General features: G+C 52.8%; 2 protein-coding genes across 5 annotated transcripts; both read right to left on the bottom strand.

The window, feature by feature from the left end:
- Window positions 1-65,028: 65,028 nt before the first annotated feature.
- On the bottom strand, window positions 65,029-93,380 carry UBE2V1 (ubiquitin conjugating enzyme E2 V1). 3 transcript variants are annotated; one of them, XM_027558280.1, is made up of 4 exons: window positions 93,170-93,380; window positions 75,461-75,609; window positions 68,134-68,259; window positions 65,029-66,780 (listed from the first exon to the last, which is right to left on the bottom strand). In XM_027558280.1, the coding sequence occupies exons 1-4, from the start codon at window positions 93,363-93,365 to the stop codon at window positions 66,634-66,636; spliced, it is 618 nt and encodes a 205-aa protein (XP_027414081.1). In that variant the 5' UTR covers window positions 93,366-93,380; the 3' UTR covers window positions 65,029-66,633. The 3 variants fall into 3 exon arrangements, with proteins under 3 accessions (XP_027414081.1, XP_027414083.1, XP_027414084.1); XM_027558282.1 differs by lacking the exons at window positions 75,461-75,609; window positions 93,170-93,380 and adding an exon at window positions 84,718-84,975; XM_027558283.1 differs by lacking the exons at window positions 75,461-75,609; window positions 93,170-93,380 and adding an exon at window positions 75,277-75,423.
- Window positions 93,381-102,626: 9,246 nt separating this feature from the next.
- LOC113902906 (transmembrane protein 189) lies at window positions 102,627-128,581 on the bottom strand. Of its 2 annotated transcripts, XM_027558278.1 has the most exons (6): window positions 128,347-128,581; window positions 120,456-120,575; window positions 109,273-109,364; window positions 107,676-107,820; window positions 106,085-106,297; window positions 102,627-104,068 (listed from the first exon to the last, which is right to left on the bottom strand). In XM_027558278.1, exons 1-6 carry the CDS (start codon window positions 128,468-128,470, stop codon window positions 103,947-103,949), a joined length of 816 nt encoding a protein of 271 aa, XP_027414079.1. In that variant the 5' UTR covers window positions 128,471-128,581; the 3' UTR covers window positions 102,627-103,946. The 2 variants fall into 2 exon arrangements, with proteins under 2 accessions (XP_027414079.1, XP_027414080.1); XM_027558279.1 differs by lacking the exon at window positions 109,273-109,364 and having other exon boundaries at window positions 128,347-128,565.
- Window positions 128,582-141,344: the final 12,763 nt, after the last annotated feature.

Genomic DNA, 141,344 nt, shown 5'->3' with positions numbered 1-141,344 from the left:
CCTGGGGCCTGGCATAGAGGAAGGCCTCTGTAAACACTGGCTATTATTATGCCCATTTTACAGATAGAGCCATTGAGGCTCCGAAAGAGTATTTTTCAAAGGTCACATAGAGGATCGTCCTAATGATGCTGGCTCTTTTGTGTCTCCTGGCCCTTATTGAAGTCTGAGGCCTGACTCCCAGGGTCTGGCATCCTGTGTGCATCCTGTGTCGCCTGGAGCCTGGAGTGGCCAGGAGGCAGGGTCCGGCGGTGCTGAAGCCCTTCTGTGAAGTCTTGTGTCCCCTACCCCGCTGTGGGACAACCTGCAGGGGCCTCAGGTGAGCCACAAGGGAAGCGGTGAGGGCAACAGGTGCTGTCAAATCTGACTCTATTTAGCTGGTGCTATCAGAGAAGGCAATGGCACCCCACTCCAGTACTCTTGCCTGGAAAATCCCATGGACAGAGGAGCCTGGTGGGCTGCAGTCCATGGGGTCACTAAGAGTCAGACACGACTGAGCAAATTCACTTTCACTTTTCACTTTCATGCAATGGAGAAGGAAATGGCAACCCACTCCAGTGTTCTTGCCTGGGGAATCCCAGGGACGGGGGAGCCTGGTGGGCTGCCATCTATGGAGTCGCACAGAGTCGGACATGACTGAAGCGACTTAGCAGCAGCAGCAGCAGCTGGTGCTATGGCCTTAAATGGGCTTCCCAGGTGACCCAGTGGTAAAGAACCTACCTGCCAATGCAGGAGACATGGGTTCAATCCCTGGGTAAGGAAGATCCCCCCACTCGTGTATTCTTGCCTGGAAACCCCATGGACAGACAAACCCGGTGGGCTACCGTACGTGGAGTTGCAAAGAGTTAGCACAACGGCCGAGCACACACACGCGCACATGGCCTGAAATACACATTTTAGTGGTGCTGAAAAGCTAACAGCAAGGAGAAAGGAGCACCATGTATCACTTAAGGTGGGTGCTTGGGGCGGGAATCCCCCAAGGAAACCCATTTTTACCTTGGGGAAATGACCTGGGGCTGGGCAGGGAGTTTCCTAAGAAGCTCGGTCCTTGCCCTGTGGGTCTGAGTGCCATCGAGGCCTCACTCTGTGATCCTAGATGAGTCCTTGCCCTTCTGAGCTCTCCCTTTGCACATCAGCAAACATGCTCAACTCTTGGCCCAATCCTAAAATAAAAGGGACAGAAACGCACTTCACCCGCACTTTGCAGAAGAACGGGACACGGCAAACAACCCCAGTGCCCAGCACAAGGGGCCCATGTGGCATCCTGAGAACTCTGCAACTGCTTTATAAATGTCCATGCAATCTTTAAAATAGATACGTGCAGATGGGGCTTCCTCAGCGGCTCAGAAGGTAAAGAATCTGCTTGAAATGCAAGAGACCTGGGTTCTATCCCTGGGTCGGGAAGACTCCTGGAGACGGGAACGGCTTACCCACTCCAGAATTCTTGCCTGGAGAATCCCATGGGGTCGCAAAGAGTCGGATGTCACTGAACAGTTAACACTTTGTGTAGGTAGCGTGTGGACTGAGAAAGACAAATGTCTGACGTCTGACAAGCACTTTAAATATTTCTTGAATGATGAGATGAATAGAGGCATGGTTGGTTAGTTTTCACTGAGTAACTGTTGATAGGAAGGAGAGAAAGAAGAGAAAAAGAAGGATCTGTAAGATGTGTACCCACGACCCAGAGTGATCATCTCTGCGGGTAGGTTGAGGTGCTGGAGAAGAGGAGGGCATTTTATTGTACATAATGTTTAACCTTTTCCAGTTCGGTGTTATCGTTGTTTCCCTGATGAGCATCTCTCTCTCTTTTTTCAATAATTATTTATTTGGTTGTGCTGGGTCTTAGTTGCGGCATGTGGGGTCTAGTTCCGTGACCAGGGATGGAACCAGGCTTCCTGAATTGAAAACGTGGAGTCTTAGCCACTGGACCACTAGGGAAGACCCCTGATTTACAATCAATCAATCAAAATTTTCACAAATAATCCAGATGTTCACAAGTTGATATGAAAAGGAGCCGATGCATAAAAATGTTCCTTCATCTTTTTCCGACTTTGCCTTCATAGAGAAGGACGGATGTGCTCTGGGGGTCAATGGGGGAAGGACGGATGTGGTCTGGGGGTCAATGGTGGTTCTCTGAGGATGGCAGGTTTGCTGGGGTTTCAATTCCCTTCTTCATAGATCTCAGAATTTTCTATAATGAGCATGTGTTTTTCTTTCTGAACAGAAACACATACACCCACTCACAGAAGAGCAGCATTCAAGAGTTGGCGATGTCCCCGGGGTGAAGGAAGTCACGCTTGATGATCCTGTCCACCTTGTCACTTAGCGAGGGCTGCAGGGTGATGCTAAGTGCCGTCACCCGTCCTGGGCACCACCCGTGGGCTGCACTTATCCTGTGTGTCTATGGGCAGCCCATCCTCCAGCCCCAGTGGGGCCGTTGTTCCCCGAAAGTGTGGATGGGTTCCCTGCGTGGCTGTTTACCAACCATGAGTTGGTCAATCCTTTGAGTGAGAGAGGCAGAACCTGGGCTCAGGAAGTGCAAGGGACTTTCCCAAAGACATACAGCTGTGAGATGTCTGGTGGCACCAGGATTTTCTTTTTGCCACGGCTTTATAGAGACGCAACTCACTTACCATGCAATTCATCCACTAAGGGGTACAATTCAGTGGTTTTTAGTACATGCACTAAATTGTGCAACCAAACCCACCTTCTAATTCCAGAACATTTCATCACCGGAAAAAGAAACAGCCACTCCCCACTTCCCCCTCCCCTGGCCTCTGGCGACCACTAATCTGTTTTCTGTCTCTATGGCCTATTCTCGACACATACAGATGGATCATACAAATAAGCATGTGTCTTTTCATGACTGGCTTTTTTCATTTAGCAGACCGTTTTTGAGGTTGATCCATGCTGTATCGTGTCAGTATTTCATTCTTTTCATGGCCCAGTAATATTCCACTCGATGGCCATGAGTTTGAGCAAGCTCCGGGAGACGGTGATGGACAGGGAAGCCTGGCGTGCTGCAGTCCGTGGGGTCGCAGAGTCGGACACGACTGAGCGACTGAACTGAACTGAAGATTCCACTGATGGATATACCACATATTGTTTTTCCATTCATCTGCTGGATGGATATGGGTTGTCTCCACTTTGGGGCTCTAATGAAGAGGGCTGCTGTGAACATTCCTGAGCAGGTCTTGTGTGGACCACAGCAATCTATGGGAGAGTCAAGCTGTACCACATCCTCGCCAGCATTTTGTTATTACTGGTTTCTGTTTATTATTTTGGCTTCCCCAGTGGCTCAGTGGTAAAGAATCCGCCTGCAATGCAGGAGTCGCGGGAGATCGAACCCAAGGTTCGATCCCTGGGTGGGGAAGATCCCCTGGAGGAGGGCATGGCAACCCACTCCAGTATTCTTGCCTGGAGAATCCCATGGACAGAGGAGCTTCTCAGGCTACAGTCCATAGGGTTGCAAAGAGTCAGACATGACTGAAGTGACTGAGCACACATGCATTTGTTATTTTTGCCACTTTAGTGCATAAATATGTGTATGTATGTAACTGATATGCAGCCGATATGTAATAAACTGCCAAATATAAAGTACACCTTTTGATAAGTTAATCTCTTGGGAAGTAAAGGGGTTTGGGGTCATGTGGTAATTCTGCTTAGGCACCAGGATTTGAACCGAGGTCAGCCCTGCCCCAAGGCCAGGGTGATTTCTGCCGGTGGGGCCCACCGCCTTGGGGTGCAGAGGCTGAAATGTCCAGTGGGCCTCAGCTCTGACTCTGCCATCTGGGTCTCTTCTCTCAGCAGAGGACAGGTCCGCAGAAGGTCTGGAGCTCCAGGGACCAGCCCCTGCAACTGGAACTCGGTCCTGCCTGCACAGAGCACCTATTGTGCGCCAGGCCTGGTCCCAGGCGCTCCTGCTGCAGGAGCAAACAGAGAGGCTGCTGTCTATTCTCAGGGAGCTGACAGTTAAGGGAGGGGAGTGAAAGGGTGCAGGGTGCCATGAGAGGGTGCCAGCTTAGGGGTGTGGGGGTATTTGGGGAGGCGTCTCAAGATGGCAAAGAAGAGGAGTGAGCCGGGCAAAGAGAACTTGAGTGGGAAGAGGAAGTTGCAGTGGAAGGAACCTCCAGTGCAAAGGCCCTGGGGTCAGAACGTGCTTGGTATGTTCATGATGTGGTTCAGTGTGGCTGGAAGGGAAAGAGATGGGAGAGGGCGTGGGAGAGGCGGGCAGGGACCGACCCCGCAGGGCATTGTGGGCCAGGTGTTTGGATCTTATCCCAAGCCATGGGAAGCTGCCAGGGGATTTTATGCGGAGGAGAGACTTCCCCTTGGCTGTGTGTGGGAAATAGACTGAGGGGACTGAAAAGAAGCAGGAGACAAGAGGAGGCACCTGCAGGCAGCCACTTCCGCCTGGGGAGTCAGCTGAGGAAGGCCGGGTGGGAGGTGCGTTCATGCGTGGGCTGCCCGGGGTCGGAGAGCCACCGAAAGAGGGGACAAGGCAGAGGAAGGATTCTGGCACGACTGGCTGGAAAAGAGGGCTGGTGGAGAGAAGATGGAGGAATTCTTTAGAACCCTCTTGTTGGAGCCTCCCCCAGCCGTGTCTGCCGGAGCCCGTCCCCCGACCTGCCCCACTTCCGTGTTCCTCCCGCCCGAGGCCTGACCTCCATGGCTCCCACGAGCAACCAAGTGGACAGCCCCCTGCACGCTATGGACCTCCCCACCCAGCCCCGCAACTCCCTCCCTGGGGTCCCTCCCCTCGCCTCAGTGAGTTTCCCCCACCAGCCACCAGCTCTCAGAGGGCAGGACTAGCAGCCAGTTCGGGGCCCAGGACACAGCAGGCTCTCAGTCAATAGGTCGTGAATTAGTTAAAGAAGGCTGTGGATGACCTTGGTGCAGAATATGGCACTAGGGAGCCACAGAGGAGTTTGGAGGAAGGGAGGGTGAGTTCTCACTCTCCCCCTCCTCACCCAGGCCTGAGGAAGGGCAGAGGCTCTGCGGGATCTTCAACCAGGTGGAGCAACCGGTTCTAAAGCCCTTCTGTGAAGGTTATCACAACAGCCCTTGGGAGATGCCAAGGCTCTTCCTATCACATCCCTACTTCACGGATAAGGAGATGACTCCCAGAGGGAGGAGGCATTTGCCAAAGTTGCCCCTGGGGTGATAATGGCTGAGCAAGCATTTGAACCCAGACTTGTCTGACTATATAGGTCCTTATTTAATCTTCTTTGTCCTCAGAAAGCTTTTTCAGGGGCTTCCCTGGTGGCTCAGTGGTAAAGAAACCACTTGCCAATGCGGGAGATACAGGTTCAATCCATAGTCCAGGAAGATCCCACACAGCAACTCAGCCAGTGAGCCACAGCTGCTGAACCTGTGCTCCAGAGCCCAGGAACTGCAACTGCTGAAGCCTGTGGGCCCTAGAGCCCATGCTCTGCACCAAAAGAAGCCACCACAATGAGAAGCTCCCACAGCAGCAAAGACCCAGCACAGCCAAAAATAATAAATAAATAAAATTATAAAAAGTTTTTTCAGAAAAATAAAAATGTAAAAGTTAGCAAAAAAAAAAAAAAAAGGCGGGGGGGCCCAATTGGGTGGGAAAGAATTCCTCTAGGTAGAGAGGCCCTTCTAGAACATTCCAAGCATTAATACAGACATGTGTTAGCACCTGTGTTTGGTGGCCTCTATGAAAGAGACCTGAGGGCTGGATTACAAGTAGGACTGCTACAGACATGGACAAGTCTTTGCGTGGGCATCTGTGTTAATCTCTCTTGCGTGAATGTATAGGAGTGTAATTGCTGGACTGAACGATGAGCATTGGCTTAACTTTCTAAGAAACCGTCAAACCATCTTCCAAAGCAGCTGCAGCAGTTTGCCTTCTGACCAGCGGTGTGCGAGGGTTCCAGCTCCCCCAGGTCCTCACCAACGCTTGACACGGGCACTCTTTTAGATTTTAGCCACTCTCTGGTTTACTGGTTTCTCACCGTGGTTTTAGATCGCACTGAACCTCTTTCCACACTTACTCACAATCCATAGATCTTGATTAGTGAAGATATACAATAGTCAAATCTTTTGTCTGTTTTAAAATTTGTTTCTTTTCTTATCAGATCTTGACAGCTCTTTTATATTTTGGATTCAAGTTCTCTATCAGATACATTTGGCAAATAGTCTGAACAAAGAGTTGTAACATATGCTGAAAACACTGGCGGGCAGTTCTGTTGCTATCATTTCATCCCTGTGGCTTAATGTGCAAGTATTAGGATTCAAACTTCAGCTCTGCCACTCCCTGGCTGTGTGACCTTGGGCACGGGGCTTCTGTCTGTGTTCCAGTCTCTCCATCTGTGTGGTTCCTATGAAGGTTGAAAACTCGAAAGCAGGTAAGCGGGCATGGGTTAAAGGCTGGAAAAAATTAGGTATTATTATTACTATTATTTCAAGCAAAGTCAGACAAGTTCGATGGAATATCGTGTTTTCGATTTGTTGTGGCTGCTGGAGCTGAGGGAGCCGGTCTGGGTCTGAACAAGCGTGGCGATGGGGTGACCCTGCACCAGCATCACCTTGGCCCGTCTCACGGGTCCTCTTTCTTCATCCTCACAGCAGCTCTGAGCGATCAGAGAGACTCAGCACGTCTGACCGAGATGGAGCTGAGACCAGGGTCCCTCATGGCCTCACCTGACTCCTGTGAACCGACATCAGAGCTTGGCCATGAGATCAGTTCTGGGAGAGTTATGTCTCCATTGTGGCCGACTGGGGGCCAGAAGGGGTGACATGTTGGGACTCAAAATGTAAGTGAGAGTGGGGACTTCCCTGGCAGTCCTGTGGCTAAGACCCCCAGTGCCGAGGGTGCGGGTTTAATCCCTGATAGGGGGAGCCAAGATCCTACACTCCTTGCAGCCAAAAAAACCAAAACAGAAGCAATATTGTAACAAATTCAACAGACTTTAGAAATGGTCCATATTTTTAAAAAAATCTTAGAAAAAATATTAGTGAGAATGGGGATGGGGTGGAAGTTGATGATCAAAGGTGAGACCGAGCATTGGTTCAAATAAGTAAAATAAGAGACGTTTTTTGGTTAAGATTCTGAGCTTCCATCGCAGGGGGCGCGCGTTGAATCCCTGGTTGGGAACTAAAATCCCACATGCTACTCGGCACAGCAGGTAAATAAATAAAATTTAAAATACAGAATAGAGAAAACTGTAGCTGTGTCCCTCTGGTGTAGTAAAGATGAGAATTATTTTAAGAAACTCCTGTGTCACTCACTCACAAACAAGCAAAAGCGAACAATGGCCCTGCTTGTCCTAAAGAACTAAGTACTTTTCTCTGAGTTGTTTTCAGTCACTCTTGCCTGACTTGCCAATATGTGAACATGTTGTCACTGTCACACCTCGCCAGGGGTATGAACAAGATGTGTGTTTCACTTTACTGGTTGCTTCTAAAAGTCATCATCAAACATCCACAAAAGCCTGCAGGGCAGTTGAGTCAATATCTTCTTGCAGGCTCTGTTGATTGAAAGTCCTTCGCTCACTTGAAATATACACGTATATTTACTACAAAGGAGTAAAACATGGTTCAGTTATAATCATTATTGGGAATACGGCCAACTGTATTAAAAACAAGAAAGTTCAAAGACATAGAGATGAAGCATATAAAACTGATGGTTAATAAAAATCCAAATACAATTGGATGGAGCGTCATTTTTTTCCTTCAGCAAATGATTATAAATAATTAAACGACAGCAACAGAACAGTCACATTAATTCTAATACTTGTACCATTATGTGGTTTGCTAGCTCTCATAACAAATCATAAAATTCATAATAAGAATTTAACCTTTGAGAATGTAATGTATTTCAGTTATTTCATTTCCTCTTTCAGGAGTCTTTTAGGGAAAAAACCTTATCGGGGCGTATTTAGAAAATGAGGGAAGATTTAGGGAAAATGAGGAACCCACAAGACCCTTTGTCCTCGCCAATCAAACTTCAAAACCGTGGACATCCTGTGAGAGCTTTAGGTACATACTTTCCATACTATTTCCTGCCTTCAGGCTACAACGCCATACAAGCAACGTGCTGGAGTTATTGCTATTCATGCAACTGCTTCAGTAGCTGAAAAGGAAGGACGTTTTAAATTTGCCCAAATCATGAATCCTGGGTAAAAGCTCCATCTTGAGAACATATTAGTAAAAAATGTGTCTGGGAATTCATGGCCGTGGACCCAGAAAGCCACTGTCCTGCCCATGCGTCTGCTGAGAGAGGCCATCTCTGCAGCGTGGTGCCCTGTGGGAAGGGGTCCCTGGGCAGCTGACGGCAGAGAGAATTTGATCTTCTCAATTCGCTAAAAGTTTAAAATGGACTACTAGTCACTGTGATAATAAAACGGATAGAGGCGTCCCTGGAGGCTCAGGGGTAAAGAACCTGCTTGCCAGTGCAGAAGACCAGGGTTCCATCCTTGATCTGGGAGGATCCCACATGCCGCAGAGCAGCTAAGCCCATGCTCCACGACCACTGAGCCTGAGTTCTAGAGCCTGGGATCCACAACTTCTGAAGGCAGCGCTCAGCAACAAGAGAAGCCACGGAAACCAGACTCACCTCAACTGGGGAAGGGCCCGAGCAGCAGTGAAGACCCAACACAGCCAAAAATACTTAAATAAATAAAATTTAAAAACCAATGCATAAAAAAATGGACCGACAATTTTAAATCATCTGATAGGATTTTACATTCCCCCTCCTCTTTCAGATGCATTCCATGGTGGTGATACTCAGCTTCCAGAAAACAGAGATTTGTAACTATTAGAAATTTTCGCATTGAGCCAAAATGTATATATGGGGTTAGAGGGGGACAGCATGCAGCTGGTATGACCGACGGGGCTGAAAAGATAAGGAGGACGGGGCAGAAAGGTAGCCCAGAGACAGAGAGCCAAGCGGGGTGGGGAGGGGGCGGGCAGAAGATGTGGCATGAGTAGGGGTCTGAGCAGGGCTGGGAGACAGAGCACGGGGTGGCCGCGAAGACACGAAAGGGTTGGGAAGGCCGGCTCAGGAGGGGACGGGGCTCCGGAAGTAACAGCTGGTGCAGAGATGAACGTCAGGGTGGGGTTGGATAAAGGCCAAAGATGGGTGGCAAGAAGACCGGGGTGAACATAAATCTGGGAGATAAAGTGCATCAGGATAATCTGTAGATCTGGAGACGGACTGGCAAGGAAGTAAGATGAAGGGCTTAACTGAAAAAACAAGGGCTGGAAAGTGGGGCTCCGAAGAATGGGGGACTAGGAGACGTGGGGCACGGTGTGTGTGATAAATGGGGGGAAAGGATTAAAGAGCGAGGTGGAGGGAGTGAGAGCCAGGAAGAGAAAGGGGGCTGCAGAAGACTGGAGCGGGGAGGGGAGAGGAGAAAGAGGCGTGAACCTAAGAGAAGGGACACGGGAGAAAGACTAGCCGAGACAACGTGTCCCTCGAGAGGCTGGAGCCAAGCCGGAGGGAGGGATGGAGATGAGATGCAGACAGAGGCAAAGACAGAGAAGGGGGAAGGGAGGACAGAGAGGGCACTGAAGGCGCTGGGCTTTCAGCCCCTTTCCTGGGAAACCACAGGAAAGCCTGTCTGCAGGGAGGATGGACAGAAGCGGTGACAGATGACATCAGAGCGAGAGCAGAGCACAGAAGAGGGGGCAGTGGCCAGACAGCGGGGACCGGACGAGGAGAGACAGACCCTTCACAATTGCTGAGAGACACCGGGAGGCTGGGAGGTGCTGTGGAGGGAGGAGCAGGGCGATTCAGGCAAGGTGTTCTGTTAACGCCAGTTGCTCAGATACAAGCGCACGTGCGGGGCTCACTGCAGCAGGACTTGGGCACACTGGGGAGATGGGGTCACTGTGCCTGCCGGGTCACCCACAGGGACACAGCCAAGCTGGGGGGCACGCTGGCCTGGATCCCGGAAGCCAGGACATCGGCAGGCAGGAGGGTCTTGCTGCATGGAGGAGGGGTGACAAAGGCCGGGGGTGAAGGCGGCCACCAGCTGCGTCTCTTCTGAGCACAAGTGTGTGTGAGGGCGGGAGGGAGGAGGGGCCCTTCTGCAGGTGGGTGTGTGACGGTGATGGGGACACGGAGAAACAGGCCTGACACCGGCTCACGCTGGCCCAAGCCTTGACCGCAGCTGAAAGTAAAATGCCAATCATGGAGTGTAGCTAGGGGACCCCGGGTGTACCGGGCAGGAAAGATGAGCGTGGGAGCTGAGGGATGTGGTGGGGGCGCACTGCCTAATAAATAGGGGAGCAGAGGGAGTAACCCCTTGTGGTCTGAGCCGACAAGGGTCTCCTGAGTGATGGACTGACTCACGCAGAAATCTGGGAGAGGCTGGAGAGGAGCTGGGTGACAGGGGCAACTCTCGGAGGGCCGGGGCTGAATTCCTAAGTGATGGGAGTAAAAACCAAACCCGGTACACTGTTGAGCAAAGAGACCAAAGAATGCCTAGGGGAAGCCCGGGGAGAGCAAGACGACTCTGCCGGTTCCCCGGCCGGCCGGCACAGGAGGGAAACGTGAACTCGTGCAGTGGAGGGGGTAACAACATAGAGGAGCCTGGCACCATTGGAGGCAGAACAGCTGCCTCTTGGTTCCCAGATGCTTGGAGAGGAGAGAAGCTAGGTGAGATGGACATAGTTTGAGGGGTCAGGGTTCGGGGACCTCCTCATGCGAGGACCCCACTCTCCTCAGATGCAGACATGATTGAGAAACCCCAACCTCCCAGGACACCCGACCTGCCTCTGACAACAGAAATGGAGGGTGGTGGTGGTGTGTGTGTGTGCCCTGGAAACAAATGTGGATGTAAACCACGCCGACAGAGATTTACAGACCACGCGTTCTGCTCTGTCTTCTGACCCTGTGAGCACCAGGCACTGGCGGCTCAGACAAGCTCGTCCAGATGCGGCCCTCCTGAGACCACCTAGGTATTACTGACTGCATGCACCTTCGCACGGAGAGGAGCTCCTGGAGGACTCCCACCACTATCGGGGGCTGGGTGCACCCTGCTCTGAAAGCTTCCTCCCTCTGTTCCTCCTCTATTGCCCTGACCAGTCCCAGACAGCCCTAGAAGATGGGTATTAAGACCTGGCTGGTCCCACATCACATCAATGGACCACATCATTACAAGTGTAAGGGACCCTAGTTCAAATCCCACCTTGGCCACCAACCTGCTGGGGGACTTGAGGGGGGCCTCTTAACCTCTCTGAGACTCAATTTCCTCAGCTAGAAAAGGAGAATTATGTAAATTGCTGGACTGGCCAGAGAGGTTGGAAGGAATGGGAAAAAGATAACGCATGAGACACCTCTAGTAAATGATCAAAAAAAAAAAAAAAATGCTGGCTAAGCGTGCTCCTGCCTCAGGGCCTTTGCACATGCTGTTTCTCCTGCCTGGAATACCCTTCTATTAGCTAATGGAAATCCGCATGACTCCAACCTTCAAAGAGACCTCTCCTGACCATCCTATTATGAGCCATTTCATGCATTCCCCACCCGCCTCACAGAGCCCCTCCCCACCACCTTCACTCCAGGCCCGCTTCCTGCTTGATTTCTCCCCGCAGCAGCACTCCCCATCTGACACTTTATTTTAGGTGTTTATTTGCCAATGTCTGTCTCCCCTACTGGAATTTCAGCCACGGGAGGGTAGGGCATTTTGTGTTTTGTTCACCGCCTTATCCCAGGCTCTAGAACAGTACCTGGCACACAGTAGGTGCTCCACAGAGAAGCCCCGAGCAGTGGACAGGTTCATTAAAACGACCCCACACCCTTCTGCGTGACCCTGGTCAGTTTCTTTCCGCTCCCGGGGCTTGGTTTCCCCCCTTGCAAACGAGGCTCGAGAGAAGCCTTTCCACCTCGAGTTTGCTATGAGGGTCTCAGGGGATGGGCGGGTTCTGACGCTTTCATGGTCCTGTGAGCAGGACTCCATCAATTCCGGCTGGGTTTTTTTGTTGTTGTTGTTTGGTTTTTTTTTTTAATGGATGTTTATGAATGTGGAATTCTCGAGGCTGCGTCCCGGGAAGGGGGCCCTTTCTGCAAGGAGCCGGCCAGGCCTCCGTGGCGCAGCCCCGCCCGCGGGCCGCCGGGCGCCCCTCCAGGCCGCGGCCCCCTCCCCCGCCGGCCCCCAGCGAGACGAATGCAGCACACGGCGGCCTTTATGGGGCCCGCAGACAGCGCGTCGCCAGGCTAACCCTGCGTGGAAAATTCGGAGGTGGAAGGCAAGGCGCCTTAATGAGGGGGCCGCCAGCAGCGGCGGCGGCGAGGGGGCGGTGGGGGCTGCGGGCCGGGCCGGAAACGTGAGCCGGGCTCCGCGGGCGCCCCCCGCCCCCGCGCATTCCCCGGGCCCCCCGGGACCGCGCCGCCCGTGGCCGTGGCGGCCGGCAGGTGGAGGGAGCCCGGGGCTCTGCGCTTTCTGCCCCGCTGGCCCTCCCGTCCCGGCGCCTTGCTGCTCTGTGCCTCGACTTCCCCGTCTGTAAAGTGGGCCCTGTCTTGCGCGCGCTGGGCGGGGGATTGGGGGTTGGGGGGAGGAGAGGATTAAATGGGTTGATAGATGCAAGGGTGTCCAGCCCATGGGAAGCCCTGGACAGAGCTAGTAATTTATGGGTACTATTAACTTTATGATTTCATCGGCCACAAGTTGCGGCTGAGGTATTCAGGAGGGGCTGCACATTTTGGATCTGGGGGACTGTTCTCCAACCGCCTGCGGTGAGACCGGAGCCAGGCTTGGAGTCAGGGCCGTCCCTGAAGAGGCCGTCAGCTTAAGGATATGGGCCCAGGACCTGGAGTCTGACACAACTGAGGGCCCAGCCGCAGAGCTGCCACACCGAAGCTTGAGTCAGCCGAGGTGTTGCTGTAAGCCTCAGTCTTCCCGTTTGTCAAATGGGCACGTGGCAGGCACTGGACCAGAGGCTGGGGAAGAGAAGGGAGCAGGACCACCGCCAACCCACCCCCAGCCTACGGACTCCTGGGTTTCCACTCCCCTGGGAGTGACAAGGGATTCCCTTGAAAGAGAGAGATGAATAGTCACACAGGTGCTTATGTAATTAGCACCTTGGGCCCTTAGGGTGAAAGGAGGGGGTAGGGGGAGGAAGAGAAGCAGATGACCTGGAATGGGGGGAACTGCGGAGAGGGCAAGCTCCTGAAGGCCCAGTTTCAGATTGGGACTCAAAGGAGGCAGAAGCAGAGCTCAGAGCAGCCAGATGGCGGCGGCCTGTCACCTGCTCCGCCCTCCACCTGGACACCTCCACGGCTCTCAGCCTGCTTCCTCCAGCCTCTGCTCAAAGGTCACCTCCTTAGCCAGGCCTTCCCAGACTACCGTCTAAACACACCCCCTCGCCAGTACTTTCTCCCTGCCCTCTGGCCCTGATTTGTGTCTTGTTATTGTATTATACACCTTTTGGCTCATGTGTTTCTTCTCTTGAATCTTCCACCTCCCCATAAGCCGGAAGAGAATGGGGATTTTGTTCACAGTTGTAGCCTCTGCTCCCAGACTGGCACACAGTAGGTGCTCAGTGAATGAGGACAGTCAGTTCAGTTCAGTCGCTCAGTCTGACTCAGTGTCTGACTCCTTGCGACCCCACGGACTGCAGCACACCAGGCCTCCCTGTCCATCACCAACTCCCGGAGCTTGCTCAGACTCATGGCCATCGAGTCGGTGATGCCGTCCAGCCATCTCACCCTCTGTCGTCCCCTTCTCCTCCACAGTAGGTAGGTGCTCAATGAATGGGGAATGAATGAATGGATGGACAGAACCAGGCAGTGGAGGACAAAGAAAGCCTCCCCTTTGTTTCTGGTGGCTCCTTCTGGCTTGTAGGGGACAGGTTTCCTGAGCTGCAGGCAGGCAGAGGGTCAGGTGAACAGAGGGACCGGGGGCAGAGGGCTCCAGGGCCCACCGGCTGTTCCTACTGCCGGGGCCCTGCAGAGGGAAGCTCGCTTTCAACTTGCAGCAGCAGCCCCCACGGCAGTGGGGTGGGCTGGGAGCTGGGAGCCCGCTCTGCTGTCATTGCCACTGGTGAGAAATCTCACACGTTGTAAAGGCCGCTAGGCTCCCTTCTGGCTGGGGCAGCCGGCTGGATCCACCCCGGGCCGGCCGGATGTTTCCCAGGGTCCCCAGGCTGGCGGGTGTATCTGGTGGGGCCTCCGAGACCCTGGGATCCTCTTCCTGGCGGTGGGGCATGGACCCTGCGTTTCCAACAAACAGGATAACATAGAACTCCAGGTGAGCCTGCCTGCGTGGGTTCAAATCCCAGCTCAGCCATTTGGAGCTGGGGGAGCCTGGGCAAGCTGCCCAAGCTCACTGTAGTCCTTACCATAACAAGGTACAATAATAATAAAAATGTGAAATAATATAGTACCTGGACCTGGTTCAGGGGCTCCTGCCTGCTTTCATGCCATGGACCCGGTTTATGTTTCTAAATTTAGATTTCAATTTATAAATTAAAGTATACAGGATTAAAAGGAAACCAGTTATATTGAACTAGTCAAATGTTAGATATGGTGACAGCTGTACTTCTTTGCTAACGAATTTAATGATAAGATGGGGCCTAATAACTAGGGTAATTTGGAAGTTGAAAAGAGGATAAAGACTATTTCTACAACACTGGAGAGGGATGTGGAACTGTTTGTGATTTCTGAGCGACAAAGCCACGGTCCTGCTGAGGTTCGTTTCCCAAGTCCGCCTGTACGGGCAGGAAACGCCACATTTCAGTTGGCTAATAAAGATGTACCTTTCTGGACTTCCCTGGTGGTCCAGCGGTAAACAATCTGCCTGCCAATGCAGGGGACACGGGTTCTATCCCTGGTCCGGGAAGATCCCACAGGCCACAGAGCAACTAAGCCCGTGAGCCACAGCTCCGGAAGTCCATGCACCTAGAGCCGGTGCTCTGCAATAAGAGAAGCCACCGCAGTGAGAAGTCCGAGCCCTGCAACGGAGAAATGAAGATCCAGCACAGCCAAATAAAATAATTAAAAAGAAAAAAAAAGATGTGCCCTTCTTTCCCTGTCCAATTTCTTGGGTCCCTGAGTTCCACTGTGCGCTCCTGGAGGTAGTGGTGAGTGATGAGGTCTGCTGGAGATGGTCCAGGTAGCCAGGAGCCCAGGTGAGTCTGGTGGGGACAGACTCAGGTGTTCTAGAGAAGGCACTGGATAGAGTCCCTGGAGTCTGGGTCCAAATTCAGCAGCTTCTAGGAGGGAAGATGGGGCGGGACAGTAAATGTCCAAGCCCAGCACAGGGGTCTGGGCACTCCTAACTGCTCCTAGGTTAGGGAGATGCTGGAGAGGAGGGGGAAGGGGGCTGTGAAACGGGAGTGGCCATTCTGTGCCTTGGGGCCTCTCTGGGACCCGCGTTCATGTGTTAGTCACTGATTTGAGTTGGTGTCATCGGGGTTAGGGCAGGGGTGTGTGTGTGTGTGTGTGTGTGTGTTTCTGTGGAAGACAGTGGGGAGGGTGCTGGTGGGTGTGTGTGTCAGCGGGTGGGGAGTATAGAGTGATGGCACATGTGAGTCTGTGTGTGGATTCGTCGGTGGGTACGTTGGGAGGGTCAATTCTGGGAGTGGACTGCGTGTGTGTCACTTTTCTGGGGGACCCTGTGGGAGTTGGAGGTCTCCGGAGTGTTTGGGTTGGGGATCTTTGCTGTCGGTGTGTGAGAACGTGGGTGCCTTGGGAGGCGGATGGAGGGATGGATTGTGTGTGTGAGCACACATCAGGGCTGGCGGGGGGCGTCCGGTGTGTGTCTGTGTGAGCGTGTGTGGCCCTGTCACCGCCGGCTCCAGGCCCGGCCACATAAACTTCGCACCCCTGCGGGCGGGCGCTGGCGGCCCCGCAGTGGCCGCGCCAGGCAATGGAAAGCAGATGGGCCGGGATGCAGGCCATATGGGGCGGGGGGCGGGGGCGCATTCTTCCCTCCCAGAGCCGCCAGGAAGCCCCCTGCCTGCCGGCCCCCCATCAGGGCGGGAGCTGGAACTGACACAGTAACAAATGTCCCGCAGCCAGCGTGGAGCCGAGGGAGGCGGGGGAGGGTGTGTGTGTGTGTGCGCGCGCGCGCGTGCATGTGTGTGTGAGAGAGAGGGAGATTGTGTGTGAGCTGGGGAGTGACCCAGGAGATGCTGGCTCTGGGGGCGGCTGCCGTGAGAAGCCGTAGCGGAGCCCAGCGCTGTGCACCCTTGGGTACCATACGCAGCTGCGTGGTGCCTCCGTTTTCCCAGGGGGAAAGTTTTCACAGCAGGGTAGTCATTGAGGATGGGGAGTTTGGACCTGCCCTGTGTCTCGCGTCAGGGTAGGACCTCGACTGCAGCAAGTTAAGCAGATACCAATGTAATAGCAGCTAGACTTGATGGAGACAGGACACTGGAAAACGGCGAGGAGCTGGGCTCTAGAACCGGACTGGCTTGGGTCCGAATCCCTGCTCTTTGGCTGTGTGGCCGTGGGCCAGCCACGCCCCCCTGGACCTCAGTTTCTCTTTTGTAAAGTGCAGGTAATGATAACAGTAACAACAGCAGCAGACGCAGCACCTCTTTTCCCTAAAAGATTCATCTGGGTAAGGTGCTTACCGCAGCAGCCAGGCTTGGGGACAGCTTTTCACTAAGTGCCGGTGGTGAGCATCAGCTTGAGAGCCTCGGCGGGCAGGGGGTGGATCTCCTGGGCTTCGGGCCATTTTGCAAGCGAGACCCAGAGAACCAAGGCACTCAGCTCACCTTGCGGAGGGTCACATAAGAGTTAAGGGGCGGAGCTGGGTTCAAACCAGGCCACCTTTCAAGGGGGCCCGGCTCTCCCAAGCCCTGTCCTGTCCCCAGTGACAGGACCCAGCCTCGCCTCCAGGCCCTGCGTGGCCTCAGGCAGCACCAGGTCCAGACTCTGGCTCCCCCCCTCCCTTTTGTGTGACCTTGGGCAAGTGCCTGAACCTCTCGGAGCTTCAGGGGATGATCCCTCCCCCCAGGCTCAGAGATATGTTCTTCTCAAGGCAGGTGCCCTGGAAGTCATCCCTGTGTTCTCCTGGAGGCTGAGATGGGTAAGGGGCATTGGTGGCGGGGGAGGGCTCGGGAGCTGAGGCTGGCTCTGGGTAGCCTTGACCCAATCTGTTCACCTCCCCAAAGGGATATTCTTCCAAGGAGGTTGTCAGGAAGCTTAACAGGATCAACATGTGTTAAGCCCTCCTTTTCTTTTTTTAAATGTTATTTATTTAAAAATTTTTTAAATTTTTAATTGGAGGATAATTAACAATATTTGTGTTGGTTTCTGCCATACATTAACGTGAACCAGCCATAGGAAGTCCTCCTTTTCTTGAATGTTTATCCCTCATGGGCTAAACCAACACCCACTGGGCTTCCCTGATCCTGGGTCCAGGGATTTGGGGTGGGGCCAATGCTTCGCCTAGGGGTAGGGCATGTGACCCACCACTGACCAATCAGAGCACTGCATTCTCTCAGCAAATAAGAGGCAGGCCTGGGATTTTAGCTGGAAACAAAAATAATGCAGTGCTTTCTATTGGGGTGGCTGGTTGACTGGAAGCTTGGAGCAGTGGAGTTCGTCTTGCTTCTATGAGTAGAGAGTTTGAATGAGAGTGGAACCAGGAAAAATGGAGGAAAAAACAAGTGCTGAGGATGAAAACGGAATACCTAGATGCCGCTGTGCCTGGCACTATTATGGTTCCCGCTTTGTGGGTGAGAAATTGAGGCCAAAGCCAGGGTCACACAGCCAGGCAGGGGCAGGACAGGGATTTGAACCCAGGCCGACCGGCGCCCGTGGCCATGCCCTAAACCCCTAGACTCCACGGAGCCCTTTGGTGTCAGTCCCTCCCCCTCGCCTGGAATTCTCTCACCCAGGCTCGTTTTTTGAACTCAGCTATTTCTGATCATCCCAAGGGAGAATGTTTCCTGCCTCTGGCAGAAAAATCAGGGGCAAAATGAGAGCCCTGTGGTCTGGCCCTAAACTCAGTTTGGGCAAACTTGTCCAGATGAGAATTCTTTCCTTCTCTCTTTTTCCTTTCCCTTTTCTCTTTCATTCTTCCTTCCTTCTTTCCCTTTTCTTTTTTCCTTTTCCTTCCTTCCTTCCTTTTGCTTTCCTTTTCCCTCTGTCCTTCCTTCCTCTGAGATAAAACACTGTTTACTCCAGCCCACTCCTCACCTCTGCCTGGGTGACCTCCCTCAGCCCTGCTCCAGGCTGGCTGGCTGCATTAGCCCCCGTACAGCAGCCGTCAGCAGCCCGCATTCAAACGCGGACCCCAGGACCTCGCGGATGCAGGTGTGTTTGCACACGGGGTTGGGGGCAGGGCGGGTGGCGGTGAACACCCGGAGGAGGTTTGGTAATTCATAGGACAGGTCCTATTTGGTAATTCATAGGACACGTCCTGAGAGTGCCCTCGGAGGCCCTTGAAGATCAAGGTTGAAAGTTACGGGAGAGGGGCGGGGGCTAGGGAGCTACCGCCTCTGAACTGGAGTGGACTGAGGCTGCGGCCCTGAAGGAGGGGCCCTCCTAGTCCTTTGACTGGATTCAAGTGAAGTGAAGTCACTCGGTCGTGTCCAACTGTTTGCGACCCCGTGCACTGTAGCCTACCGGGCTCCTCCATCCGTGGGGTTTTCCAGGCAAGAGTACTGGAGTGGGGTGCCATTTCCTTCTCCAGGAGATCTTCCGGACCCAGGGATTGGACCCAGGTCTCCCACGTTGTAGGCAGACGCTTTACCGTCTGAGCTACCAGGAAAGTCTGTTTGGATTCAAGTTCCACCTCTACTGATTTTTCACCCTGGCGGCAGCTGCCACAATCTCTTTGAGGCTTGGTTTACTCATCTGAGAAAAGGGAGATTCGAAAGAAAAAAGACTCAGTATGCGCTGAGCTGTTGATGTCTACAAGGCTCTTAGCTTAGCACTCTGCATGGAGAAGTGCATTAAATCCTCCCAAGCCCAGGAGGCGAGTACTGCCATCCTTGCTAATTTTTCAGAAAATGAAACTGAGGCTCAGAGTGGTCAAGTGACTTGCTCAAGGTCACACAGGGTGGGTGGCAGAGCTGGGACTTAAACCCGGGTATCTGGCTCCAGACCCCGTGCTCTTATCAGTCCTCTATCAAGTTTTAGCCTCGTTAGTGTGGTTCACTGTTGTGCCCCCGTTGCCTGGCATATGGTAAGTCTCACTGAACATTTGCTGAGTGAATAAATGATCACCCATTGAAGGGAGCTGACCCATTGAAAGGTGCTCTGTAACGGCTCATTCTCCCTCAGTGTGGGTGATGTTGAAGCAGTGCTAACCCTCGTTGGGAGCCTTGGTCCTCTCGCCCTGCTTTGAGTAACAGGGAGAGTTAACAGTCCTCCACTTAGGGTTATCACCAGGGTCCTGTGAGATAACCCTGGGACACCGATCCCCACAGCATGAGCCGGTTTGAGCAGCTTCCTAGTCTCTCTTTTTTTTGGCCACCCCACACCACATGTGGGACCTTGATTCCCTGACCAGCCGTCGAACGTGGACCCCCTGCCCCTCAGTGAAGGCAGAGTCATGACTGCTGGACCACCAGGGAAGCCCCTCTAGTCTCTTCTTCACTCTCGTTTCCTGGTGTGACCCTGTCTGCTTCATGGGCCACAGGGGGCTCCAGCTAGTGCCAAGCACACAGTAGGTACTCAGAAGAGGAGCACAGATAGATCTGAGTGCTTGCTGTGTTGTTGGGCTTTTTAAACATCATCATCTGACCCTCCTTTTCCCCCACAGCCAACCCCCAAAATGGGGCTCAGCACCTGGCCCCTCCGTTTGCTGAATGCTTGAATGAAATGCCCAGCTCGCTGGCTGCGTTGGCAGAGCGTGTCTGGAGCAAGCCCCGCCTGCCGCCCACGGTCTGCCTGCTCAGAGCCAAGCCTGGGTTTCCACATCTGCTGGTGCTGCCAGGAGGTGAGCGGGCCTTTGGGGAGGCAGTTCCCGGCCGTGGAGCTGGGGATCTGTGGGAAGCCTGCCAGGGGAAAGAATTTCCTCCATAGAGTTAAGCTGGGGCTGAGTAATTCCTCGGCCCGCGGCGGTGGCGGGGAGGGCAGGCGCGGGGCCGTGGGACTCACCAGCTCCAGCCCAGCCTGGAGCTCTGCCAGCTGTGGCTCTCGGGCTCCAGGCTCTGCCCCCAGTGTGGAGAGAAGGGTCCCGGGGGGGGTCACTGTCAGCGTGGATGAGTCCCTTTGCCTCTCTGAGCCTCGGTTTCTTCATCGGTAGCAGGGGAGGGTAGCTGTCCCAGCCTGGTGGGGTTATTCTGAGATTCAGGCTGGGGTGTGTTTCAGGCTTGGAGGATGGGGGCTGTCTGGGGGTGCAGATGGCCCGCCTCAGGAGCGACAGCCCTGAAGGCCTTGGGTGAATCACTTTGCTCTGCAAGCCCCGACTTCCCCCCATGGTCTGGGCCTGGGATAGATAGAATGTTCTCAGAGGCAGGAACTTCTGAGCCATCAGTGAGACAACAACGGCAACCATAGTAATAATGCCTGTGCGTTTCAATCACTGCTTCATCTGTTTATTCTTTCAGCTGATATGCTTTAGCTCCGTTCGTTCGTTCAATGAACATTGGTGAATACATTTTGTGCCAGGCTAAGGTGGCCAGATGTAGCACAAATAAAAACGAGATCCATGACAGCTACAAAAGACCCGGGACGCCCAAGTAAATTTGAATTCCAGAGAAGCAGCGAGTCCTTTTTTTTAGTGTAAGTATATCCCCTGCAGTATTTATCAGGGTAAGTATATCCCACACAGTATCTATCGGGGTAAGTGTATCCCGCGTGCTATCTATCAGGGTAAGTATATCCCACGTGCTATCTATCAGGGTAAGTATATCCCGCGTGCTATCTATCAGGGTAAGTATATCCCGCGTGCTATCTATCAGGGTAAGTATATCCCACGTGCTATCTATCAGGGTAAGTATATCCCGCGTGCTATCTATCAGGGTAAGTATATCCCGCGTGCTACCTATCAGGGTAAGTATATCCTGCATGCTATCTATCAGGGTAAGTGTACCCGTGCAGCCCCACGGCAGGCCCTGTGTGAGGCATTTTGCTCACATGCCCCATTTCTTTCTCACACAGCCCTGTGAGGTGAGAGCTATCGCTCGCGTTGACCCACGAGGAATTGGAGGGTCAGAGAACTGTGTCCACCTGCCTGTGGACATCCTGACTGAGGGCCCAGACTCGAGACCTGGGGCTGGGGGGGCCTTCAGTAGAGCCCCGCTGACTCGCTCACCCCCTACTCACTTCCTGGAGAGCAGTTTCAGGAACACAAGACCAGATTGGTAACTGCATAGCACTTTCTCCCTGCCCCAGATGTCACCTGTTGGGGAAAATCCCTGTGGGTCCCCCAGGGCTGGAGGGCTGTCATGGCCATGATGTGGCTGGGGAGCTGGAAGGGCCGCACCCCCAAATTGTGTGGGCAGAATGGGTGTCAAAAGGGAGGGAGACAGATGGGGCCATAGCCCCTAGTCAACAAGCAGGGACTCATGGACACCCCAGGTGAGGCCTGAACCAAGAGGGGACCCCTGGAGTCAACCCTGTCCCCAGTGCATGCCCTTGGGAAGTCTTAGCCCCTTTTGGGCTGAACCCCATCTACTCTGCAAAGAGGCATTCATTCATTCACTCACTCACTCATTCATTTATTTATACTTTACTTCTGCAGATATTTCTTGAACACCTGCTCTGTGCCAGGCACTGTTCTAGGCATGGAGCATGAGGGGGTACATCAGAACACAAGAGACACCAAAAGCCTTGCTGTCGTGGAGCGGATAGTTTCACAGGGGAGACAGACAGTAGACACATAAAAACACAGTTTCAAGTGGGAAAAGAACGAAGATGAAGCAGGAGGAAGTGACAGAGGGTGGTGACTGCTGGGGACCCCTTGAGACAGAGCAGTCCAGGAGGACCTCCCCGAGGAGGTGACAGCTGAGAGGAGACCGGGGTAATGAGAAGCGGCTGGCCCCAGACAGTTACAGGGAAAGGGCTCCTGGCAAAGCCATCAGCAAGCACAAAGGTCCTGAGATCAGAGCACGCCAGGTGACTGAGAGAACATGTTGCTGGAATGCAGTGAACTGGAGGGGGCCTGGTGGGGCTGAGAGAGCGGGGATGAATCATGCAGGACTGAGCAGGCCACAGTTAGAGATCTGCTTGGCTCCCTGAGTCACCTCCTCCAAGCAGCCTTCTCTGATGACCTTGGCCGAACTAGCCCTCATTCATTCTTTCTCACAGCACTCACCGCTCTGTGGCATCCGAGTCTCTGTGTCGGGTGAACAGGGACGCACTGTCTTTCTTTGAGCGTAATTGCAATGTCAGCTGGGTAGCGTTACCTACTGGCTACCACGTGGCATGGAAAATATGGCCACAGGACCCGAGCGTGGGTGCCGTTGATGGATGACAGGGAACACAGGCCCTGGGGTTTGTGGACTGTAGTTTTGACATGATTTAAGCTTCACAAGGCAACTCTGGAACCCAAGCCCTGAGTACAACGAGATTCTCTTGAAATAAGTTAATAATCCTGGCTAACTTTCCCTGGATGCTTACTGTATGCCAGGCACTGGGCTAAGCACTTTGTGTGAGTGGTAACAGACACATAAAATTTACCATTTTAACCTTTTGAAAGTGTGCAGTTCAGTGGCATTTAGAGCATTCACGGCGTTGTGCAATCACTACCACCATCCAGTTCCAGAACATTTCCATCACTCCAAGAGGAAACTCTGGACCCATGAAACAGTCACTCCCCGTTCCCCCCTCCCTCTAGTCTCTGGAAACCACTAACCTACTTTCCGCCCCTGTGGACTTGCCTGCTCTGTGTATTTCACATGAATGTCTCATACGATGCGTAGTTTTTTGTGTCTGGCCCCTTTCACACGTCCATTCATGTTGTAGCATGCATCAGTACTTCATTACTTTTTACTGCTGAATAATAGTCTATTGTATGGATATACAGGGCTTCCCTGGTGGCTCAGTGGTAAAGAATCCACCTGCCAATGCAGGAGACACGGGTTCAATCCCTGGGTTGGGAAGATGCCCTGGAGAAGGAAATGACTACACACTCCAGAATTCTTGCCCGGAGAATCCAACGGACAGAGGAGCCTGGCGGGTTACTAAATCATGACTTAGTCGGACACAGCTTAGCGACTAAACAACAAATGGATATACCACGTTTTGTTTATTCATTCATCAGCTGGTGGACATTTGTTCCTACTTTTTGTTCTGTTGTGAATAGTGTTACTATGAACATTTGTGTACAAGTTTTCATCTGAACATCTGTTTTCAATTCTTTTGAGTATATACCTAAGAGTGGACTTGCTGGGTCATGCGGTAATTCCATGTTTAATTTATTGAGGAACCGTCAGCTCAGCAGTTTTTAAAGCATCCATGACCTCGGGAAATCCTCAAAACAAGCTAATGAGGGAGGCTGTGCCTTGCCCCCATTCTGCAGAGGAGGAAACTGAGGCTCACAAAGTGGAATTCATGAGTCAACTTCACACTGATGAGAACTGATGAAACTGGGAGAGAGAAGGAGAGGGAGGCCAGGGCTGCCTCTGGTCCATCTACAGAGGAAGCTGAGGAAAGCGGTTAAAGGTGGCATTTCTCTGTTGGACTTGCTAGAATGTCGTTCCCCCTTGATTCTTCCTGGCTGTGTGTCTTAGGGCAAGCTGACTCACCTCTCTGGGCCTCTGTTTCTCCATTCAGGGGTGTTTAGGGCAGAAATTCCCTCAGATGGTAGCTATAAGGATGGGAGAAGCCTACCCCTGCTGTTATCATTAGGAATGTTGTGATGCTCATGGCTTTTCAGGCACAAGGGGAAGAGATTTCTCCAGGCCTGAGATCTCATGCTTTTGGTTTGAGTGAGGCTGGGGGGTGCAGAAGGGAGTCGGGGACTCCCAGAATCTCCTCTCCAGAGAGGCTCGGGGGGCAACGGGCCCCGAGGCTGGAAGGGCTGGGCCCAGGACGGGAAGCGGCGTCCACCTTCAAGTCCCACACCCGCAGTGACGCTGGATGTTTCGGACGGGAAAACAGCACGCAGTTTTCCAGAAATGCTTGGACGCCGCCTCGTCAGAAGAGAACATAGCCTGGGTCCATCACGTCCCCAGAACCACGCCGCGCTTTAGGCCAGAAATAATAATAACTCGGCTTGTTACGTGGATGCCAGGGAATAAAAAAATCTAACCTGAACATGTAACTCTAACGGGATGTAAGGGGTGACTGAGAGATTTCACAGATGAGCTTTTAATGCGGGCTTGGGCGGGGGGTCCCCGAGCCTCTTGGTTGAACTCAGCACAGACTTGAGCTAGCAAACTCGGGGAACCACGGGAACGTTTGCTAAGCACTTGCTGTATGCATCGCCTCAGTCCACCGGAAAAACGACGCCGAGAGGCAGTTCTGTTATACACCTTTCTGTGCAGATGGGGAAGCTGAAGCCCAGAGAGGTGGAGACACCAGCCCCAGGCTGAACAGCGAAGAGGCTAAGCTGGGGCTTGAATGCAGACAGCCAGGAACCGGATGGAGCCTGCCCTCTGACCCACCACCGCCTTCCTCGGGGAAGGCTGGGAAAAAATGTTTCGTGTTCTGCAAAACTAAGTGACCGTGTCCGGCTGAGGTCACTGGCTGACGGGTGGGAGGTTGTTGATGAGGAAATGGGGAGGGGGTAAAGGCACCCCAGGAAGCACCCAGTGTCCCTTTTGCTGGGTATTTTCCTTCCTGGACTCTGGGCCTGGCTGTTTCTTGGTGAGTGTTTGTGGATTGGGGGGTTAGCGAGAGAAGGGAGACCCCAGTCCTGGTGCTAGGGGGTTGTTGGGATCCAAGGTCAGGCCTGCAGCCCAGGGTCCCTCCTGTTTGGGAGGTGCCCGGGGAAGTGTGTGGTCTGTCTACGCTCAACCCAGCCTCTGCCCTAGACTTGCCAGCTGGGCACCAAGGCTGCCAGCACCGTGTTCCCAGGGTGCCAGTTCCGCTTTGTGACTGTGGCGGGCATCTCAGCGTCTCTGCAGCTCAGTCTCCTCCCCTGGAAAGTGGGGATAACCCCCCACCCCGACAAGCTGCCGGGAAGGTTACATGGTTGGGGCCGCCACCGCTGCCGCCAGAAGGAGTCCACGTAGAGTGTCTGCCCGGCCCAGGGGAGGACTCCCCTGGCCAGAGCACGGCCGGCCGGGCGTCAGGCGGGAGGGCCCCCGGTGTCGGCCAAGGCTGGCTCCTGCCCGGCCGCCTGCCCGGACGGACGTTGGGGGAGGGAGGCCCCATCCCGCCAGACTCCTGAGTCACCGTTTCCCGGCGCTGCCAGCACCGCGGGCCGGGGGAGGGGGAGGGGGGTGACCGAGAGCTAAGATCCCAGTTGTGGACGGTTCTCGGGGTGGGACCGAGAGAAAACCCTCTGTCAGGAGCAAGTCAGATACAAGGGCGTCCTGGGGTGTCAGGGCGAGATCCTCGTACCTCCCTGGTTTACAGGCAGCAAACTCGATCCCCAAATTTCCTGAGCCCCGCCCCCCATATGCGCACATACTATACGCGCCTTCATGAACTTCTTTCTCTTTTTTTTTTTTTAAGTTAACTAATTAATGTTATTTTTGGCTGTGCTGGGTCCTCCGTGCCCCTCAGGCTTTTCTCTTGCAGTGCAGGGGCTTCTCATCGCCATGACGTTGTGTAACACAGGCTCGAGGGCGTGCGGGCTTCAGCAGTTGCGGCTCCCGGGCTCTGGGGCCCAGACTCAGTAGTTGTGTTGCAGGGGCTTAGTTGCTGCGCAGCACGTGGCACCTTCCTGGACCAGGGATCGAACCTGTGCCTCCTGCATTGGCAGGTGGCTTCTTTACCCCTGAGCCCCCAAGGAAGACCTTCTTTCTGTCTCTTGAATTTGTAGATTCAAGAGACTGAGACTCAGGGTTCCAGCCTCAGGGACTTTGCACTTGTTCTTCCCTCTGCCTCAAACACTCCAAGGGACTGGCTCGACCCCTGGTCAGGGAACTAGGATCTTGCATGCTGCGTGGTGCAGCCGGGGAAAAAAAAAAAAAAGCCATACAGTGGGCCGTGGTAAGTGTCAGGAAGGAAGAATCAGGCACAGGTGGTTGGAGCCAGGATGCCAGAGGGAGTGGCCTCCATGTCGGTTGGGTGGGGAAGAAAGGTCTCTTTCAGAAAGTGGTGCCACAGAGTTTGAAGGAAGTTAGCCTGGGGCCATGTGAGTATCTGGGGAAAGAATTTTAAGCCATGGGAATAGCAGGTGCAAAGGCCCTGAGTCAGAACATGGCTGGCAGCACCAAGGAGCAGCAAGGAGGCCAGTGTGGCTGGAGCAAAACAGGCGTGAGGGGAGGAGGTCAGTGAGGGGCTGGGGTGGGCAGGTGAGCAGGCCATGGCGAGGATTTGGCTTTTGCTCCGAGGGAGGGGGGAGCCCCAGGAGGGTCCTGAACAGAAAGGGCAGCAGAAGTGGGGTGACATGGTCAGATTCCAGGTAGATTTAGGGGGAGAGCTGGCCTGTCTCCGAGACACATTAGGGAGAAGGCTAGGGAGAGAGGGGTGCCCGGAAAATGCTTGAGTTGGGATCAGACAGGCAGGCAGGGTCCCCCTGTGTCCCTCCTGTCCTGATGAGAGGCCCAAGCACTGGACCAGGACCCCACCCTACAAGGGATCCGGGCTTTCAGGGTCAAGCTCGAATCTGTGTTGGGCAGCGGGCAGCTTCTCACTGGTCGGCATTTCCCCAGGCGGGGGATGATCCTAATTCTCCTTACCTTCTCTTTCATGATCAGGAGGCTAACCAGGGCCTTGGTCGGGTCTGGGAGGTGGCTCGGTGGAGGGGCCTTTCAGAGCCTTGCAGCGGGGAGAGGTGATGCAGAAACCATAAGCGTGGGATAGAAGAGGCCTGTAGCCAGCTCAGCACCGCCACCTCCCCAGACACATACACAGACACACACGCAGAGACTTCGTGTCTTATCCCTCTGGCCCTGGCTGCCCCCACCCCCAACACGATCAGGACCATGGGATCCTGTCCAGAGCCTCGGCCAGTGAGTCAGCAGGAATCACCCCAGACGGGAGCCAGTGCCCTGGTGCCCAGACCAAAAACCACACCTGACCTGTCCAGCTGGGCAGGAACAGGGACCAAGTGGGCGGAAGAACCCCCCCGGGCAGGATAGCTGGGGGGGAGACGGTGAGCTAAGACCCCCAGACCCAACCCAGCTTTCGGCCGCCTGCCCCCGAGGGTTCCCAGCGGGGTCTAAGTGATGGTTTGAGGAGGGTCTTGGCTGCTCTGTCCAGCGCCGCTGAGGCCGGAGGGAGGCTGTCTCCGCTGCCTTGTGTGGGGCTGTCGTGGTGCATCCTGTCCCTCTCGATGCACTGTCTGTGTTCTACTGTGTGTTGCAATCTGTTCCAGGGCCTTCCGTCCTCTGTGTTCTTATTGTTTGCTTAGTCAGGCAACAGATGTATATTGGGCACCTACTGTGTGTATGGATGTGAGAGTTGGACTACAAAGAAAGCTGAGCGCTGAAGAATTGATGCTTTTGAACTGTGGTGTTGGAGAAGACTCTTGAGAGCCCCTTGGACTGCAAGGAGATCCAACCCGTCCATCCTAAAGGAGACCAGTCCTGGGTGTTCATTGGAAGGACTGATGTTGAGGCTGAAACTCCAATACTTGTCACCTGATGCGAAGAGGTGACTCATTTGAAAAGACCCTGATGCTGGGAAAGACTGAGGGCAGGAGGAGAAGGGGACGACAGAGGATGAGATGGTTGGATGGCATCACTGACTCGATGGACATGAGTTTGGGTGAACTCCGGGAGTTGGTGATGGACAGGGAGGCCTGGCGTGCTGCGGTTCTCGGGGTCACAAAGAGTCGGACACGACAGAGCAGCTGAACTGAACTGAACTATGTGCCAAGCAGTGTTCTAGGTTCTTGAGTTACAACTTTGAATAAAGCAAGATCCTGCCTGAAGGAGTTCATAAAGAGACTTGTTATTTGTTCGCTAAGCTGTGTCCGACTCTTTGCGACCCCATGGACTGTAGCCCGCTAGGCCCCTCTTGTCCATGAGATCTCCCAAGCAAGAATACTGGAGTGGATTGCCATTTCCTTCTCCGGGGGATCTTCCCAACCCAGGGATCAAACCTGAAATCCTGCATTGGCAGGTAGATTCGTTACCACTGAGCCACCAGGGAAGCCCTTATAATACTAGACTGATTTTAGGCAAGAATACTGGAGCAGGTTGCCATTTCCTTCTCCAGGGGATCTTCCTGACCCCGGGGTTGAACCCACATGTCCTGCACTGGCGGGCGGCTTCTTGGTCACTGAGCCTGGGGACAAACGAAAGAGCCGCGTCAGGTTGGGTGAGAGGAGTGGAGAGAAGTGGGAGACCAGTGACGTCATTGTAAACCAGAGCTGAGTGCGGAGGGGCCGCCTCAGCCGTGGGCTGGAGCACGGGCCGGACTGGCCTCACAGAGAGGGTGCCGTTGGAGCAGAGACCTGATGGGGCTGAGAGACCTGATGGGGCTGAGGGAGGGGGGCCCCCTAGCTATCTGAGGCTCAGGAAGAGGATTCCAGGTGGAGGGAACAGCAAGTGCAAAGGCCCCAAGGCAGGACCGTGGCCGAAGTGTTCCGGAAACGGCCAGGAGGCCAGTGTGGCTAGAGCAGATAACCAAGGGAATGTTAGGAGAGACTAGGTGGGAGAACAAGTCTTCCATGCATTTCAAGCAATTTAAGGATTTCCAAGAATATTTTTGCTTTCTCCAACAGATTTATAGCAGCAAACCCCCACCGTTGGAGATGCATCTGCCGGTATTCTGGGCCAAGCCTTTGCTGTTTGGGGCCTGATCCTGCCAAATGGTCTTCCTGCTGCCTCCCAAGCTGGACCAGCTGTAACAGGGCCTGGGACTGGTTCATCCCTTCCTTCACTCCTTCCTTCATCCCTTCCCTCATGTATCCCTTCATTCCACCAGCATTTACTGAGCTGGAATAGTGAGGAGGGAGACAGATGCTATCCCCACCCCGAGATGCTCAGAAGTCCCAACGGAGAATCCCAGAAAAAGCTGCAAGCACAGGCTGCCTGTGAAGAGGGAAGTAACACCCACCCTAACCATAGCAGTGAGTCCCTGGGGCCCATCCATTTTCTGAGCCTTTACTGGAATCAGCTCATTCATTCTTACAGCAACTCTGATTGTCCCCACACAATCAGAGTAGGGAAGTCTGGGGAAGTCACAGACTTCACAGCTGGGGAAGTCAAGGCGCAGGGGCATAAGGAGGAGGATGGGCAGAACCAGGCTTTGTCCTTGGGTACTAGGTTCTAACCCTGCCCTCCCAAGGCATCCCACTGGTCATCAGGTGTAGGGAGAGGGGCCTTATTGTCCAGTTCATCCTGTTGTTAGGTGTGAAAGAAAATGTTGCAATAATAATTAGTTAGATTATTAATACGATTATTAATTAATAATAAGAGGTTGCAAGCACAGCGTGGGTATCCACTGTGAGAGGAGGAGAGGGCAGGGATGGCTGTGGGGTGATGTCACATGGGCAGGCTGGGGGCCATCGAAGAGGCTTCCGGGTAGAGGCCGATGCCAGGCCGGGGGGAACAGGAGCGACAGAGCCCTCGTGGTGCTGGTGGAAGCCTGGATCCGCTGGGGTGCCCTTGAATAGCAGGTGCCTGTGTGAGTGCGTGGGGGGTGTGTCCAGGTGTGGTGTTGTGTATTTCTATCTGTGCATCTGTCTTGTGTGCCTTCTTTGGGGCTGTTTGTGCTTCTGTCAATGGCACCCCGCTCCAGCACTCTTGCCTGGAAAATCCCACGGACAGAGGAGCCTGGTGGGCTGCAGTCCATGGGGTCACGACTGAGCGACTTCACTTTCACTTTTCACTTTCATGCATTGGAGAAGGAAATGGCAACCTACTCCAGTGTTCTTGCCTGGAGAATCCCAGGGACAGGGGAGCCTGGTGGGCTGCCGTCTCTGGGGTTGCACAGAGTCCGACACGACTGAAGCCACTGAGCAGCAGCAGCAGCAGTACTTCTGTCATTGTGGGTCTGACTTGATCTGAGGGCCCCCAGTGTTTGATCTCTGTCTGTCAGCTGAGGCCAGAGGGGAGCTTGCTGTGTGTCCAAGAGAAGTTCCAGGCCCCTCTGTGTTCAATTCTCCAGGGCCCGGCCTAGGGAAGGACACATGTGGTGGAGGCCTGGGACTGCCTGAGGAGAGCCAGACCAGGACAGGGGAGGCACTGTCCTGCCTGCAAAAGTCATTGCTCACCCCCACCTCCACCCCACCCGTCTCCTGGCGTCTGTCAGGACCTTAATGGATAAAACATCCTGCCAGTGCTCAGGCCCTGCCCTCCATCCTGAGACCAGCGCCAGCTATGGGCGAGTGGCTCTGGGCACCCGTGGGTGGAGGGGCTGGTGTCAGAGTTGGTCTACTGAATCCCAGAATGTGGCAGCTCTCAGCAGGCCAGGGGCATTATGGAAGACTTCCTGGAGGAGGTGGTGGGGCTGGAAACTGCTGGTCTGGGAGTCAGACACCTGGGTTCAAACTAGACCCCTCAAGATCAGTGACTGTCATCTTGGTCACATCTGTGTTCCCAGCTCCCACTTCGGAGCCTGGTACACAGGAAGCACTCAATAAATTTTTATAAAATGAAAGAACAGAAAGCAATACCTCTAGAGAGCGTCTTCCCTATGTAAGAACTGTGAACAGCCCTAAGCTATGCTATGTCAGTCGCTCAGTTGTGTCTGACTTTTTGCAGCCCCATGGACTGTAGCCTGCCAGAGTCCTCTGTCTATGAAAATCTCCAGGCAAGAATACTGGAGTGGGGTGCCATTTCCTTCTCCAGGGGATCTTCCCAACTGAGGGGTCAAACTCGGGTCTCTTGCATTTCAGGTGGATTCTTTATTATCTGAGCCATCAAGGAAGTCCGAACAACGCTACGAGGTCCATTTTAGTACTGTCTCCCATTGTATATATGAGGAATCAGGCACAGAGAGGTTAAATCTTTTGCTCAAGGTCACACAGCTGACAAGTGACAACTCTGGGTTCAAACCCAGGCATTTCTGCAAAGCCTGGTGTGCGTCACTCGAAGGGGTCAGCGTCTGCCTCTCTCCTGGGATTGTGAAGGCCACAGAAGCGGAGCTTGTCTGTTTAATCCCTGCTTGTATATTTCGCCCTGGCACATAGTAGGTGCTCAACAAATATTTCTGGACTAAAGGAAAACAGCCCTGTCTCTCTGAGTCCTCAGAGAAGTCAGTTCTCTTTGAGCCCCAGTTTCCTCATCTGCGGGACGGGGCAGTTTAGATGCTGGGAATCCGGGTTCTCCCAGAGCCGTGTCTGGGTGGGTAGAGACTGCCCTGCAGCCTCTCCAACCCTGGACCCCAGGGGTGACCACGCTGGTGGCCCCAGACTTGGCAACTCACCCCAGCAGGCAGGTGGAGGGGCTGGGTCTCTGGGCCCGACCCAGGGCTGAGAACCTTCCAGGTCCGAACAGGATAGGACCTGAGCTCATACGTCCGGCCGCCTAACAGGTCTGAGTTTCCACTGGGTTAAGCAATGCCCACCGCACCCCCAAGAAAGGAGATCGGAGCCCTGTTAAGTGGAACAGCTGCTGAGTGCAGGGTCCATCCTCTGAAACCTGGCTACTGACCCCAAGAGGTGGGGCGGCAGGGCTGTGCCCATTTTACAGATGGGGAAGCTGAGCTTCTCAGAGGGCCAGCTGCTCACCCAAGATTCCAGAGCCCAGATCCTCCTGTTTCAGGCCCTGTCCTCTGCCTAACCCTTCAAAAGAGGGAAAAGCATGAGAAGGCTCCCCCGAGAGCCGGGGGGGGCGTGGTGGGGGCCGATGCCCCTGCAGATAGCAGGGAGGGCAGGCTCCACCCTCTTTAAAGGCCCCTGGTCTTTTGTGACCCAGGAGCAGCTCAGCCTAATGTTCAGCTGAGAAAACTGAGGCCCACCTTGCTCTGTGCAGTGAGCACCCCTCTTGCCTCCTCATCACCCGGGCCTCCCCATCCCTCAGACATCCTCCCCTCCCCCGTTTCCTCCCCACTTGGACGCTCCTCTTCTTCCAGGTTTCAGTCCAAACCTCCCCTCCTCAGAGCGCCCTGCAACTGACCTCACTCTGAAGTCCCTTTCATTTGTCACCCTTATCATGTCTGAATCACTGGGTTGGTTTCTTCCCTAGCTTGTTAATTCTGTCTTCTCAGTGGAAGATCATCCCCCGAGAGCTGGCGTCTGTCTCATTCTGCTACATCTCCAGACCCAGCCGAGGGCCTGACAAATCCATATCTGCTGAACAAGTGTTTTTCAATGAATTTGGACCTGGCTGAATGCCTGATAGGTTTTCAGCCAAGGCTGTAGTGACATTCGATGGTCCAGGGAGGGATGACTTGGAAGAACAGGGAAAGCATACACGTCAGGGCTCTGGTCTTGCTTGCTGTGTGACCTTGGGCAAACGCCCTGCCCTCTCTGAGTCTGGACGGCCACTGTCCCAGCTGGAATAAAGGATGATCAGAAACTGCCCCCTGGGTGGCTAGGAAGCCTCGTAAACTGTGAAAATTGGAACTGGGCTGCCCTCAGCAGGTGCCCACATGCTCCCCGACCCAGCACCCCGAGCTTCCCCAGCTGGCCAGGGTCAGTGGAGAGGCAGCCCGCCAGACTGTGTGTGTGCTTGGAAGGAAAACGTGAATTGGCTGCTCTCTCAGGCCAGGGCACAGGTCCGCCTGCCCTGGGTCACAGAGCTCAGACGGGGAGCCGGCAGGATGGGGAGCAGGCACCCCGGGGCCTCCAAAACCATCCGTGGTCGTGGGCGTTGGGGGGACTTGAAGGGCCTGAGGGTGACGGAGCGGGAGCAGGTGCGGGAGCAGGTGTCCACTCTCGGCATCGCTGGGGGTGGGGGCGGGCAGTGCCCTCACGGCTGCCCAGAACCGGCCTGGCTGGTCGGACACCTGTCCTCTGATGCTTTTGTCGGGAGCCATCACAGACATGAGCCAGGCTGGGGGTGGGGTGGGGGGATGGGGAGGAGGGAGGTGGGGCCTGAGGGTTGCATAAGAAGGGGCTGGGGGAGGGGGACCCGGCGGAGCACCCCAGCCCTACTCCTTCAGGCTGGGATGCCCGGCAAGTCGAATCACTCCTCTGAGCCTCTGTTTCCTCATCCATAATGTGGGGCTGAAACTCCTCTGTGCGCAGCATCTGTGCCTGAAAGTCTCCCAGGCACATGTGAGGGTTGGGGGTGGGGGGCCCTGAGGAATGCTCTGGGGCCTCAGCCTGCCCACCCCCTAACAGACTTTATCATTGTTTCACTGAAGAAAAGGTTCCTGGGCATCTACTGGGGACACAGGAGTGGGTGGGACCCATGAGGACCCTGTCCATGGGGAGAAGAAGGCAGAAGACCCACAGGCAAAAAGAATGAGCCAGAAAATTGCAGGAACCTCCCTGACAGTCCAGTGATTAAGGCTCTGAGTGTCCACTGCAGGGGGCATGGGTTCGATCCCTGGTCAGGGAACTGAGATTCCCTGCAAGCCACACGCTGGGGCCCAAAAGCCCTCCAGACAGTGACACAGGCAATGAAGAATTAAAGGAAGGCGGTGTTAGAGGGTGACGAGGTGGGGGCTGCTTTAGATGGGGATCGGGGAGGCCTCTCTGAGGAGGTGACCAGGGCGCAGGGGTGGCTTGGAGGAGGAGCAGCTCCAGAAGGGCTGGTGGGCTCCAGCTGGCCGGCCCCGCGGTGGGGCAAAGGGCCTGAGATGCGGCGAGAGCTCAGAGCTGCTTAGCCTTTGCAGAGGAGCTGCCGGGAGGCCCCTGTGTGAGGGGATCTGGCCTGAGGGGACCCTCCCGCCCTGTTCCCAGGGGTCGAGGCCAAGGGGCAGGGCAGGGGCCAAGCTGGAGGAAGTGGGGCCAAGACCCCCGGCGGGTAGCCTCTCGGGGGACTGCCAATATCCAGAGTGCCGGTGACAAGACCCAGTCCCAGGCGGCAGGAGGTGGGGGCCTGGGCCTCCATAAACAGCCACGGCTCGTAAAGCTGATCAAAGCTGCGGGCCTGTCCTAGCCCGGGCAACTTCCTGTAGGGCCCGGAGCCGCCCAGCTTGTGGGAAGCAGCCTCTCTGGCTTACTCAAGGGTCTCTGTGTGGTGGAGGACGGGTCCCGAGCTGGTCCTGGCCTCATTGTCCCCACTCTCCTCATCTGTGGGGCTCAGTGGAACCTCTGGGCAGCCTGTTTCATTCTGCGTCTTTGACAAGAGCTCAGCCCCTGGAACCGAGGATCTGGGAGTCCGAGCCCCAGTCCTGCCACTGTGTGACCTCGGGCAGTGAACCCCCCGCCCCCACCCTGACAATTCAGTCCTCAGGTTTCAAATGGGGTTAATGGTAATATCTGGGCTTCCCGGGTGGCACAGTGGTAAAGAATCTGTCTGCAATGCAAGAGGCTCAAGAGACACAGGTTGGGCTCAGTCCCTGGGTTGGGAATATCCCCTGGAGAAGGGAACGGCCTCCCACTCCAAGACTCTTGCCTAGAGAATTCCACGGACAGAGGAGTCTAGCGGGCTACAGTCCACGGAGTCACAGAGTCAGACACGACTGAGCAGTCCACGGAGTCACAGAGTCAGACACGACTGAGCAACTGAACACGCACACACGCAGTGATATTAGCTGCTTCAACATCCTAGAGCCTGAAGTTTAATGATGTAATTTATAATGAGAGTTTCTTGCTCATCTAAAGATGACTGTAACGATCCTCAGGCACCCCAGCGGAGCAGCTGTATCCCAGGGAGCAGGTTGGACTGAGGTTTGTGGGGCAGAAAGTGAGGGTCTGAACCCCTCCACTGCTCCTCCTGCACGGGTCTGGGCAAGGGGAGGCCCCAGAGGCGAGGATTCCCAGCTTGTCTGGGCCACACCCCGCACCCTGAGAGAAGCAGCACTTCCCAGGCCTCGGGCAGGGCCTCCTGGGGCCTGGCCTGGCTCTGGAATCTCAGGCGTCTCACCAGCTCTCTGAGGCTCTGTTTCCTCAGCAGACAAAGAGGAATGAAAATCCCCTGGAGGATGAAAACAGACCCAGGGTTCTGCCATGTCTCCCCAGCTCCCCTCCCGGTCCGGCCAGATCCCTGCCTGCCAGGATTATCACAGTGACCTCATCCGAGGCTCCCTGCATCCCACATCATCCCCTTGCATTCCCTTTCATCCCCCTGAATCCCTCCCGCATCCCCCTACAGTCCACCCTCTGCCAGAGAACCTGGGTCAGACCACATCCTTCCTCTGCTCAGAACCCTCTGGGGCCCCCACTCAGCACAGAAAGCACCCCCACCCCACGCAACCCACAGGCCCAGCCTGGCCTCCCCCACCCTCCCCTTCATTCTCGTCCAGTCTCACCACATAAAACTACTGAAGCCTGTGCTCAGACTGCCCTTATCAGTTTCTAACACGCTGTATAAAATACCGATTTATGTGGTCTGTCTGCCCCGTGAGCATGTCAGCTCCATGAGGGCAGGGTTGTTTTTTTTTTTTTTTTCTGTTTTGCTCCCAGTTATATCCCCTGTTCCTAAAAACAAACGGTTAATAAGTGTTTGTGGAATGCGTGAATGGATCCTTGCTCAGCTCTGAGAGGCAGGCGCTATTGTTATTTCGATTTTATGAAGGAGGAAAGTGAAATTGAGCAAGACAGGAAGTGGGTGAGTTGCCCAAGATCTCAGACAGCTGGAGTTGGGGTGATAATAATAATAATAACCCAGCTAAGACATAATTGAGCTGCTACTATGTGCCAGGCACTGGGATATTGGAATAGAGGCAGAAGGTGAAAGCCAGGCACATGGGAAGTGCTTTATGTGGGATGACTCTTGGAATCCTCAGTGGGACTCTCTGTAGTAGGGATGGTTAAACCCACTTTACAGATGAGGAAACCGAGGCTCAGAGGGATTAAGTAGCAGGTCTCTAACAACAATAGAGACAATAACCCGTTTACCAAGCTCTGCTCTGGGCACTGGCTTCATATCCGGGATCCTTCACCTGTACCACGCCTTCTATTATACTTTACCACAAAGAAACCCACTTCTGAGAAATGCGGTGATTTGGCACTGGTTGTAAGTCGGAATGAGAGTTTGGGCCCATTTCCCAGGTTCTTCTGTCCCAGGACATGCCTGGCACTGGGAGATGGAGACGCCCAAATACAGAAACCCATTACACGTTCAGTGCCTCAGAGCCTCCCTGGTGCCTTAGTCTCCATGTCTCTTTAGGGTCTGTCCCTAGTTGGGACCCCGTTTTCTTAGGAGGGGACTGGAGACGTGGTAGCAACTCTGCTGTGTGACCCAGGGCAAGTGGCTGTCCCTCTCTGAGGTGCCAGCCTCGACTGACTGCATGGAGTCACAGTTTGCTGACAAGGGGGTTCTGGGCTGGGAAGGAGTGAGGACTCATCTTCCAAGGCCGGGCAGCGGGGAGCACCTGTTTTCAGGAGGTAACAGCCACCTTCACCCCTGCGCCAGACCCATTCCCGTCCCACGCGCCCCCTGTTAGAGCTCTGCAAGCCCCCAAGGGGTGGGTGCAGCCCTGACCTCCTGGCCCATCTGCCACTATTCTGAGAGCCTTAAAAAAACCTGTTTTTTAATTTATTTATTATTTTTGGCCACCCTGGGTCTTCACTGATGCGTGGGCTTTCCGTATGGTGAGCGGGGGCTCCAGTTGCAGCGCTTGGGCTTCTCATTTCAGTGGCTTCTCTGTTTGCCGCCCTTGGGTTCTAGGGTGCAGGGACTCAGTAGCTGTGGTTCACAGGCATAGGCATGTGGAATCTTCACAGAGCAGGGATCAAACCTGTGTCCCCTGCATCGGCAGGTGGATTCTTAACCACTGGACCACCAGAGAAGTCCCTGGCTGTCTTTTCTCAGTGGGAAAGAGAAGTGATTAATCAGGGCACACGCTCCAGCCACCCCTCTACCCACGCCAGTCAGCATCCCTATCTTTCTTGAATGTGCGTCCTTCTACCTTCTCCCGTGGCATGAAATCAGTGGCTGCCCCCCTCCACCCCCATGATCCGTTCTCCTGACATTCAGTCCCTGTGATTCAGGGCTCTGCCTCTTGTGCAAATTGAGTACCAGTTGGGAAGTGAGGTGCAGAGAGGTACCCTGCTGTGGTTCCTGAGCCCAAGGAAGCTAGAGCATCTTTCGCAGAGGGCTGCAGGGATCTTTCCGAAGGCCTCCCCATCATGCCCTCGCCTGGGGTGACGATGGCTCAGTGGGTGGGGCACACTCTGGGTGCCCGGTCCCCTGTCTTACAGGAGGAGGAGCTCGCTTCGGGCCACAGCCACCTGCCTGGGGTCACATGGCCCGGAGGTGGCAGAGCTCTGTGACTGCAGAGCGGGAGCCTGAGGCCCCAAGAGGGGAAGGACCTTGCCCAAGGTCACCCAGGCCCTGTTAGGGTCTAGATTCCCCACTGAGGCTGAGCCAGAGCTGCTGGAGGCGCTGGAATCCCAGGCTAAGCTTTCCCACGGCCCTGGGATGGGGGTGGGGGGACTGCCTGGCATTTCCTGTTTGGGCAGGACCTGAGTGGGGAGACTTCCCGTGGCCCTCCCTGCTCTTAGGAAATAATCCGGACCAGGGGCCTGGCCCCTGTCTTCCCCAGGATGCAGTGAGGGGCAAAGGCTGGGAGGGGGCTCCTGCGTTCCAGGCCTTCTCTCCCTCACTGTCTGTGTGTCCCATTCCTGTCTGCCCCCCACCCCCACCCCATCACTCCACCCCCGAGTCTCTGCATCCTTGGGAGTCCCCATCCTTATTATCCAATGAACAGATTCAGCAAAAGTCCCAGGCCCTCAGGAGTCCCAAGGCCATGACCCCAGAGGATCACTTCCCCCTTTCTGAGCCTCAGTTTCCTCCTCTGTTAAATGGAGTCATTGTGGGGATGGAATCAGAAATGCTACCTCAGCACTTTGGGAACTCCGCTGCCCGGAGGGAGGGCGTCATCAAGGTCCTGACACTGACCTGGCACCCGGTTTCCCAGACGGAGAGCTGAGGTCGAGGAGGTCAGGAGACCCATGTGAGGACACAGCCAGCCGAGGCTGCTCCAGTGCCCTTTCCCGAGAGGGCCACAGTGTCAGATGCTCTGAGTCCAAGCCTTGGGCCTGCCATTGCCTGCCCCTGTGGCTTCGGGCAGGCCACCCAGCCCCGCTGAGGCTCAGTTTTCTCTTCAGCAAAATGGGAGGAACAAACCTGGTGGTGGGACTTAATGGGCTAATGAAGCGTGGAAGCCACCAATGGTGCAGCCTGGCACCCACAGCGTCTCCTTCTGGAGAGGGGGCTGTGCCAGGGCATCTTAGCCCCGTCTGGGGGGCAGGGAGGGTTCCTAGATGGGAAGAGTCGAGAATGCAGCTGGGCTTGCCGGGGCAGTGAGGACTCTGTGAGAGAAGGACCCGGGTCCGCTGCGTCTGGGCCCTGCTTGCTGCTGCCGCTGCTCTCTGTTCCCAACCTGGCGGGGCCTCTGCTGCTTCGCTCCCCATGCTCACGGTGCTGCTCTCCGGCCACAGGGGCCCCCTTCTGCTCCTCCCTCCTCCAGCTCACTGCAGCCTCAGTGTTTTGCACCTTCACGTCTCTCCCTGGATCACCTTTTCCCGGTGTTTTTCCACCAGCAGACGTTTTATTTTTAGGTTCTATCATTAGAATCTAAAACCGGACCTTGAATATTTTAGGCATTTAATAAATATTAGGTCCACGAATAAATGACTGGATTTTGATTTTTGATCTCATACAAGAGTCTTTGTGTTTTAATAGACCCGTTCAACCCATTTACATTTATTGTTTACGGGGCTGTGTTTGTGTCATCCTGAACTTTGTTTTCTGTTGACTGAATGATTGCATGAATGAGTGAGTGAAGGAATGAAGCAGAGAAAATTCTAAGTTGCTGGGGTGGGCTGAAATTGGGGCTTCTTCAATTTACCCTGGGTCATCCAGGGTAGAATGGACGTGGAACTGACCCCAGGTGACTCACTCTTGTAATCATTTATTCCACTGCCCGCGGCCCCCAGACAAGGGCTTATCTTCCGTCTCTCCCAGGCTTCCCTCCTCTCTTCCCTCCACCTCCCCCCAGGACATCCCAGGGTTTCGGTTCTGGGTTCTGGAGCCAGATCTGTGTGCCCATCTCAGGTCCCCCATTCACAGGGGGCATGGCCTTGGCTTACCTGCCTGAGTCTTCCTTTCCCCACCTGTAAAATAGGGGTCCCGGTATCAGCTTTCCACGGCGACGGTTGTTGGAAGGATTAAATGAAAGAACTTGGGTCAAAGGGCTCAGCACAGCACCTGGCTTACTGTAAGCGCTCAGCACGCCTGAGGTTTTATTATTTTGTTACCGTACCTCAGTTTCCTTCCATTGTGAATGAGGCGGCCTGTCATTTCCTTCTAAGCACTCAGGGTCCTGCCTTCACATGCAGAGCTGGAGGGCTGTTGTGTCTGCCCTCTTGTCTCTGTCTCCCTCAGCCCGAAGGTCATCTTCCAGGACTTGAGGGGGTCCCCAGAGGCCTGACCCACCCCCAGGAGACAATGCAAGTTATAAAGAGCGGTTCATTCCTTCCCTGTGGCCACACCAGCGTCATCCCATCACACAGATGAGGAAACCGAGACTCACTGGCTCATTTAATCACCAGAAGTGCCCTGAGCACCCCCTGTGCTCACAGCCGAGTGGGAAATACAGGGAGAATACAACTCACAGTGACCTAGAGCCTCGGTGACCTAATTGGGAAGGAAATCCAGGGAAGAGGGGGCACACGTCCATGTGTGGCTGGCTCGCTTCGCTGTACAGCAGAGACTAACACAACATTGTTAAGCAACTATACTGCAAAAAAAGAGAAAAGAAAGCTTTAGATCAAGTGCCTCGCCCAGCCCTCTAAAAGGCTCCCAGAGAGTGATCCGACACCCCTGTCTGTTGTCAGGGGGACTGTTCCCTTTCCGCAAAAGGAGAAAGCCAGGCCAGAGAGGGCCATCTCGTGCGGAGCCACCAGCTTCCCAGGGTGGGGCAGGCTTCCTGCCTTTGCCGGGCTGCTGCCCCTGCTGGGAAGGGAATGGTCTTCCTCGCGGTCGCGGGGATCCGGCTCCGTGTTCAGGGCGTCACTTCCTCAGGGACCCTTCCGGGCTGGAAGGGCAGGTCCGCAGCCCAGGGCTTCCTCTTGTTTAATGTGTGTGCGTGCCTCTCACTCCCACGGCTCTCCCGGCGGAGCGAGTAGTGGGCGTGCTTCCCCGGGGGGCTCTCCCAGCCCTGGGGGTCCAGCCACCTGCAGCAGGTGTGTGGCCGCTCCCCCAGCTGCCGTGTTTGCAGGATGACCGCGTGGATGACCGGCATCCTCTCTAGAACATCAGCTCCGCGAGGACGGGCATCTTTGGCTGTTCCCTTCACCAGTGGGTCCCGGTTGCCCGGCACATACTAGGTGCTCAACAACTATCTGTGGAGAGAAGGCAGGAAGGAAGGAGAGAAGGGAGGGAGGGAGGGAGGAGGGAGGGGTTGCAGTCCGTGTGTCCAGCTTTTCATCTGTTCGTTCAGCAAGTACTTATGGAGCGCCAGCTGTATGCGGTGCCGACAGCACAGGTTCCTGCCCTCAGGGTGAAGACTCTCTGGTCACTGAGCAACTGTGACGTCAACTGGTAAAGGGGAGGAAAGATGGAGCCAGACGGGCTGCCGGGAGGAGGGGTCAGCCGACAAGGCAGGGGCAGGCCCGGGGCTCCCCGCCCCGCTCTCCCCCTGATGCCAGATGCTGGGCTGTCGTAACTGCGGGCAGCCCAGGTTGCCAAACGCCACCACAGCTGCGTCACTGAGAGCCTGGGGGGGCCCAGAGGCTGGGGGGGGGCAGCCCCCTTACCCAGGCTGGTTTCAGCCCCCAGGTCAGCCAGAGCTGGGTCAAAGGTCAGCCCCGTATCCACGCTGAGTCACTCTCTGCAGTGGAGCCGCGTGGCTACGTGCTGCTGTGGTTTGTTTTCAGCTTGCACCAGGAGTTCAGGAACGAGGCGTGAGCATCCGTATCCCCACCTCCAAGAGAGAAACGAAACACGCCGAGGCCCGGGGAGACCTCAGGGCCTCCCCCACACCCTCCCTCCAAAGGGGCCTTCATCCTGAGCTGGGCCTTCAGGACCCTGTGTGTGATGTCACAGTGTTACCTTGCTGACCTCTGTGTGTCCCTGGGCAGGTCACTTAATCTCTCTGTAAGGTGGGGGTGATAAGAGTCCCTGCCCTGGAGGCCTGGTGGGAATAAATGAGCTGTCTGTCTGTGTCAGGCTCCCACGAGGGCCTGGTACACAGTAGGTACCACGTAAGCGCCGGCTGTGGCCCTTACTGTCCTGAGCCTCCAGAAGAGGGGACAGAGCGCCATCGCTGGTGTGAGGGTTGCTCGAGGTGGGGCCAGTGGCCATGTCAGCAGCTGACTGTGGCATGGTGGCGCTCAGGTGTTCCGGTTCATTCCGTTCCCCTTCCTGCTGGGTTCGCCTTTCCCACCAGCTCTGAGAACCCGGAGTCACCCTGCCCCAGCCCCAGGCCTGGAGACTGAAGGATGGGTCTGTGGAGCAAATGAAGGGGGCTCAGTTTCCTCATCTGTGCAGTGGGTCTTGCAGGCCCAAAGAATGAGCAAGTGCCTGAGGACAGTGGGCGCTTTGGGAACCCGTCTGTATCTCCTCCCCTCCCAGCTGTCCTCCTTTCCCCCTCCCCTGGGGGACGGCCCGGACCCCGCCCACCTCAGAACAGGCGTTCTGCCCACAGACCCGGGCTCCCCACCGACTCATCTGTCCATTCATACCTTCACCCCCCGTCAGTAATTTGTTTTTTTAACTTTTTGGCCGCACTCCACAGGATGCGGGATCTTAACTCCCCGACCAGAAGCTCCCCTGCATTGGAAACACGAGTCTCAACTACTAGACCACCAGGGAAGTCCCTCAACAACTTTTTTGAGCACCTACTAAGCTCCAGTCTGCAGGGATACGGAAATGAAGAAAACAGGCAAAAATCTCTGTAGATACTCTGTTAGTAGAGACAGCCATCAGAGATAGTGTGAGTCAAGCTAAGATTCTTAGGGGCCCACGTTGTTGAGGGTGCGTTGTCAGGGGAGGCCCTGCCTGCCTCAGTCTGGGCACTTGGGGAAGGCTGTGCTTTCAGACCAGAGGATGTAGCCAGGTGAAGAGTGGGGGCAGGAGAGGGGAATGTCCCAGGGGCCAGGAGTGGCCCCTGCAGGAGGTGCGGGAGTGGGCATGGCAATTCGGGGACCCACCTCTGGCTTGGCCTGGATGGGGGGAGGGAGAGGGAGGGGAGGGGGGAGCTGGAAAAGGCCTGACCTGACTTAGGTTTTACCGTCGCTCCGGCCACAGCATGGAGCCGGGACTGGGGGAGCATAGTGGCCGGAGGCGGGCAGATGGGAGGGGAGCCTGGAGTCCTGTCTGCCTGTCAGAGAACAGGAGGGAGGTCAAGTAACCCCGGAAATAGGCCCAGGATGTGGCAGCTGAGGATTCCTCCCTTCTTCTGGGGACCTGGATCAGGCATCAGCATCACCTCCAGCATCACCTCCAGCATCACCACCAAGACAACACTTGGGCAGTGGCCCTTGGCCGTTGCACGGCTCACTCCTGTGTCTGGCCAGGCACTTCCGAGATGGGACCTCCCCGCAGTTCCAAGTGGCGTGACGTCCCACGAGGCTGTTCACAGCACATTTAGCACCAGCCCAAGATGGAGATCAGAGAAGGCAATGGCACCCCACTCCAGTACTCTTGCCTGGAAAATCCCATGGATGGAGGAGCCTGGTGGGCTGCAGTCCATGGGGTCGCTGAGGGTCGGACATGACTGAGCGACTTCACTTTCACTTTTCACTTTCATGCATTGGAGAAGGAAATGGCAACCCACTCCAGTGTTCTTGCCTGGAGAATCCCAGGGATGGGGGAGCCTGGTGGGCTGCCATCTATGGGGTCGCACAGAGTCGGACATGACTGAAGCGACTTAGCAGCAGCAGCACCAAGATGGAGATAGCCCAGTGGTACATCACCGGTCACCCGTCAAAACCACCAGATCCATCCAGAAAGCAGAGGGAGGGGCTGGATGGTGAAGGATTTTGGAGCACAGGCCTGGGAGGGAGCCCGCCTGCCGGGGTCTGAGTCCCACCTCTGCCAGGCACAGCTGTGTGGCACATGGCGCCTTGACACGCCATGCCTCAGTTTCCCCATCTACAAAATGGGGATTAGAGCCTCCTGATAGGATCGCTTCATCTTTCTGACGCATTCATTAATCCATGTAAAGCATCTGGAACCGTGCCCAGCACACAGTAAATCCTCTGGAAACCTTTGCTACCATTATTATTGTGAACATTATGGTTATTATTCCTCGGCAAAGTGAAAGTCACTCAGTCGTGTCCAACTCTTTGCGACACCATGGACTGTAGCCCACCAGGCTCCTCTGTCCATGGAATTCTCCAGACAATAATACTGGAGTGGGTTGCCATGCCCTCCTCCAGGGGATCTTCCTCACCCAGGGATTGAACCTGGGTCTCCCGCATTGCAGACAGATTTTTTGCCGTCTAGTGGTAGAAATATGGATTAATCCAAGGGAGAAGAGGCAGGCCCAAATATAAAGTGGGCTGCCAGTTGTAGAAAAAGGCAAGAAGAACAACTAGATTGTGTGCGTAGACGCTCGCAGCCTCTCAGGAGACCCGAGACTCTGCAAACATTGGGTTTGTGCAGGGGGTGCGGGCTCGCGGGCAGCGGAGAGCCACCCTGACTTTTCACTCCGTGCTTTGCACCCTCTGTGCTGAGTTCCGTGTGTGTTTTCCTCTGTGCGCTTGCATGTATATTCAAAACCAAACATGCCAGAAAGCAGTTCCTTGAGAGGCTCCCTCCACGAAGGCCCCGGCGCCCCCACCACCCCACCCACCCCCACGTCCTGGTCTGTGTGTGGCCCAGTGTCGCCTGGTTTTCAGAGCTCTAGGCCTTGGAGCAGGTCCGAACTGGAGTGCCCTGCAAGAAACGGGGCTCCTCAGAGACCCCCAGAGCGGCCTTGGCTCTGGGTGGTGCAGGGTGTGGGGGCTGGAGGGGGTGGTCCCAACCCGCTGATGAGAACTCCAAACGCTCCCAGCCCCGGGGCTGCTAATCGCTTCCAGATTGGCCAGGTCAGGGCCAGGGCCCCCGCCGCCCGGCTCCATAAACAGCCCGTCGCTCCAGATGGCGGCTGGCTCCAGCCTGGCGAGCAGGTTCACGGGGGACTGGGGGGCCGCAGCAGGTGGAGGACCCCCGCCCGCCTCGTCTCGGGGCAGGGAGGCCCCGCCCGCCCGCCCCGCTGCCGCCTTCCCGGCTGCCTAGAGGCAGCACGCCGGGCCAGGAGTGGGAGTTCAACCCATTCCTCAGAGGAGAGAAACCGAGGCCCTGAAGGGGCCAAGGACGGTCCCAGCTTGGTGGTGGACAGAGACGTGAGGATCTGGGGCTGGGCCTCCTGGGTCTGCTCGGCTCTGTGAGTCCGACGCACAGTGGGGCTGCAGTAAAGACCCAAGTGAGGAAATGGGAAGAAGAGAGGGAAGGAGGGAGGCACTCTGGCCCCCTGGGTTCAAATTCTGACTCTGACTTTTAGTCCCCGAGGGAACCAATTATTTCTGCCTTCCGAGCCTCAGTTTTTTCATCTGTGAAATGGGGATGGCCAGAGCGCTGACCTTGGCAATTGCTTGAACAGGGACCTGGATCTTGGGGACCGCAGGGCAGTATGGGCTGTGTACGTTGCAGGCACTCTGCTCTGTCTCTCTCTCTCCCTGAGCCTCCTTCAAGTCCTGCTTCCCCCCCCGCCCCCACCACCCCACACCCCCACCAGAGAGCATGGTGGCCTCCTCCAGGAAGCCTCCCTCTTCTTCGACTCAGACCTCTCCCTGTCTGCAATGCGGGAGACCCAGGTTCAAGGTCAGGTACTGAGCCCTTCCTGTGGCCCTCCCCAGCTCCACGGCATGCCTGGTACCTGGCTGTTTGCCCCTCTGGCAGGTGAGGACATCGAGGGTCAGGAGGGACCTGTGCTGTTGCCCCAGCCCTTGCCCCTGCAGGTGGAGAAACGGGGGCACAGCGAGGGGCTCACTGCCAGGAAACAGCAGAACCGGGTGTTCTGGAGGCTTCGCCGGGCTCAAAGTCAGGAAGCCTGGCCGCTTCCTGCCACCTGTTGGCACAGGAGCTGAGGACCCAGGCCTGCTGGCCCCAGGTGGGTCCTGGGTCATGCTCCCCAAAGAAAGGGGTGTGTGTGGAGCCCTGGCCTGACGGTCTGCCCCACCGCCGCCTGGAGCCCAGGCTGGCCCCGATGTCCCTCGGGTGGCTGGGCAGAGGCCTTGCCCGCTGCCCAGGGACACAGCTCCTAGAGGGCCAAGCCCCCTAGTTTTTCCCATCTTAATCCTGGTATCCATCAGAAAACACCCCGAGTATAGCTTTGTTGAAAGAGGAGGCATAAGATCCATCATATATAAGCCAGGCCAGGCACAATTCTCCACAGTTAACTTAGGGTAACTTCTTTTTTCATTTAATTTTTTGCCTGTGCCACACAGCATGTGGGATCTTAGTTCCCCACCCAGGGGGAACTGCAATGGAAGCGTAGAATCCTGACCCCTGGGCCTCCGGGAATCGCCCAGGGTAACTTCTTTAACAATCTGGGGGAGGCACCCTTATAATTTCCATTTTACCGAGGAGGCTCAGAGAGGTGGAGTACCTTGCCCAAGTGCACACAGCTAGAGCTGGGCTTTGCACCCAGGTCTTTTAGGGCCAACACACACGCTCTCTACCACCGTTCCCCCTCCCAGGGCAGCAGTGAGCCCAAAATGAGCTCGGTGGACACCAGGCACATAGTAGGTGCTTTCCCCCGGCCCCGCCCCCCTCTCCATCATCACCTGATGCCTGGATTCACATTTTGGCCCGGCCTGGAGGTCAGCGGCCCGTTCTGCCTCGTGCTGGAGGAATGTTCGCGGTGGCCGCGGCCGGGGTCCGAGAAGAAAGGCGGCCTTGTGGGCGAAAGGTGAGCTGCTGGGTGGGCGCGGGGCTGTTTACCCAGAGCTGGGCGTGTGGCTCGGGGTGGCGCCGCTGTCAGCCGCGCCGGCTGCCCCGGGCCTGTGCTGGCCTCCAGATGTGAGCTGGCTCCAGCCGGCCGGGGCCCCCCCACCCCGTGCACAGAGGGGCTTTATCAAAAGCGGCTGTGAGGAGGCCCGGGAGGCCGCCTGGCTCCAGCCTGCTGGCTCCACGCCCCGGGCCTGCAGAAGCCCGGCGAGTGGGCTGGGGCTGCGGTGCCCAGGGCTGCCTCTGCCTTCCCGCCAGCTCCTCTGCTCTGCTCAGGGCCTCCGGGGGCCCAGATGGAGGGTTACAGCCCCCTTGTTCCAGGAAACTGAAGCTCCGGGAGCAGTCTGGAGGGGTGGCAATGCAAGAAGACTTCTTTTAATTTTCTGCATCCCTGGGGCGAGAGGTAACCGACAGAAAACAAAGCACAAAACTCAGTTCAAGTCAAGCGGGGCTAAGGGAGTAGCGAAGTGAGGACACTCGTGGGAAGGATAAATTGCAGGTTCAGGATGGCGGTTCCTGTGAGCCAGGAAGAACATTCTCTCACTGGGTCCCAGTTCTCTCCATATTTTCTTTCTTGGGTTGGGTGGTAGGGATGCTATTCTTTATATTTTCTTTGTTCGCCTGAACTATTTTGTATTCATAAAAAATAATAACTGAAGGGAAAAAGGAAGAGAAAAAGCCAAGTCTTCTCCCTGCTTCTGACCCTCAGCCTGCCCCTGTTAAGAGTGTCTTCTGGTACTTTCCAGGGATTGTCTGAGAATCCACAAACAAATCCACGTTTCTCTTCTTTCCTATTTACCTTTTGTTTTACAGATAGTATCAAGGGCTTCCCAGGTGGCTCCGTGGTAAAGAATCTGCCTGCTGTTGCGGGAGATGCAAGAGATCTCTGGGTCAGGGAGATCCCCTGGAGGACGACATGGCAACCCATTCCAGCATTCTTGCCTGGAAAATTCCACAGACGGAGGAGCCTGGTGGGCTACAGTCCATGGGGTTGCAGAGAGTCAGACACGACTGAGCACACAGTCACGACGTACATTGCAGCACTGAGCTGTTTTCACGTAACGATGACATTCCAGGAACCTCCCTGTGACCATGGGAGGTTCTTTTTTACAGCTGTGTAGTGTTCCCCCCAGGGAAGGCACTTTGGCTGTTTCTCCAGGCTCCCCGTGATGAACTCGTAGGTTGTTGCCTGTTATCACTACCACAGACCACACTGAGGTAGACCCCAACGCCATACACGTCTTCCGGGACTTAGGCAAGTGTTTTCGTGTTTTTCAGGCAAGTATTTTCTAGGTGATGAGCTCTTAGAAGAATCCTAGAGGAGTCCTATTTTCTCTTCTGAGAGTCATGCTCATCTGCCCTCCCTGAAGACTGTTTCCTTGAGTCTGCCCACCAGCAATGGTGCTGACTAGGAACCCGAGACCCAGAGCCAGTCAGCTCTTCTGTGGGGGGAGCAGGGAATGGCTTCACAAGGAGTCTCTGGTGAAAAACCAAGCCAAAACCTCCCTTTCTGGATTTTGTTTCTCTTTGACTACAAAAGAAAAACACATTCTTTTCAGAAACCTTAGAAAATAAAGAAAATTTAGGGGGAAATAAATTAGAAAAATAAAGCCTTCCTCCACTCAACCCCCACCCCCTTCCCCACGCAGCCAGCCACTGCGGGGCTGGATACAGACCAGGGTTTGGGCCCCGGTTGAGCTGGCTTCCTCTCTATCCCCACGCCTGACTTGCTGTGTGACCTCAGGCAAGTCACTCAGCCTCTCTGGGCCTTGTGTCTTCATCTGTAACTGGGGCTCCCAAGGGTGCCAGTCTTGAGAATCAAATGAGATCACGAGGGTAAACACAAAAGGCTTCATAAGCGGAGGTTGTGGCAAGTTTCCAGGACTTTTGGGGATCTTAGTTCTCTGACCAGGGATCAAACCCATGTTCCCCGCAGTGGAAGGGAGGGTCCTAACCGCTGGACCACCAGGGAAGTCCCCATTCCTTTGGGCCCACAGCCCGATGACACTCAGGACCCATGTGTCCAGACCCAGCTCCATGCCTACCCACACAGATCCCACAGCTCCGTGCTCCCTGCTCCTGCTTCCAACTAGACCTGGAACCCACGGCTGCTCCCTGACACCCACACCCACCAGCAGACCCCTCCTCACGGGTGTCCTCACTCCCTGCCTCGCTCCCTGACCATCTCCGCTCACAGGCCGACAGCGGCGATCTGCCCAGCATCCACCCCTGCCCCGAGGTACACGCGGTCACGTCTGGGGACATTTTGGTTGTCACAGCTGGCGTGGGTGGTGGCCAGGGGTGTGGCCAAACTGCCTTCCCTCTCCCGGGATGGCCCCGTGGCACAGAACAGTCCGACCCCAGCCTTTAATAGCTGAGGATGAAGACCTCGTGTGAGCTCCAAGTCATGTCTGTTCTCCGTGCTCACCTTCCACGGCTCACTCCCAGCTCAAACGGAGAACAGCCAAAGTCCTTACTGAGGCGGGCGAGAGGCCCCGAGGGGCCCCGTGGCCACCCCGCCCTCCTGCCTTCCAGCCCTCCGCTGCAGCCGCAACCAGCTCCTCCCTCTTCCTCGGACCCTAAGGTGACCTCACACCACAGGCCTTCCCTTTGCTTTTCCCAGACTTTTAACAATCCCTCCTCCCCTCCCGACTCTCTGTCAAATGTCACCTCCTCCAGGAGGCCGCCCATCCTGATCTGCCTATTCAATATCTGCCACCCCCTGAACCTTCCTGCCTTCTTTTCCCTTGGCACTGGGTCCTGATACTTTACTGATTTGTCTGTGTCTGTTGCTCTGCCTAAAACGCAGGCTCCACAAGGGACAGACGGGGCTGGCTTCCTTACCACTGAGCCTGCGACACAGCCCCCACCAGCGCACAGCAGCTGTTCAATACAGGCTACTGGATTGACCAGTGGGCTCAGCCTCACATCAAGACGGCTCAGGACTGAAGAACTGATGCTTTTGAACTGTGGTGTTGGAGAAGACTCTTGAGAGCCCCTTGGACTGCATGGAGATCCAACCAGTCCATCCTAAAGGAAATCAACCCTGAATCTTTATTGGAAGGATGGATGCTAAAGCTGAAACTCCAATACTTTGGCCACCTGATGTGAAAAGCTGACTCACTGGAGAAGACCCTGATGCTGGTAAAGATTGAAGACAGGAGGAGAAGGGGACAGCAGAGGACGAGATGGTTGGATGGCATCACTGACTCAATGGACATGAGTTTGAGTAAGCTCCAGGAGATGGTGAAGGACAGGGAAGCCTGGCGTGTTGCAGTTCATGGAGTCACAGAGTCAGATACGACTTAGTAACTGAACAACGACAACTCAACCTCCCAAGTTTGTGGTGTCCGGGCGGCGGCTGTGGACAGAAGACCTGGAAGCTGACAGTTTGCCCCTGGAGTGGAGACCCAGAAGGAAATCCCTGAAGCCATGGGCTGGAATCTCCCATATCCCAGCATCCCTGGTTGCTGGTCCCCTCACCAGGGACAGCAGCGAAGATGGAGGGGACCCCAAAGGCAACTCCCCAACCACTGCCAGCATCTATGGGGCACCAACTGTATGCTCCACTCTAGACTAGGCAATGTAGAGATTGTACTGCAGTGAATTCACAGCCACAGGCTGTCACTTAACCGTCTCACTGTCCCCAGGGTAGGCAGGGTGACACTGGTCATCCATGTGTTCAAACATTATGAAGCACGTACTGTTACCACTGACTGTGCAACTGCACCTACCTGCCAAGAAAGATAACTCCCAGAGAGTGGATGGGGAGAAAGTCAGTGCGTTTTTCTATCAAGGCTTTCAATGATCATTGCTTGTTTACAGAAAGCATTCTTTTTGTAAATAAATAGACTTGGGGAATTCCCAAGTTCAAAAAATACAACCCCATCATCTTTGGATGCCGGGAGGAAGGGTAGGGGGCCTCGGGAGCCCCAAGGGGGCGCCTCTGGGATCAAGGAGGCTCCCAGGAGAGGGTGAGTCCTAAGCTCAGGCCCCAGGTCTTGTGGGCGGGGACTCAGAACAGGGAGGATGGTCACTGCCCAGGCCTACCCCAAGGCTCCTCCTCTGGTTGTGGGTGTCCCAAGTCCAAGTTCGCTGGTGGAGTTTATTAGAGCATCTCTTCTGTAATTCGCTGTTTCTGTCTCTCCCCAGCCCAGCCCTGCCTTGTCTGGTCTGCTACTCTGTCCCCAGGGCCTGGGGCACACAGTAGGCATTTGCAGTGGGGTGAATGGTGTCCCTTCCCCACTTCGCATCCACCGGAAGCTCAGAATGTGGCCTTATTTGGAAATGGGATGTTTGCAGATGGCATTAGTCAGGGATCGTAAGATGAGATCATACTGCACTGGAGGGAGCCCTAAAGTCAACAGCTGGTGTCCTTATGAGTAAAGGACACAGACACACAGAGGCCACATGAAGAGGGAGGCCGAGACTGCAGGGCACTGTCCACGGGCCAGACCACACTGGCAGCCCCCAGGGGCTGGAGTGGCCGGGAGGATTCTTTCCTGGAGCCTTCAGAGGGGACAAGGCCCTGCTGACACCTTGATTTCAGAATTCTCCAGAACTGTAGGAGGATGAATTTCTCTCTTTTTGTTTTTTAAATATGTGTTTGTTTATGGCTGTGCTGGGTCTTCCTGCTGCACGCGGGCTTTCCCAAGTTGCAGGGAGCTGGGGCTACTCTTTGCTGCAGAGTGCAGGTCAGCAGTTGTGGCATTCGGGCTGAGTGGGTCCGTGGCACGTGGAATCTTCCTAGATCGGGGATTGAACGTGTGTCCTCTGCATTGGCAGGTGGATTCTTATCCACGGCACCACCGGGGAAGTCCGAGAATAAATTCTTGTTTCAAGCTCCCAGGTTTGTAGCAGTCTGTTATGGCAGCCACAGAAAATACACACAGATTCCTCAATGCATACAGGTTCCTCTCATGGATGATCACGTGGACAGAGGAAGGAGCCAGGAGCCGCTCAGCTTCAGCAGGTGGTCCGGGGCAGTCACGTATGGCCCCATGACTCTGTGACTGGGTTTGCAGTCTGGGGTGCCTGCTTGGATTCTGGGGGTAGGGGCTGCTGGCAGTGGGTCTAGCCAGTGTGGGGGTGGCTGTGAGGAGCTGTTGAAGTTGGTTGGCTGAGCTGACAAGGAAATCAGGTTCTGCAGGCGTCACCCACTCCCAGCCCCCGAAACTCAGGTCCACTCCCCACTTGCACGCCTGGGGCTGAAGTTCTGGGGACCTCACCCCCCAGCGACACGGATGCCTTTCAGACCCGCTGCAGCCAGCATGCCTCCCCACATCCTGGACACGCCATGGTGTGTCCACCCAAGAGACTCGCGGCACCTTCCGCTAGAGCCCAGAGCCCAGGACGCAGGGAGGGACGTTCTCCACCTGTCTGCCCTTAGTCCCTCTCACTGTGGCCTCTGGAGGTCTGGAGATAGCGGGATGCAAGGGAAAAGCCTAGAACCTGACTCTCTGTTGAGTGATGGGATGGGTGAGTGCTTGTCCCACCCCGAGCCTCAGTTTCCCCATCTGTAACCGGGGGAACGCTGTCGGCCTCTTGGAAACCGCCATGGGCAGTAGATGAGATGAAGTCCGTCTGGGCGGCCAGGCCACCTGCCCCTAGGTGCCTGCTAAGAGGAGGGGGCCTGTGGTCCAACTCTCCCAGAGCGTGGCTGTCCCTCTGATCCTTTCAGAGTCCAGCCCCGGGCCCGTGGTTCTGTCCAGTGAGCCCCCCAGGCCACCCCACCCCTCAGGAGCTCCATATCTCCTAAAGGACCAAGGCTTGGATTTCATGCCCATAAAATGCCTGAAATCAAAGCAGAGCCCACAACATGGAAGGTTTTGAAGTTGGCTCAGGATGGGGGCATGAAATCCCCAGGGATTCGGGCCTTCTCTTGGGATCTACCATAAAGCAGGGTCTAGGGCCTGGGCAGAAGGGTGGTGGCTGGGCAGAAGGGGCACCTGGCATTTTACCAGCGATCTGAATTCCAATGACGGCTTAGTCGTCCCAAGTTTTGGAGAAGACGACTGGGAAAACTCAACTGAAAAGATCCCTTTGCTTGATGTTTGAGACAGTGAGGGACCCCATGGTGGAAGGGTGGGGACTTAGGTTCCGAAGTGACAGTTCTGATCCCTGCTCTGACGATTGCTGTGTGACATTGGACAAGTTGCTTAACCTCTCTGTACCTCAATTGCTTCATCTGCCAAATAAGGGATGAAAACTGATCCCTCCCTCAACCGGCTGGGTGAGGGAGACCCGAGGGGCTTTATGTGACGTGCGGCCCCGCCCCTGGGGCATGTTATTATTGTTTTTCCTGGTGACACAAACATTCACGTCTCCGGACTTAAGGATCTGCTGAGCCAGCCCCTTCACAGATATGATCTCACTGAATCTTCCCTTGGAGGCGTGCTCCCCCGGCCACAGCTGCTGCTCAGAGAGGTAAGGACACTTGCCTGGGCGCGATGTGATATAAACCCCAGTCCTGGCTGCAGAGCCCGTACTCTTAACCATTTCTCTCTGGGAAATTGGACAAGCTAAAGGAAAGAAAGAGCCCGCCACGCCCTCTGTCCACACAGCCTAGAGCAGAGTTTCTCTGAACTGGGTACCACAGACGTTGTGGACTGGCTCACTGTCTGGGGTGGGGGAAGACTGTCCTGAGCACGGTAGGATGGTAGGATGGCCTCTACCCATCAGATGCCAGTCGCACCCCCTCTGCCGCCAGTTGTGACAATCCTAATGTCTCCATATGTTGCCAAGGGGTCAGGGACAGGGTTGCCCTGGCCTGAGAACTGGCTGGAGTGAGCGTGTTAAAATACTGGCATGTTTCCTTCTGGATTTTTTTCCCCTGCATACACACACACACACACACACACACACACACACACACACACACGACATTCTTGCCTGCTCCTCAGATTCCAGGACCCCTGTACTTGTCTTGAGAGCCCCGCTCCGGGGTCAGGACTGTAGCAGCTGCAACTGATTTGTGGCCCAGCCACAGAGCAGAGATACTCAGACCCTCATTGGAGCCCCAGCAGCCAGCTGTGTGTCTCGGGTCACCGACAGCCCTCTCTGAGCCCTGGAGGGCGGCCCACGCCCTCCTCCCGCAAGAGGGCTGTGCTGGCCTTCGGGAACTTGGGCTGTCCCCGGTGTCCGGTCAGGGCCGCTGCTTTTGTAACTCGTCTGAACAGAGCTGTGGTAGGTGCAGAGACCCCCACACACAGCTCTTGCAGATTCATTCCGGCCTGGCAGGCTGAGGTCTGCCTCCCTGGGTCGGGCTCACACCAGGCTCCCTGCTCTGCTGGGACTAAGGGTCTCATGTCTATACTTTTGCAGGAAGCACAGGCCTTGGGTATAAATGTCCTAGGACATCAGCCTGCCGGTCTTGGGCTGGGAGTGAGGAGGGAGGGGTAAGAGCACCCCCTGGGGCTGGGTTTGTGAGGGGGTTGAGGGTGGGGGACTCAGGGCTCTGAGTCATGGCCTGTGGTCAGGCTAGGGGCACTGAGGCTCCGGGGCCAGCAATCCCCCCGAGTCACCCAGCATCACTAGCCTCTCCTGCCACCCAGGGGGCCTTCAGGAAGGATGGCGGGAGTGGGGACACCAGGAACTGCAGGGGCTCGTGGACCCTCTCAGACAATCACTTAGACCTCAACTTCTCCTTTCATAAAATGGGATCGATAAGGTGTCCCTGCCTCGTAGGGCTGGGGGCGGTACTTCCATAAATGCGCCCAGCATGCAGAAAACTGGAGTCAAACCTTGACTGTTACTCTTTTTAATTAAAAAAAAATTATTTATCTGTTTATTTTTGGCCGTGCTGCATGGGCTTTTCTGCAGGTGTGGCGAGTGGCGGGGCTGTGCAGCTCAGCAGCTGTGGTCCAGGGCTCTAGAGCATGGCTCCGTGGTTATGGCACACAGGCCCGGTTGCCCTCCGCCTGTGGGATCTTCTCAGATCAGGGATTGAACCTGTGTCTCTTGCATCGGCAGGTGGATTCTTTACCACTGAGTCGTGTCTACTATTCTTAATCCTGAGGCCATCTCTCTTTTTCCTTCCCCGGGGGCACAAAGGGAAAACTCTGGACCCTGACTCTGCCGGGTTCAGATCCCAGCTTATGTGGCTCACCCCAAGCTAGTGACTTAATCTCCCAGAGCCTCAGCGTCCCCATCTGTCAAATGGGGGCCCCAGCCGCACGGGAGGATGGGTGGGAAGGATGTGAGTTCGGGGGTGTGCGCTCAGGCACTGTGAGCTGTTCAGTCCATGCTGAGTCACTGGACCTGGCGAGCAGGTTGAGTAGCTGATCATCTCTGTGGTGGGGGGGTAGTGGTTGGGGGCAGGCAGTTAAGGCGGTGTGACAGGTTCGAGGCCACGCTGGTCAGAGCTGAATCTCCCTGAGTGGCTCAGAGCTGCGTGACCTGGGGCCTCAGGTTTATCCTGTTACCATCAGAAGACCCCAGGGCTGCGCAGCGGAGCGCTGAGTGAAACGTGGGGTCCAGTCCCGGGTCCGCTCTGAGCCTCACACGAGGCTGTGCCCCCCGAGAAGCAAAGGACGTCATCGCCCAGGTGGGCTCCACGTTCAGGACAGGGACCTCTTCCCGCTTTGAAAGCCGCAGACGGGCTGCAGAGACTTCCCCATCTCTGTCTGTCCTTGCTGACCCCCAACCCGCCCCGGGGAGCTCAGACGCAGGCCCTAAACTCCACTTCAGGGTCCCCCCACCCCGCCCCGGCTGCCCGGATGTGGCTCTCGGCTCAACTCTCGGATGCACCGCGTGTAATGCTCACACCCACCCCTGGAGACCCCCACCAACTGGCTGCTCCTGAGCCTTCCCTGGGGGCAGGAAAAGGCCATTTCCTGGGCTCGGGCCAGGCCTGGGGGCCCCCTCGGCTCCTCCTTTCCCAAACCCCACATCTACCCCTGGAGCCAGCCCCGTGGGCCCCGTTGTCTGAACATTCCACACCTCAGTGAATCTAAGAGGTCAGGGAAAACAGTGAGAGGCGGAAGGTGGGGAAAAGCGCCCATTCCCCGATCAGTGGCGCGCTGTCCACGCCTGCCCACTGCTCCCTTGCTCTCCGGGGAGCGCCTGGGGGGCCCCTCCTCTCCTCGCCACCTCCCCACCAGCGGGCCTGCTTCTGGCTCCTCTCTGGTCTCCTGTTCCACCCGTGCTCCCGCGGCCTGCAGGGACTCCGTGAACACCTGGGTCCCGCCCCTCCTCCTCCGCACAGCTCCTGCCTGCCTTGGGGCAGAGGGGACTCTCTCCTTGGCCCTGCGCGCTCCATGCCTTGTCTCCTGGGGCTCAACCCCCCCTTCCCCCTCACCCAATCTCTTCCAGCCACACTGGCCTCCTGGCGGTTTCTCCAATCAATGACGCATGCTCCAGCCTCAGGGCCTTTGCACCGGCTGTTTCCTCCACCAGAAAGACTCTTCTCCCAGGTGCCTGCAAGACTTGGCACCTTTTTCAGGCCTGAATTCAAACGCCGCCTTCTTGGATTTCAGGCTTTCCCTGACTGACTCCTATCACCAGCACCCCCTCTTCTTCTTTCGTGTCCTTCATGGAATTTATCAGCAGCCAATATTCTACGTGATTGAATGTTCACTTGTCTATTGTCCCGCCTTTACCACATGCAGAAGGTCAGTTTCACGAGGGCAGGTGTTTCTGCCTAGTTTATCCCCTGCTGTGGCCCCCCAGCCTAGGGCAGAGCCTGGCACACCATGCTGTGCTGTGCTCAGTTGCTCAGCCGTGTCCGACTCTTTTCGACCCCATGGACCCCGCCAGCCTCCTCTATCCACAGGATTTTACAGACAAGACTACTGGAGTGGGTTGCCATTCCCTTCTCCAGGGGATTATCCCAGCTCAGGGATCAAACTCAAACGTCTCTTACGGCTCCTGCATTGGCAGGCGGGTTTGGTTTTTTTTTTTTTTTTAACCACTAGAGCCACCTGGGAAGCCCACCTGACACTCAGTAAGTGTGAAAAGTGAAAGTCACTCAGTCGTGTCTGGCTCTTTGCGACCCCATGGACTATACAGTCCATGGAATTCTCCAGGCCAGAATACTGGAGTGAGTAGCCTTTCCTATCTCCAGGGGATCTTCCCAACCCAGGGATCAAACCCAGGTCTCCCGCGTTGCGGATGGATACTTTACCAGCTGAGCCACCAGGAAGCCCGGCACTCAGTGGGGGCTCACTACACACTTGCTGATGAGTGAACTTGCAAGAGCGGATGCTGCTGCGTCCCTGGTTAAGTGGGAAGCTCCAGGGAGCCCTGTGGTTGGCGATCACTCTATGAACTGTCGTGCACCATGTTCCCTGGAATCCACGGCTGGGTAGGGGTGTTCTCAGCTGGGGTTTGTGGGAAAGGGGTAGCTGAGGGTCCTAAGTGTTTGCAGTCAGATTCCCAGAGTTGGGCGCTTTTCAGGGGCAGGGCGAGAGGGGGAGACACGGGGGCTCCTGGGTCTGGCTTCAGGCCTCTGACCACAGGGTCAAGTTTGTGGAGTGAGAGGGTCAGGAAGCCGCAGTGAGAACAGTGCGGCCAGAAGTGGCCATCTTCTGGCCTGAATTATCTGGGAAGAAAAATAATCGCGTGCCCAAGAACCCATGGCCTGGGCGCCGGGAACCAGTGTTGGGGCTGAGGGCTGGTCTGGGCAGGTGGGCCCCGCCAGAGGCTCAGAAGATCGAATCATCAGCTCAGGGCGACCCGAGGGAACTAGGGTGCAGACTGGGCTGGTGCAGAGGCCTCCAGACTGTGAGTGGCTGGGGTGTGGCGTCAGGGTACAGCCTCTCAGGAGGGGAGACCACTGCTCTAGACTGGGGTGCCCCTCAGGGAGGCCCCTCCAGCCCCTGGAGCTGCCTGAGCCTCACCTCCTACCAGGACTGTTCATACCCACCCCCAGGTCCTGGTGGGGGCAATGGGCCAACACGGGACCGCTATGCTACAAGCCACAGATAAAACCCGGCAGCCCTCCTTGGGATGGTCCCAGGGCCAGAGCCGGGGCGGATGATGGTGATTGATAGTAATAGTAATAATAATAGCTCATATTGTGTTTCAGCCACTTTCTTGCACTGTCCCGTTTAACCCTCACGTCACGCCATGAGGTGACCACGCTCACTCTTCCCACCGCAGCAGTCCTCAGGGGCCCGGGAGGGCTGCCTTCATCCCACTGCTCGCTCCGACCACCAGTACCCTCGCGTACTCGGTTCCAGCTGCACGGACTTCCTTACTGTTCCTCGGTCCCGCCAAGCTCACGCCTGCCTCAGGGCCTTTGCACCTGCTATTCCCGCTACCAATTCTTTCTCCAATGAGCGCTCAGCTCAGATGTCATTCCTTAGAGGTCGTCTCTGACCACTCATGTGAAGCAGTTCCCACCCTTTCTCCTTTCTACCACATCAGCTCACTGTACTGTTCTTTTTTTTTCTAAAAAAATTATCTATTTTTGGCTGTGCTGGGTCTTGGCTGCTGTGTGCGGGCTCTCTAACTGCAGCAAGCAGAGGCTCCTCTCTAGTTGTGGGGCACAGGCTCCTCGTCGCAGAGCAGAGGCTCTAGATCGAGGGCTCAATGGCGTGGCACACGGGCTTAATTGCTCCACGGCCAGCGGGCTCTTCCCACACCAGGGATCCAACCCGTGTCCCCTGCGTTGGCAGGTGGATTCTCAACCACCAGCGCACCAGGGGATTCCCTCACTGTCCTGTTCTTATTGCCCTGATTCCGTTGTGAAATTATCTTGTTGATTCATCATTCTGTACTCTCTGTCTCCCATACCTGGAATGACGGCACAGACTTTTCAGTCCATTTCTGCATTCCCAGTGCCTGGCACAAAGGAGACATTCGGAGACCTTCAGACAGACAGACAGACGACAGGCAGACATATGTCCATTCTCTGTGTGCTGCTCATGACTGCATGGGCCAACTGGCCATCCTTCAAGAAAGATGGTATTTCAACTAGGCTGGACCCCAGCCCAGGGCAAAGGTGGGGTGGGGGCTTCTGTAGCCCCCAGATCATTGCCTTCCTCTGGGGACAGGCCTGATGTTCCCAGAACCTCCTGCCAAAATTCGACCCAGGGAAGTCAGATACCAACCCATTTCCCTCTCCACCCCCTACTCCTGGACAAGCCACGTGGACTCTGGACAGTTTCTAGGCCACAGAAAAGGGGGCTCAAGCCAGATTGGGAGAAGACATCTGGGACTTTATAGGGCCTTTTCAGCCAGAGATGGGCCTGGACAATTCCCAGCCAGGCTGAATATGAGGCCAGAGTGTGTGGGGAGAGACCTGGGACCAAGGCGCTGAAACCAGGGCAGAAGCAGCTGGATTAGGGCAAATCCTGGATCTATTCTTCCACTCACTCATCAAGCGTTGCCTCCCCAGTGCCCAGCACGGGGCATGGTGCAGCACATCCATGTGCCCACTGATCCACCGGTGCAGAGTGCCCATTATGTGCCAGGCACTGAGAGCTGCTACCATGACCACGTGGCACGCCTCTTCCCGCCCCAGGGCCCTTGCTCCCTGGTTCTCTTCACTCAGAACTGTCCACCTTGCCGAGTTCTGGGCACGCAATTTCTTCCACACAGTTGAAGACGTTACCTCTGCAGAAAGGCCCTCCCTGCCCAGGGTGGCTTTCCCATCTTGTTCTCTTGCTGGGATATTTCAGGTATGTGCTTAATCCTTTGAAATGACATTGTAAATTCACCCTGTCTGTTTTGTCTCCTCTATTCCAAAGGCAGCAATTTTAGTTCGCTTTGTTGTGACTCTGGTATAGAAGATCTGCACACAGAAAGAGTTCAATAAATGTTTGTTGAATAAATGAATGAACAAACAAATGAGTGAGAGCCCCGGGATAGGGTTTGGCCCCTAACCCAGAGGGAGGAGGTGACCTGTAACCTGAGGCCTGAGGGAGGGGGAGAGGGTGGGCTGGTGAAGACTGGAGAATGGTTTTGTCTCAATATGCCTTTCTCCAAGGGAAGGTTAAAAGGTAGCTCAGAGGTGGTAAGGTGATTAAAATGTTAAAAGCCTTTAATCCACTGACACCATGAAAGTTGAGATATTTTACTAAATCTTGAAGTCTGGCTTCTGTCTCAAAAAACGTAAAGATATGGCTAACCTGAGCTCTCATTCCAGAGGCAAGAAGGTCAGTTTCCCAGCTTGTAACATCAGCCCCTTGAAGCCTTTGAGTTTGTGACCCCTGAAGCCAGAGGCCGCCTTGGCTTCGCTGCAGGACCCCACCGCGAACACCCGGGCTGGGCGACCTTGGGGACGCCTTCTGAGTCCTAGGTTCGTCCTCAGTAAAAGTGGGCTGGTAGCGCAGGTGCGCTGGTCCTCCAGGTGTGGGGTTGAGGGTGGACGCGCGCCAAACGCGCACGCCCAGATGCCTGCGAGGCTGCTGAGAAGTGGTCCTTCCTGCCCCGCCCTCCGGGCGTCCGTCTGCAGCGCGTGAGCGCCCTCTGCTGGCCCGAGCCGGGGGCGCAGCCCGGGGAGCCCTGGGGCCTGCAGACCTGGAGAGTTGTCTCTGGTGCAACTGGGTGATTTCACAGTGGCTTGAAGGGTTTGCCCTGTGCTGAGGACCGTGAAAATCTCACGGGCACTTAAAACGTTACGTAATGCTTAGCACAGGCCTGTGAAGAGGATGTGGAGAGGCCAAGGGCTCTGCCCAGAGCCACACAGCCATAGGTGGACTGGGGTTGGCGCACACGACTCCAGGTCATGTGCTGAGATCCGGGGAGAGAGAGAGGACGTGCGAGCCTCTCCTCCGCCCACCCACCCGTGTCTTCACCAGCTTTACCTGGAGCCGCCAAACTCCTTACTGGGCTGGTCCCTCTGTTCGCCCTCCCAGTTAGCCCACAGTCCCTCCGTCACTCTGCGAGTTCTCAGCAGAGCCGCCGGGACCCTGCCCTCGTCACTGCCCTGGGCCTGGAGAGGAAGGCTCCGCTCCACTCTGGAGAAGGATTCCTGAGCTCATGGAAACCTTCTCAGTGTGTTCCAGGGACAGCTTCCGGCGCTGGAGGCAGAGATGTGGATGAGCCAGCTGAGCACCGACCTGCATGGTGCCTGTTCCAGAGAGGGAAGGAGGAATCAGTAACCGAATAAATCAGTTCGTTAGGTATGAATACTTGCCAGGAACAAAACAGCATCGGCTAATGAGGACAGCCAGCCCACAGTGGCTGCTCTAGAGGGGCTGGGGCTCTCTCGGGGTGGAGGGGCATACCTGTGCTGCTTGTGGTGGGAGCCCACCCCATGAACACGAGGAAGCAAGTCCTAGGCCCGCGCACCAGACGGGCGTGAGGTGGCCACGTTTCGCTTGGGGGTGATGGGCGGAGAGCCCAGGGAGGTGGCACTTGGGATAGGAGGGGGAGGGCGTGAGAACTGGCTTGGGGAAGTTTCCAGTGGTCATGTATGGATGTGAGAGTTGGACTGTGAAGAAAGCTGAGCGCCGAAGAATTGATGCTTTTGAACTGTGGTGTTGGAGAAGACTCTTGAGAGAGTCCCTTGGACTGCAAGGAGATCCAACCAGTCCATTCTGAAGGAGATCAGCCCTGGGATTTCTTTGGAAGGAATGATGCTGAAGCTGAAATTCCAGTACTTTGGCCACCTCATGCGAAGAGTTGACTCATTGGAAAAGACTGATGCTGGGAGGGATTGGGGGCAGGAGGAGAAGGGGACGACAGAGGATGAGATGGCTGGATGGCATCACTGACTCGATGGACGTGAGTCTGAGTGAACTCCGGAGGCCTGGTGTGCTGCGATTCCTGGGGTCGCAAAGAGTCGGACTCGACTGAGCGACTGAACTGAACTGAACTGAACCTAGTGCGCTGGCGGGCTGGCACACGGTCTGGGCTTCTCGAAGCCCCCGGGGCGACCTAGTGCGCTGGCGGGCTGGCACACTGTCTGTGCTTCTCGAAGCCCCCGGGGCGCAGTGGGTCAGAGCACAGAACGCAGGCCAGCGTCACCCAGCCCCGCTCCGCGTGGTGTCAGGAGGCCACTGGGCCGGCCACCTACCTGTCTTCCACCCTACTCGCCCACCGGACCCTGAAGTGGACAGGCCTCAAGGAGGGACTGAAAACGTGTCCCGCCGACCACCCGGAAGGGCTTCTGATCTGAGCTCTTTGCATCCCAAGGGCCCGCGGTGGCTGGTGAGGGCGGCCACCCATCGCTGCCCCCACCGAGCCACACAAGAGCCATCTGTTTATGCTTCAGATGACCGTCTCAGACGGCGAGGATGCCTGTGTGTGAGGCACTCCTACAAACCAGGAGGGAAAAGGAACAAAGATGACGTAATGAGAGGGATAAAGGGCTTCTCAGCTCGAGAAAAGATACTCAGCATATCACATGAGAAAGTGCACAGGAAGCCGTGAAATAGCACGATTCAGCTCAAAGATGGGCGGGCAAGACGTATGAGCGCAGATAAAGGGAAGGGAACAGAAGGAACCATCTTGTGCTGTTGGGGGAGGGCGAGTTTGGTACTTCTTCGTTTGGAGGCAGTTTGAAAATGACAAGATTAAAACTGCCCATGTCCTTGGCGGGAGAAGTCTGCTTTTAGGCATTCCCTTGGCGCGGCTGCGCCCGGGTGCGCTGAGGCTGCGGGGCCGGGGTGGAACCTCAGGGATGACCTCAGGGTCTCCCGTGAGGCCCTGGTCCCTGGGGGTGGCACATGGTGTCCTGGGCGCTCAGCAGCTGTCCAGGGGCCTTGAAAGGTCCTGTTGGTGAAAGACGTGTCTGGGGGAAGAGCGGAGTGGAGGCCACACGCCCAGTTATGCTAACTGGAAAAAAAATAGAGAGAGAGAGGGAGATGGGGAGCCACTCGACCTCGGGGGCGGGGTCAGGAGAGGGAGGGAACCTCACCTTCTATTCTGTCCCCTGCTACTGTTTGAAGCACTGTCTAGGTTTCTGTAGTCTCTCTTTGGTGAAAACAAAGTGGGGTCTCCAGCTCAGATTTCTCATCACTAGTGTACGGGCAGGTTACTTTTTTTTTAGCAAGAGAGCTGATGTGGTCTCTGCCCTTCACTGCTGGGGTGGCTGCCGCCTCTGTGCTTATCACAGCTGATCACAACTGTGCGTGTTGTGCCAAGTCGCTTCAGTCGTGTCCGACTCTGCGACCCCGTGGACTGTAGCCTGCCGGGCTCCTCTGGCCATGGGATTCTCCGGGCAAGAATACTGGTGTGGGTTGCATGCTCTCCTCCAGGGCATCTTCCCTGACCCTGGAGGAGATTCCCAGGGGATCTGACCCAGGGATCAGACCCAAGTCTCTAACATCTCCTGCATTGGCAGGCAGGTTCTTTACCACTAGCGCCACCTGGCAAGTTCAAAGTACATACATTGGCCGGGCATCGAACCTGCGGCTCCCTCGTGGGAGGCAAGAATTCTACCACTGAGCCACCAATGCCTTGTAGACAAGACTCTACTTCTCATCAAACCTAAAATGTTCACTTTTTAACATCTTAACATTTCTGGAACTGGGACATTCCTTACAATCAGTGGCATCTTTATAATTGGCAGCATTTTTTTCTTGGTGGTGCATAAAATAATGGTGCATCTCATAGAGGACAGGATCTCAGACTCAGTGAAATGTGGGGCTGTTTCTTGGGGACCCTGCGGCCACCCCGTTACCCGGCACCTTCCCCCTGGGCCACAGGGGTCCTGCCCACGTTCTGAGGACCCACCACATGACCCTGGGTAGGGCTTCTAGGACTGCAGGACTCCCAGGGCTCAAAGGCCACCAAGATGACAATCTGGGGAGGATAAGGGACAGCTGGTGATGGAGCTTTCCATCCTGAGGCCTCAACTATGGCCAGCGGGCTGCGAAGGTGCTCCTGTTCTATACAGGAATAAAAAAACGCGTGTGACACCCTAATGTTGGGAGATCTCACATAAAAATCTGTATCAGAAAGATTACACCGAAAATTAATATAATACTGTAAGTTAACTATACTTCAATTAAAAAACCAAAATCTGGCATTCACTGAGCCCACATTCTCAGGCCGTCAGGCACACGCCAGAACCCCAAAGACGTGGCCAGTGCCTTCCAGTGCCAGGGCCAAGAACTGCAAGGCTGGCGCTGAGTGCTAAGCCCTCCCCTCTTTCAAGGCCACCTGCAGCCACGGTGCTAGCAGCAGGTAACTTCATGGAGCCCCCAGGAGGAGGCCTTTGGGGGTATGTCCAGCTGTCACGCCCGTAGCCCAGAGCCACATGCGGCCCATACAGCCCACCCTGGCACCTTCCTTCTCTCAAATGGAAAGAAGAGATGCTCTCACAAGCTGCCCTTCCCTAGAACGTTCTCTGCTCGAATCCTTGACGTCAAGACCCGAGTCCTTTGCAGAGTCCTGTGGAGCAGGTGCAGGCCAGGGAAGGGAAGAGGACTGAGTGTCCACTTGCCACAGGGGTGAGGGGGTGGGAAGGGCAAGAGGCCCAGCAGGACTGGCTGGCTGCCAGCCAGAGGAGCGGGCCCTTGGCAGGGCCGGGGCTGACCGGACACCACCCATGTTACTGCTTCACAGCCGGACGCAGCAGGGTGCCAGTACCCCCGCACCCACCCCCACCCAGGGCCCCAGAGCTATCTCAGCAGAGAAGCAGCTCAAGGGCACTGCCCTCCCCACAAGGTCGTGGGCAGGGGTCACGGGGCAGCGGAGACCCCTCGCTGGTTTGCTGTTGGTCAGTCGAGGGGGCTGCTTCCCTCCCCGGCACTGTCAGGGCCTGCAGCTCCACACTGTGAACAGTGACCGCGGAGGGACCTTCTCTCATGGGCAAGGACCTGGCAGGGACTGGGATCGGGGCCGCCCTGCTGAAGAAGTGCTCTCTGCACCTCGAAAGAGCGCTTCCTCTCCGCCCTCCGTGTAGGCCGTAAGCTTGAGACCACCGTGAACGCACCGGCCAAGATGAGGGGCAGATCGCACGACTGTGGGATGTAACCACAGACCAGACTGGAGGCTGTGACAGGAGGCTCCAGATGAGTCCCGAGGCTCTAGGCACAGTTCCCTGTAGCCACCAAGGAGGTACCAGGTGCGGAGCCTCCGCTTTCCTGTCTGGAGGTCCCCGCACTTGTAGACTTGGCCCTGAATCTGCTTCGGGGTGTCCCAGCAGCGTTCTGAAGTAGTTTTAGCAGCTCCCCTCCTCTTTCTCCCTTGTGAGCTGACTGAGAGTGAGGAGCCCGCAGACGTCCCTGGCCCGACCCCCTTTCAGGGGAGCTTGAGGCAGCAGCTCACTCCAGAGGACGGGCTCATGAGGACCTTTAGCAGAAAGTCTGGCAGCCCTTTCTGGAAGGTGGCCCGCTGTGAGCCACCCGATTCCCTCCAGGCAGTCACTGCGACGTCTGCTCTGGCTCCTGGCACAGACACCCGGGTGGTGCCGGCTGGTGGTCGGGACCACGGCAGGGAGCGCAATTCTGAGTCACGGACACGTCCTCACCCCTCACAGTGGCTGGCAGACACAGGGTCCATCCGAGCAAAACTGTTTCAAATGCTAGAAACACAGGGGAGAGCTGTGTGTTTCTTCTCCATCCAACAGACAAGGAAACCCAGCTACATGGTACTAACAGTTGTTACCAGCAGAGACTTAATACCTCGAGCTTCACAAAGCAACATTTTAAATCTAAGGGAAAACCCTACTCCTGCTTGTTTTTTAAGACGGGTCGGCAAACTATGGTCCATGGGCCAGATCCAGTCTGCTGCCCAGTTCTGTTTGGCCCCTCAAGAGGAATGATCTATACAGAGGAACATCTGCAACTGATCTGATAACAGGGAATACTAACTTTGAATCCAAATTACATGTTATCCCCTAAAAAACAGCATTCCATTCTTCTCAGTGTACCTGTTACCATCATAAAGAACTGTACTCAATTATGTTTTGAATTTCATCCAAAAATTGTGGAAATTTTGTTTTCTCGTTAAATAAACACACACATAATTTGATTTTGCCTCTTGGCCAATAAAGCTTAGATAGTTGGGAATTCTCTGGCCGTCGAGTGGTTAGGACTCTGCCCTCACTGCTGAGGGCCTGGGTGCAACCCAAGGTCTCACAAGCCAGAAGGAAAAAAAAAAAAAAAAGCCTAAATGTTTACTAACTTGGACCCACTGTAGAAAAAGTTCCCCGGCCCCTGCTTTTGGAAGTCAAGTTGAATACCAAAGCATCTAAGACATTAAATTCTAATCCTGAATAAAGTATATGCTGAGGAAGAAGAGCACAGCTTCTTAAATATTAACGCACACTTCTTTTTATTATATTAAAATCAGGCAATGGTCTGACAATAAAAAGGCTGCTTATGGAATACTGTTATGTTAAACTTTACTTACAGGATGTTAAATCCTTAGAACTAAGGTTTCCCCCAGAAAAAGATTAATGGAAACATCAATTGCTTTTCAGACTTGATAGTTGCTGCTTCAAAAGGTGATTTTACACAGACACTAACAAACAAAAAAAACCCTTGGAACACAATGAATTGATTTTATTTCGGTATGCATCCACATCTCAGCATTTAGTGGTCCTGAACAGAAAAGTGGAAAAACGCAGCGATTTGCCAGGAATTTCGGGGATCTGCCGTGCACACCGAGGTCTTTCGTAATCCCTGCTGAGGACTGGGAGAAGCAGCAGCACCAAAACCAAAGTATGCACCGAATTCAAGGTTCTTTTTGTTCCAGTTGTCAGCTTCCAAACTAGACCCGAATGGACTGAAAGGATGACCCAATGAGAGCCCTGTTTAAAACTTCAATTTTAAAAAGCCAAAGCCTTTACAGGAAAAGAAAACAATTCATTCAGAGGGGTCGTGTGTGCTTACAAGTGTCTTCTGTGGCCTTTCTCCAAGTTTAACCACCGAGGTCGCGAGCTGGCAGGTCTGAGTAACCCTGGTGACTGTTCTTTTCACCTTATCAAAACCTGAGCTAAAGAAACGCATCAGCTGATGATGGCAGCAGAGGGTGGCAAGGCTGAGAACCCAATATTCATTTCCCAGGCTGGTGGAGAGTAAACTGTGGTTCCAAGGCTAAATGAGGGGAGGTCAGAGACTCTTTCCAACCTTACCTGATGGCTTCTGGCCAAAGCAAGGAAGCGTCATGGAAAGTGTTGGGTGGTGGTGGTGCAAAGGGACTTGAGGAGGAGGAAGAAAAAGCAGCACCCCTCAATTAAGGTGGGGGGAGAAGATATGGGGAAAGCCCTGAATTCCTCACCAAAGGCCAATTTCAGAGGGAAGCAGAGGGGTTACAATCTATGCCTCGGCCAAGGGCAGCAGTGGAGGGTGGGGGGAGCAGGACTGATGGCTTGGAAGGGGGGCATCACTTAAGACTTAGAGAGAGAGACCAGGGATGCGGACAGAGCAGCCCACACGCCAGCAGTGTCCCCCAGGCTGTGACCTGAAACCTTCATGTGTACTCTACTAAGCCACCCCGAGCTGGAGGGCTGTTGCAGGGAGGGTGAGGGGAGGGGGGAGAAGGCAGAGACCCCAGGCCATGGAATCAGCAGCAAGGTGATTGTGTGATGTGTCTTTTCACAGTTGAGTTAGATGTGCCCCACCGGTTAGGATGGGAATCAATTTAAATATAACTTTCTTGATCCCAGAAGTTCAACTATGTGGACAGTGGTTACGCTTGACAGGGTGATTTGTTACCGCACAACCTGTATATTTCAAATGGACAAAAAAATTAGTATCATTTACAGTATCTTAAGATAAACTGCCTTTGAATGGGAGCTTTCTTTCCAGTACTTTGAGGTCTACAAGACGAATCTAGAAAATTTACTACTGTGGAAAATGAAGACTTTAAATCGAATGGGGGCAGGGGAGGGCCTGTGGTTTTTCTTTTTGATTAATTGCTGTAACACTGTCCTTCAGGCGGCTGAGGGAGTTTCATATTTTCTTTAGACATCATTAGGCGCCGAAGCTCTTGCAGGACAACTTTGATGCTATATGAATTCTGCCATTTTGCTAGCACTGATATGGCTCTTGGGTCCACCTACAGAAAGGCAAAGATAAAACAAATTACTGTCAGGCTCTCAAACAAAAGGAATGCTGTGTGCTGGAGCTAAGCTACAGCAGAAAAGTGAGTAAGAAGCATTTTTTAGGTGGAACACGCTGATCACCCAGCAGGATCTGACATGCGGAATGCCCACAGGATTCCCTCCCTCCCGTTAGTCTGCTTTTCCCTTGTTGGGTCCCAAACCCTCACGGTCTGGAAGGAGGAAATTACGGATAAGTAAAAGCCGCTCTTACAGATGAGGCACCGACACCTGGTGAGACTCAACTGGCTGTGAAACAACGGCCTCGCCTGCTGGGCCAGCCGCAGCCACTGCTCAGGGCCTGTCCTCCCCACTCTGTGCCTAGGTGGCGGCCACCACTCAGGGCCTGTCCTCCTCACTCCATGCCCAGGTGGCGGGCAATGCTCAGGGCCTGTCCTCCCTACTCTGTGCCCAAGTGGCGGGTGATGCTCAGGGCCTGTCCTCCCCTACTCTGTGCCCACGTGGCGGCCACAGCTCAGGGCAGTAGGGAGAGCAAGGCAAGGGCTCTGCAGACCAGGGCCTGCCCAAGCCATGCCCCCTCAAGTCAGTGCAGCGCTCCCTGGAGAAACGCCTCCAAATGGGAACTTCTCCTGGGTTCAGGACATCAGGTGGGCCTCAGAGGTAACACTGACCAGAGCAACAGGCTCAGCTCTTCTCAGCTTCCATTCCAGTCTTCTGAATACCTCAAAACAGAGGGCTTAGAAGCTCCTGTGATGCTAGCACGAAAGCACCCTCTAAGGCTCCTGCTCTCCCCTGGCCAGGACAGCGGCCTTAGAGGCTCGAGAGCCTTCAGCGCGCGGCAGGGGGCAATCTGCCGCCCCTGCTCCGCTTTTACAGCATTTACTGGTGTGTCCCCATCAGTGCCTGCTTACGGCAAACAAGACTGGTCTCCATTCATGGCAGTGAAAACAGTGGCAAAAATAAGAAAGCAAGGCCATTACCAGGAAAAAGTATTATATGCCTGTGGTGCACAATTAAGTCCCACGGAGAGAAGCATGGTGTTGGGGGCGGTCTTTCCCCTCTCCGCCTCTACCTCTTGGGGGTGTAGCAGGGAGGCTGAAGGCGCGCTCGTTTCAAAGTGACCGGCACAGGCTGAGTGGTAACAGCCCAGAGCAAACGCCGCACAAGTTGTGCTTAAACACAACTGGGAAACAGGCCCTCACTCCAAACAGCACGTGTGCGTCCTGCAGCACGTCGTCATCCAAGAATCAAGGAACAAACGGAATCAGGCCCCGAGTGCCCCTGACGTTCGAGCACAAAGAATTTTGGGGAACCCCAGGGGACAAGGAGGGGCAGCAGAAACAACTTACCACTCCATTAGAACTATTAACTCCATTCATATTAATTTTTGTTACAAATCTTACAAAGGGGGGTGCTTCTGGGTATTTAGGTCCACATTCTATTTTAAGGCTGTATATTCGGTTTTCATAAATTGTCTGGAAAAAAAAAAAGAAGGTATAGCCATGTCAGGCAATTACAAAGAATTTAAAAAATGCACAACTTCTGAAACCCCATTTATTCCCCATTTATTCCTGCTGGAGAGCTGGTGTGTCTACTGCCACCATAGAGTCTGCTCGCGGTTTGGTAAGTTAGTCGTGATCGGTCCCTGCACTAGCGCCCATGAATCTTGGCTTTGGGGGAATATAAAGAAGCCAGGAAATTTAAGCTAGGGTCACTGAAGTCTTAAGCTGGTATCATTAGGCGCAATCAGATGGACTTGCTTTTACGTTCATGTGTCTACACCCTGGGAAACGAAGTGTAAGAGGCATCCTTCATTCTGGGAAGTCACACCGATGTCTACTCACGAAGGGACCATCAGCCGAGGCACTAAACACCGCCACGTACAGAGTAAACAACAGGCAACTCTAGAGAACTTTGAACTCAGGCACAAGGTCGGGTGGGCACAGACACAAGGGTCGCCTCCCACTCCTCAGCACCGGGGTCGCGCTCTGGGAAGGGATCTCAGCCACGGGCACTCCGTCCCTGCTGCCTTTAGGACCACCCAAGATGCCCGGCATCGAGGAGGTGGCGGGGGGCCGAGGACGCCAGACCTGCCCAGGAGAAACGGTCCTTCTCCGAGCGCCAACCGAGCCTCCGCTGAGAAACACCGACGAGTCCCACCTCACGGCAGGGAACGGCTCCCTGACACTTCCGCCCGCTGAGCGGCGGAGCGCGCCCCCTTCTCCAGGCGGTTCTTTCTGCCTAGAGCGCTGACCCCCACCCGAAGCACCCCAGCCTCTGAGACCCAGTTCAAGCACCGTGTGAAACAGAAGGCTGCTCACGATTTTCTCATGTGCAGCTGCGTCATCATCACCTGCGTGTCTGAAGACCACACCAAAGCGTGGCTGACACCTCCCGGTCGGACCGGCCCCCGTGGGGGAGACCGGCCTCCTCTGGGGCCCTCACCCGCGCCCCGTGCCCACTGCACCCCGTGCTGCACAAGAAACGGCTCCTGTGTGAACAGTGACATCTAGCGGCCTTTGCGGGGAGCACAGTAAGAAAGGTGATTTAAAGGCTTGAAAACATTCTGTCTAAAATAGTGGCCCGTCCCTAGCTTAAAAACTGGAACATATATTTTAAGATTCAGAAGGCATAATATTCCCATATAAGATTTTCACATCCACTTCACAGCGACCCCAACCTGTAACAAAAGCTCAACTCAGGATTTCCCCCTACCTGCCTTCTTCCCTGGTAAGCAGGAGCACCATCCTGCAGTTACAGCAAGAGGGCAGCCAGCCGTTGACTCCCTTTCCCTCACTTCTTATCCCCGGCATCAGGCATCTGTAACTGTTCAAATGCTGCAGTTACATGACAGGTGCGCTCAGCGTACAAGGTGGGCATACGCTGTCAGAATAAAGGCTGGGGCCTCTAAACGGGAGGCAGGGTACAGCCTGAGAGGATCTCCATGACGGACGCCACCAACAGGCAGTAATGTACAGGAGGAGGAGTGGGAGGAGACATGTCAAACTATTGCTCACAGTGAATCTGGGCATGAAGGTGGGGATTTGAAAATTAGGGAAAAGCTTGGGAAAAAAGACACCACACTAGGTATTTTAACAAAGAATTTAATACAGGAAATCGGTTAAACAGGTACCACTGGACTGAAAAGTTTTAAAAGAGGAACCTGAACACACACAGAGGTGAGGACTGCAGGGAGCAGATACTACCTTTGTGTTAGTTCAGGGTTATTGCCTTTTTTACCCCTGAAGGCTGGGGGACAAGGGAAGAAAGCTGTAGCTGATCCGATCTAGAGGCTCGGAGGAAGAGGGCTCCAGAGTTGAACCCAGGTCTCTGAGGAGGGGCTGCTGTGAGGCTGATGCTGGGGGTGCCCCCAAAGGCTGGAGGAACCCCCAAAACCTGGAGGCCGGGACCCACGGCTGATGCCAGGATGAAGGGCAATCACCAGAGTGGCACAGACAGAGCAGAGGCAAGCAGGAAGGAACAAGGCTTCCTCCCTGCCCTTCAGGCTCTCCGCTGTGTCCTCCCCTGGCGCCTGACAGGAAGCCAGCTGACAGAGGAAGCATGGAGTTCAGAGATGCCAGTGCCAGGATCCAGAGCAGAGCAGGGAAGGTGGGTTTAGCGCTCACTACCCAGCAACTGCCCAGCCCACTCCGGACCAGGCAAGACAGACTTCCTCTGCACAAGAACTCTGTTCCCGTCAGTCAGGGAACAGATCCTCTGACGGCAGCATTAATTATTCATTTCTTGAATTCAATCACATTACTACCTGAATATTGTACAGCTGAAGACTTAACTTGCTGTGTTGACTGCACAATTGCAATAAAAAATAAAAAGGCAAAAGGAGGCCCTCTTTCCTTCCCCTTTGCTTTCTGTTCCCATCAGGGTCACTCTGGCCCAAGGCCCCCGTCTTGGCAGTGAGAGCTGTCTCTGGGCTAAGCCTCTGGCCTTTCGGGGCTCGTCCAACCAGCTCTGTGGGCCCCACAGGGACCAACAGAGGGTGCCTGTCCTCCAAGTGATAGGTTTCAGTGGTCCTAGCGTCCCCTGACTCAGCCTTCCAGACCCAGGCCGTGGTTATTTTTTAGTGTTATCTGTGTTCCCCTGCTGCTGCTGCTAAGTTACTTCAGTCGTGTCTGACTCTGTGCGACCCCAGAGACAGCAGCCCACCAGGCTCCCCTGTCCCCAGGATTCTCCAGGCAAGAACACTGGAGTGGGTTGCCATTTCCTTCTCCAATGCATGAAAGTGAAAAGTGAAAGTGAAGTCGCTCAGTTGTGTCTGACCCCTAGCAACCCCATGGACTGCAGCCCACCAGGCCCCTCCGTCCATGGGACTTTCCAGGCTAGAGCACTGGAGTGGGGTGCCATTGTCTTCTCTGTGTGTTCCCCTAGTAGGCTTTGTTTCAGCCCAACACCTATTTGATCAATTTCTATATTAAATTATCTCTGTTGAAATATTTAGTATGGTTTCTCTTTTCCTGACTGACACAAAGAATTAAATGGTACAAAGTGAACTGCTTAATCTGTATTGTTTGAAAAACTCTATGAGAATATATTCACGTATCAGACAGGTAGCTGAAAGCTTTCAGGAGGAGACAGGTCAATATATACTGATATGGAAAGATGTCCACAGTCTGTTAAGGTAAAAAAAAAAAAAAAAAGCTGCAAAACATTAAGCACAGCAAGGTCTCATTTTTATTAAAATGGTTATGTATTTAGGTTTGTGTACCCACAGTAAATGCCAGTAGAAACACACCACACACCACATGATCAGTTTTTATTCTGTGGAGAGTATAATGAAACGGGGAATGGATCACTGCTCTTTTACTTCACACACTCCTGTAATTCTGTTTGTTCCTAATTATGCGCAGTCTACTTTTAGATAAGTATGTGAGTGAACACACAGCTAGGCTCTAACCCACCCATAAAAACACCATCACGGAGAACTCCAGAGGTGTAACGGTGCTGCTCAACCAGGGCGACCCCCGTCCCTGTCCCACTCCCGAAGTGGTGGGAAGCAGGCTGCCCCTGAGGATGTTTATGGCTGTCCCAACCCCGGGGACGCTGCTAACACCCGCTAGTGGCAGGACAGCTCCAAAACGAAGAACCACCCGCCCAACGCGTCAGCAGTGCCAAGGCCGAGAGACTCCGCTCTGTAACCCGGCTACCATTACACCCCACGGGCAGAGCAGAAATCCTCTACATGCAATGCCGTGGACAGATACGTTTGCCGAATTTTTCAAGGGGCACTTGGACAGGAAGCTTTGCTTTTAGGTTTGGAAGATTTGCTTTACAAAAAGAAAAAATATATATACATATCTATTTTCAAATAGCTAACACACTCACATGATTAAAGCTCACTCAAAGAGTACAAAAAGGTATTGGGAATAAGTCTCCCTTCCCGCCCCGGCCCTAGCGAGTGATTCCTTTTGAAGAACACAACCACCGACATGGGCTTCTTCTCTGTTTTCCAAAGTATTCTCAGCACACGGAAGCACAAGCGTGTCCACCTCCTCCGCCTCCCTCTCCCAGCCCGACCCCAAGTGACAGCACGTTCTGTGTGCTTTGTACCTTTTTCCCACTTAAGTATCATGGAGATCACTCCATTTCAGCACACACAAATCTGTCTCATTCCTTTGAAAAGCTACACAGTACATACTACGGTCTACTGAGAGACACTCAGGCGGTTTCCAGTATTTTGCCAGTACTGAAAATAAGGCATGAGATAATTTTGTACATACAGGATTTGGGGCAATACATTCAAGAAAAGAGGAGTAAATTCCCAGTAGGACTGCTGCATCATTCGGTACATGCTTTCTAAATACTGGTGGAGGATTCTGTTGAGTAACACAACAAAAATGTAACAGGGAGAGGAGTTCCTCAGTGTTCTATTCAGACGCTTTAATCGTGAGGCTGACACTCCAGTTGCACAGCATACACCTTGTACATTAACCACAAAATAGATTGGTCACAGGAAGCGCCTAGAAGCAGGTAGTTCCTTTATGTCTTTGCTTTTAACCTTAAGGAACAGAAAGTGTACGAGTAAAAAGACACGATAATAAGAATTGGTAAAGATGCAGAGAAACGCACCCCGCATGCGCTGCTGGCAGGATGTGAGACGTGCAGCTGCTTTGGAAAACAGTTTGGCAGTTGCTTAAAATGTAAACAAAGTTATCATGTGATCTAACAATCCCACTCCTACGTATATACGTACGAGAAGTGAAAACATCTGTCCCCATAAGAGCCTATACACAAATATTCATAGCAGTATTATTCGTAATAGGAAAAGGTGAAAAAAATTCAAATGTCCATCAATTAATGGATAAACAAAACATGGTATATCCATTAAAAAAGAATATTATTCAGCCATAAAAAGGAAAAAGCTACTGGTAAGTGCTATAACATGGATGAACCTTGAGAACACCATGATAAGTAAAAGCCAGTCACAAAAGGCCACATATTGATCCCAATTACATGAAATGTCAGAATTGGCAAACTCAGAGAGACAGAAAATCAGTGACTGTCAAGGGCGAGGAACGCGAGGGCAGAGGGCAGAATGGGAGCGCCTGCTGAAGGGCATGGAGTTTCTCTCTTGGGTAATGAACATGCCCTCAAGTTAATGACAGTTGCACAGTGCTGAATATATGATTAAAAAAACCCACTGAACTGAACACTTTAAAAGTAATTCTACGGTAAGTGTGTTCTCCATTGTGAATTATGTCTCAATTAAAAACAAAGAAACGATGGAGAGGATATATGGGAAGTACCTTGCATACTGCAGCTACTCACTAACAGCTTCCTCTGCAAAGAGGCCAGTTGAAATTCAGGGTACTCTAAAGTGTCTTAGGTGGAATAGGCTATTTTTACAGAACGGAGCGTTCATTTGTTCATGTGTTTGAGTGGCTCCGCGGCACCGCTGAGTGTGCTCACTCACCACACCCAGTTGTGGTGTAATTTAGGGTAGTCACTGTTGTACGCTGGTTCATCCTCACTACGCTCAAGTCTGAAAATCGGTCTGTTGATTAACAAATCTATTGAACAACTACCTCATTCTGAGTCATTTCCAGGTGTTCTGGAGAGTAAAGAGGAGGGAAGAATAGTTTTCATCTTCAAAAAACCTAAAGCATTCTTAAGAAGAGATGAAACGCAGTGAAGGAAACCATCACTATACTAAGGGCTTTCAGAGACAGCAAGAAATGATCTGTGTGAAGACAAAAGCCTTCTGCATCAGGTTTTCCCTAGTACTTAATGAGATTCAGAAAATCCTGATTTTCACAGATTTAAAAAAAAAAGATCAAGAAATGAGTAAATACAGATTGCACATTTTTTAACCACCCCCACCCCCCCACAAACAAAGCTACAGGGTCACAAAAATGACTCAGAAAAGTACATGGCAAAGCCAGTCATTTTCCCTGAGCACCTATGACAATCCAAGATGAACAACAGCTGGTCCTGACACTGAGCGAGCCCCACACGCTTCCTTTCTCAGCCAGGGCCAGAGCCCCCGTGTCTTTCTACCTCCCAGAACTAGTGCAGAGCCTTGCACGAGGTGAGCAGAACGACTGACCACCCTCAAGCACAAGCAGACACAGGAGAGGGCTGCTGCTGCTGCTAAGTCGCTCAGTCATGTCCGACTCTGTGCGACCCCGTAGACAGCAGCCCACCAGGCTCCTGCATCCATGGGATTCTCCAGGCAAGAGTACTGGAGTGGGCTGCCATTGCCTTCTCCAGGAAAGGGCCTGCTATGTTCAAAATCTCCTACAGCTTGTCTGAAACGAGTGTCACATTACTGGAGTCTATCTCTTCACTTCCACATCAAATTATTACTTAACACTAGATAATTTTATAATGGGAACAGCTGAAAACTCAAAACATAAATAGGAAGGAGACAATATAGGCTAGTAGTTAGGAATACAAGCTCTGGAGTGAGACCTGGTTTGGGAATTCTCAGCTAAGTGACTCTGTGCAGACTTCTCCAAGTTGGCTTCTGTAAAATGGAACGCAACTACACAACAAGAGCATCCTAACAACGGGCTCTTGTGAGAATTAAATGATGTTTCTGGGGAGTTGACTTCATGCCATAAAAAAAGGTTAGCTGGCATTACGAAGACTGGGAACTCTTGCTAATTACACAGCTTAAGAGAGGTCACATTCCTCATCCCCATTGTCTCTGTCTTCTTTGCAAAGGTCTCTGGGCTCAACAGTGCCTGAACAGACCAGAGCAGACCACGCAGGCAATGACCCTTTGCTGAGTGGCCCAACGAACCAGGACACAGATACGTGACAGGACTGGGAAACGATGAATAAAAACCACAACCCAGGAGGCTCTCCACAGTCTAGACCCTGCCTTCAGGAATGCCGGCTGTATCTGGAGCCTTGTTATTTGATAAGCCCAAGAGTTTGTTCTAAACTACATCTAACAGTACAATTACCTCAAGCCTCACTGCCTACATCATCACGTAAATTCACACTAAGAGTCTGAACAGATTTTTGCTTACCATTTAGAGGGATTAAACAGCATCAGAGGAGGTTCAAATATATAAACTGAAACTGGTCAAAAAAGAATAGCCACATTTCAGAAACTACACCATTGGTGAGCTTTTCCCGTGATAAGGTAACAGTTTTAAAGGAGGCACAGTGAATGTAAGACATTGACATTTATAGCCGTAGCTCGACGCTTACTCTTGGAGGCCCAATTATCATCCCTGTCCATCTTGTAAGTGTCATGTCTTCGTCATCTTCTAGACCCCAGCTAACTGTGCCATCTCCTACTCCTTTCTGGCCTTCTTCGAGTTCTTCCAACAGTCGGAAATTGCGAGGGACTTTTACTCCTAAAATAAATGGAAAGAGATTCAAGATACTAGCAACTCCAGGGGAACTTGTAAGCCTAGAGCTAGTCGCTCATTACCTCTACCTGACAATAAAGATGCTTACATGCAAAACACTGCTGTAAGTTGCCGCGCCTCAAGCTCGCTGCTCGCGAAGCTACCTGTATCGACGAGCACACCAGAAGGAGGGGCGCTGGCGACTAAACCACGGCTGGGTGACAGAACCTAGAGTACCCCGCCCCCGTCCCTGGAGCGCTGACAGACGTCACAAAGGCTTTACAAGTAGAAATGCTAATTTGCGCCCCTGAGTTTGACATGAAAACCATAAATAAAGTGTTGATAAAAGTGCCTTGGAAGAACAGAGGGTATTTCTTTTGTTTTATTCTTGTTCTACATCTCTAAGGGTGTGCTCCTTTGCTGGAATGACTCTTAAAACTACCTTAGAAGGAACAGCTGCCCTACTCCGAGCATGTAACAAGTGTCCCCTTCATCAACTCAAGAGTCAAGTGAAGGCAGCACGGATGAAAATTTTCAAATATTTAAGTCACAGTTTCTCGTGAAAAAGCTAAAGGAGGGTAGCCGGTTCTCTGCTTTACCTGTTTCTAAAATTCCCCAAGCCTGGCAAGCAGCTCAGGGAAGCAGGCACACAAACACCTCTCCAGGTTCATGCCGCTGTGCCCGAGTTCAGGCTGAGGCGCGCACTGCTTCTGGGTGTCTTCCAGAACAGAGTCCAGGTACCAGGGCCAGCTGGGGATGCTGCTCTCCCAACCAGGCCTGTCCACCTGTCCCCCACCTCCCCTGGCACTCAGACTATTTCCTCCAGGAAAAACTCGGGATCCAGGCAAGTTACCAGCTTTCTTTACTGAGCCCCCAAGGCCAGACTCTTCAGAGCCAAGCAGCACTTCGCAGATGACTGTGAAGAAAGACCCACTTGGAGGGACTCAAAGCTGTGGGAGGTGTTTCCATTATATTTTAGTATTTTCCAAAGTGCAGAACCCGCTACTATTAATTTGACTGGAATAAATATCTGAGGACATCAGATACTTTTCCAGGCACCAGGCAATAAGCTGTGAACAACACAAAAATGCCTGCCCTCATGGAGCTTACATCCTAGATGGAAATACATGTAAATTATTAATATGACAGATGGCGGTGCTCTGGAGCAGAGAGTACTGATGGGGGAAGTTACAATTTTAAATAGGGAGCATGATTTATTGGTGGCTGAAGGGAGAGTCTTCCAGGCAGGGGCAAAGGTCCTGAAGCACAACCTTGCCCAGAGTGCCAAAGAACAGCAAAGATACCAATTTAGCTGAAACCAAGTCAGTGAGATGGAAGATTAGTAGGAAATCAGGGGCTCCAACTGTGAAAGAAAACACTGGAGTTGTGAGCAGGAGTGATGCGGTCCCTCTGGCTGCTGTATGAAGAGCGCAGTGAGGGGAGCCAGGGCAGAGACAGGAGGCTGTGGCAGTGATTCGCAGGTGACAGCTGCGACGGTGGTGAGAAGTCTCGCTATTTCAGAGGTCTGAGTGGTGAGACGTGCTGGCAGGCTGCCTACGAAGTGTGACAAAGAAGCGTCTATGGCCCCCAAGCTTTTTGAAGATGGTACATGAATGGATAGTTCACTCTCTAGTCATGTATTTATTTTTGAGAATAACCTATTTAGGGCAGGTAATATTATACTAATTTTTCATTTATGACAATGATAAAATGTTCCTTTTAAAAATAAATATAAGCTAGAGAGTCATCTGACTGAAGAAAAATATTAAACAGCACAGATGGTACTTGAAACTTAACAGAAAAATCCTGAAAGCATTCCTGAATGGTCCATTTGGAAAACACTAGCATTTTTCACCCAAAGACTAGCCAACTGGATTATTCAGCTACACTGAATAATTAAGTCTCCTCCAGCAAACACAAAACTGAAGGAGGTTTTTGATATTATAAGCAAGAAGGCAGACAATACAATGCCTTTTGTTTAGAAAGAGTTAAATCATTAACAATCCTAACTACTTCGGCTCAGGGAGAAAAATCACTGTGCCTCACCACTGCTATTGCTCCTGGTTAATTTATAACCCCGCACTAATACAAATGAATATCCCTACAGCACAGAGTTGTACTGATAGGAAGACTGGTAAATATCTGAGGTACCTGTTCCCAGACGGGGTGAAGGGCTGAATTGTGTCCCTTCAAATTCATACACAGAGCCCTAACTCCTGGCATCTCAGAATGTGCCCATGTCTGCAAACAGCCTTCAAGAAGGTGATTAAGCTGAAATGAGGCCACGAGGGTGGGCCCTAGTTCAGTCTGCCTGGTGTCCTTATTAGAAGAGGAAACCCAGGTGCCCAACAGGCATGCACACCTGTACAGAGTAAAGACCACAGGAGGACCCAGTGAGAAAGCAACCACCTGCAAGTCAAAGAAATCAAACCCGCTGACACCTTGATCCTGGACTTCCAGCCTCCAGAATTTTGAATTTCCATTGTTTTAGCAACCCAGTCTATGGCACTCTGTTCTGGCAGCCCTCGCAAACTAATATAGACGCTAAGTGACGTCTTAAGAAATTTGGAAAGGAGACCAGATGGTGACAGTGATTATCTCTCGGTGCAAGAATTATGGGTGACTCCAACCCCCTTTCTATATTCTATGATTTAAAAAAAAAAAACCAAAACCACGATTGTGGTATTTGATCAAGAAAACACTTAGGAACCATGTCAACCAAAGCACACTTGCGATCCACTTTGCCTCGCACGCCTCCCCCAGGTGAGTCACACGGGTCATGCTCCCTCACGTTCTCCAAGCCTTTCGTTACCTGGCACCTGGTTGAAGTAAGGACTGAGGATTTCCTGAGAGGGGGAATCTCACCTAATGGTATTCCCTAAGAGACTAACTCTCTAAGTGGTCTGTGTTTTTTAGTGTTACCAAACCCTGTTCAAATGATCAACAGCAAAGTCCAGTAGCTGCCATGGCTAAGACCTTCATCACTGAATGAAGTTATACATGTGACCTCTATTTCAACTTACTCTCTTTGGCAAGATAAAAAAAAATGGGCTTTTTTTTGGGGGGTGGGGGTGGGGGGAGCTGCGCCAGTTTGCAGGACCTTAGAGACTGAAGCCAAGGAAGGTCCCAGAAAGCACTAAGTCTTAACCCCTGGAGCGCGAGGAAATTCCAAAAAAATTGTGCTATTTTTTTGGTGTCAGATCTTTAAAGTCAGGTTGGATTAATTACTTCAGGTGTAACTGTTCCGCCTGTAAACTTTAGCAAAGAATATCCTTATGGCTGTAAATGTTCCCTCTTCATCTAACAACCAGGTCTAATTAGGAAATCCTTTTTGTAAAAAAACTTTTTTGGCTACACCTCTTTGCATGTGGGATCCTAGCTCCCAACCAGGGACTGAACCCGAGCCCCCTGTGGGGGAAGCAGAGTCTCAACTGCTGGACCGCCAGGGAGGTCCCCCGATTAGGAAATCTTCATCCAAATATCACAAGCTCGTTGCTATTAGTTTCAAAGCAGGTAGTGAATTTGACATTCAATTACTTAAAGCACGCAAAGCCCACATACACAACTGAACAACAACAAAAAAACGAGGAAGTTAAATTTGTTTTAGGCTAGCATTTGGAACAGTAACTGAGCACCACAGAGGACAGTCAGCTTTTGTTACTTCCATACTGACTTTATAGGGTGATTCAGTTTGAGTCAATTATGAAACAGGCATTAAAACAGCTTAATAAATGACAAACTTTGGATTGGCCAGTATCTACTAGGCAGTCTAGAAATAGTCCAAGCAGGAGCTGGAATATACATATAAATATCAGAATAACTGTAATATATACTGATTAATTACAGTAAGCATTTAGTCTATCTGAATAGCAGTTCTCAGCTTTTTTGGTCTCAAGACCCTTTTATACTCTTAGAAATTACTGAAGATTTCAAAGAGTCTTTGTTTATGTGGGTTATAGCTATTGTTATTTATCAAATTAGACAATTAAAGCTGAGAAATTGTAAAAATATTTAACTGACTTAATAACTAACCACAACAAACCACTGTGAGTTTAGATAAATAACAGACACCTATATTTTCCAAAGAGCGAAAATAAATTGCTCAGAAGAGTGGCATGGCTTTGCAAATTTCTTTAAAATGTCTGGCTCAAAACAACAGGAAGTGTTAAGAACTGACGTGAACTGGAGAATACATGTCCTGTCTAAAGGGGACAGTCACTCCTTTGCTCTGGCCAAGTGTCTGTGGTTCAGATTCTGCTTATGTGCCACCATTCTGCAACATCTGAGGTCACCTAATTGTTCTCAAAAACCCCTTTGAACCTTAACACCCGAGGTTTAGCTCAGAGGGTATTTTAAACCCTCTAAGGGTAAGAGTAAGTAAAGACTGATAAAGGCTGCAATCTGGCATCAGGCAGTTATGCACTCAGTTAACCTTTATTTAGCTAAATCTTGAAGAATTTAAGTCCACAAAGTGGACAGCTTTTTAAGAGGGCTGTTACTTTTTATTTTTTAGTTAATTTTCCCTAAGCCATAAACTTATTTTCACTCAAAAACTGATTAAAAGCCTGGGGAAGAACAGCCAGCAGAAATCAGGAACTGAAAAAACATACAAGTATGCAGCGATTCATTTAGCTTTTTCTGATATTTAAAGAGAAGTGGCTGATGAGTACCTGGTTAGCTGATACACTGAACTCTAAGAGGCAGGAGGAAAAGGGGATGACAGAAGATGAGGTGGTTGGATGGCATCACTGACTCAATGGACATGAGTCTGAGTAAACTCTGGGAGTTGGTGATCGACAGGGAGGCCTGGCATGCTGCAGTCCATGGGGTCGCAGAGAGTTGGACACGACTGTGCGACTAAACTGAACTGATCTAGTAAAGAACCGTCTAGGGTTCCATGTTCCATGTGTCTAAAACTGAGCTCACTCCACGTTCACAAGCAAAATCCACACATTTTAGGACCGCAATTTTGCAAGTTGGTGAGGCTTTTTAACTGTTTCTCAACATTCCCCTACCCATAAACTTGTCAGTAATATATATGTACACACACTTTTCAGTACAATAATTACCACTCATTCTACACTATGATAGACCTTACAAGGGCTATGAAAGAAATAAAAAACAGGAGCCTCCCAATCAGAGTACGAAGTCTCACTATGGAAACAAGACACACACACGAAGTCCAATAAAACAAAACTATTAAAACATATAAGAGAAATAGAATCATAAGACAATGTTTTTTTAACCTTTGAGAAGGTCATAGACCCCTCGGAATATGATGAACCCTAAAGAGGTGGGGCTGCGTTTCTAAGAGGGACTGGACTTTATCCTGAAGGTAATTAGTGGGGAGCTGCAAAAGGCTCTGAGCAGGGCAAGAGATAAGGCCAATCTCCCAGGTAATGTTCAGGATGTGCTGAAGGATTAGAGGCCAGGTTAGGGACGTGTTACTCTGAACATCTCAGGATATAAAGGCAGAAGCATCTGCTTGGAGCAAATACCCTGGCAACAGAACAGGCTATTGAGCAACTTACAGGCTGAGGCGGGTGGGACGTTAAAAGATTTAAGGTAGTACAGATTAATCTGTATGACTGTGGTGGTGGTTCTCATTTTTATAAGGAGATATTAAAACAATTGGCCTTTACATGGTAGCCTTTAGATGAATATTTGTTGACAATTAAAAAAAAATGAGCAAAGAATAAAAAGGTATGTACAGTCTATTTTGTAAAAGATAAACACAAAGTCAACCCATGCTTCCCTACATGTCTCCCCGACCCAGGGATTGAGCCCGTGTCTCCTGCATCTCCTGCAATGAAGGCAGGTTCTTTTCCTCTGAGCCATTGGGGAAGCCCCTTATATGTGTGTACTCACATAAATTATCTTTCGATGCCATGGAAAGTGAAAAAAATGAAAGTGTTAGTCACTCAGTCTTGTCCAACTCTATGCGAATCCATGGACTGTGGCCTGCCAAGCTCCTCTGTCCGTGGAATTCTCCAGGCAAGCATACTGGAGTAGGTTGCCATTTCCTACTCCAGGGGATGTTCCCGACCCAGGGATCGAACCTGGGTCTCCTGCAATGGGGGCAGATTCTTTACCATCTGAGCCATCATGGAAGCCATGGAAGTAGAATCACAAATGTAAGGATATCTGGTTGACCACTCTATTTTGAAAAGGCTGGTCAGAGTAATGGCGAAGTTACCTCCCACAAGCAAGAATCAGAACGTAACTTTAGAGAAAACTCTACAATCTCTCAGCAGAGAGCATGGCCCTAGGCTCCAGTCTACACTCGGCCACTTTCTAGCAATCTAGCTGAGGGACCGTGCAAGTTACCTTGAGCCTCAGCACATCAGGGGTCCTGATACTCCGGCTTCTACGGGAGGTGAGGAAGAATCAACGAGCTAAAGCCTATGAAGCACCTGGTGTTATACCAGGCACAGAGACTGAATCACCTTCATAGGCACACCATCATAGTATAAAAAACCCTCACGTGATCCCATATCCCCTTCTAGCTACTGGCTCATTTCTTTGCTCTTTTTTAGCAAATAAACCTCAAGAGAGCTGTCTTGACTCCTTGTCTGCAATTTTTCACCTGACCTGCACCTACTCCACTCAAGGTTCTCTAGTGAGTCACTCACCCAAACTGCTCCCAGCAGTGATGGACGCTCAGGCCCCACCTCCCGATCCGGAGTGCCCGTGGCGTGGGGGCTCTGCCCCCAGCTGCTCCTGTGACTCCTCCCGAAGCCTTGGGCTCTCTCCGCAGCCTCATGCACTGAGGCGCCACTCGCCCTGGCCTCCCACCGCTGGCTGCCAGGCTCAGCGCACAGCTCACTGGCCGCAGCCTCGTGCACTGAGGAGCCGCTCGCCCTGGCCTCCCACCGCTGGCTGCCAGGCCTCAGCGCACAGCTCACTGGCCGCAGCCTTTTCTGTCTACTTGACTCCCCAAGTGATCTTACCCAAACCAAGGGCGCTAATGACTCTCCAAGAAGAGGGGGCGAGAATACACAGAAGAATTACAAAAAAGAGCTTCACGACCCAGATAATCATGATGGTGTGATCACTCACCTAGAGCCAGACATCCTGGACTGTGAGGTCGAGTGGGCCTTAGGAAGCATCACTACGAACAAAGCTGGTGGAGGTGATGGAATTCCAGTTGAGCTATTCCAAATCCTGAAAGATGATGCTGTCAAAGTGCTGCACTCAATATGCCAGCAAATTTGGAAAACTCAGCAGTGGCCACAGGACTGGAAAAGGTCAGTGTTCATTCCGATCCCAAAGAAAGGCAATGCCAAAGAATGCTCAAACTACCACACAACTGCACTCATCTCACATGCTAGTAAAGTAATGCTCAAAATTCTCGAAGCCAGGCTTCAGCAATATATGAACCATGAACTTCCAGATGTCCAAGCTGGTTTCAGAAAAGGCAGGGGAACCAGAGATCAAATTGCCAACATCCGCTGGATCATGGAAAAAGGAACAGAGCTCCAGAAAAACATCTATTTCTGCTTTCTTGACTATGCCAAAGCCTTTGACTGTGTGGATCACAATAAACTGTGGAAAATCCTAAAAGAGATGGGCATACCAGACCTCCTGACCCACCTCTTGAGAAACCTGTATGCAGGTCAGGAAGCAACAGTTAGAACTGGACATGGAACAACAGACTGGTTCCAAATAGGAAAAGGAGTACGTCAAGGCTCTATATTGTCACCCTGCTTCTTTAACTTATATGCAGAGTACATCATGAGAAACGCTGGGCTGGAAGAAGCACAAGCTGGAATCAAGACTGCCGGGAGAAATATCAATAACCTCAGATATGTAGATGACACCACCCTTATGGCAGAAAGAGAAGAACTAAAGAGCCTCTTGATGAAAGTGAAAGAGGAGAGTGAAAAAGTTGGCTTAAAGCTCAACATTCAGAAAACTAAGATCATGGCATCAGGTCCCATCACTTCATGGCAGATAGATGGGGAAACAGTGGAAACAGTGGCTGACTTTATTTTTCTGGGCTCCAAAATCACTGCAGATGGTGACTGCAGCCATGAAATTAAGATTCCTTCTTTGGAAGGAAAGTTATGACCAACCTAGACAGCACATCAAAAGGCAGAGACATTACTTTGCCAACAAAGGTCCGTCTACTCAAGGCTATGGTTTTTCCAGTGGTTATGTATGGATGTGAGAGTTGGACTGTGAAGAAAACTCAGCGCTGAAGAACTGATGCTTTTGAACTGTGGTGTTGGAGAAGACTCTTGAGAGTCCCCTGGACTGCAAGGAGATGCAACCAGTCCATTCTAAAGGAGATCAGTCCTGGGTATTCATTGGAAGGACTGATGTTGGAGCTGAAACTCCAATACTTTGGCCACCTGATGCAAAGAGCTGACTCATTGGAAAAGACCCTGATGCTGGGAAAGATTGAGGGGACGACAGAGGATGAGATGGTTGGATGGCATCATCGACTCAATGGACATGGGTTTGGGTGCTCTCCAAGAGTTGGTGATGGACAGGGAGGCCTGGCGTGCTGCAGTTGATGGGGTCATAAAAAGTTGGACAGGACTGAGCGACTGAACTGAATTTATATTTCTAATTAACTGCCTGCTAGCCATCTCCATTTAGATGCCTAACAGGCCTCTCCAACTTAATTCCAAAAAAACTCCCTTGCACTCCTCAAAAAACAAAAACTACCCACCCCTCGATTTCAGTGTATGGTACAGATTTCCCAGACTAGAAACCCTGGAGTTACAGTAAGAAATCTTTCCCTTATACCCCATATTTAACCCATTTCCCAATATATCCCCAACACAACCATCTTCACCGTCCGGACCACAAGCACTGCAGCGCGAGCCGCCTCAGCCCCGACTGCTTTCTGTCTACTGACCATTCTCCACAGCGAGCCCTTTAAGGGTAACTTAGATGCCACGGCCCCCCTCTCACCACCCTCCCCCGGCTGCCCCTTCCTACTAGCCCCAAACTCCTGGGCTCACCCACAGAGCCCCGCCGACTTCCCCAACATCATTTCCTGCCTCCCTTCGCTCGCTGCTGACCCTCCTCCTCCATCCACACCGGCCTCCCTAAGCTTTCTGAACAGGCCATCTGATGTTGCTTTTGCACTTGATGCTCACTCACCCCAGAATTCTCTGTCCCAGAGCTGGGCATGGTGGCGGGCTCCTTCTTCTTCATCCGAAGTCTAACTTCCCATTCCCTTATCACGCTTTATTTTTCTTCACAGCACCATTACCACTTGACATTTAAACGTACAGTATTTGTTTCCACTTCATTAGCTGTTTATTGTCTGTCTCCCATCAGAACATAAATTCCCTGAGAGTAAAACTTCTATTTTGTTCCCTACTGAATTTCCAATACGTCAGAGTGCTCTGCCAAAGCGTGTACTCCAATGCCTGCGGAATGAATCAATGGGTGGCTGGGTGTTAGCTACGGATGTTGTTTGAGAATGAACAATGCTCAGTGTCACAAAATTCTAACTCTGGTTTATTTCTGGAAACATGGCAGGGAAACATTCACAGCACTATTAAAAGAAGTCTAATATTATAAAGATCATCCAAGGGACTAATACGGATTTTAAATCACCCACGAAGGTTATATGTTAAATTTTGAATGTGAGGATATGAAGAAAAAACACCAATCTTCAACGAGGAGCTGGGCAGTCTCTTAGAGCCTCCCGTCCCCCACCCAGTGGTCCTTCACACAATGACTGCGCTGTACCTTTTCTTTTTCTTTAAATTTCATTTTCTTTCTTTTTTATTGTCTGACTCACTCTCACAGCTTCTCAAGCTAAGAGCTGTGACTCATTCCACCCCGCGTCCCTAGGATCTGGTATGCTCCCTGGCATGCAATGGTGCTCAATTAATGCTTCCTGACTCAAGAAAAGCCAGCGCCTCTTCCTCTCCTATCACAGCCTCTAATATGGTCTGCTGTGGCCAAAATACTCAATACTGATACTATATAAGTGAAACACCAAAGGTTCTTTATTTTGAGGTAATTAAAATTCAGTAAGTAGTTTTATTTTTTAATGAAGTGTGATCAAGACTTTTAGAGAACCCCTTTTTTTTTAAAGAGGGAAAACTGTTTCTCCCCCCAGACCACACAAGTCAAGGATTCTTCATTACAAATTGAACTTTGCTTCATTAAATATATATGAAAGCATGTTACTGATATTTCAAACCATTTAGAAACTGCTTACAAAGTTAATACACCAATATTCTCTACAAAGCAAGAGCATTTAGCTCTGAATGGCCTGACCACACCCTTCTTCTAGAACCTCAGGGGCTACTCCAGGGATAAAAATCCAAATACTTGTCAGAGATCCTACAGACCCTGTGAGTGTATCAGTCGCAGGGGGACTTCATCCCATCCCAACGGGAGAGAGTAGTTTCAAAATCATGATACGTTACTTTAAACAAAAGACCTCAGTGAATATATTAAAAATTAAATCCATATATGTCAAAACCCAGAAGTATTAACAGGTTAGAAAAACTCAGTAACACTCTAACATATTTTCTTCCTCTGGCACTCAATCCACTGAATTAACCTAAATTTTAAGATTCCTAAAATTTCTAAAATTTCCTAAAATTTCACCTAAAAGGCAGCTGAAGAAACAGCTTCAAGAGACAATACCTTTACAAGAGTATGTAAAAATGGACTCTTGTTAATCTTAATAAACTGTAACTATTCAAAGGTTAACTATGAAAATGTTAAGATAACTTTATCAAGGTGCTAAAAAAACACAGCAACCCAAGATTTATAAAAAGAAAGCATTTGTTACTGTTACTTCAGAATTCTTCTTTCCAGAAGGATTTTTCCTGGATCTGTGTCAGTATTAAAAGTCAGCCAGTTATTCTCTTGGCTAAATATAAACTGAAAAGTCAGCAGCTGCAGGATATCACTAAGAAAAGATGACAACCAGGTTAAAGCATGAATAATTGACAGGGTTTTACATCATGTCCTAGTAAAACATTTAATGCAGTAATGTGGAACACAGAACATATTAAAATATTTGTGGTACAAAAAGAATTTTGAAGCCCTTTAAAACGTCTTTTTGGGAAAATCACTGCTACAAAGTGGCAGGTATCTCAGCAGGTCAACCCTGGAAAACCCTGGCCTGGCTTGGGTCTTGATTTAAAATGGCAGCGCCTCACAGGTCTCTCTGCAAAGAAAGCTACTAGCTGAACCTGACTTGGGTGCCCATCCAGGGAAGACAGTGACCTGAGCCAAGAGTTTGGTGGTGCCACCATCTGGGAAAATAACGATGCCTGGAAGGTGAAGCACCTGGATTAAACACTCCTGACATAAAGTGAGGGGGCAGGGAACTTTTATTTCTGAGCAACCAGCAAGTCAATCTGGGTGCCTACTCAGGGCCTGTCCAGAGAGGGATATTTCTTCTCTTCTTCTCTACAGCAATGATTCTCCACGTATGGTCCCCAGACCTGCGGCCTTCACATCACCTGCGAACCCACCAGAAGTGTGAATTCTCAGGCCAGACACAAGAACACTAAACTACAGCACAGAATTATCCAATCAAAAACTGAGGGTAGAGCCCAGCAACCTAACAAGCCCTCCAGGTGATTCTAATGTGTTCCAGTTTGAGAATCGGAGAAGGCGATGGCACCCCACTCCAGTACTCTTGCCTGGTAAATCCCATGGACAGAGGAGCTTTGGTAGGCTGCAGTCCATGGGGTCGCTAGGAGTCGGATACGACTGAGCAATTTCACTTTCACTTTCACGCACTGGAGAAGGAAATGGCAACCCACTCCAGTGTTCTTGCCTGGAGAATCCCAGGGATCGGGGAGCCTGGTGGGCTGCCGTCTCTGGGGTCGCACAGAGTCGGACACGACTGAAGCGACTTAGCAGCATCTAGGGGAAGAAACATCCCCCCTTTTATCATCCTTATGTCCAGACGATGCAACAACAGCTGGTGACAAAATGCAAGGCCCCACGTTTCTCTGCTGCGAGGGTGACGAAGGCCAAAGATTGTATTTTCTCTGAAAGGGGTGGAGACAAAGAATAAGGTGTGGTAAGTGTCTCAGGACATTAGGGAAGGAGAGGACAGAGTTAATGCTATTCTAAAGTCCCTCTGTAAATACCAACTAATCAGGGCAAGAGCTTTCCTTTTTGAAAGGTTGAACAGGCATTTTCGCTCTGTCCTCCCGGATTAGTTCACTGTGACACTCAGTGTCTGCTATTTGCCAGGGACCATACGAGTGCTAGGGACATAGCAAAAAGCAAGGCAGAACCCTGTCCTACTGGAGAGGCCCAGAAAATATGCTTAGAAAAAACACTCCCAAACAAACAGAACACCCTGAGAAACCTTCAGACAAGGTTCAGCACTTTAGAAGAGAACAGAACAGAGCTGTGATGAGTGAGAAGACCAGGCTGAAAAGGGTGGGAAGGACGGCCTTTCTGGAGAGCTGAGACCTGAAGGCGGAGAAGCAGGCAGTCAGTCACGTGCAGGCCAAGCTGCCCAAAGCGGAAGGGCAGGAGCAGAGGTGCTGTATCACAAGAGGTCACGGCAGGCAAGCCCAAGACCACGGCGGGCCTTGAGGGCCATGGAAGAGAGACGGATTTTATTCTAAGCGCAGCACGAAGGGCTTTCTGCTGGGAGTGGCAGTTTCTGTTTTCTCATCTGTGAGAAGTCATTCTACTTCCTCTATAGCGAATGGATTGGAAAAAGGCATGACTGTAAGCAGGAGGTCTTTGCTGTCTTCTAGGCGAAAGAAAGGTGGTTCTGGTAGGAACCACTGTCTTGGTGGCAATAATGCCAAGAGAGAGCAGGAGGATTTGGCATCTATTCTGGGATTACACCTATGGATTTGCACAGGGTCAAAGTGACAATGAAGAAAGAACCCTACTTGGTGTTATTATTATCCACCCGTGAAGGGACCAATCTGCCAAGGCAGGAATGTCGACAGACCTGCCAACGGCTGAAGGAACTTGAGATGCCCAGCTGGAGAACAGGCAACGGGAGCTGGAAAAATGCTGCCGTGGCCAAAGTGCATGCCGTGGAGCAGAGCTGTCCCAGTTCTGCACCCCGGATCCCCCGCCCTGGCTCTGGGCTTCAGGCAAGTCATTTCTTCTCTCTGGGCCTCAGTTTTCTCATCTTCACAACAGATACCTGCTTCAAAGGGTTACTGTCAGAAACAAGATGATGTATTTAATATAGCATCTAGCACATAGATAGCCCTAGAAGTGCCATTTAAAAAGAAGTCTGAAAGGCCTGCATGTACCTGAAGACCAGTACTGACAGATTCTGTACACGACATCACGGAGCCCGGAGCCCAGAGAGCGCGAGTTACTGCGTGTGCAGTGTAAGCAAGGGCAAGCAGTGGCCCTCGCTCTCATCAGACACCACACAGCCCAGGACGGGATAAGAGGTGGTCAGGGATGCTGCGAAGAGCTCCTGCTACAGGTCGCACTGATTTCTTACTAAAGCCCATTCTCACCAAGACTAAACACGCCAAGACCAAGGAAGAGCACACGGCCAAATCCACACCTTTCCATTTCCTTCCGAAGGTGCTGGAGTAAGCTGGGAAAGGAACTGGAGTCAAAACCCCCGGCTCTAATCTTGAGTGTCACCACGCCTTGGCCAGCCACCAATGTCCCTCGGGAATGCCACGGGGCCAACACCTCCCCTGGAGAGCACACGAGTCGTGGAGAGTTAAATGAGATGATATAGCAGGTAAGTACAGCGTGAGGAAACCTCTAAAGCACTATACGCAATGTAAAAGTAATGGTTTTAACGTCTCTCCGTCACCCAATGCGCTGCTCTGTGCTTCCCTGGGGACTTTTAGAATTCGAGCCTTGAGCGAGGGCGAGGGAAAGAGAATCTAGTGGGGGGAAGAGGGTGGTTTTAAAGTTCTGTGAAGGGGAAAATCGTGACCATCACACCCTGGCAGTCCCTAAGAGGAACCACAGGTTGTTCTGGCCCAACACAGCATTTCCTTCCATCACTGGGGCAGACTGGTATGTCTTCAGCTGAGCACCACGTGACGTTGTCTTGAAAGCAGAATCCCTGTCGTAGAAAAGGCACCTACCTACAACCAGCAGAAGAAGATGCTCACACAGTGAGACACACGGGAAGGAGACCAGCTAAGAGACTACAGGTTCTCATCTGCCAGCTCCAGCTTGCTGGGGAACACTCTTGAACGGAACGGAAGACCGTAACCTCCACCGCCCATGTGGTGACATGTTCGTAAGAGGGCTGTATGAGCCGCTCCAACACATGCGGGTTTAAAGTGTAACGGGCTTACTCCTCTGGCACTACGTTTTTGGCTAACTGTCAGGGTAGCCTGAGGGATGCTGGGTTAGAGGAAAGACCTGGCTGCCAAGGGTTACTCTCTGAGGCCCTGCAATCTTGGTCAAGGCAGGAGTAAATAACCTGTTCTAACACGAGCATCCTGAGGATTCTGGTGGGTTTTTCACAGTTCCACTCTCTAAGATCTACGCAGAAATCACACGCTGCAGAAGTAAAAGAGGTAGAAAGGTGTTGTCATCAACTGCTGAAAGCAGTGACCACAGAAAACTAAGTTCAGCCCTGACAGGAACTCAAAGGCGTCACAGCTGTTTCCTGGGACCCAGAGACCCAGATTCATCAAGAAGCTTATTCTAAAGCTGCCTAAGGAAGGCCTCGGGGCCGCTCACCACACCTGAAAGACTTCTCAGGGTTAGAAAGCAGAGGGCCCTGTACACTTATTTTAGTTCAACCCAGCAGTCTGCCCCAAGTCGTAGCAGTACGATCTTTCTGCTTCCCACTTTAGCACTCGACACTCCTCTCACTGCCTGGGAGTAGAGGTCAGATCTTGTCATTCCGCTCTTTTTAAGACCCTCATTCATGCGCTCACCAAATATTTACTGAATGCCTACTTCAGACCAGGTGCTTGTTCAGTGGCATCCTTTCACACTGAATAAAATCCAGAGCCCTCTCTCTCTAACCCATCTCTTTAACAAGCCTCCCTTGCACACTGAGGTCTTCGGTTCTTTCAATCTGCCAAGCGGATTCCTCTTACAAGGCCTTTCCACTCGCTGTCCCCCAGCCCCAGCCTGTGACACACACCGCCAGCTCCTTCCATCATCTGCTTCAGTTCAAATACCTGCTCCTGGAGAAGCCTTCCCTGACCACCTCTCCAGACAGCACCATATCACACAACTTCCTTCATAGCGTTTACTGCTATCTGAAATCTTACTATGCATTCCTTTCATGGGCTTCTCCTTGACTAGACTAGAAGCTCTTCGAGGACAGGGGCTATGTCCACCTTGTTCACTCTCCATAAAGGGGCACAGTAAATTCTTAACAAGTATCTGTTGAACACACAAAGGAGTTCTGGGAAGCCCAGTTCCAGGGCATCTCAAAACCTGCTCCCTGTTACCTAAACCATGCCAAGTGCTCTTGTATGCCACCAGGCAGCAGCTGACCATGTTTCATCTGATGACTACAGCATTTATGAAGCACTCTTCAACTGGCAGGATCTCAAGAAGTTGGAATTAAGTAGCTGTTGAATCTGATTATAGATAGCCAATCTCCAGTCACTGCCAAGGAGCTGAGCGGCAATACCACCGTAAGGACAGGGGCTACGGGCACAGCCGTGTGAACGGCCTCCCCGGTCCACAGCAACCTGGCCGGGTATTACTCCACTGAGAGAAGCCTCACGGCAGTCTGGCCTAACTCAGCCCCTCTCTTCTGAGAATGTCTGTGGCAGTCTCTTGGTAAATGAATTGACTCAGCACTGTTCCAGCTGAATCCAAATCCAAGAAAGGGAGGTACGGTTTCCTCTATCCTTCAGGAAGACCCTATGGCTTTCAGTGTAAAAGACAGCTTGTGGTAGGTGACTTCGGTCAGACCCCCGACGTCCAACTCCTTCCATGCCCACTCTAGCAACCAGACAAAGAATCCCCTCAGGATACTAGAGGAGTCACATGCGGGAAAGACAGACTCCCTCACCCCGCTCACTTTAGGTCACCAACCTCTCCTAACAGTGCTGCTGCAGCCTTATACAGCTGGAGAACTTCAGCACCCAGCTCGGTGGTCCTGTTCATTTCCTCCATCAGAGGTCGCCCATGGTCACCTCATTTTTCACTGCCAGACACCTCAGGGGACACCCCGCTCGCCAAAAGGGAGACACTCTGTCACTCCCAAATCCTGCACTTCCAGAATCTGACTGTGTTGCCTCACTGGCCCCTCTGGGGGACCTTCCCCAAACAATCATCACCCTGTCTCCTCCAGAAGGCCACTTGAGTCCATCCCCTGATCCCTAACTGTGAATGTTCACTCTGAAACAGATTCCTTCAGGACCTGATCCTCTGGAGCACCTTAGGGGAGTACAGAGCAGGGAATGCAAAATAAATGCTGCTTCCATTTACCTACCAGAGTCTGGAAGAACTCCCCCTGGCCCAGAGTGCAGCCCCCTCAATCCCTCTTGCATCTAGACTTTCTTCTCTAGCTCCCACCTCATTTATTCCTCTCCCCATGACCATCCAGCCACTGGGGAACTTCTGACCTGAACTCCCATATGTTACCAATACCTGAAAGAGTGGAAGAGACAGTCTCCATATGAGACACTCCTAAGGTATGCCTCCCCTACCCAAATAAAAGAGATGTTTCTCCTCTGAGAAGAACACCTCTGAAACCTGATTTCCAGTCTCACTCACTGCATGGGGCTTCCCTCAGTTGACCCTTCCCCTAACACACACCTCCAGGGCTCCCAACTCATCTGTTCTTCACCCAGGATCTCAAGCTTCCACCGACCGCCCTACTCAGAGCTCGCCTCCTAAAACCTAACATCTATCTTTTCAAATAGGGGCCTGGTAATGATGGGGCCATTGCACTTTCAGCTGCTCCAACCAAATCCCTCTGGAATCTGAGAAATCCCTCTCCCCTTCTCACGTATCCTGTGGAGATGCCCTTAATCCCAGGTCCCCCACCGCAAAAGCTGCCATCCCAAGACGACTCCTTTCTAATAGGCGTAAAAATTTTCTCAGCTAACCCAATCCCCTAAACTTACACGGATCATGCCCTTAACCAACGGGGCATCCTATCAGTCACCCATCAGGATCCTGTTTCCTTCCCTCATTCTTCCTCAGGGGCTTCTCTGAAGTCAAGGCCAAACGGACATCCCCAAGGCTCCTCCCCCCGCTCAGACACCCAGCATCCAATAAAGGCCTTCCATCTCTTTGGGGGCGCCTCCTTGTCCTCTAGGGGACCCCTCGATCTCGTCCAAAGAGCCGCCAGCCCCGACTCCTCCGGAGTGGCCCTGGGCTCGCCCCTCGCCCGCTCCTGCCGTTCTGCAGCGCCTCAGGGCCGGGCCCTTCCTCTCCGCAGGGCCCTCACGCCGCCCGGGGGAGCCTCGGCCTCCCCGCGCCGCCCACAGGCCCCTCAGGCCCCCGCCCGTGCTTCCGGCCACCGCCTGCTCCTCCTCCCCGCTCAGGCCGCCCGCGTCGCCGCCGCGGGGCCCAGCGGACAGCGGCCCTGCAGAGGCCCTTGGCCCTGCAGCAGGGGCCTGTGCGGGTCTCCGGCCCCCGGCCCAAGCCCATGCCCCCTAGGCCGGCTGGGCCCGGCGCCCCCGCTCACCCGAGCCCGTGGTGGCTGCCATCTTGCGTCGCTGTCGCTCAAAGGCCGGCCCCTTCTTCACCCCCCACCGTCCCCGGGCTCTTCTGCGCCGGCGCGTGCGCAGGCGCGGACGCCTCACTGACGCCTGCTCCGCGGGCCTCTCGACGCGTTGCCTGGAAGGTTTTTTTTCCCCTGCCCTTTTAGAGCGAGCAAACATTTGCGTGCGTGAGGGCCCAGCAGCCTGCAAGGCCCTCCAGATTCTGGTGCGAGGCAGGTACTGAGGTACTTGGTGAGAAGGGCAAGGGTGATCATACTTGGAAGGGTGTGACTAAAAGAAAAGAAAGCTTTAAAAGAGCGCCTATTGTCATAATCTATAATACAATGTAATCTGAAGAAAAAAAAAACAACCTACCAAAACCCAGAAACCTGAATCATTATGCTGTACACCTAAAACTAACACCATGTTGTAAGTTAACTATACTTCAATAAAAATAAGTAAATAGATGCAAATTTATAATATTGTTTAAAAGCACTTATCTTGCCCTGGGCATTTTCCTCTGTGAGGTTTGCGTTAAAGTGAAAAATGAGGGCGAGAGGGATTAAGACATTTATATAAACTCAGCCCTTAAGTAATTGAGTCAGAATTTGAACCCAGGCCATATTCCAAGATCAATGCTCCCAGGTCAGAAGGGGCTTGAAGCAGGACGGTTAAAGGATTCGGGGGCATGGCAGCGAAAACATTCACTCATTATTCACTAATTCACTCAATCAAATATTTACTAAGCATCTACTATGTGCCAGACATTTTCATAGGTGCTGTGGAGGGATATACATCCCTGAAGAAGCAAGCTCCTGCTCTGATGGGCTTACATTTTAGTTGGAGGCAGGAAACATTTTAGTTGGAGGCAGGAAGCAAGTAAACAAATAGGGAAGAACCTCGCTATAATAGGATAGGAAATAAACCAGGGGAGGGTGGTCAGGCCTCTTATGGAAGTCACATTTCAACAGAGACCTGAACGATGGGAAGCGGGTGGTGGGAGTGACATGTGCAAAGGCCCAGGAGACATATATTTGCAAATGTTAAATTCAAGAAGTTGACTCCTCTATCATAAGTGGTCTGAGAAACCCTTATGTGGATGTGAAGACTGAGGCTGGAAGAGATGAAAGGTTTGCCTCAAGGTGGCACAGCTACCCATTGGCAGAGAAAGGACCAGAACTTTCAGTACAAAGGAACGAGGAAGCTAGACACCTGCACCCGATTCACCGGTTCTGACGGCAGCGCCTCCCGAGCATCTCTCTGCCCCATCACGGCTAGGCTCCCCTTGTCTCCCACGTGGAGGATCCCAGCAGCCTCCATTCTTGCCCCCATGTTCCATTCTCCTTGTGACAGCCTGAGTCTGCTCAGTTGCTCAGTCGTGTCTGACGGTAGCCTGCCAGGTTCCTCTGTCCATGGAACTCTCCAGGCAAGAATGTTGGAGTGGACAGCCATTCCCTTCTCCAGGGGATCTTCCCCACCCAGGGGATGGGTTGCCATTTCTTTCTCCAGGAGATCTTCCTGACCCAGGGATGGAATCCAGATCTCCCGCATTGTGGGCAGATTCTTTACTGTCTGAGCCACCAGGGAAGCCCCTTCCCACCACTGGTCACATGCAGTCATCTTGACATTATACCCTGTATCAAGTGATTCAAATTTACCTTGAAGGGCACACAAAATATTTGCCCTGGACTTTCAGTCACTGTACAATGTCAAATAACAGATGGGAAGCATTTGGGTTCCTAAAGTGGACTCACCTCTGGAGTGAAATTTTCTGGGTTCGAGTTCACCACTCACTTGGCTTGGCTGTGTGATTTGAGGCAAGAGACTTGAACCTCTCCTGGCATCAATTTCCCCTTCTGAAAAGGGTGATAAGGATACCAATCTCAGGGGGTTGCTATGGAGATAAAATGCGTTGATAAACGCTTGGGCACCCAGAGAGGAGGGGACATCTACCAAGCTGTCAAATTCAGCTTTTAATCCTCACAGCTCAATGACACGACAGGTCCTAGGAATATCCTCATTTTAGAGATGAGGAAACAGAAGCAGAGCTAACAGGTGGAGGAGTTAGGGTTAGAACAAAAACCTCTTATTCATGATGTGCATATGTGTTTACCAGCATAGATTCGTTGGTTCCCGTGGGGAATGTCTGTCAAGCGAAACTGACCATAAAGAGAATTTCTGCACAGTCCGCCTAGCAGGAGGACTAGATGAAGCACGACAGCCCGGGGCATGCTGGTTGTTGTAGTCCAGCGGCGCGGCAGAGCCTGTTGGGAGTTGTAGTCCTCCGCGTGCTAATGCGCTCTCGGATTCACAGCTAGTCCCCAGAGCCGCATCGCTCTGGCGCCTGCGCCCCAGCCTCTCCCTGCGCTTGAGCTGGTAGCTTCTGCTGATGCCGATGTGAGTCCCGTTTTATCAGATGCGTGGGAAGGTGAAAATGGCTAATACAACTGAAGAATTTAGAAAACAGCTTGACACAGTGGGAGGGCTATAGAAGTATTGGCTGCTGCTGTCATTATTTATTTCCTCAATAACCTTTGCAGAGTTGGCTGTTATCTCCACATTTGTCAGACTTGGAAACTGAGACTCGGTGGAGTAAGATGGCTTCCCCAGGTCAGGCAACAGGAGAGAAGTAAAATCAGGTTTGGAATCCAGTTCCTTTAACCCTGGGCGCTCGGTGTTCCCTCTGCGGTGAGGGAGCTGAAGCCTGGGAAGTTTTAAGCGAAATGGCGTGGGCAGGTTTGCATTTTAACAAAGTGCAGCCTGGCTACCTCAGGGAAATTGAACTGGGCTGCAGCAAGACTGGAGGTGAGAGGTTCAGAGAGAAGGTGTACTGTACATTTTTCAACTGCCAGGCCCGTCACGTCCTTCTGTCCTCCAGAAGCCTGGTTTTGTTTAGGAGGCCGAAGGTTTGGCTTCTAGGTGTGAATCCAAGCCAGTCACAGGCACTGCCATTTTCTGTTGCCAATGGTTGGTCCAGGGGTGTGCCTATGACCTAGTTCTTTCTGACCAGTGAATTGGGGAGAAGGCATGTTTGGAAGTTTCCTCTCATGAAAATAGCTGGGGAGAAAGCCTTTTTTGTCCCCCTTTTTTCCCTGTATAACATGATGTTGTGATGGTTGGAGCTGTGGCAATCATTAAGATACCATGAGGCACAAGCCTGATGCTGAAAAGCCAACAAACCAAAGATGCCAGCACAGAAAAATGGCAAGAGCTAGGTAGGACCTGGATGATGTAGTTGAGCAGTTGAACAAATCTCAGAGCTGCCTACCTATAGGGTTCTTAAGACATGTGGTTTGATTTAAGTCATACCTGAGACAGGGATCAAGACCATCTCCATGGAAAAGAAATGCAAAAAGCAAAATGGCTGTCTGGGGAGGCCTTACAAAATCTGTGAAAAGCAAAGGAGAAAAGGAAAGATATAAGCATCTGAATGCAGAGTTCCAAAGAATAGCAAGAAGAGATAAGAAAGCCTTCCTCAGCAATCAGTGCAAAGAAATAGAGGAAAACAACAGAATGGGAAAGACTAGAGATCTCTTCAAGAAAATTAGAGATACCAAGGGAACATTTCATGCAAAGATGAGCACAATAAAGGACAGAAATGATATGCACCTAACAGAAGCAGGAGATATTAGGAAGACAGGGCAAGAATACACAGAAGGCCTATACAAAAAAGATCTTCATGACCCAGATAACCACGATGGTGTGATCACTCACCTAGAGCCAGACATCCTGGGATGTGAAGTCAAGTGGGCCTTAGAAAGCATCACTACGAACAAAGCTAGTGGAGGTGATGGAATTCCAGTGGAGCTATTTCAAACCCTAAAAGATGATGCTGTGGAAGTGCCACACTTAATATGCCAGCAAATTTGGAAAACTCAGCAGTGGCCACAGAACTGCAAAAGGTCAGTTCTCATTCCAATCCCAAAGAAAGACAATGCCAAAGAATGTTCAAACTACCGCACAATTGCATTCATCTCACACTACAGCATGTAAATTTTCCAAGCCAGTCTCAACAGTACATGAAGCATGAACTTCCAGATGTTCAAGCTGGATTTAGAAAAGGCAGAGGAACCAGAGATCAAATTGCCAACATCTGCTGGATCATCAAAAAAGCAAGAGAGTTCCAGAAAAACATCTACTTTTGCTTTATCAGTTTAGTCAGTTCAGTTCAGTTGCTCAGTCATGTCTGACTCTATTTATAAGGAGCCCTTGCAACTCATTAAGAAAAAGAGATCTCAAAGGAAACATGATAATCATAGGAAGAGTTTATGGAGCATTTAGTATGTTATAGGAACATAGTGTTTTGTATATATTAATTCATTTAACCTTCATAACAATCCTTCCCTGGTAGCTCAGCTGGTAAAGAATCCACCTGCAATGCAGGAGACCCCGGTTCAATCCCTGGGTTGGGAAGATCCCCTGGAGAAGGAAAAGGCTACTCACTTCAGTATTCTGGCCTGGAGAATTCCATGGACCATATAGTCCATGCAGTTGCAAAGAGTCGGACACGACTGAGTGACTTTCACTTCACTTTCATAATGACCCTATGACACAGGAACTCACCTTACAGATGAAGAAACTGAAACACAGAAAAGATTAAGTAACCTGTGCAAAGAATCACACTTGTAAGGGGCAGAGCTGGGATTTGAACTCTAGGCTCTTAACCACCACTGTCCTGCCTCCCCACCCCACCCCACCTCAAACCCCCCCCCCCCACCCCCGGCAAAAAAAAAAAAAAAGAAATCAGAATAGAACACATGCAGAGTAAGAAAATGCAATAAAACAGCCAATTCCACTCAACATATTCTATTTCAGTGATTCTAAGAGGCAAATTTTATATTCAAACATTTCTGAAATCAGGTGCATGGTACAATCAATGATATCTTAGATTCAATGAAATACAGTAAGAGAAATGCAAATTAAAACCACCTATCAGATTGGCAAAGAACAAAACACTCGATAACACCCTGTGTTGGCAAGGGTGTGAGGAAACTGGTGCTCTCAAAAGTTCTGAGAGTTTAAATGGGCATGGCCTTGGTCAAAGGCAATTTTGGCATGAGCAATCGGAAGGTAACTCGCAGACATCCCTAACCCAGCCATTGATCCCCAGGAATTGACCCCTCAGGTCTACTGGCCCTCATGAGCAAAGACCCAAGTCCTTCAGTGCACACCACAGCAATTTGTATTACCCAAGACTGAAAATGACCTCAAAATTTAACAGGTGATGCGTTAAAAAAGAAAGGTCCTTCCTGAGGTTGGAATGTTATACAGCTGTAGAAAGAAATAAGGAAGGAAATAAGGAAGTGGTTGACATAATACTCTCTCCAAAACACTGCATGAAGCAGGCAGAGTGCAGAACTGTGTATGTAATCTTCTACCCATTGTGTGAAACAAGTGGGGGCCAGCCACGCCTCTGTGACTGTGGAAAGGACTTGCAAGTGTCTCATCCAAATGGTGGCCTCTGGGGAGAACTGAGGGCTTGGGGGAGCATGAGTGGGGAGCACTGTAGATCTGGAGTCAGTCCATTTTTCTCTATAAAGGGCCAGATAGTATTTTAGGTTTTTTGGGTCCTTTGGTCTCTTGACTCTGCTGCTGTATTGAAAAACCAGCCATAGACAATATGCAAATGATGGTTGTGACTGTGTGCCAAAGAAAACTTTATGACTGACACCGAATCTGAATGTCATTTGTTAGGAAAATATTCTTTATTGCCCCCACTATTTAAAAAAAAAAGTGCTCATGGGGACAGCAGAAAAACAGGTGGGCCAGATTTAGCCTACTGGCCACAGTCAGCTGACCCCTGTATTGTTTATTACTCTTAAAAAAAAATACTTATCTATATTTATTTATTTGGCTGTGCTGGGTCTTAGTGGAGAAGGAAATAGCAACCCACTCCAGTATCCTTGCCTGGGAAACTCCATGGAGAGAGGAGCCTGGCGGGCTACAGTCCATGGGGTCGCAGAGAGCCGGACATGACTAAGACTGAGCGTGCATGCGGGGTCTTAGTTGAGGCGTGTGGAATCTTCGTTGCAGCATATAGTATCTATTAGTTGCTGGCATGTGGGATCTAGTTCCCTGGCCAGGGACTGAACCCGGGCCCCCTGAATTGGTGGTGTGGAGTCTTAACCATTGGACCACCAGGAAGGTCCCCTATTACTCTTTACCTTATGCATGCATTACCTATTACAAAATTATGTTTAAAAGGGTAGCTCCAAATTGTTAGGTTTATCAAAAGTGGGTGAAGTTAATGTTGGGGACAGACTTGGTGCCCAGAACCCCTCTAAAGACAAATCAGCATAGGGGAATGCGTAACATTTCCCAGTGGCGCTGGGAACCCATCTGTTGGCGCTGCCACCTGCCCCAGGCCACCAGCAGATAGCAGCACACACCCACCTAAAGTCAGGCGGTCCCCGCACCAGCCAGGAGGAGGAAGTGGCACCCACTCCAGCATTCCTGCCAGCAAAATGCCACGGACAACGGAGTCTGGTGGGCTACAGCCCATGGGGGTCACCAAGAGTCAGACACGACTGAGCAACTGAGCGCCCACCAGCTGGGAAGTTGTGGGCAGACGTTGACCTAGACACCTGTTTTATTTTGCCCATGGTATGATTAAAGAACAGAGCCAGCGTTTTAAAGCATCTGGATTTTCTGGCTCTTCTTTAATCAACTGATGTGAGTGGTCGTTGCCCTCTGGGGTCTCATGTCTCCGGGGCACCCCACTCCTCAGTGTCAGTGGCCGTTTCTCATCCGGCGATGTTCCTGGTTTCTCGTGGGAGACACACTGGAAACACTGCCTTCCCCCCTCCCTCCCTCCACCGGGGCTGCAGGTGCGTGTGAAGCCTGCTGCAGCTCAGCGTCAGAGCAGGACTCAGATTCCAACCCCGCCATCGACCATCTGGGTGACGTTTGATATGTTATTTGACTCTGTGCCTCAGTTTCCTCATCTGCAAAAAAATGGGGCTAAGTGTACGGACCTCAGAGCTGCAGGGACCACCCAAAGGGACTCTTGCTCGGGGCTCTCTGCCTCTGTCCTCTGCTAAGTGTGCAGTGGGTATTAGTCAGCATTTCCTGCCCCATTTCTCAGTGGGAACTTGTTGGAAAACTCCCATCTCACAAGTGACCCCAACTTTCCCACACGTGACACAAAACATACTTCACTCTGGTTTAAAAAAATTCGTTTCCAGTCCTTGGGATTCAGGAGCAGCGAGACCGTCTGAGTCTGAGGCCTGGCTGTGTCTTACTAGCTGTGTGGTCTCGGGCAAGCCACTTCACTCTCTGAACTCGGGTGTTTGTTCTTGCTGGCTTCTGGGAGGCTCTAGAAATATACCGCCCTCAGGGCCTGGGTATAGGAATTAGTTCAGTTCAGTTCAGTCGCTCAGTTGTGTCCGACTCTTTGCCACCCCATCAACTGCAGCACGCCAGGCCTCCCTGTCCCTCACCAACTCCTGGAGTTTACCCAAACTCATGTCCATTGAGTCAGTGATGCCATCCAACCATTTCATCCTCTGTCATCCCCTTCTCCTCCTGCCCTCAATCTTCCCCAGCATCAGGGTCTTTTCCATTGAGTCAGCTCTTTGCATCAGGTGGCCAAAGTACTGGAGTTTCAGCTTCAGCATCAGTCCTAACGAATATTCAGAACTGATGTCCTTTAGGATGGACTGGTTGGATCTCCCTGCTGTCCAAGTCTAGAGTCTTCTCCAACACCACAGTTCAAAAGCATCAATTCTTCAGCACTCAGCTTTCTTTCTAGTCCAACTCTCATATCCATACATGACTACTGGAAAACCATAGCCTTGACTAGATGGACCTTTGTTGATGAAGTAATGTCTCTGCTTTTTAATATGCTGTCTGCTGCTAAGTCACTTCAGTCGTGTCCGACTCTGTGCGACCCCAGAGACAGCAGCCCACCAGGGTCCCCCGTCCCTGGGATTCTCCAGGCAAGAGCACTGGAGTGGGTTGCCATTTCCTTCTCCAATGCATGAAAGTGAAAAGTGAAAGTGAAGCCGCTCAGTCGTGTTCGACCCTCAGTGACCCCATGGACTGCAGCCTTCCAGGCTCCTCCGTCCATGGGATTTTCCAAGGCTGTCTAGGTTGGTCATAACTTTCCTTCAAAGGAGTAAGCGTTTTTTAATTTCATGGCTGCAATCACCATCTGCAGTGATCATCTGCATTGTCTGCACTGCAACATCTGCAGTGATTAGTGCAGGGAATAGGAAAGCAAGCCCTGTAGCCCCAAGGCTGCTTATCTGGCCCTGATTTTGGCTCTCTGCCCCACCCACTCAGACTTCTGGTTAATACCTTAATTTTTCTTCAGGCAACCATCCTTCCCTCCTCTCATCCTGTGGTTGGGAAATGTTGATCCCACTTCTGCAACTCCAGGTGGATATTTCAAGCCCTGGCCGATAAGAACACTTCACCATCCCACTCCAACATGGTTGGTTCAGGGACAGGCACGTAACCCAGTCCAGGCCAGTAAGAGCCTGCCCTGGGACTTTGGCTGCATCTGCTGGGAAGGAAAACATTTTCTACTGAGATATGGAGCTGGTCCAATGTCAACCTCAACTTGCTTGACAGAAAACAGAGCTAGACAGAGACCAGTTCTGATGAATCGTGTACCCCGGGGTCCCACCAAAGCTTAAGTCAGAAACCTCTAAACTTTTCAGTTACATGAATTACTTTCACTACTGATTTTTGCCCGACAGTTATAGTTTCTGTCATTTACAGTTGATAAATTCTAACACCCCTTCCTTTTGTGGTCCCCTCAGATAGTCTCAAATCAAGTCTACACTGGTGGTTTTCTTAGAACTACATGAGAATGTAGTTATCTCAAAATAAAACTTTTTTCAAAAGTCTAGTGGTGGGCAGAGTTTAAGGAAAATAAAGTTATGGGTCACATTAAAAAAAAACTTTTATCTGTGACTGCTCTAGTCTTTTATCATTCTCTGTCCCCAAAAGGTTTATGTTTTTCCTTGTGAACATTATAGAAACTATCCAGCCCAGACTAGATTAACTGTAAATGCCTGTGTGTTCACTGCTGAATCCTAGCGCCTGGCATACAGGAGGCACCTGGCATTTGTTCAGTGACTAAATGAACCAGACACTTGTTTAACACGTCCAGTCTCCCCATTTGGCTGTCCATATAGTTGGTCCTCTTTTTCAAACCTCATCTTCCACTGTCCCCTTGCTCACTCCAGTCCAGCCACATTCTTTTAAAAACCCCAGGCATGTCCCTACCTCAGGGCCTTTGTACTACTGTCTGGCCAGGAGGGCTTTTCCCACAGTTCTTTCCCCAATTGGCTCCATCTCCTCCTCCAGGTCTCAGCTCAAATGTCACCTGCTCAGAGAGGCCCTCCTTGACCTGCCAAAGCAGCCTCACCCCGCTTTTCCAGTGTCATCCAAAGCGGTTCATTTTCTTTACAAATCACCACCTGAATGTCCGAGTGCGTTTATGTATGTTTATTGTCTCTCCCCCCAGGAAGCCAACTCCACCAGGGGAGGTCCTCCTTTGTTGACTCATCTCCATGCCTGGTGCCAGTAAACCTTTGCAGAAGGGATTCCTCAGTAGGATTCTGCCTCCATGTCTCTACCACCACGATCTACATGAAAATTCCTCACGGAACCATGGGTCCCCCTTCCAAAAGGGTCTGGAGCAGATGTCAACACCGATTCACTGTCTCAGGGGACAAAGCCTCCATCCTAGCAGAGAGCCGTGGGGGAAGCTGGGAATAGGGGTGGGTGGGGCCTCACCCTCCAGCCTCCTTACTTCCCCTCCCCCAGGCAATCAGGAAACAGGAGGCAGCCCAGGTTAAGTAGACTCTTGCTGCTTTGTTATAAATATATTATGTACATCCAAAACAGGACATTAAAATATTACTCCGTGTTACAGAAAAGATATTAAGGCTTTCTATTATTTACATTAAACAAGCAAGCACCGTTAAAAAAAATAATAACCGAAACAAAAAAGCCCCACCCTTCCTTCTCTGACATACCCTCAAGTCAGAGGGGACACCATGTCCCTTTCCAATGACCAAGACCCTTTGCAGGGGCTGTGCCCTTCGAAGACATCCTCCGATTAGAAACGTCAGCTCTGGCTGGAATCACACAGGCGGGTGGGGGAAGGGTCAGGGAAAACAGAGTCCAGACTCGATCAGGAAATTCCGGCTTTGTCTGGCCGGCTGCCCCCAGACCCTTGCTGCACTTTGTCGCCCTTGGGTGGACAAGCTAGGTTGAAGGTGGTGACTGGGCGGGCTGTCCACCCAGGCCTTTGGAATCAAGTCTGCAGGGCCATAGCGGGGTAACGGTCCAAGGACACTCAGCTGTGCCTGGGGGCTCCTGGAGCCCTGCGGGCAGACAGACAGGAACAGGTAAGATGACTCAGTGCCTCCATACCAGCCACGCTGAAGGGCTGCCCAGTTGGGTAGGGGGGTGGTGGGCGTGTGGGGAGTTGGTGAGCTTGTCTTCAACCCAAGGGATGGCTGAAAGGGTGGGGTTCTTTTTTTTTTTTTGCAGTCAGGCTTGGCAGACAGAGCAGCTCAGGTGGCTAGGGAGGGGCCAAGGGGAAAAAAAATGAAGGAAATGAAAAAAATCAGTGGCTCAAGTATTCTGTCACAAGGTGGGGTGGGTGGGCTAGAGGTGCCCGGGCCCAGCCCAGGAGGTGTCCTCTCCACCTGGAGTGGCCAGCGCGAGGAGGCTGGAATTTGGCAGATGGCTTCAGTTTGGGGGAGCTGGGGAAGGTTGGCAACGAGGTGGTGCCTGGAGGAGTTATTTGATCTTCTGCGCCCATTTCATGTCATCTGCCCGAGGCTTCTCGCCTGTCAGGGCCTGGATAATGTCCTCCAGGCGTCGCCAGAAGCCCATCCTCTCCAGAGGGTAGTTGAGCCAGCCTGCAGCAGAGACAGGGCAGGGGGGTGTGAGGAGGGGTTGAATGGGAGAGCAACAGGAAGAGCAGAGAGAGAGACAGCTGGCCCTGCCTTGGGCAGCAGAGGAACCGGGAGTAGGTCTGCAGGGGGCAGGGGAAAAGGGCTGACCAAGGAATATGGGGATGGGGGCTTCCCATCAATAGGCTGAGGGGCTGCTCAGACATACACCTTCATCCCTTCACTCACCTTCTTATTGAGCGCTTATTATGTGCCAGGCACAGAGGCAGTGTTTCCTATCATTTGGCTCTAATGCCACCTCTTCCAGGAAGCCTTCCCTGACTACCACTTAGCAGCTCTCCAGGCCTGTCACATCACCCATCCTTTCTTTACAGCCTTCATGATAACCTGTAACCATCCTCAGTAACTTGTCACTTCCCTGTTTAGTGTTGGTTTTGATCTCCAGCTCCCAACCAGAACCCCATGTTCTTTCACTGTTGATCCTGTTGGATCCCGGGGCCTAGGATGATGCCTGGCATGGTAGGTGCTAAGTGAATAGTCTTATTTCCATTAAATAAGTCTCATAATCTTATTTAATCTGTATTACAGTCTCCCACCTGAACCTCGAACTAGGTATTATTAACAGTCCCATTTTCCACATGAGAAGACTGTCTTGGAGGACAGTCTCCCAGTTAGTACCTGGCCAAACCAAGATTGATCCAAGCCCTGGCTGAACAATTAAGTGATCTCCAGAACAGCCTAAAATTTACCTCTCCACCTGCTCCTAAAAAGCATGACTTTAGGATGTACAAAAAAATATTTTCTGTGGCTCTCAGTTCTGCTTTCAGAAAGGCAAAAACAAAAAACCCTACAAAATACCTGACCAAACTAAACCAAAGCAAAACCCAACCCCTGCTCCCAAACCTGGAGGTGTAGCTTCCTGAGACCGCTCTGTGCCAGGCAGTTTGCATCCGCCGTCTGACCATTCACACCGCAGCCCTGGGGGGTGGCTGTGTGAGGGAGTGGCTGCAGCCCCATCTTGTGAATGAGAAAACTGATAACCAGGGAGGCTTGTGAGCCTCTGAAAGTTGCATACGGAGGAGCTGAAGGTTATCCAAGTTGGCCTGACTTAACAGCACGCATGATATACTTAACCTTAAAAAGATACCCACGGACCCCGGAAAACCTGCTTGCCTCACGTCCTTGGCACTGGCTCACCGACTCCCCATGTGGGCCTCCTGACTGCCCCCGGGGCACATGTTACAGGCCTCAGGGCCTCTGTACTTGCTATTCCCTCTGCTTGGATCGATCTGTCATTTATCCGCAGGGCCCCTCTCACGGTTTTCAGATTTCTGATCTCCCCCTGACTCTCTGCTCTTCACCCTGCTTTGTCTGTCCCCGAGGCATCTCTCACACCTGGAGTTTGCCAGCTCTCCTATCCTGGCCCTTACTCCACACCAGCCTCCTCGCTGCTCCTGAAACAAACCAGGCATGTGTGTTCCTGCCTCCCTCACCTATTGCTCCTGTTGCCTGGAGAGCTCTTCCTCCAGGTCTCAGGACTCTCCCCCTCAGTTCAAATGCCACCTTCTCCAGGAGGCCTTCCCTGACCACCTCATTTAAAGGGGCAAAGCTCCCTTCTTCCCTCTGCTACCCCCTTCTGTGTTATTTTCTTCCTTGGCAGTTAGGACTGTCAGATGAGGACTTATTGCCTGGAATGTCCCCTCTTAGAATGCTATAAAGGTAGGGATTTTTGTGTTTTGTTCAGTGCCATGGCACATAGTAGCACTTAATAAATATTTGCTAGATGATGGGTGGTTGGAATCACAACTCTATGAGGAGGGTGTGTGTGTGTCTGTCTTATTTATGGCCGTGTCCCTGGCACCTAGAAGGGTGCGTAGCACGTAGTAGGTGCCCAAGAAATGCGTGTTCTGAGAGAAAGCTCCTCCAGGGCTGTGCTGCCTCCCGGTGACCCCTGCCCCCAACCCTAAGGGTGGAGCAGCAGTCGGGGTGGGGGCAGCGCGCCCCTCTACCCTGTGGACGCACCCGTGGTGATGCAGAAGTAGGTCTCGTGGGGGGAAACGTGGTGGATGCGATGGTGTTTGCGGGGCAGGATGACGTGCCAGTCCTGCAGGAAGACGACCCAGCATGGCAGCCCGAAGTACGTGTGCGACCACTTGTGGATCTGGTTGGTGAAGGTGCCAAAGATGATCAGGCAGAAGACGAAGCACTCCCAGGGGTACAGCTGCTCCAGGACTTCTGCGGGGTGGGGAGAGGGTGGGTGCCCACGGGCCCCAAACAGCTGTCACATAGGGCAGGGGCCCACTGCCAGCCTGGCTCTCACCCCTTGCCCCTGGGCAGCAAACTTCCTGGGATGGCAGGCACCCTGGCCTCCTTCTAATCTCCCACATGGCCTCTGGCAGGCTCAGACTCCCCTGTGGCCTCAGTCTTCCCTTCTGCTAAGTGGGCAGAATGGGAATAAGCAGAAATAATGGTTGAGAATGTGGGCTTTGGAGTGAGGCAGGGCTGGGTGCAGGTCCCTGCTCTGACATTTCTTGACTGTGTGAACAGGGGTCAGCGACTCTACCTCTTTACATCTCAACTTCCTCATCAATGAAATGGGAATAAATCTCGGTCCGGATTCCCTAGAAGCAGAGCCTCACTAAAACAAGGCCTCATGTGCATGTGATCTATCTGACTGGGGAGGGGAATCTTTTGAAAAACACCCAAGGGAGTGATGAAAGCAAGACAGGGCAGGGGAAGAATTAAGCAAAGATGGGATGGGGGGAATCTTGTCTCAGCCTGATCCAGGGAGGCGGAGGGTGGATTCTGAAATGCTGATGACTCCACAGAGTTGGTCCCACTCAGAGGCAGGGGCTGGTCTTTTGCAGGCTTTCTGGGTCACTGACTTCAGGCTTATCCCAAGGGGAGGGGCGGGACCTGTGCTGGCAGTTCTCAGAAGGGAGCTCACAGCGGCTCAGAGCAGCGGGGAGAGGATGTGGTCGGACACCACACCACTCACACTCTCCCCACAGGGGGCTGCTCTGAGGACCAGCAAGGTGTCAAGCTGCTAGAACAAGAGCTGGCTCAGAGGAAGGGTCCTCCCCCACATTCCCCCGCACTGAGGTCACTGAGGCTCAAAGAGGTGATGGGACTCGCCTTGGGACAGGTTCCCTTCCCCAAACAGGCAGGGCAGAGATCTGAACTCAGGACTGAGTTTGGATCAGGCTATACATACTCTTTCCACTAAGCCCAGGCAGCAAGATCAGAAGCCCCCAGGGCCAGGCAGGTGAATTCAAATGAACGAGGCGGGGGGAGGTTATGACTGCAGGGAGCAGCGGGGACTGCGGCAAACGGGAGAGCGTGCCTCTTGTGCAAGGGGGGCCCCACAGCTCAGCTCCGGCCCAGTGCAGCCAAGTGGGAGCCAGGATCCAGGTGGCCAGGTCGGATTGTTCCAGAGAAGTTGGAAACATAGATCTTTATGTCAAATATCCCAATTTTATACGAGGGCAACTAACTAAACTTTTATAACACCGAGGGGCGAAACACCCACACCAGCTACGGGAGGCTCGTGGGAGGCGGGTGTGTGTGCCTGTCCCCGAGGGCTGCCTGGAGGCTCCCCCGCTGGCATGCTCACCTGGGCTCTGGGTGCGGAACTTGTAGGCCATGTTTAACAGAGGCAGCAGCGTCAGCAGGCAGTTGTCCCCGTTGGTCTCGATGAAGTCGTGCCGGGTGATGGCTGTTGGGTCGATGTGATGCTCCCGGAATGGCCGGATGAAAGCCTAGGTGAGGTGGGGGGATGGGAGAGGGGGCCCAGCCGACCAGTCAGCCCCTCCCTGACCTCCTGCACACACACTCCGCACGGGAGCACCTCCTTGTCTCTGGCATGCCGCCCCAGCACGGCACTGCTGGGGGTCCCCCAGCCTTCAGGCTCCAGGTCTAGCAGCTTTAGCAGAAGATGGGTGGAAATGACCTGGTGGGACCTCCGGCTGCCTGCCCCTCTGTGGGCCTCAGTCTCCGGACCTGGGCTACGGAGGGGGGGTTGGCGACAACCTCCACCCTCCTCTCCTACCCTGAGGCAACTGAGGAGACCCCTCACACTGACAGACAGGACCCTTTTATTTTTTCCAATATCCAACCCCTCCTTCTGGTAAGAGCCTCCGCTTCTTCTCTTAGTACCAGTTGCCCCAATCAGACTGCCTCCTCGGACCCTGGCCCGGCCAATCAGAGCATCCCATTCCTCTGGCCACAGTGACTGGCTGTGTGACAGCCACGTGACCCAAGCGAGGCCAATGGTGATGAGTCGTGGGACTTCGGTCCTAACTATGGGAAAAGGGGCGGTCTCCAGGGAGCGCTGAGCTGGGAGGATGGACCTTGAGGCAGCGGACGGCCATCCCGGCCACCTTAGCAGGGGAGAGCCCGCGTGAGAGTGGAGCCAGTAGAGGGGAAAGCAGAGACAGGCGTGGAGAGGGACGGGCTCCAAAGAATACAGTCTGTTCGTCCCACTGGACCCAACCACGCCCTAGTTTCACTTCTACAATTTTTAGTACACAAATCGGTACGTTTCTGTGGTTACTGCTAAGTTGCTTCAGTCGTGTCCGACTCTGTGCGACCCCATAGACGGCAGCCCACCAGGCTCCCCCGTCCCTGGGATTCTCCAGGCAAGAACGCCGGAGTGGGTTGCCATTTCCTTCTCCAAAGCATGAAAGTGAAAAGTGAAAGTGAAGTCGCTCAGTCGTGTCTGACTCCTAGCGACCCCACGGACTGCAGCCCACCAGGCTCCTCCGTCCATGGGATTTTCCAGGCAAGAGTACTGGAGTGGGGTGCCATTGCCTTCTCCCTTCTGTGGTTAAGTGTGTACCAGATTTTCTATCACAATCAAAACGTCTGACTGACACCAGATAAAGTTCAATGGAAATGAACAGTGAGGTGCAGCAGGGCAGGCAGAGGAGAACAAGATGCGGTGTGGCCCCCAAGTTCAAGGGGGTCCAGTGAGGTGGACATGTATCAGAGCTCTCTGTCCCAGGCCTGATGCTTTTACTTCCAGGAAATCACAGGCGATTCCTGTTCTGGTCTTGAAGGCGGGGGAGTGGGGGTCAGGTTGGAACCACAGTTTTCACATTACAGATAGGAAAATGGGCTCAGAGAGGAAAGGGGACTCAGCCCAGTTCAGACAGCCCCACCTCCTCCTGGAGGAGACAGGCTGGGCTTCAGGGCTCGGTCAACATACGCACCTTCCCCACAATGGGCAGCTCCACGGAGCCCCAGGTGTCGGCTCCCCAGTGCACCAGGCCGGACAGGAAGTCAGCAAGGAGAGCCCCTGCCACTGTGGACAAGAGGAGGGTAAGCCGGAGGTGGGGGGAGTCGAGGGCACGTCCCTACCCACTCCCCACCCCAATTCAGGAAGTCACTCGCTCACTCATTCAGGTTAGGGTGTTCCCTCTTCTTCTTGGGACACTTTGCTGCCTGTGAATGGAGCCGCAGTCTGTCCCTTTACTTGGTCATCCCCAGGGAGACGCGGGGCCTCACTTGCTAGGTGAGTCTGGAGGAGTAAACTGGGCTCAGGTCGCCCAGCCTTTCCCTGTTAGGAGCCGGCTGGCACTTTCTCTCTGACCCACAGTTGCCCCGCTCTACTCCAGTGCTACTGGTGACAGACGGCAAGGTCATTCTGGGGTTTGGTGTCAGGAAGAACCCGAGGTCTAGACAGAAGCCACACCCCCGCAACCCAGCTTTTACCAACAGTCAATGTGATCACTGGGCCCCCAGCAGCCTTTTCAGAACAAAGACCCCTCAGAGAGCCCCGAAACCACATGCTCACTTGAGGGTTCAGTATAATCCAGAGGGTAAGTGCTGTTACGCCTAGACTCACGTGCCAGCTGTCACTTACCAGCTGTGTGACACTGGGCATGTTCCCTAACCTCTCTGTGCCCCAGTTCCCTCTAGATGGATGAGAATGAGAATGATTTAAAAAGAACACGGCAGCTACCGTCTACTGAATACTTTCTCAGTGCCAGACACGCTCGATCTTCGCAAATTCTCACCTCTATCAGAAGCTGGTACCATCTTTATTTTTACTTTATAGAGGCGGAAACTGAGGCTTGGAGAACAGAACTAACTAGACTGAGGTCGCATACATGGCAAGCGGCAGAGCTAGGCGCTTAAGCTACCTTGGGGCCCAAGTATCTCGGGAGGATGCACCATGACATCGTCCACAAGGGGAAACCAAGGCCGAGTGGCCAGCCCGCTGCCCAAGGAGACGCCCCAGTACCACCCATCCTGCTCCCCACGCCTGCGTCTCAGCCCTGCTGGCATAGTCCCCTTCCTTACACCCCCTTACAAGCCTCTGGGTCTCTGCACTTGCTCTGCAACCTGCTGGAACATTCTTTCCCAAAATGTAACACAGCTCACTCCCTCACTTCCTTCAGATCTTTGCCTCAAAGGTCCCCCGAGGACACCTCATCTAAAACCGTAAGCACCCCCGCCTCCCAGCATTTCCTGTCTCTTTTCTTCTCCAAACACCTATCACCTTGGACTTCATTTCTGTTTACTGTCTTCCTCTATAAAAAACGTCAGCTCCACAAAGTCAGGAATTTTCGTCTTTCGTTTATGGCTGCATCCCACTTCTTGGCACACAATATGGGTCGGTACACGTGTTGAGTGAATCGATGGGAAGTGCTAAGTACAGTGTGTAGTGCAGAGGGAGCCCTCAATACTATCATTATCTTTGCTGTTGTTCATTTAGTCCATAAAGGCGACATTCTGCCAGGGACCTACTGTGTGCCCTACACTCGAGCCAGAGATGCACCGGACTTTGGCTGAGCTCATGTCACTGGGACAGAGAGATAAGGGGCAAGGAGATTTGCCAGGTGGTACAGTGGAGGGGAATCTGCCTGCCAGTGCAGGGGACATGGGTTCAGTCCCTGGTCTGGGAAGATCCCACATATCACAGGGCAACGAAGCCTGGGCACCACAAACAGAGAAGCCCCCGCTCGCCGCAACTACAGAAAGCCCGCGCAGCCAGAAATAAAAAAAAAAAGACAACAGAGTGAGGAAGGGGTGACACTGCCTGGGGGCCACGCTGGGGAGGGGGAGGCCGTGCCAGGGCTCTAAGGCTGGCGCACAGGGCTGGGCAGTCGTGCTGCTCAGGGGCGGTGCAGGGAGGGCGGGCCGGGCTGGGGAAGGGGCTGGTGAAGGCTGGGAAGCCCAGGGCTTCTGCACTTGCTGCTCCTCTATCCGGCGCGCCACCCCCTCCCTGAGACCCCTGAAGGGCTGGCTCCTCCTCCGTCTTCTAGCTCAGGGTAAACATCACGAAGCCCCCGGCTAAAGCCATCCTCCCAGGCAGGTGCTCTTGGTCACGTCTCCTTGCTTGCTTGCTTTCACAGCACTGGTCACCATCTGAGGGGACAGCCTCGTTTATTTTCCCCACTTCTCGGATGCGGAAGGGGGCTCAGGGAGGTTGAACCACCTCCCTGAGTGGCAGACCTGGTTTGAGAAGAGGTTAGTCTACCAGTCTCCAAAACCAGCTCCCTTTCATGCCCTTAATCTCTGCCTCAGTAGGTCCGGGGTATTAATAGAGCTCCTACTGCATACCACAGGATGCCGTTACACACTGCCTTGTGTCTACCACGAGGGAACAGCGGCACTGGAGCCAAGCTCAGGGGGAGCCAGACCAAGAGCCGGAGCCACTGCTGTGTGACCCTGGGCAAACTCTGCCTGCTCTGGGCCTCAGCATCTTCCCTTTGCCAGCGAAGGGTCAGCGGAGGTACCTCTTGAGCCCCCGTGCCATCAGCCTGAGCTAACGCTGCCTCAGGAGAACGCAGCCCTCCAGCAGGCTCCCTTACGGTGCCCAGTTTGCCTCCTCACCCTTGTTCCATGCAACCACCAACCTGCTTCCCATAATCACACACTGGTTTTGCCAACTCTGGGACTTCACACAGATGGATCCTTATGGGATATGCTTTTTTGGGTCTAGCTTTCTTCACTAGCATGATGCTTCTAGAGGCATCCATGTGGTTGTCTCAGGAGTTCATCCTTTTCAGTGCCAAACAGTGCTTCACCACCTGGATGTACCACGGTACGTTCATCCATTTTGCTGGTGGACAACGAGGCTGTTTCCAGGTTGGGGCTGGAATGACTCAGCTCCTGTGAACTGCCATCCACAAGCCTGTGTGAGGACATATGCCCTCATCTTCTTTGGGTAAAGATGCGAGCCATCTACCTATCTATCCATCTACCCACCCACTTGCTTATTTAGTTTTACTTGATATTTATTGAGCACTTATAGTTACCAGGCTCTGTTCCAGCACCTTAAATGTTTTATCTCTCTTAATCCCTAAACTGTACCAAGGCCAGTCCTAAGCTGGTTACAGATCTCATCTCCTTAATCGTCCTAAGCACTTAATCCTTACAGATGATGTGTGCGTGCTAAGTCGCTCAGTCATGTCCGACTCTTTGCGACCCCACGGACTGTAGCCCGCCAGGCTCCTCTGTCCATGGGATTCTCCAGGCAAGGATACCAGAGTGGGTTGCCATACCCTCCTCCAGGAAATCTTCCCAGCTCAGGGATCGAACCTGCATCTGTCTCTTGCATTGGCAGGTGGGTTCTTTACCACTAGCGCCACCTGAGAAACTCCTTACAGATGACAATGATAATAAAAACAATATTAGAAAAATGTTTTGTAATTACAGTTAACACTAGGGTGCTTCCTGTGCGCTGGGTCCTTTGTCAAAAGTGTTAAAAAAGTGTATTATTGGGAATATAAATCCCCACAGATTAAACACGTGCTATGCAGCGACTTCTCTCCAAGGGGAACAATACGAAAAGGAGGTGGTGAGAGTAACTTTAAAGAAACCCGACAAACACCACTTGAGCCCGGTGGTCAAGGTCAACATCACGGGGATCAGTCACGCTGATAGTATATATCCTTGCTATAGATGGTGATGAAAATGGCACTTGACCTCTGGGCTCTTCCTCCCCAAGACACACAGCCCACTAACAAAAACACTAGACAAATCCCAGCAGACAAGCGTCCCACAAGACACAGCACTCCTCAAACTGTCCAGGTCACTGAAAACAAGGAAGATCCGAGAAAACCACAGCTCAGGAACCTCGACGGATGACAACTAAACGTGACGTGGGATCGTGGATGGGATCCTGGGGTAGAGAAAGGGCAGTAACTAAAAATTAAGGACATCCGTATGTGCTGCTGTATTTAAAATGGATAACCAACAAGGACCTACTGCACAGCGCAGGGAACTCAGTTCAGTGAGCGGTAGCCTGGATGGGAGGGGCGTCTGGGGGAGGACGATCTGTGCGGCTGAGGCACTCTGCTGCACGCCTGACACTATCACAATGCTGGCAACTGGCTGTTCTCCAGCAAAAAACAAGCAGCTAAGACACAACCAGCCGGCCAAACAAGAAACCCAAGAGACCACGCAGCTTAGGGTTCCACTTACATGAGATCTCCAAAATACGAAAATCTGATACAGAACGGAGATCAGTTAGGACTTAATGGTTAAGAGGTACAGGGTTTCTTTGCAGGGTGATGAAAGTGTTCTAAAATTGAGCGTGGTGATGATTAGGTAACTTGATAAATTTACTAAAAACTACTCGATTGTGCACTTTGTATGGGTGAATGCAATATTGTGTGAACGATATGACGACAAAGCTGTTACCTAAAAAAATTTTAAAAACTGAAAAAAACTTAAGGACCTCTGAATAAACTATGGACTTTACTTCATAATAATGCATATTGGTGCATTCATTATAACACACATATGATACCAACATGAGGCAGTAATAAGGGGAACTGGGGCCAGGGCTTATATGTGAACTTATATGTGAACTTGCTGTAACTATCTGCTCATTTCCTGTAAATCTAAAGCTGTCCTAAAAAAGAGAGTCTATTAAAAAAAAGTGTGTCATCTCACTTCATGTCCACTGTGATAGGCCTCACCACATCCCACTTGCCAGAGGAAGAAATGAGACCTGGAGGGTAAGGAGGGGTCAGAGCTGCTGGTCAGTGGCCAGAGACTAGAGACAGGGCTGTTCATGATGCTGCTGAGCCTTCATGTCCAGGTCTGAGACAGGAACGGTATTTACGTCGCTTAAGTACCATCAGCTAACAACAGGCAAATGCAGGTCCTAAGGGTTTCCCAGGTGACGCAGTGGTAAAGAATCCTCCTGCCAGTGCAGGAGACACAAGAGATGCAGATTCCATCCCTGGGGTGGGTAGATCCCCTGGAGAAGGAAACGGCAACCCACTCCAGCATTCTTGCCTGGGAGATCCCACGGACAGAGGAGCCTGGCGGACTGCGGTCCATGGGGCTGAAAAAGTCAGACACAAAGGAGCGACCGAGCACGCAGTGCAGGCCTTGGGACACAGTACATGGCCCCCAACACAGCCACCGTCAGTAGTTAAATGCCGCTCCCCTCCTGCAGCATCTGCGGTGTCATCTGTCCAGCGACCAGCCCCTGGCCTTTTCTGGCTGCCCAGCAGGGAGGAGGGACGTGGCCTTTACGGAGATGCCAGGAATTATTTTTGGAGAGAAGAGAGTCCCCCCGCCCCCGCCCCGGGAGGAAATGGCTCTGTGATCTATGGGCCGTGGTCGTTTTCAGAGCACAAGTCCAGGCCTCCAGGCCTGCTGCCCAAGTCCTCTTTAATGGGAGCAGGGCTGGCAGAGGCGGGCACACAGAAGCTTCTTTGTCCCAGGGCTGGTGTCAGCGCCTACTGGCTGGATCACCCTGGGGGTGGCCTGAGCCTGGTCACCACCCTGCCTGCAGGACATGGGGCCAGGCTAGGAGACCATGACTCACCCCAGCTACCCTGACTCACCCTGAGACCCTGAGACAGCCCCCTGGGGCCTCCATTTCCCCACAGGCCATGCGCTGGGACTTCTCTGCCCCGCCCACCCTGAGGCCTGGTGTGGAGACGGGGTGAGACAGAAACAGACACTGCTAAGGGCTGGTCCCTACGGTGTAGTGTGTGTGTGTGTGTGTTTAGTCGCTCAGTTGTGTCCGACCCTCGGTGTTATTTTCCAGGCAAAAATACTGGAGTGCGTTGCAATTTCCTCCTCCAGGGATTGAACCTGCGTCTCCTGCAATGCAGGCAAATTCTTCCCCCGCTGAGCCATCAGGGAAGCCCTGGTCCCTCCGGTCCTGGGGCCAAATCCTGTCTTTACCACCTTTCAGCTCAAATCCAGGGGAGACTCCTCCTCCAGGCCAGACTCCTGACCCGAGAGGCCACCCACGACCCGAGGCCCTGTGACTGCCTGATCTGCACTCACTGTGTCTTCCATCTGGAAGCCCCGCCCTCCTTTGCCAGGAATTTCTAGTCCCTCCTCCGGGCACCAGCTCACCACCCCATTTTCCCTGCACTTTCCCCAAGTGCTGCAAACTGCTCAGGGCTCCCAAGGTCATTCCTGGGTTACTTATCCGCTGCGGCCAACGCCGTCCTTGTGCGGGCCGCTGAAGACCTCCAGGGGGATAACTCCGACGGTCCCTCGTGGCCCCGTCCTGCTGCCCTGCTTGGTGGGTGCTCCTCGCTGAACCCCAAGTCTTTTGAAACACCTTCTCGTCCAGGTCTGCGCGACCCTGCCCGGCTCCCCATGTTCCCTCTTGGCTGGCTCTTCTTCCTCTTCCCGCCCTGGAAGTCTCAGGGCTCTTCTCTGTTCGCACAGAGAACCCCCAAGGGTCCCTCCGCCAGCACGTGCGTGGGCTTCAAACAGCGTCTCTCCTCCCGGAACACCGGGATTTCCGGTTCCGGTTTCCTGCTGAAGGCCTTCTGGCGGCCCGGCAGGCAGCACCCCAGGCAGCTCGAGGCTCCTCCACTTCCCTCCGGGATGTCGGCGGTCACTTCTCTCAGGGCGCTGACCCCTCTCCCTCTCACCACCACAGCCACCTGTCAGCACCTTCCGACAGCTCACCCGGCTCTTAACCACCTCTCACCACCTCCGCTGCCCTTCTGGGGTCTGGGCCACCTCCTTCGCCTCCCCTCCAGCCCTCCCTGTCCCCACCGCCCTCCCTGCTGCATCAGATGATGTCGGCTCCAAGGGCAAAAGGTCAGTTTTCATTCCAATCCCAAAGAAAGGCAGTGCCAAAGAATGTTCAAAACAACCGCACAATTGCACTCATCTCACACGCTAGTAAAGTAATGCTCAAAATTCTCCAAGCCAGGCTTCAGCAATACGTGAACCGTGACCTTCCAGGTGTACAAGCTGGTTTTAGAAAAGGCAGAGGAACCAGAGATCAAACTGCCAACATCCACTGGATCGTTGAAAAAGCAAGAGTTCCAGAAAAACATCTATTTCTGCTTTATTGACTATGCCAAAGCCTTCGACTGTGTGGATCACAACAAACTGTGGAAAATTCTGAAAGAGATGGGAATACCAGACCACCTGACCTGCCTCCTGAGAAATCTGTATGCAGGTCAGGAAGCAACAGTTAGAACTGGACATGGAACAATGGACTGGTTCCATATAGGAAAAGGAGTTCGTCAAGGCTGTATATTGTTACCCTGCTTATTTAACTTATATGCAGAGTACATCATGAGAAATGCTGGGCTGGATGAAACTCAAGCTGGAATCAAGATTGCCGGGAGAAATATCAATAACCTCAGATATGCAGATGACACCACCCTTATGGCAGAAAGTGAAGAATTAAAGAGCCTCTTGATGAAAGTGAGAAAGTGAAAGAGAGTGAAAAAGTTGGCTTAAAGCTCAACATTCAGAAAATGAAGACCATGGCATCCGGTCCCATCACTTCACTGGAAATAGATGGGGAAACAGTGGAAACAGTGTCAGACTTTATATTTTTGGGCTTCAAAATCACTGCAGATGGTGATTGCAGCCATGAAATTAAAAGACGCTTACTCCTTGGAAGAAAAGTTATGACCAACCTAGAAAGCATATTAAAAAAGCAGAGACATTATTTTGCCAACAAAGGTCCATCTAGTCAAGGCTATGGTTTTTCCAGTGGTCATGTTGCACTATAAAGAAAGCTGAGTGCCAAAGAATTGATGCTTTTGAACTGTGGTGTTGGAGAAGACTATAGATTCCTTTGGACTGCAAGGAGATCCAACCAGTCCATCCTAAAGGAGATCAGTCCTGAATATTCATTGGAAGGACTGATGCTGAAGCTGAAACTCCAGTACTTTGGCCACCTGATTCGAGGAACTGACTCCTTGGAAAAGACCGTGATGCTGGGAAAGACTGAGGGCGGGAGAAGGGGATGACAGAAGATGGGATGGTTGGGTGGTATCACCGACTCAATGGACGTGAGTTTGAGTAAGCTCCGGAGTTGGTGATGGGCAGGGAGGCCTGGCGTGCTGCAGTCCATGGGGTCGCAAAGAGTCAGACACGACTGAACAACTGAACTGAACCTAACTGGCTCCAAGGGGACAATCGTCAGTGACTTCTCATGGCTTGAATAAAACTCCAAGTTCAGACCACGGCCTTTAAAGCCCTGCATGGCTGGGTCCCCACGAGTTTCTGATCTCCCCCCAATTACTTTTCTTTTGGGCAATTTTCTCCAGCCACACTGGCCTCCTTTCTCTTCTCCAAGCGCTTACTCAAGCTTACTCCAAGCTTGAGTCTGGGGCTTACTCCAGACTCAAGGGCTTTGCACCTGCTGCCCCCTCTGCGGGGAATACCCCAGACAGAACCACCTGACCAGCTCGCTCACCGCCTTCAGGTCTCTGTGCGCCTGTCACTTTTCCAGAGACCTTCCCTGACCTCTTTCCTCATCCTCCCTGCCAGTTTCCGCCAATTCTGACTTTGCTACCCAGGATGGCATCATCTATCTGTATTTATTAACTGGGCACCTTTTCAAGGCTTCTGGCTCCTTGGCTTTCTGGGGCTTGCCAGGGGCACCAGAACCCCTGGGAGATAGCAGCAGGCTAGGGGTGGCTTCTGTAGGCTGGCACAGTACCCTTCCTTCCGGTGTGTCAACACAGAAATCAGAGTGGCTACTTAAATCGATCAGCAAGTGTGCAAACACTGCTATCAGAGGATTGTCGGCTGTTATCAGTCCAGAGGCAAAGGTGCTTGTTGGAAGAGCTTGGCTGATAAGCAGGTGAGAAATCTCCTGACCCCAGGGCTGGAAGATCTGGCCCCAGTCGGGGGAAGGAGGTGGTGCCCTACCCGGGGTGCCAACCTCTTGGCTCACTCAACACACACAGGGGCTCTGGAGCTATGGGTCCTTTGCCCGGAGTGGGCCCACTGCTGAGAACACGCGCTCCCTCCTAGTGGAGGCCTACAGTCTCTAGTCAGGGAGTCTGTGGTTTAGGAGATGGGCAGGTCTGGATGTACCATCCCAGACCCTGCTGCTGCCCAACAGGCCAACCACCCGGTCCCAGAGCTACACTCTCTCGCTCGGTTGCTGCCTACAGTTCAGAGAGCCCAGGGTGGGACTCGGAATGTGGTGGTGTCTGTGTTGTGCGGTCGCTCAGTCGTGTCCGACTCTAGCAACCTCATGGACGGCAGCCCGCCAGGCTCCTCTGTCCATGGAGTTTCCCAGGCAAGGACACAGGAGTGGGTTACCACTTCCTCCTGCGAGGGAGCCTCCTGCATTGGCAGGCAGGCTCTTCACCACTAGTGCCGCCTGGGAAGCCCTTGGCATGCAGCGGCCTTGGGAAATATCCACAGTTAAACTGACCATTGAGAGGCAAGGTCTGAGCCCCGGGGAGGGGAATGTTGGGTGGTGCCCCTCCCTACCTCGACGCAGCCGCTGCCCTCTCAGCAGGGATGCATCTGGCCCTCACAGTGGCCCCAGCCAGCAGGTACTATGAACAACCTCACCTTCCAGATGGGGCAGAGAGGCTCAGGGGTGTAACAACACTTGCCCAAAGCCACAGAGCCCGGGAGTGGCAGAGCTGATGTGAGTCCAGGATGTAGCAGTCTGCTTGTGATCGCCCCCAGATGAGGTGTTGGGGCTCACACTGTCGACACCCCCGCCCTTGAATGTGCTCCTCTGAGGCAGAGAAGCCGGGGGTGCAGGTCCTTCTTGCCCCTGGACAGAGGGGGCACGTCCGGCTCTGTGGGCAGGGCCTGGCTCCTCAGCACTAATGGGTTACCCTCTTTCCCTTCCAGCTGGTCCAGCCCCCCAGCACATGCCCACTCCCACCGCAGACCCTGATGGCTCAATTAGCAGGCCCAAGTGCTACTGGCCTGAGCGGCCAGGATGCTTTTAATGAGACTGTGGAAGCTGAACACTTGGGGCCGGCTGGCTGGACCAAGGGCGCAACGGCCACTGAGCCTGGGGATGGGGTGACAAGCACTGGAGTTAGAGGGGAGAGCGGAGGGGCAGAGTGCGGACAGGGAGGAATGACGCCACTCCAGGACCTGGGTGTGGAGACACTGAATTAGAAACTGTGTCGTGCTTTCCGTTTTGAGGGGTGACTCCAGCTGGTCCCCGCTCTGAGGCTCGGTCTCTTGCTCTGTATAACGATGCCAAAGATGGCAGCGCCCGTTGCCCAGGCCGTGGACGCGTGAGGATGGACCGGCGGAAACCGGCGGACCGGCAGGCACTGATGCGTGCAGCTAGTCCATTCATTCTCTCACTGCTTTGGTGAGTATTTACAGAGCACCTACTGTGTGAGGCATCGCGTCCGGGGACACAGCAGCAAAGACGCACAAGTCCTGACTCTCAGGGAGCGGGTGTGTGACTGGGGGAGGCAGGGGACAAAGAAACAGCATATAGAACAGAGTGGGGTGCGGGGTGCATGGCAAGGCTGCTGTTGCTGCAGGAGGAGCTCCCTGAGGGGCACGAGGCAATGAACCATGCAGGGCTCTGTGGGAAGAGTTCAAGCTCAGGAAGAGCATGTGCAAAGGCCCTGAGCTAGCAGCCTGTCTGACGGTGCCCGGGGAGGCACAGCGGGGAGGCTGGTGTGGCAGAAGCGGGGTGAGCTGACGGGAGGAGGGCAGTGACGGGAGGAGGGATGGGGGCTGTGCCAAGGAGCTGGTGTTTTGTTCTAAGTAGACTGGGGACAACAGATCAGTGGTATGACCTCATGGGGGATCCGATGGGATCTTCCCGGCTGCCTGTGGACAATGGACAGTGGACCGTGGAGGGCTGAGGTGGAGGTGGGGAGACCACAGTCCAGCCTGGAGGGTGGTGGGGACCAGGGAGGGGATGGGGGATGCTGGATACAACTCAAAGCAGAAAACCAGGAGACTCGCTGATGGTGGATGTGGAGTCACAGAGGGGAGGAGCTCAGGATGATGCCCAGGTCTCTGGGCCAAGCTGGACACAAATGCCACGTGTGCACAATGGGCAACAGGGTCCCCACAGCTCGAACCCCAGTCCTGTGCACGCACGTACACACACGGGTGTGTGAGTTGCCATCAGCGTGGGGCAGACACTAGGTAGGTCCCTGGCCCCTGGGGAAACCGAGGCAGGCAGCGGGGCTGCGGCACTCACCCATGCCCAGCATCACCAGGGGCGTGTGCTCCCAGCGGGCCAATAGCAGGAGGTGGGCCATGTTGTGGGCGATGAGGCTGAAGCACAGGACCACGCAGCACCACTCCTGGAAGCGCTTGCCTGCGGGCAGAAGGGGCGAGAGTGAGTGCAGGGCGGCAGGCCAAGGCCGCGGATCAAGGATCAGAGGCAGGCGGGGCCGGTCTAGAGAGGGCTGTGTTCCATGAATCCGCAGTGCAGACTGCAGGGTGAATGCAGGGACAGCCTGCCCATTTCACAGAGTGTCACTGAGGCCCAGAGAATGGGACAAGTCTGTCCAACGTCATATACTCTGGGCCGGCTGTGTTAAACCAAACCCTTCTGCGCACAGGCCTGCTGCCCATGAGGCTGGCCTTACATGGGCTGAGTCTTTGGCAGGCAGGACCAGAACGTTGGTCTCGTGGGCCCCTTCGGGCTCTCTCTGGAGACTCCTGAAGGAATTTTAATGAGCTTCTTTTTTTAATTCTCATTATCCTATCACCTGCCCCCTTCTGGTAGGCAATCATTTGGAAGCGCTACAAACAGCTTTTAATTATGCACGTTCAGACCCTGTCCCACGTCCATCAAGCGGGGCTCCAGGCAATGAGTCAGGAATTCAGGAGAAACCAACCATGGTTATCACTTCCATGGCTCCAGCCACAGGGCTGAGGAGGAGGTCTCAAGCTCTTAACATCTCCAGGGGCTGGACAGGTGGTTTGAAGCAGTGAGGTGGGCTGGGTGGGGACAGTGGGATACCACAGAACATGTGCCCCTCCTAAAGCGGGAGGCACTAGCTGGCTGACTACTCCCAGGACAGGGAGTGTGGGCCCAGGGAGGTCAGAGGCTCGAATTCTCAAGAGGAGCCAGAAATCAGGATGCAGGTATGAAACCCTCTCTATAATTTAGGCACGTATTTTTAATATCCTGTGGGCTGGGACAGGCTGATTCACTCAACTGCAGCTTTGTTGACCATATCGAGACACTGAGAATAACCTCAGTGTCCACTGCCTGGGGAATCAGACAAGTTAACTTGGTTTACAGTGTCTCTGTTGCCAGGCAAAAAGCCTGGGTGGCTGTTCCTATGTGGCCGACGGAGGGACGGGAAATTCAGGACAAACTGGTAAGTGCAAACAGCAAAGTGCCGAACATCCATTTACATAAAAAAAGAGAAAAAACAAACACACAAACAACTGTAGAGTTAAGACTGTCTTTTCGCCTCCTTTTGAATTTAAAATTTATGAATGCGATATTTTAGCAAAAATCTCACAATTATAAATTAAAATTTAAAAACGCAAAAGGAAATAAAAGCACCGCCTGGGTGACATAGCATATGACATGGCCCCCAGGAACACTGTTTTCTCAGGCAGCTGGTCTCAAGGACAAATCTCCTCTTGCAGATCTCTCCGTGGAACCTCCACCTCCAGGAAGCCATCCACAATTCCTCCTTTAATGCCTGGGCTCCCCGACCATGGGGCCCATCATGGGAAACTCTGCCTGCAAAACTTCCATCCTCCTCTCCCTAAATGTCAACTCAGGAGGCCTAGGACCCTGCCTGCCTTCCACAGCAGGGCCCTGTGCTTTGGTGCTTAATAAATGCTTGTGGAATAACAAATTCCTAACCACGATCCTAGAGGAAAACTGCCAGGCTTTGCTTCTGGGCACCCTTCACTAAAGCGCTGTACAGGGACCAGGCTCAGAGAGAGAATGGGCCTTGTCCAGGCTGCACAGAGCAGACTGCGCTCCAAGCCAGAGCCAGAACTTCCGCCCTGTGAGAAGACCAAGGCTCTGAGTGGGCCAAGGACATGCCCAGGGTCGCATCCCTCGTACAGACGAGGACCCTGGGGCCCAACAGGGCCAGGATCCTCCAGGCCTCACAAGGTGGCAGGTGCAGAAGCCTTTCGCTGCCCACTCCACAGTCAGGGGCTTCTTCCTTGGCACCCCGGGGCCCTGCCACCCCAGCGCCCCCACCTGGGGTCACCATGGCGGGACCCTGAAGGGCCTTCCCTTTCGTGGCTCTGGTCTGCAGTCAGGACGGGGGGAGCTCAGAAGCAGGAAGCTGGGAGGGCCGGTGGTCAGGGACGGGAGATTCCTCAGTATGATCTGCAGCCCCCAAGCCTGCAGCGCCAGCAATGAGATTAAGTGACAGGAACAATAACCAGGCCAATTGCGGGCTGGGTATAGCGTGCAGCCCACACCAGACACTCTGCAGACCCACTCCCCCTGTCTTGTCTCATTTATCCATCTATGGCTGCACTTCAGTCCTTCCCAGCATCAGGGTCTTTTCTAAGCATGAGATGGTTGGATGGCTTTGCATCACTGACTCAATGGACATAAGTCTGAGCAAGCTCCTGGGAGGTGGTGAAGGACAGGGAAGCCTGGTGTGCTGCAGTCCATGGGGTCGCAAAGAGTCGGTGACAACTGAGCGAATGAACGACAAACGGCTGCACTGGGTCTTCTTGGCGACACACAGGCTTTCTCTGGTTGTGGGGCATGGGCTTAGCTGCCCGGTGGCGTGTGGGATCTTCCCGGAGCAGGGATCGAACCACGTCGCTTGCATTGGCAGGCAGATTCTTTACCACTGTAATACCAGGGAAGTCCCCACCTCTGCCATATTTTGCTCTTAGGTTTTTTTTTTAAAAAAGGAGCTACACTTAAAAAAAAATACCCTAAATTCCTGTTTTCCTGCTTCCTTTAAGAACACAGGCTCTGGCACCCCAGGTCTGAGCCCCCCTCAGATGGGGGCAGAGCTCCTGGCTTCCCCAGCCCTCTCTCCTCCCTGAGGCCTCATCCTGGGGGGCTTCCCCTGGTGGCAGTGCTGGCCAGGCCCCTGCAGTCGTCTGGGTTTTCAAAGGTGAGGCCCAGTCTTTCATTCAAGTCTCAGTACCTCGAGGGAGGAACTGTGTGATCCCACTTCCTGGATGAGGAAACTGAGGCTCAGCAGGAAAAAACCAAGAGCTGAGTTTGGATCCTGTGCCTATAAGGGGGAGACCTTAGCCTGGACGTTTGGGGCTGTCTTGATTCCAAAGATAGCCCAACTCTCTCCCATTGCCATGGACAACGTCCCGAAATCTGAATATTTTCCCATCTAAACTGTCCTCTAGGCTCTGGAGTCTTCTGCAGAACAAGTGCCTCAGCTATGACCCGGAAAAACACACCTATTACAATGAGCATTCACAGAGCACCTCTTCTATACCAGCTGCACTGCCAGGGAGGATCCCAGCCAGCCCGGCCTGCAGTACACCAAAAGCTGGGGGCTATCTGCCCCGACTTTCAGAGGAGCAAGCTAGGCCTGGAGAGATGAGGTGTCCAAAGTCCCTCGAGAGTCACCAAAGTCAACATGGACAGTTAGCCGGGCCAGGACCGCACGGTCAAGGGGTCTAAATGGTGTCACGTCACAGATGGGCAGACTGAGGCTGGGGAGGGGAAGGCCTTTCCTCCGCATAGAGGGCTCAGGCCACCTCCAGCACAGCACTGGGTCTTGCTTCCCCAAGCCAGCCCCTGGCCTGACCACGATCGGAGCAGAGGGACAGAGGTGATGCCTGCTGGCCTGGGGCGGGGCCGGGCTGGCGTGTGGTGGCTGTGCAGGGCTGGCAGGGGCGGGGCGGGGGGCATCTCTGCTTTCCTGGGGACAGGTCACAGCTGGAGGCCTGGCACCGGGCCTGCCTCTTCTGGTTTCAGTCAGACGAGCCGTGGAACCTAACCTTAAGGTGGGTCCAGGGCCACTAGGAGACCCTCGGCCTCAGGGAGGTGGGGGGACAGGAGGTAGCGGGGAGGCGGGGACCAGAGAGATGCAGAGGAAGAGAGACAGATGGGAGAGAACAGCATCAGAGACAAAGCAAGGTGAGAGACAGGGAGAAGAGGAGGAAAGAGAGAGATGGGGGTCTCTACATACATGGAGGTGGACAGAATGAATGTAGCCAGAGAGAGGGAGAGAGAAAGACACGGAAACGAGGGAGACAGAAACCGGGCCAGGAGTGTTGACGGACCAGCCTGGCCAGGAAAGGGCCTCAGGAGGCCCTCTGGGGACAAAGCCCAGCTCAGCCCCCGGACGGCAGGCCAGGACCCCCACCTGGCACTCCTGACACCCTTCACCTCGCCCCCCACCCACGCTGAGTGCCTGCGTCCCACAGGCCGGGGGGTGAACAGGGGCTCCGGGGACCCACCAAGATCTACCCCTGGAGCCGGCGTAGCCACATAGCCAGAGGTCAGCTGGTACCTGCCAGGAGGCGGGACACCCACCTCGCCTCTGGGCGTGCCCGTGAGGGCCTGCCTAGCCCGCCCACCCTTCACAAAGGCTGCACCTGGGAGAGGGTCTGCAAAACCCACACTTGGACCCTCTATGGCTCCCAGGCCCCAGGCACATCCTCGGGGCAGACTCTCAGGGTCCAGGGGATTGGGCTGAGGCTCTTCACCTCAAGCTGCCCCGATCAGACCCCTCATGGCTCTCAGCCGACACGAGGCCCACCGTGTCTGCTGCCAGCCCTGTGGGCATGCTGGCCTGCCACCCTGGAACATGGGCCCCCTCCCGCACCCCCACCCCGGGCGGGCTCACCTCCACAGCAAAGATTCGGAACACGGAACCCAGAACGCCCCTGAACAGTGTTCAGGTTCTGGCCCTGCTAACTCTCTGTGTGACCGTGATCATCACTCTTTGCTAAGCCTCAGGGAAGGTCTTAAAGATGGACAGGGTGCAGCCACTCCAGGCCAGCCAAACATATGGTGTCCCTGGCGAGGCTGACCTTCCCCTCTGGTGGGCAGAAGCAAGCCGAGTCCCAGGCAGGACAAGCACTGGGAAGAACATGTGTGGGGGGTGGGCTATGAGGAGGCTCTAGGGGTCTCTGTTTCCTTCCCTGTAAAATGGAGTTGATACCAGGATACCCCTGAGACCCCTGTATATATATATAATAAGTTATAAACTAGGCAAAGTCAAGCATGCATATATATATATATATATATATATATGAAGGCTTGATAGTCGTGTCCGACTCTTTGCAACCCCATGGACTGTAGCCTATCAGACTCCTCCCTCCATGGGATTCTCCAGGCAAGAGTACTGGAGTGGGTTGCCATTTCCTTCTACCAGGGGATCTTCACATTCCAGGCAGATGCTTTAACCTCTGAGCCACCAGGGAAAGTCAACTTTCCTACAGAGACAACTGTAGGGAGGCTGAAATGAGAGCGTAGGAGGGAAACGCCCAGCACACAGTCAGGGACCAATGAATGTCAACTATGTTAACTGCCTTGTTATTGCTGCCAGCTGTCGCCGTACCAACCTACCTCTAGCCCCGTGAATCTCAGGAATTCCGTCCTGGAACCCAGAACCCTTCCTGACTGTACCCTGGCTCCCTCTGCTCCAGCCCACGGGCTGCCTCAGTCTCCCACAAACACTTCAGGCTTGCTCCTAACCTCAGGGCCTCTGCACTTGCTGTGTCCTTGGTCTAGACCAATCCTTCCTCAAATATCTTCAGGCGTCCCTCCCTTCTGGTCTCGGGTCAAATGTCACCTGTTTAGGGAGGCCTTAACTGCCCCCCCTAAAATGTGACTGTCCCCAACTTCTCCCTTTTTGGCTATTTGTTCCGCAGTACTTGCCACCACTGGGCAAGTAAGCTATTTCCCTTATTTACTGGGTTTACAAAAGCCCAGCTCTGTTTTCCCTGTTTTGTTCACCACTGTTCCCCCAGGGGTTAGAACAGGGACTGGGACAAAGGTCCCAGTGCTCAATATGTATTCAGCCTGGTCCCTTACTTTATAGGCCAGGCCTAGAGAGATGGAGGTGCTTCTCCAACGTCAAGGGACAGAGGCAGGCAGAGGGAGGCCTATGGAATTTAGAGAAGCCAGTCTCTTTCTGCTTCACTCCCCCTCTCCAGGCACTCCCCTTGCCCCACCCAAACTCCAAATCGGGAGGAGAAAAGGCCTCTGATTGCAGGTCTGGGGCACCGGGAGACTGTGTGCACCCTTAAATCCCTGAGGGGCTGTCCTTCAGACGGTGAGGGGCACTTGGGGAAACCAGAACTGGACAAAGGTGCAATCATGGTGGAATGAGAAGTGGGGGTCCACAGGGGAGGCTCAGAACACCCTTATGATTTCAAGGTCTGTAGGGTTTACTCGAGTAGGTGGAGCTGGACACCAAAGGAGGGGGCCTTTGAATCTTACCCTGGATTTCCAGGTGGTGAGCCTGAGGACCACAGAGATGAGGCAGTGTACCCTAAGACTCACAGGAGAGGTTGGGCTATGGCATTAATAACAGGGATTCCCTATTGTATGCCAGGCACTGCACAAGATGGATGATCTTATTTCCATTTCCCAGTGACACTAAGGAACAGATAAGCTTTATCATGTACCCATTTTAGAGGTGAGGAAACTGAGGCTCAGAGAGGGCCAGCACCTTGGCCCAAGTCACATAGTTAAGAAGCAGAATCAGGATGCTAAGTCCAGGCTGCCCAAGGCAGCACCAGAGGTTTTAGGTCCACAAGCTGGGTGCTGGGGGAACAGGTTGAAGACACTATGGTATCATGGGCCAGGTGCCCAAGTTAGGTATTAAAAAAAAAGCAAAACAGACACAGAACATGAAACTGCAAATCCAGAAAGGTCACTGGTGATCTAGGGCTCAGGTCATACAGACAGCTATGGCAGAGATGGTATGCAAACCCTGGCCAGTCAGGGCAGAAAGCCAAAGGTGGTGGCAGACTCATTCTCATCCCAGGCAAGGGATATCTATGCTTGGTGTCCCCCTCCCCCTGCCCGGGGCAAAAGGAAAGATGTCAGAATGTTTGACAAATAAATAAAGCTGGATGAGCTGGTGACACCCAAGCATAGGGACCTCCCAGTCACCTGACTCTGGAGTTCTCAAAGGTAATTCCTTAACCCCTGCGGACATTTGGCTCTGCTGGGGACTGGCAATGAGATTCCTGAGGCTCAAGTGGAAGTCAGAGAAGGGGGTGGAGGTCGTTGCTTGCTAGAGCAGAAATGGTAAGCCCAGCAGGAAGACACAGGGACCTTGTCCTGGGGGCAGAAGCAGAGCAAGGGTCTCTTAAGTTTGCAGTCTGGTCTGTGGATACCCCCAAGTCCTTATGCAGGAGGTTAATATAAAGATCTACACGGGAGAGAGGAAATGGCTGGGACTGGGGCTTAAATTTTGAAAGAAAGCTTAAACTGGAAGGTGTGCAGGGAGGGCCCTCACCACCCAGAATTTCAAAATACAGGGTGAGAGTTAATTCGGGGGGTGCGGGGGGAGGGATGAGGGTCTGTAAACTGAAGCTATAAATCTAGGATGGGGCTTTGGAGGAAGGGCGTCTGGGGCACTCGGTACCTGGGGCCCCCTGAGTTGAGGTTCCCAGAGCAGATCTGATATGCTCAGATTTGTGGGGTGAAGTCACTACAGCCCAGGGCCCTGGCAGGGGTGCAGATAGGGCCCTAGGGTGTGAAATCTGTATCTGGGGAACCTGGGATAGGGTGTAACTCTTAGGAAGGGGGCCAGTGCATGTCGCTGGCGGGGGGGGAGGGGGGGGTGCCTTCGGCTTGGAGTCCTGGAATGGTGGATCCCCAAGACTAGGGGCTCTTTACAGCCGCGGGGACTCCGGGCTAGGATTGGGATCCGACAGCGTGATGGGAGCTGTCCGTAGCCCGAGGGGTTGATATGGCAGCTCCTTGATCCGGGGGCTGTCTTTGCATCCAGAAAGTCCCGTGGCTGGGGTTCTGGTTTGCGCTTGGAAGGGGCGCTGGGGTGGGGTCCCCAGACTTACGGGAGCTACTTGCAAGTTAGGAGCCGCGGCTAGAGCTCTGCATCGGGGCCTGAGGCTGGGGTTCCGATCCAGGGGACCCGGGATCGCGGCCCCGCAGCCCAGGCTGGCCGGGAGGAGGGGGCCGGAGGTCCTACCTGGGGAGTAGAGCGCGGCCAGCTCGCGGGCCCCGGCGTGCTGCGCGCCCCAGCGCCGGCAGGACGCCGCCTCATCGTCTTCAAGCTCCGGCTGCTGGCCTGGCCCGTCTTCGGCGCCCGCCATGGCCCCTCGCCCGGCCAGCCCGGTGCGCTCAGCTGGCGGCGACGGCGGTGGCTGCGGCGGCAGGGCCGCGGAACCGCGGCGAGATCACGCCGCCCAATGACGGCCCGGCCCGGGGTGCGGCCGCGGCGCCGGCGGGGGTCTCGCCCGGCCGGGCGTCACAGCCAATGGGGGAGCGCGCCTGAGGCCGCGCCAGCCAATCAGCGGCCGCTGAGCCGCAGCCAACCGCGGCGCGCGAGGGGCGGGCCAGTAGCGTACGGAAGAGCCGGGGGGCGGCGCGTCTCGGCCGCCCGCGCTTCTCTGCGCGTCGCAGTCGCCCTGCGGGTCGGGGCACGCTGACGGCCCCCGGCGGGCTGTGTTTACCCCCGCGGTGCCCCCCGGTGCCGAGGGCCGAGGTCTGAGCGGGCGTCTCTTGGGCACTCCCAGGCCGGCGTCTGTGACGGGCCGGGGACGCGCGGGGAGGGGCCCCTGGGCGGGGAGGGGAGGCCCCGTTTGGAGGGTCCCTGGCCTGGGCCGGTTTCAGGGTCTCCGAAGACCCCGAGCGTCACCCCCCACCGTGGGCTCAGCTCGCGCGGTGCCCCCGGGGACAAGCCTGACAGGGGGGTGGGGGCAGTGTCCCCCGGAGGGAGGAGACAGGAAAGTGATAAGAGTCTCTGTCAGATTTGGTGAGCGCTGACTATCTGTTGGGCGCCGGGCCAAGAGCTCGACCGCAGGGTGTTTTTAACTCACAGTCAGGAGCTGGGTGGCCTCAGAGGCCCTGTCACGCAGCGCCCGGAGGTGCCCCCTTCTCCGGTCACTGTGACATCACCCCGCCTTCCCAGTGCTCGTCGGAACGGACGGTGCCAGGCTCCCCCCTCCCTAGAAAGCAAGATCCCCAGGGCTAAGACTTGCTGAGTTCACAGCTGTTCTCCCACGTCCCGATCAGCCTAAGTGAAGTCCCTCAGTCGTGTCCGACTCTTTGAGACCCCATGGACTATGCAGTCCATGGAATTCTCCAGGCCAGGATACTGGAGTGGGTAGCTTTCCCCTTCTCCAAGGGGATCTTCCCAAAGGGCTCAAGTAAATGCTTATGGAGTGAATTAAGTCTCAAATGAATTTATTACCTCAGCTGGAACTCGACCGGTCTAGCCCACTACAAAGCACACAGTAATTGCTCACATAAATTCCACACCGCGTCACCCGCCAAATGGGAGCTAAGAGTGTTCAAGAGGTGGTGGAAGGACCCGAGAGGTACCCAGGGGGAACAGGGAGGGGAGGTAAGACCTCATTCTGTAAGGTCTTTTGGAGGCTCCATCCTTGTTCTCTGAAGGTTTAAGCCCTGGATTGTCCCGGTGCTAGGAAAAGTCAGTCACCCCAGGAGTGTTTCCTGGGCGCTCCCACCCAGGGCGGCCACGATCCCCCGCCAGACCCACGCCCCTTTTCTGTTTCTTTGTATATACCACCTCCCAGGAAAGAAAAGCGCGCTTCCTTGGCAGGGGGAGATTGCAGTCTGCAATTCACATTCTGCTGAATTCTGGCAAAACTTACTGGGTTTGCCTTCTTGTAGCTTACACAATTCAGATTTTCAGTCCAGGAGATTAAGGTGCCCTGTGTTGAGATCGGCTGGATCTCAGATTTCAGGGACACACCCTTCCAAGCTCTGCCTGTGTCCCAAACCTCCAAGCAGGATGAGGTGGCTGGTTCCTGCCGGTGTCGGGAGCTCCCCTAGTGGCCAGCACAAGATGGATGATGGACAGGTTATTCATTTGCTCAGGGAACACATTTGTTAAGCACCAACCTGACCCAGGTTGCTGTAGGGAAAGAGCAGGGAACGTGACTGTCATATTTTCTCTCATTCTGTGATTGTCTTTTCACTTTCTTGATGGTATCCTTTGATACACAAAATATTTTTACTCTTGATGAAGTCTTACCTACTTTTTTCTTTGTGCTTTAGGGGTCATTATTTCCTCATTTTTAAAATAACTTTGTCGTTTTCCACTGTGTGGCTAGATCATAATTCATTTAACTAGTTGTTTATTGATGGACACTTGGGTCATTTCCTATCTTTGAATGTTATAGACATTTTGCTCAATGTCATATTGGCACGTGAAGGTAGGTCTATTGAACTCACTCTGAAGTGGGATTGCTTTGACAAATGTTAACTGCTTAGCCATTTTGGTAGATATGGATAAACCCATTGGTAGGTAGGTAAGCAGATATTGCCATTGGAATCATATAACTATAGTCCCACTAGCTGTGTTCAAGCATGCCTGTTTCCCACAGTCTTGCCAAAAGAGGGTGGCTAATTAAGATTAAAATTTCAGTCCTTCAATTATACTTAGCACATTTCAAGTGCTCAATAGTTACACGTGGCTGGAGGCTAATGAATTAGTGCAGATATAGAACATTTCCACCTTTGCAGAAAGTTCTATTGGGCAAATTTTAGTAAAGAATTGTACAGTGACCTTGACCTTACATTTTAGTAGGATCCTTGGGCTGTTTGTGGGAGGTGGGCTCAGAGACTGAGGAAAATCAGGAGACCAGAGAGGAGGTGACTGCTATAGTCCCAAGTAGGAGAAGTTGGAAGGTCAGACTAGAGTGACTGTGGAGGTGGGTTCTGGATGCATTTTGAAGGTGGAGTGGCCAGGACTTGCTGGTTGATGTCATGGGGGGTGAGGGAGAGAGGTCAAGGATGACTCTCAGGTGTCTAGCCTGAGCCACTGGAAGGATGGAGGTGCCATTGACTGAGCTGGGGAAGAACGAGGTGGGAGCAGGTTTGGGGAGGAGGAGCCCAGGAGTTATGTTCTGGGCATGCTGCATGTGAGATGCAGGTTGGACATCCGAAGTAGCGATATCCAGTGGCATCAAGTAGTTATTTCTGACCTAGAGAATGACACATGATTTTGATCATCAAGTTAAAGCAAAGCCAGAAATGAGGGAAGACACAGAATTACATGCCTAAGATGGGGATGAAGGCCAGGGGCAGTGACGGGCAGTGGAAGAAGCCTGGTCTTTGAAGCTTGGAGTCTCACGGCTGTGTTTCTGAGCCTCTGTGGGTCCATTTTCCTTCCTCGAAATGGAAAGAATAGCACTTGATAGCTTTGTTGTAAGGTTCACAGTGAGCGCTGTGAGAGGGGGGGTTCTTGGCAGAAATGTTTGTTGCATGTGATCATGAGGGTGTGGAGTGAGATCCACACGCTCTCCTGGCTGTCAAGGCCCTGCTGACTCTCGATGGTCATCCCCCTGCTGGGCGATTTACAGACACCAATAAAAGCAAATAGAACCCTTTCTGGGAGATTCCTGGGGTGGAGAAGGCGATGGCACCCCACTCCAGTACTCTTGCCTGGAAAACCCCATGGATAGAGGAGCCTGGTGGGCTGCAGTCCATGGGGTCGCAAAAGAGCCGGACTCAACTGAGCGACTTCACTTTCACTTTTCACTTTCATGCATTGGAGAAGGAAATGGCAACCCACTCCAGTGTTCTTGCCTGGAGAATCCCAGGGACGGGGGAGCCTGGTGGGCTGCCGTCTCTGGGGTCACACAGAGTCGGACATGACTGAAGTGACTTAGTAGCAGCAGCAGCAACCTCTGTGGGGCCCAGTTCCTAGGCATAATCATGCCTCGCTTCGCTGGGAACAAGTGGGAATAACAGATGAAAACTATGTTTAAAAACTAGAGTAAAGCATCGATGATTAAAAAAAAAAAAAAACCCTTTTAAAATAATAATTTCTAAAAAATAATTTAAAATTTACAGAAAAGTTGCAAAAACAGTACAATAAATTTCTGTATATCACCTTCATTCATATCCTTCAATTGTCAACATTTTACTGCATTTATCATTTTTTCTCTCTCTCTAATTTTTCTGAACCATTTGAGAGTCAGTTACATAAAGATACAGTGTTCTTTTACTGCTAATTACTTCAGTGTGCATCTCCTAAGAACAAGGACATTCTCTTACAGGACTTACATTCTCTCTTGTCCTATTGTTTCCAAAATCAGGACCTTCAATGTTGATACAGTCTTATAGCACCATTCTTATTGTTCATATTCAAATTCCACTAATCATCCCAATACCTGAAATCCTTACTCTTTTTTTTAAAATTTACTTTGAGTGGGAGGATAATTGCTTTACAATGTTGTGTTGGTTTCTGCTGTACAACAGCGTGAACCAGTCATGAGTATACCCACATCTCCTCCCTTTTGAAACTCCCTCCCTCCCCCGCCATCCCACCCCTGTTGGTTGTCACAGAGCCCAGAGAGTTGAGCTCCCTGTACAGCAACTTCCTACTAGTTATCTATCTGAAATCCTTTTTCTTACACTAGTGATTACCAAGGTCATGGACCTCCTCCAAAGAGATAAAACGTGCACCTGTCCAAAGAGAAGAAAATCAATGGCAGCCGTGACTCTGCTGAAAGAATCTGTGCTCATACACCCTGCTTGCAGGCTCTGTACACTGAGAGCTGCGGCTGCTGCTACTGTTGCTAAGTGGCCTCAGTCATGGCCCACTCTGTGCTACCCCACAGACGGCAGCCCACCAGGCTCCCCCGTCCCTGGGATTCTCCAGGCAAGAACATGGGAGTGGGTTGCCATTTCCTTCTCCAATGCATGAAAGTGAAAAGTGAAAGTGAAGTCGCTCAGTCGTGTCGGACTCTAGCGACCCCATGGACTGCAGCCTACGAGGCTCCTCCGTCCATGGGATTTTCCAGGCAAGAGCACTGCAGTGGGGTGCCATTGCCTTCTCCGCATTGAGAGCAGTGCTTCTCAACTAGGATGATTTTGCCCCGCAGGGGACATTTGTAATGCCTTGAAGCACTTGTGGCTGTCATACCTGGGGGTGGTGATATGCTGCTGGCATCTCTTGAGTAGAGGCTCGGAATGCTGCCAAACCCTGCCAGGCACAGAACCGAGAATTCTCTGGCCCAAAATGTCAGTAGGGCTAAGGTTGAGAGACTGTGACTTGTGGGTAAACTGGGGAGAGACGCCTCCCTCAGTTGTAATCGGAGCACCCCCAGATCTACAATTCACCCCAGCAATTCCCTCTCCCCAGCTACCCTGGAAAACGCTGCTCCTATAGGCATAGGAAGGGTCAGCCAAGTCTGTTTGCGATGGCTTCAGATTGGAACCAGCCCCCACGGCCCATTAGGAGGAGACCGATAAACTGTGGTCACGTGGTGCTCGAAGCTCTTGCCTGGCCCTGTTTTCGTGCGCGATAAGTCACTTCAGTCGTGTCCGACTCTGTGCGGCCCCATGGACTATAGCCCACCAGGCTCCTCGATACATGGGATTCTCCAGGCAAGGATACTGGAGTGGGTTGCCATGCCCTCCTCCAGGGGATTTTCCCAACCCAGGGATCTAACCCGTGTCTCTTACATCTCCTGCACTGGCAGAGAGTTTCTTTACCACTAGCGCCACCTGAAAAGCCCTTGGTTCTGTTTGCTTCTCTGTAAAATGGGGTTGGGGAGATGGGCTTGGAAAATGAAAGTTGCTCAGTCATGTTTAACTCTTTGTGATCTCATGGACTGTAGCCCACCAGGCCCCTCTGTCCATGAAATTCTCCAGGCAAGAGTACTGCAGTGGGTAGCCGTTCCCTTCTCCAGGGGTTCTTCCCAACCCAGGGGTGGAACCCAGGTCTTCTGCACTGCAGGCAGATTCTTTACCAGCTGAGCTACCAGGGAAGCTTCCTGGGCGTGGAAGGATGCCAGGAATCCTGGGCCCAGCTGCTGCTTTGTGACTATGGGCATCACTCTCTGACTCATGCATGATTGACATATTGGGATTATGCGTGGACATGTCTCCAAGCTTTTATTGACAGGAGGCTGCCCTGGAATGTCTCCCCACTGGAATGGAGGGCAGGGCCTCTGCTGAGTCACCTCTGGCCATGGGAGGCTGGCTCTGGGTATGGCTCATTTTAAAAGCAGCTGCCATTTCTTTTCTTTCTTTCAAAACATTCATCCTTTTGTTTGCTGGTTTAGACCCTTCGTACAGTACAAGTGGTTACTGGGCACTTGAAATGTGGTAGTCTGAATTGAGATATGCTGCAAGCAGAAAATACACGTGGCAGCAGCTGCTGTTTTCTTAGTGCCGAGTACAGACCAGGTTCAACACTAAGCCTACACTGTGACTCTCACAAAACTTCCGCATGGGATTAACACACTCATTTTCCTGTCTCCATTTTTTAAATGGGGGAACAGGCTCAGAGAGGTCATGCCACACAGCAGGGAAAGGCAAAATTGGGATTCAGACAAGAGGAGTAAGATTCCAAAGTTTGTGTTATTTCCAGTCTGCTGCACCTTCTCCCGGAGAAGGCAATGGCACCCCACTCCAGTACTCTTGCCTGGAAAATCCCATGGATGAAGGAGCCTGGAAGGCTGCAGTCCATGGGGTCGAGAAGAGTCGGACATGACTGAGCGACTTCACTTTCACTTTTCACTTTCATGCATTGGAGAAGTAAATGGCAACCCCACTCCAGTGTTCTTGCCTGGAGAATCCCAGGAATGGGGGAGCCTGGTGGGCTGCCGTCTATGGGGTCGCACAGAGTTGGACACGACTTAAATGACTTAGCAGCAGCAGCACCTTCTCCACACATGGTAGGCGCTCAGAAAATGTACGAGTGGCAGAGAAAGGACAATATATTCATTGGAAATAGAGCCCTGAGTTTTAGAATAAAACACGATGGCTGCCTAGCTATGTTAGCTAATGACTGCTGTTCGTGGACTCCCTTGCAGCAGTATAGGACATGTGACTGGTTTCAGCCAATAGGATGAGAATGAAAGTGGCACAAAACACCCTGGTTTGTGCCCTTAAAGAGGTTGGCTTTTATTGCCTTTTCTCTACTACCTACGAGCGGTAATGTAGATGTGATGGCAGTGCTAGGGCAGCCATCTTGGACCGTGAGATGGAAACTGCGGGAAAGAGTCTGGGCCTCTAAAACCACAAAGCCATCATCCAGCTCTGAACAGCTTTTGTTCAGATTGATGTGAGAGAGGAAAATAAACTATTTTCTTGTCTAGGAGACATTTGTTATTTGAGCCATTCTTACAGCTTCGAGCCTGTATTTCACCAATGCATTTGTTAAATGAACAGATGGATGATTGAATGACAGGAGGAGTCAGATCTAGGCCCACAGACATATAAGAGTGCACAAAGATGGTGTTCGAGCCTAGGTGGAAGCCAGTGGAGCCAGTTTCAAACCTGGCCCTTGTGCTAGCTTGCTGTGTGCCCCTGGATAACCCATGTGCCTTCTCTGGGCCCCACATTCCTGGGTTGTAAACCAGACTCTTAGGTTCCCGGCTTTGCATGGAATCTATGCAGTTTAAGTGTTCATGCTGCTGCTAAGTTGCTTCAGTCGTGTCCAACTCTGTGCGACCCCATAGACAGCAGCCCACCAGGCTCCCCCATCCCTGGGATTCTCCAAGCAAGAATACTGGAGTGGGTTGCCATTTCCTTCTCCAATGCATGAAAGTGAAAAGTGAAAGTGAAATTGCTCAGTCGTGTCTGACTCTTAGCGATCCCATGGACTGCAGCCTACCAGGGGTTTCCATCCATGGGATTTTCCAGGCAAGAGTACTGGAGTGGGTTGCCATTGCCTTCTCCGTAAAAGTGTTCATCAGTTCAGTTCAGTTCAGTTGCTCAGTCGTGTCCGACTCTGCGACCCCATGAATCGCAGCACGCCAGGCCTCTGTGGAATTCCATTTTTCAGGAATCTATTCCCAGAGAAATTCTCATCTGACAGCCCATAAACACAGGTGTAAGGATGTGGCTTCAGACTGATTACGGAGCAAAAGTTTGTCCTTAAAGGTGATTAAATAAACTCTGACAGGTTCCTGCTGGGGAGTTCTGGACAGCTGATTGTGGCCATGATGACTTCTCTTATGACACCTGCTGGCACAAAATGATACTGCAACTCAGCTCAGTGCAGATTTGGGAATTTCCAGAAGAGGTTCAGCGTGATGGTCATTTGGGAAGCCATAGAGCAAGGAGTGATTTAGAAGGAAGGCCAAGACAAGGAGGTTGGCCTGGCTGGGGAGGTTGAGAATACAGACCTGGTTCGAATTCCAGCTTTACTATCTACTACCGAGTGAGCTTGGTATCTTCTCTGAGCTTAGTTTCCTCTTCAATAAAGTGAGAATCCTACGGCCCTCATCTTTACTGATCACTCATTATTTACTGAACCAACATTAAGCGACTATACTGAATCTCACTTAGGCAATAAAGATATGCCAGGACCTGGATCCTGCCCTCATGCAGTCTTGTTGGGGGAAGACTATAAAAAAAAGTCCCACAAAAACCACACATACAGGATCCTTTCAGGTACAGATGACACTATAAGGGAAAATAAGGCAGGAGATGGATCTGTGGGTGGTGGCACCATTACAAATGAGGGGCTCCAGGGTGGGGGGGGCGTGTCTGAAGAAGACTGAGTGGAGGCTAGCGGGAAGGGCATCTTGTGTACACGGAATTCATACAAAATGCCAGTGGAAGAGCCTGGTCCATCATACGTGCTCAGTACATGGTGGATCACTGTCTTATGACACAAAGGAGTTAAAGGGGAGACTGGAATGCATATCCCAGGGTCTGAGGCCATCACAAAGAGTGAGAGAAGAGTCTGGGGGGCCTGACAGGTAGAGAGCTGACCCAGCTCTGGGTGGCCCTGGGCAGATTGCTGTCTGGGCCTCCACTGCCTCATCTGGAAAATGGGCCTGAAAATGTCCACCTTGTGAGATTGGGGTTGTCATGGGCTGAACTGTAAACCAACTGCTCCCCTCCTCTACGAGGCCCCGAGTCATATGTTGAAGTCTTGGCCCCCAGCATCTCAGAATGGGACTCTATTTGGAGATGAGGTCTTTAAAGAGATTATGAAGTTAAAACAAGGTCAACAGGGTGAGTCCTAATCCAATAGGACCTTGTAAGAAGAGGGGATTACGACACACGGATGCACAGAGGGAAGAAGATGGCCATCCGTGAGCCGAGAGAGGGCCTCAGGAGGAAATGGCCCCGAGGATGCCTTGCTCTCGACTTCCAGCCTCCAAAACTGTGGGAAAAGACGTTTCTGTGGTTTAAAAGGCCAGGTCTGTGGTGCTTTGTTCTGGCAGCCCTGGCAAGCGAACACAGGGTGATGTATGAATACAGACAGGCACCCCGAGGCCCTTAACAGAAGCTGATTCCCTTGGCCCAGAGCCACGAGGAGCCTCTCAGCTGTGCCCGAGTCCTGACTGGTGAATCCTGGCATCTTGGTAGAAACCAGAGTCCGCCGTGGGATTGCTGTGGTTGCTCCGCAGCCTGGTCCACGTGGTGCCTGGGATGGGCCCTGCCTCCAGGACTCTGCTCAGTGGATTTCTGCCCTCCTATCTGGTTCATTAGTCAGTCGATCCACAGACTTAGCAGGTAGCACTGTGGCCATTCTGTGAAATGTGGCCTGGCTGTATTAGCGAGGGTCCAGTCTGGAAAATGGAGACCACTCTAAGGGGTTTCAAACAGAAGATGGGATATCAAAACAAGGAGTTGCTTATACAGATGATGAAAGAGCTGAGATACTAAACAGGCAGGAGGAGGCGTCCAGGGCTGAGCTACAGCTGGAGGGCAGAGAGACACAGGGACGGTGTGGTATCTCTAGATCCAAGAAGCCAGGGCTGGAGCCATGGTGGGAACTGCTGGGAGGAACTAGGACTGGGAAGGGAAGTCCTGCTGGGGAGGGACCGGTCCTCTTTGCCCTCAGATCCCTGTGCTGCCCTTCCCTGGTTCTGCTCTGAGTTGCAGAAGGGCTAACTTCTGCAGGCTGCACTTCCCTCGGACTTCTTATTGGCCGACAGGAGGTCCTGGGGGGAGATTGGCGATTTGAGGAAGGGAGAAGCCAGGGTATTTTTCACTGTCTCCTCACACCTTGGGCTGCGTCTCCAAGCTGAGTCTCCCCCACAGCTCCAGCTCCTACAGGACCGTCCTCTGTGTTTCCAGCTTTGCTGAGTGACCGCAGGCCCTGGGCCACTGTCACATCACCTCCTCCTTGGTCCCTCCAGCTTAGAGATGGCAATGACCTTCCGCTGCTGTGAATTCTTTTCTTGTTGTTGTCTTTTTGGTGAACTCTTTATTTTTAAATGGCAACCTAATTCTAAGATAGGGATCTTCTCCAAAATACACTCTAAAATACCTTAATCTTCTCACAATATGCATGAAAATACTGTGAGTCTAGAACATTTACCCTGTCAAAATCTATAGAAAAATCAAAAGCAATCTTAACCAATGTAAGAAGAAGAAAAAAAAAACCAAAACACCCAAGTTTGAAGAAAACCTCCCTCAAAAACTGCAGTAGCTTAGGCATTTAATTTATCTTTTCACCGAAAAGTTGGAAAAGAATGATCTAAATCACTCTTCTAAATAGGTCTTCCCTTCAGTGGCCTGGTTGAGAAAGTTACTCAGTTGTCAGTAGAGTCAAGGCTTCATCCAATACCCTGGGGTTCCGCCAAGGTCACTCTTCTGAGGCTTCAGTGAAAGGTTTGATTCCGATCAGGCGCCTGCAGAGGTCTGCCAAGAAGGCAGGTGCGCAAGCCAGGGCAAACCACGCCCTGGTCAGCAACTCCAATCAGTGGACCGTTGATGATTCCACTCTCGGTGCTTCCAAATCTAGGTACGTTGAAGAGCTTCTTATGTGAACTGTCATTTAATGTTTCAATAAGGTACTCACAGGCAGGTCCTGTCCTGGGGCATCCTCGAAGGAGACTGTATTATCCCTGTAGGGAGGGGGCCTGGGGTGGGGGGGGCGGAGGGGAGCTGTGAGTTCTAAACCACTTCCTGCTTGGCTTCTGGGCTCCTGCATCATCTTTGTAACCAGTTCCCTTTTGGAAAGGCTCTGCTTAAATGCTCAGTGGTTTCCCATCCTGATATGAAAGCAGGCTGGCAAGTGGCCCCCCAGAAGCCTTTCCAGTGCCCTCGCCCTTCTTACAGATAAGAACCTGGCAGACCACAGCGGGCGAGGCATCTGGGCTCCAGGGACCACAGGGTGGCCCTAGAGTCGGGTGAGCGTCTCTCTGCCCTAGTTCTGCCCTGTAAGCTCCATCAGGCCACGTGCCCTCCCTGAGGCCTCTGTCTCCTCACCTGTCACGTGAGGATCAGGGTGGAACCCACTGACACAGGGCGTTTTGAGGATTTGACGAGATGTGATGTGGAAAGAGCTTAGCCACAACCTTAAAAACGAGGAGTAAAGAAGGAGACGTCCCCATCAGCAGTTAAAAGACGTGTAACCATCATAACAGGCCGTGGGGGTGCTGGTGCAAGGACCACAGGCCAAAGGGATGGGGGAGCTCGTGGGGATACAAGACTACATCTCGTGGGGATACGAGAAATAAAGACACAAGGACAGTAGCCCCACAGCCCCGTGAGGAGAGGAGAAATTGTTCAGAAGATGGTGTTGGGCAAGTGGCCCCCAATAAAGCTGGATCTTTTTTTAAAACAAAACAATATTTATTTGGCTGTAAAGGGTCTCAGTTGCGGCAGGATCTGCGACCTTCATTGTGGCAGGCAGACTCTTAGTTGCTGCATGCGGGATCCAGGTCTCTGACCAGGGATTGAACCCAGGCCCCCTGCACGGGGAGCAAAGAGTCTCAGCCACTGGACCACCAGGCAAGTCCCTAAAACCAGATCTTCCATTCATACCGAAAACAAAGATGGTTCTAGATGGATTAAAGACAATATGAAGTGCAAAGTTAGAAAAATTAGAAGTTATATATACACAGTGGAATAGTATTCTGCCATAAAGAGAAATTACATTTTGACACGTGCTACAATATGGATGGACCTTGAAGACAGGACACTAAGGGGAGTAAGCCTGTCATAAAAAAGGAAAATATTGTACCATTTCTCTGATGCCTGGAGTAGTCAATTTCATAGAGACAGAAAGCAAATTAGCGGTTTCCAGAGGCTGTTGGGAGGAGGATGGGAGGAGGGGTAGAGTTCAGTGGGGAGACGGTTTCTGTTTGGGATGAAAAAGCTCTGGATGTGGACAATGATAGTGGTTGCACGACATGATGGATGTACCCTTAAAATGACTAAAATGGTTAGTTCTATATTGTCTATATTTTACCAGAATAAAAAAGCATGATGTATAAAAGGCAAAAAAAAAAAAAACCCAATAAAATTTATCTTGATTATGTCTAAATGAAGGAATTCTGACCAAAGGACCCTATGGATGAGGTTAATAGATGTTGAGTGTGAACACATCACGGTGTCTAAAACTGCAGTGTTTGGAACGTGCACTTCTGGAAACAATGGCAGAGAAGACAGCAGCCCCAGTGGAAAAAGAGCAATGGACGTGAAGATCAATTTGCAGAAGAGGAAATGGCAAGCACAGGAGGAAAGCCCAGGCTCACAGGCAAGAGGAGACGAGAAGAGGAGCTGCCACTGTAACACTGGTCAGAATTCAGGTTGGACGGCTCCCGGATTTTCGCCACTGAAAGGATCGAGGCTGGGGTAAGAAAAGTAGAAATCGTTGTGTCAGAAAATAAGGTCACGCTCCAAGAATAGTGGGGATGTGATAAAAAGACACAGGAGCCAGCTGAAGGGGCTGACAGAAGCCAAGCCAGGGCCCGTTTGAGCACCAAATCAAATAATAGTAATGATGGAAGACAATAAAAATGGAATAAAATAAAATCCAGGAGTCCATATTGACGTAAGTGAATAAATAAATAAACGGGGGTGAGGTGATTTTAAGATATGGCTGCCAACTCTTCCGGCTTCCCTGCTGGCTCAGTGGGAAAGAATCTGCCTACAACGCAGGGGATGCAGGCAGGAGACCTGGGTGCGATCTCTGGTTTGGGAAGAGCTCTTTCTCCCCGGGAGAAAGAAAATGGCAACTCTTTCCTGTATTCTTGCCTGCAAAATCCCAATCCATGGGGTTGCAAAGAGTTG

The sequence above is a fragment of the Bos indicus x Bos taurus genome, chromosome 13 (assembly GCF_003369695.1).
Source record: "Bos indicus x Bos taurus breed Angus x Brahman F1 hybrid chromosome 13, Bos_hybrid_MaternalHap_v2.0, whole genome shotgun sequence".
Classification (NCBI taxonomy): domain Eukaryota; kingdom Metazoa; phylum Chordata; class Mammalia; order Artiodactyla; family Bovidae; genus Bos; species Bos indicus x Bos taurus.
The sequence above is the reverse complement of the archived record's forward strand: the minus strand, read 5'-3'. Positions and strand labels throughout refer to the sequence as shown.

Coding starts and splice junctions, on each gene's coding strand:
- UBE2V1 (XM_027558280.1), bottom strand. CDS start 93,365: ATGTTTGCTCGCTCTAAAAGGGCAGGGGAAAAAAAACCTTCCAGGCAA. Junction 68,260..75,460: donor TGATAATTGGGCCTCCAAGA/GTAAGCGTCGAG, acceptor TTTTTTTTCCAG/ACAATTTATGAAAACCGAAT. Junction 66,781..68,133: donor TTAATAGTTCTAATGGAGTG/GTAAGTTGTTTC, acceptor GCCTTTCTGTAG/GTGGACCCAAGAGCCATATC.
- LOC113902906 (XM_027558278.1), bottom strand. CDS start 128,470: ATGGCGGGCGCCGAAGACGGGCCAGGCCAGCAGCCGGAGCTTGAAGAC. Junction 107,821..109,272: donor AGCTGCCCATTGTGGGGAAG/GTGCGTATGTTG, acceptor CACCTCACCTAG/GCTTTCATCCGGCCATTCCG. Junction 106,298..107,675: donor GTTCCGCACCCAGAGCCCAG/GTGAGCATGCCA, acceptor CCCACCCCGCAG/AAGTCCTGGAGCAGCTGTAC.